Source organism: Ambystoma mexicanum, chromosome 13 (genome assembly GCF_040938575.1).
Source record: "Ambystoma mexicanum isolate Mex_15411 chromosome 13, UKY_AmexF1_1, whole genome shotgun sequence".
NCBI classification, from domain to species: Eukaryota; Metazoa; Chordata; class Amphibia; order Caudata; family Ambystomatidae; genus Ambystoma; species Ambystoma mexicanum.
This window is the reverse complement of record NC_090938.1, coordinates 521,375,661-521,519,839: the sequence shown is the minus strand read 5'-3', so window position 1 is coordinate 521,519,839 and position 144,179 is coordinate 521,375,661. Positions and strand designations below refer to the sequence as shown.

The window sequence follows — 144,179 nt, the reverse complement described above, 5'->3', positions numbered from 1 at the left end:
CTGTATATTGTAAACTGCTAGTGAGATAACCGCTACCAAATAGGGGAAGGGTAACAAGTGGAGCGCTACTATGTCTCACGGGACAGGATCGGGAGGGTGGGGGAACACCCTCACTACCCCACTACAACACATATGTACAACACTGTCACCCCATAGGGAGAAACTGATCAAGTATAGCATAGAATGGACACAGGGGACGGACAACAAAATGATAACACCATGGCCGCCTAATGGTAGCTTCGATCCATATACCCAACATTCACTATTAAACCATCTGCATAATACATACAAAGGGAAGAAGTTGACAAACCACGTGGAGGTGTTTAACTTATGGAGGATGTTCCAGGGGTCCCGACCAGGACCAAATTGAATGTTCACTGTGGGGGAAATACCGGAAGAAAAAGAGATTAAGGAGGAAAGAGAGGATGGGAAAAAGGGGAGTGAAGACCCAAAGAACACGGGGAATGGACAAGAGGGAGGAGAAAAGAATAATAACTCAAAAGAAAATGAAATAAAAAAGGAACAGAGCAACGATATACCCCTATCAAAGGTAGTGAAAACAGAGGGAGGGGGGTTGTACCCTTTAAGAGAATTAGGAGAAATAGAAAGAGGACAGTTAAGGGCGGCTGAGGGGTACTCGAACCCGGCATACAGCCCGCCACCATATGTGGCTCATAGGAAGATGCCAGCAGGGGAGGAGAGGACTGGAGAAGAACAAACTGTGGAAATAGGACATGAGGAGTGGGTAGCCGCGCAGATATTATTAAAATTACGAGGTTCATTAACAGGAGAAGAGAAGGAGGTAGTAAGGAAAATAGACGAGGATAATACTAGGGAGAGTGGAATGACAGGGGAAGAGCTGTTACGTCAAAAGGAAGAGATTTTGGAGGAACGACTAGCAGAGTTAAGGGATGAGCAGAATGAACTGATCAAACAGCTCGAGAGGGAGGAAAGAGAGAGAGCGAGGGAAAGTAGAGAAGGTAAGAACAAATTGGAAAAAATAAGGGAACGAACTGAGGAGCAAAGGAAAGAAGCTGACAGGGTAAAGCAGCAGCAGAAAGGGTATCAAGAGCAGTGCTACGAGAGAGGAAAAGGGAAGAAGAAGAGAAAGAAAAAGAAATGGCAATGTGGAAGAAGAGATTACTATCAGAAACGACTAATAAATACGAAGAAGGGAGGGTGATAGAGAGTATATTAGAAAGGGAGAGGGTGAGAGGGGAAAAGAAGAAAGAGGATGAAAGGATATTGGAAAAGGTGAGTAGTGAAGTAATGGAGGAATTAAAAAGGAAAAGGGAGGAAATTGGTAGAGAGATGGAGGAGAGAAATGAAGGGGAAAGAGAAGATAGGAGAAGGGAGAGTGAAGTAAGGGGGGATGTATATAGAGACACAGAAGTAGTAACAACATCAGCGCAAAGGGGAGCGGTTGATAAAGGAGAAAAGGGAGAACTGGACCTAATAGACTTAAACACAGTAACAATCAAGGGGAAAAAGACCGAGTGGGGGGTGCCGTTTATGACTGACTTTTGTAGTGAGGAAGAAGAAGGAATGGAGAAGGAAGGAAGAAACAGTGAAAGGGAAAGCCTAGATAAACTATACACCACCCGGACCAATACAGACTCACCATGGATCCGTAGGAGAAAGGATGAACTGGAGAGAAGGGAGGAGGAAGAGCAAGGAATTGCGGACAGACAGACACATGAAACCACACCGTCACCATCACACCCTCTCCCATCCCACCCTACAGGTTCAACCACCTCACGCTCATTACGTACAATAAAACTTGCGCCCTTCACAAACGAACTAACACCCTATGCATGTCGGTTTAGAGACCTCCCTAGACGCAGGCAGGAAGGACGAATACACACGCCCACATTAAATACAGGAAATGATGGAAGAAGGGGAAAGGATGAAGAAGAAAGAGTTACGAGCAGGGGAAATACGGACGAAATTGACGATGTAGAAGAGAGGGAAGAAGAGGAGGGGTGTGAGAACTCGATTTTATGGAACCCAAGGGGTAAAATGAGACACGACTTAATGCCACTTCTGGAGAGGGGAGGAGTTAGACCACAGTACGTCCCTTGGAAGCATACAGACAAAGAGAATATAAAGTGCAGGCTCCCATCATTAAGTGGAGGTGCGGGTAAATGGATATATGAAATGGAAAAACACACCGCAGGACAGAAACTGGCAGTGGGAGATGTAAAGGGCCTTTTAATATCGATATTAGGGGATGCAGCGGATGACATTTGGAAGAGAGCGGGATTCCCTGGGGTAACAATAGCAAACACATCGCATGATGGGGCACCATTCGCAAACTGCAGACATGCACTATGGCAGGCATTGAGGGTACAGTACCCAGACACATCAGACATAGGAGCAATTACCTCACGCAAGATGTGTGAGAACGAAGATCCTGTTGATTATATCCAGGAAATCCAAGAGAAGTGGCGCATGGAAACTAGAGAACAATGGGACAAAACACCAGCAATATTTTATCATATACTAGTACAAGGGCTCCCAGAAGGTGTTCAGAAACAACTGAAGAAAGTAGTGGGAATGGAAGCAAAAGCGTGGCCAGAAATACAACTGACAATAGTGCATCATTGTAGGGCATGGCAAGGAAAAATGAAACAAAAGGAAGAGGACAGGAAAACGGAAGAGGCTAAGCTAGTACAGAAAAAACTTACTAAATGCACAATGGAAGGGGCACTAATAACTGCACCTACAATAATGACCCAAAGCCCCACACAAGTATTGGCTGCACAAGATCCCTCCCAAATACTACCCTCACAGACAATAACACAACAGGTGCCGTCACTCCAACCATACACGACCAACATGGGAGGAGGATACTCAATGCCAGGAGCTGGGTATTATAATTACAACAGGGGAAGAGGAGGAATTATGAGGGGGAGAGGATACGGATATAACACACAACAGCAGGTGGGAGGACTTAGAAACTCCTACCCCACCGGGCAACCAGTATACCAGGACAACACAGGAAGCTTTCCATGGCAGAGTAGGGAACCACCGGTGTGTTGGAGTTGTGGATTAGTAGGGCACATGTCACGCACGTGTAGAGTAAGACCAGGTACACCATCATGGAGTGAACTGGGACAACCAAGGCCCACACAGGAACAGCAGGGCATACAGCAACAGCAGACGTTGCAACAGGGAAATGAACAGCAACAACTAATAACACAACAACAGCCACAGACATATTCACTGCCACAACAACAGGTAGCAATAACACAACAACCCCAAGCACAACAAACACAACTGGGTAGGGTGACGGTCCTGGGACACAACCCTTACACAGGAAATGGTCAATCGTTGTACCCTCAATAGGACAGCCCACAGACGGCCTTGGTGTGTCCCATCCTGTCGGTAACACCTAATAGTGCGGAGGAACCACGCATAGAGGTAACGATAGGTGACAAAAAATTATCATTCCTTGTTGACACCGGGGCGACCCGGTCTTGCATAAGGGAAGGTAAATTTAAGATGTCGGGCGAAGCCATGAACACCCAAGGATTCTCTGGGGCTAGAGGGTTGGTTCCTTTTACTGATAACATTCCCTTATCTATAGGAGATTATGACATGTCAGTCCCACTTTTATATTATAGTGCCTCACCAGTAAATATACTGGGGAGAGACATAATGAACAGGTTGAATATGACGATCTCCTTTACGGAGGACGGCATAATTTGCTCTACTCCAGGAATTAACATGCTCACAGCACGACAAATTATGCAAGCATACTGCGGACAGACAGCGATTAGGGCCGAGCCAGTAGATGGTGAACTTTTCCAGTACGGGACAGACATGGCATTTGCATGGATGCCAGGGATAGAGGGAAAGATCTGGAGGAGGCCAGCAGCCTATTTGTGCAGACCAGAAACACCAGTCAATGAACAAGAAGGAAAGGTGGTTCCAGTGGACATTGAGAGCATTATAGCAACAGCTGATTACATTGCTGTACATGCCCAAGACAGAGAAGGAAGAGCATGGAGGGCAGTGATAGCACTAGCAGAAGGATGTAGACTCACCCAGGTGTCAGATGAGGAGCTGTTCTCAGAAGAAAAGGAGGAAGGTGAAATGGTGTTTATGATGAGTGTGGAAATATGGCTAAGAGTGGCGTACAAACAAGTGGCACAGAAAATGGCAATGGCACTTGAGGCACCCACATCCACCCCAGTTCCCTTCTTTGAGGAGGATATGACAAAAGTACCCACATCATTATGGACTACTAGCCCCTATGACGTGGGGTGCATTAAAAGTATAGGGGGGTAAGGATAACGTTGAAAAAAGGTGCAATACTCCCCAGAGTGAAACAGTACCCACTATCAAAAGAGGCAGATGAGGGCATATATGAAACCATAACGGCCCTTATAGATAATGGCATATTGGTCCCCTCAGAATCACCATGTAACACGGCTGTATACCCAGTGCGCAAGGCTAGAGGGGGGTCTTGGTGCTTCATACAGGATCTCAGGCCCTTGAACAACATAGTAGAAGCAGAATACCCCATAGCCGCAAACCCGGCCACGATATTGTGTGGCATTCCAGCGGAAGCATCACGATTTACAGTGATCGACCTTAAAAATGCTTTTTTCTCAATACCCTTGCACCCAGACTCACAAGATCTGACAAGCTTCACTTACAGAAACACAAAGTGGAAACACACCAGATTGCCACAAGGGTACTGCGAATCACCCTCAATATTCAACAGAGTAATACAGATGGATTTGGGTAACATTGAAGTGGAAAGCACAGTGTTGCAGTATGTCGACGACATAATAATTTGCAGTACAAACGAAAGAACATGCAGAGAGGACTCATTAAAGATGTTGACAATATTGGCTAAAAAAGGTTACAAGGTGGACATGGAAAAGTTACAGTACTGTCAAGAACAGGTACTTTACATTGGACAGCTCATATCCCAACATGGAAGAAAGATTGCACCACAAAGGGCACAGGCCATTTCAAAAACGCCAATGCAACAAACAGTGAGGGAACTGCAGCAGTTCCTGGGTCTGTGCAACTACTGTAGAGCATGGGTATTTGATTACAGCTCATACATAGGACCCCTGCTTGAGGCGTTAAAGGAAGCTAATAAAGGGGAGAAAAAGTTGAGGTGGACAATGGAAATGAAAGAGACCTTTGATGAACTGAAAGATGCGATATCAACTGCTCCGGTACTGGCAACCCCAGACTATGAGCGACAATTCTTTATATTTTCACATTGCGACTCAGCAGTAATGAAAGCAGTGTTGGCTCAAAAAACAAGCATGGGCTACAAACCAGTAGCATTTTACAGTGGCCACTTAGATCCTGTGATGTTAGGTCATTTCCCTTGCGAACAAGGTCTCGCCGCAGCTGCTTTTGCGGTAGAAAAAGCATCAGCAATCACCATGGGGTGCCCAACTACACTGTTTGTGGAACATGCACTATTTGCAATATTGAATAAACCTAAGTCCACCCTAACTACGCAAAGGGCATCAGGTTATGAGATCATCTTATCCAGAGCTGAACTATCAATTGTTAGATGTAGCACGGTCAACCCTGCAAGGTTCCTAGCAGAAGTACTTGAGGAAGGAGATTATGCCCACGATTGTACGCAAATAACTGAAATGTACTCATGTACTAGAAAGATTGAAGAAAACGCACCAGTGGGAGGTGAGCTCTTGTTCATTGATGGGTCATCAACTATCAACCAAAGGGATGGTATAAGGAGGACTGGGGCAGCAGTGGTAAAAATGATGGAGGTACCTGTGTGTGTGGCAATGAAATGTGTACAACTACCACAGCATTACTCCGCTCAAGCAGCAGAATTAATTGCACTAATTTTGGCGTTGAAGGAAAGCTTTGACAAACGAGTGACCATATATTCCGACAGCGCATATGTTACATCCACTGTCCACTCAGGGCTGTCGAAATGGAGAAGACGAGGGTTTAGGAGAGCTGATGGCACTCCAGTGCAACATGCCCTCCTATTGGCTGAACTAATTGAAGCAATAAATGACCCCCAAGAATTAGCTTTGGTCAAATGCACCGCACACACCAATGGTGAAGACCACATTTCAAAAGGGAATGCAGCAGCAGACGCACATGCAAAGTATGCTGCATATTTTGGTGAGATATGGAACCCCCCAGAGTCAGAGAGAGGGAGAGGGAGGGGAATGGCTAAGGAGATGTTGATAAGAGAAGGGTACACCCATCTCCCAGCCACACAGATTATGGAACTACAAGCGGCTGCACCAATGGCCGAAAAAGAAATATGGCTAAAAAGAGGATGCACAATGTCACCAACCGACGCACTATGGCACCAGAGTGACACTGGGAAGATTGTAATACCACTGGCACTATTGAACACCGCCCTGAGCCAACTACACCACCCAGCCCACACAGGCAAGGAAGTAATTGCAGCACGAATTAGGGAAGACTGGTTCTGCCCCGAGTTAAATTCTCATGTGTCAAATTTTATCAGCAATTGTCTCACATGTCAACAGTTCACGGCCGGTCACACTCTGAAGGTGATAAGAGGTACTATACCCCGGCCAGAGGGACCCTTCCGACATCTCCATATTGACTATGTTGATATGATCAACATATGTCAAGGAAATAGGTATATGATTGTAGTAGTATGCCCATTCTCGAGGTGGATTGAAGCAGGGCCCTGTTCACACCCAGATGCATTCAGAGCAGCTAAATTCCTAGTGAGGGAGGTCTTCCCCAGGTGGGGAGTGTGCGAGGTACTGCGGTCAGATAATGGCCCACATTTCGCAAACGAAATGTTCCAGCACATCACATCCTTACTGAACATCAAGCATAAATTTGCATGTGCATACCACCCACAGGCCAACGGTATATGTGAACGCCTGAATGGCCTATTAAAGGAGGCAATTGCAAAAATACAGCAAACAACAAAGAAGAGTTGGTTGTATTGCCTTCCATTAGCCCTATTTGAGCTAAGGAATAGACCAGGTTCCGACCACCACCTCACCCCTCACGAGGTGGTTACCGGACATCAAATGCGCCTTCCCCTAACGCCAACATCAAGAGCATTTACCGACCACGAGAGTACTGCAAATGTCCTTGGTGATGAAATGTACCAATATGTGTCTTCTTTGATTACTAGTGTAGTGTTTGTGTCTCAACAGCTCGAGCGCACGCGGGGCGGGTCTAACAGCGATCAACAAGAAGACGCGGATAAAGAATTGGAAAAGGAAAGACTGTGCAAAGTTGCTAAAGGTGACCACGTACTACTTCGCAATTTCAACAGGAAGTGGAACAGCCCACGTTTCACTGGCCCCCATCTGGTAGAGGAGGTATCAACGAGAGCAGTAAAGCTACAGGACAAACGTGCCTGGAACCACCTACACAACGTAAAGATCTACAAACTCCAGACCCGCCCCAGCGCCACCGACAGGGCCACTGAAAGAACAACAACAGCGTCACCAACGGAGGAAGAGACTTCTACCGCAACTAACGGCCTAAGTGTCCCCATACCCTGCCACCCCCCAGATTCCCCAGAGACAACTACTAGAAAAGAAAGGGGTGATCCCCATACCGCCCACCCCATGGTTACACAATCAAAGGGTAAAGAGACTTCCGCCAGTTGAGCCCCAAACCCTCTGCCCATTGACCCCCTACCCACTGTAGTAATAACTGAACTGAAGGACATTGTTTTGCACATATACACATGTAAACACCTGAATGTTCTCTTTCTTTTCTCTCGCACATGCAGGTACAGCGTATTATTGTACTGTTAAGAAAGTAGATAACTAACCAATTCACTGCCCAGGAGTAGATGGTACCCTCAGACGATAATTACCTGGAAGAATTGTCACACCAATTTGTATATGAAATAAAGCGGCCAACGTACCTGAAAAGAAGGAGGGTACGTGTCTACTACACAACATTCCTCTTGGCCATAGAACACTCAATGCCCCACCTCCAACCATACTTGCCTGCCCTAAGAGATAGATTGCTTAGATTGGCGTGGGAACAGCTCTTCGCCTGGGCACTGAATGACTACTTGATAGGGAGAGCTTAAAAAACGACAAACTAACACTAATAACAAGCATATTAAGAATTTTCAGGCGGGCAACTGTAACGTCGCAAGAATAAGCTGTCGGACTGCAGCAAGGTAAGAGCAAAATGCCGGTGAAATTAGCATTTGTAATAAAATTGATAGGGATTTTAATGATCACCGGGTTCTTGGCTGCCTCTGTATGGCAGTACAGCTATGCTATTGATATTATTGCTGTACCCAAACCTAATGCACCCCCACACCCAGCTGCAACAGGTGTTACGTCAGGTGATACCAGTAAAATTCCACAAAAGGAAAATAGAGTTAAACGCAGCACATACTCAGATAATAAAGGTATTGACAACTACATACAAGATTCAGCACACATCTCAAACAACATATGGTACCAACACATGACCCACATAGGTAAACAGACAACAAAAGACAGCTGCTACGTTTGCTCATTAATTCCATATGCCATGAGCGCTTCCCGAACATTTGTTGCCACGGAGATAGATGAAAAAACAGCACGATGTATAATATACCTGGCACTGTTCCAGACGAAAGGAAGATTTCAAGGGACAGTGGTGCATCTGGTGTGGAAAACACGAGATACATATCCATATGAAAACAACTTCCTCAAGACTTATTTGAGTTACCACAAGAGCAGTTTACATGCTGAAGGATTCAGATACATAACAAGTGGTCCTGAAAAAGGAGAAACAAAGAAAGTAACACTGCAGTACCTACCATGTGATTGGTACGCCACTGAAGTCCCTGGTAAAAACAGATGTTGGGAAAGACCACTGGTGATAATAACAGGGAAGGTGTACATGAACAACAAATGGGACATAGGAGTGGTTGGCAGCAACATGGTAACAAGAGAAAATATTTCAACTATTGATGGACACAACCATAGATGTTGGATGATTTGGGTCAAGTACGTACCCATGCTCACGTGGATGGAAAAGGATGAAGACCCAATAACAATACTGCCGCTAACTGCGCCTAAGGTATGCTACCAACATAAAGGAGAAGTGGACGTAGGATACAATACCAACTGTGAAAGCGTGATGGAGTTACCTGAGGGGGGAGCAGGAACAGCAGTAATAATGGACCATTACTGGGCCTGTGGAGACAAGGCATACCACACACTGCCCCCTCTGTGGAATGGTGTATGCACAATAGTACACGTTAATGTACCATCACTAGTGGTGCCCCAGAAACATGTGAATATGGCGAATTTCCCCAAAATGGATGAAGGAAACAAGAGGAAGAAGAGATCTGCACAGCTTCAGAAGGGGCAAGAGAACAGGAACAACAGCAACAACACCGTCCTGAATAGGAAGAAAAGACAAGGAGAACCTCTGACAGGAAATTACCTGTGGGGAAGGTCGGAAACAGCACTCACTTCAATTCCACCAGAACACAGACTATTCAGCAGAGCAGCAATGTTCTTCTCCTCAATAATACATCCAGGACTACAGGCTTACACAAACGCAAAATGGCTCCAGATAACTAGGTGGGAACTAATGATGACAATTAACTCTACAGTGAATGGATTCAACACAATAAAAGAGGAACTGCGAGCTGTGAGGATGGTAGCGCTTCAGAACAGATATGTACTGGACCTCCTCACAGCAATGGAAGGAGGAGTTTGCGCTAAGATAGGACAATCATGCTGCACATTCATCCCTGCCAACGATGCTGACAATGGTACACTGACAGAAGCAGTTTTACAATTGACCCAGATGCACTCAAAAATGATGGATGAAAGTAAAGGTGTGAAAAAGGATGAGAGCTGGTTTTCAATATTATGGTCATGGATGCCATCTTGGCTGTCAGACGGACTGAAGATTATAGTTGGATGTACTATTTTGGCTGGAGCTACACTGATCATAATAAGATTTTGGAAGGCCCGGAAGGCACGCACCACAGACGAGATGATCGAAATGGTTGGTATGCACCTCTTGATGCCAACAGATGACGGCAAACACACAGGCACAATAATAAAAGAGAGAGAGAAGTTGCGCAACCAGATCATCACCAACCACCTGGACCCACCATCTGTGAAGCTCGAAAACCCAAGAAACCCAAAGAGCTACATAGGGAAATGGGTATACTGCACTCCTGGAGGAACGTGTGAATATATGTATTGGTCATTTGAAGACCATGTTAACCACTACGGACATTTGGGAGGAATAACTAAAATATGGAGAGTAAGAGGAGATAAAGAAAAGGATATGTTTGTGGTCGACAAGTCGACCAGAGGGGGGACTGAAGTGGGAGAATGGAAGAACAGGCTCCCGCCCTTCCCCTCTCGCGCTTGGCCTAGAGGATCACGGCCCAGACACCCGCCATGAGAGGAGTTTGCCCATCTACCAGACGATCAAATACCCTGGTACAGGAACATACGGATGTGCCCACCAGCCTGCCCTGCACATGCCGACACCTGCGGCATGGATGGACTCGACTGAACCATCCAGCACTAAATCAACACGTCGTTAGAGATGCCATGACGACCTAGCCAACGGTTAGCACACCTGTGCAAACATGCACACCGGACACTCCCACACCAATCCACACGAAGAATATACTCAGTGCTATGACGTAGGCGACAGACATACTCACGGACGTGCATCTTTATTATTTTCCACATAGGCTCTCAAAATGCAGAAACGCAAGACGCATCATGAACTTATCTAAAAAAGGCTTGCTCACGCTTCTTCTAAGAACCATGTACCATAATGAAGAATATAACGGAGACACGATAAGGAGGATAGAGCAATATGATACCGTAACCTAAAGCGCTCTGCATCAAACGGTTCCACCTATGCACCAGGCCCAAGTAGGCCGCAAGCAAAAGCTTCCATGAACATTGAATGAGCAAGAGCTCGGTTGCTGACCCTGCAAAATGAGCCCGGCGAAAGCACACCGCCAAGGGCACGATGTTGCAATCTCGCACGCCGCAAGCCAACGCCAAGGTCGCACCTGCAAGATAAACCAGGCACACAGTGGGAAAAACAATATTAATTGTGCTAAATTTTGCCTCAAACACGGTCCTACCTCACGTGACAAAGCCAAACCTGACAGGATGCCAAGCCCAGGAGGAAGGAGACGCCTGAATCCCACGTTTTAAGACACAGGCAGATACAATTAAAAGACTCATTGGACATCTGCAGCAGTGGGAGTAGTCGACCTCCCAACATATGAATACATCCTCACATTGTTTACACCTACCCATAGTAAAATATTGTTGCAAATGACAGGTGCACCGCGAGCTGGGAACAGCGATGGTCCCAGACTGGGAGGCTCGCGAGCGGACCAATCAGAACATGGGGCTCTTATCACTGACGCCATTAACATTGACCAATCCTCAGAGGTCTTCATGTAACAATTTTCATGTATCAAATTGAAGGGACAGCCCAAGTATATCACCTGACTAACCCTTAACCACTAACACCGTTCTCTATATGTATGCTATACTAACCCTACCACTCGAGTTACCAATCCAGAGTGGAAATAGGTTTTTTGCTAAACTTTGTAAGGTGACGCAAGTAGCGCGTCATACTAAGGTAAAAAGGGCCTGCGAGCCCCACGATTGTGTGTGTGTCAGGACGGACGCGTACGCTCCTTGACCCATCCCTGCCGTTTTGTCTAATAAACAGCAGAGTCACCTTGCTTCTTGCGTGTGTCTCATACTCTATCTCTCTTGGGATATACGGGAGGAGTTGGGGCCTCCCTGCCCGGAGGTCTGCGGACGGCCCGGCCGACCCCGGCAGAATTTCCCCCCGTCAAGGACTAAGAGAAAGGGTATGGTTTCCTAACCTGGAGAACATCTTCGACTCCTGGAATGCCACCTGCACCTGTTACCAAACATCATCCTTGGTGCCTGCTCCCCCAACTTTGTGTCCCCCAATAGGAGCATGACCCCACGGCAAGCTATAAGTGTTTACTTTGGAATGGGTCTAGGTTCTCAACATCTTCTGGTAGTACTAGACGTATTTTTGACATACCCTGAAGTAAAGTTCATACTTTCTACAACTGCAAAGGTAGTAATCCCTGTGCTGGAGGATATATACGCTATACACGATCTCCCGCAATCTGTGTGATCGGACAATGGCCTACCTTTTCAGAGCACTGAGTTTGGTGTATTTCGCAAAGGACATAGTTTAACCCACATGAGATTTATTGCTTGCTAGCCATGGGACAACCGAGATGTCGAGTGATGTATGAGGACTTTGAACAAAACATTCAGGATTGCACATGCAAGACAGGATCCCCGCCAATGGGATCCAGCGTCATTCCTGAAGGCATATTTTCCGACACCAGACACAGCAATCAAGGGTCCCCGCAGCGTCCTTTTGGAACGAAAGATGTTCCCTACCATTCTGGAATCTGAAAAGTGTTTGTTATCAGTTCTGGGCCGCAGCACAGTGAAAAAGAAGGCAAGTCAAATTTAATGAAAAGGAGAACATCCATTGAAAATTGTGAGATACTTTAATATCTGTGTGTGACCATATTTTCATCAAGACAAGATAAGCCAGACAGAAGCTAAATCTCACATTTAAGGCCACTACCTGGCCTTAAGATGTTAACAGCTGGAAAATGGTCTGATTACCTGGACATACGATAGCAGTGCCTGGCAAATGACTATCTAATATCTATACACAAGCCACAACTGTTGGCTTTGTCAATGCTTGTTTTAACATGACTTCGTTGCAAAACACAGATCTAAATCAAGTGGCTGAATGCACACTTGGTTAAGAGATGTTTACCCACCAGTAGTTAATTTGTAGCTGTAATTAAGCCATTAACCGTCAGCAGGCTGCTTAGAAATAATGTCAGGTGAAAGTTTGATGTTACTGCTAGACATAGCTACCTCAAACAGATCCCAGGATGATTGTGGTGGGAGGGGAGGGGCAGGTTGTGGGTGGGATTGGCCAATCGCACCTTGAAAAACGTGTGTATAGGCGCGTTATAAATGCCATATCATATCATGAAGGGATTGGCATGCCATTGCCACTCAGAGGGTGAGTAAATAACCAAACAACACCCACAAGTTGTGCATCCCTCCTCACATGTCATCTCCCTCCTAGCTGTATTTCAATACCCAGTTTAGAGGTGGTGCTTAAGAACCACGTAATAGCCACAACAAAAAAATAAGTGGAACCTTTTTGGAATGGTGTCCCAAATATTATATTTCAATATTATATTATATTACACTTTGACCTCTTGACCAGATCCCTTTATTTACAGTGAGAATCCACATTTGGGGAAAGGGTGGGCATCCAGCGGCTAGCGCCAAGTGATTCATCGGCCCCTTGTACCCATATAAGTGGAGGGCTAGGGTCATGCAATTTCACACATTTCGTCCAATTGTTTTCCAGTCTTGGGGTTTCTTTAAGAAAAGAAAAACGAAAAACGAATGCATTTTCTTAGTTGTAGTCTCGCTTAACATCCATTTAAGCGCCTAACACCAATGATTTGCAAAACGAAAGGCCAGGAGTAGAACATTTTTGTTCCTGTTGACAAGCACAGGGCTACTGAACTATCTACCTAAGGTCCTCTGATATTATCATCCTCTGACCCGCAGGATCCTGCGGCAGGAATTGCAGGAAACTCGTCAGAGGGCCTGGAGCCCATGCAAATGGCAACGGCGCGGTATAAACCCTAATAACATAACAGTCTTCTGCCTAAATATGCTGCTAACGCGAAGGTTAATAGCGAATAAGGATCAGGTGGCTGCTCCCTCCAATTAGAGTCTGAGCAAGCTCTCACATTTTAAGACTGCACAAGGGGTGAATGTTTCCAAGCACAGGCAGTCAGACCGGTCACACTGGCTGTGGGGCGGGCTTTACCTGCTTTTTCAAGCATGGATTTGCAGTTTGGGCCCCACGCTGCTCTCATTGCTGCCTGCTGTAGAGTGACTCCTGAGCGGACCACAGGGCTGGATGGGGACAGAAATTAGCCGTGGGCCAAACATGGGCCACACACTCACACAGCACAATGTATGACTTTTTAAAAATAGCATTTGCGTAGTCCCTCAGTGGGATATCTTTGGAGAAAATGCGTGAGTTAAAAAAAAACGATTACATTGGATTTTTATATCACGCTTCATGCCGGAGTCCAGCTTCTAAGCGCGGGACTTGGTTTCCAACCTGTCCTGCTTGGTGCTGTCTTGCTTCCAGGACAAGCGTGTTGCCCCTGAGCTATCCTCCCATCACTGGTACATTTTAAAGGACATTGGTCCAGCCACAGTGTTTAAACTACAAATAGCACTAAGTGGCCCAATAAACGCGCCCAAGCTGGTCTTCCCTTGGGACATTGCCCTCTTGCTCCGTGGGCCAGTCTGAGCTTGCCTCACCCGCAGCTCCATAGTAACAGTTTTGCAAAGACATGGAGGTGGAAGAGTCGGTCTCTCTCGCTCTTTCTTCTGCATAGTTCATGATTATTTTAGCAAGCAGGCATTCTAAGCGCATTTTATCGGCGATACAGTAATTATTATTATTAAAATTAGAGACACCCTCTCTCGCCCCTGCAGTATTTTTCTAGGTGTTTCTTACAACCCATTGCAATATCCGTGCTTCAGCAAAATGAACCTGTAATTTTTCAGAATACCAGACCTACCCACGAGGAGGACTAGAATCGCTCCACTTACGTGTGATGTGGCCAGAGTCATGGCCTTAATAATAAAACGCTCTGTTGCGACGAGTCCGGAACATTTCCCGATGCTGAGCCAGCTAAATGCTAATATTTATAACTAGGGTACACGGGCCAAGGTGCGTGAGGAGAGACATTTTCAAAGTGTTAATACTGGATAAACATACATCTGGCCTTATATATTTCCTAGTGTTTATTTTTCCCGACGTACTTTTTTCCGAAGTACTTTCCAACGTAAAAATATATGGGGGAACAGGGGAGGGTAATAATGGGTGATGGTGGTGATTGGGTTAGGGTGCAAACAATAGAGAAATGGTGGTTTGGGGGGACCACCCCAAAATAAATAAAGAAAAGTCAATGTTTTTTTTCCAAAGTAAATCTGATGTTGGAAAGAACCGGCAAAAAGCAATGGCTGTGAACTCTCAATGTGGTTAATAACCACTGAACAGGTTATAATGCCTTGTTCTTTTGAGATAGGGGCGCCTGCTACCTTTTTTGTAATTTTGAAAGGACCTTGGGGTTGGTCACCCCAGGTTACCTGGGGGCAACCAGACGTGGACTCCCTGCTCACTGTGCTTAGAGAGGCTCAGCTTCACCTCACTGATGATGCCCAACAAGGCTGAAACACGTGTATGGGGTTGCTGATGGTACTCTCGTTCAGAGAGGAATTGAAATAGCATTTCGGTGCTGGACTGCCCTTGTGGGCGGGACAAAGACTTATATGCAAATGGGTATTTCCCATCTGTGAAGGTACAGTGAGCAAAAAGCAATGGCTGCGAACTCTCAATGTGGTTAATAACCACTGAACAGGTTATCATGCCTTGTTCTTTCAAGAGAGGGGCGCCAGCTACCTTTTTTGTAGTCTATTAAAAGTGATATACAAACTATCCTCGAGGAGATCCGAGAGATGAGGACGGACATGGGGGTGAAACTGGCGGACCTATCGGCCAAGGTGGTCTCCCTCAAGGACAGAATGGGTGGAGTTAAGGCCAATCAAGCCTCCACTAGACTGCTGGAGACGCAAATGGAGACACGCTTCATGGAAATGGAGAGGTGTGAGGAGGAGCTGTACCTCAAGGTTGTTGACTTTGAGAACCAGGAGAGATGGAACAATCTCTGGTTTTTCGGACTGCAGGAGGTTGAAGGCCAGACACCAGCAGGCCTGAAACAAAAGATACAAGAAATAATAGGGTCGTTATAATTTCCAGGGAAGGAGAAAGGGTCACCGTAGATAGGGTCCACCGAGCCGGAGGGGGATCTCGTGGCCCGGGCTCAGCATTGACGCGCATGCATTACTATGGGGACAAGATGAAGATCCTTGATAAAGCGAAGCGCATGAAGGCGGTGAACTACGGGGACTCAAGTTTGGCTATTTTTCAAGACCTCTCAGCCCACATGTAATTGAGGCGGAAGAAGTGTGAGGCTCTCACCAGATGCCTCTCAGGTTCATCAGAGTTGAAAGGGTCGGCGGGGAGGCTACTTATGGCTGCTGATAGAGTGGTCAGTTGTTTTGATCATTGGAATTGTTTTTACGGAATGGGGAGAGGTGCAAGAAAGAGCCACGCAGTGAGAGGAGGGAGTGCTCCGGGAGTTGGGGGTTTGGTTTATTGTTCAAGTTGGAGATGGGTGAGGGTATTTCACCCCCCCGGACTATTGGAGGGTAGAGGGGATGGAAGGGCTGCCTAATATGATGCCCAAGGCAGGGGCCATATCTCTGGCAGTTCGACAAACGTGCACCAACATGATGGGGGCGTGGGATCGAACGCCTCAGTTTGGGGTGTGGGAGGGTGGGAAGGGTAGGATGGGAGGTCAGGGGCAGTAGGGGAGGGAGTAGGAGCTAAGATAAGGAACCTTATACAACGAAGCCCATACGCCACAGGGGTTAGGAACTTCACAGGAAATACAAGGGGCAACCAAAGAAGGGTGAAGAGGGGTTATGGCTGAGATGGCGGTAGGTACGCTGAACGTGAAGGGACAGAACTCTCAGAACAAGAGATCCCTAACTAGCAACATGTTCCGGAAGCAGAAACTTGCAATCCTCTTTTTGCAGGAGACCCACTACAGGCAGGGGGTGGGATCACCGATAATGGGCAAGGCGATAGGTAGTAACTTCTGGGCCTCCCATAAGAACTCTAAGAAGGGGGGCTGGGTATAATACTTGAAAAGTCCTTTTGACTGACAGGGACCCAGGTTAAGAGGGGATTTGGGGGACGATTGTAAGGTATAAAAGGTATTCATGAGGGGACACAGATCATGCTTGCTACCCTATATGAATCTAATGTGGGGCAGGTTGTCGGGTATTTAAGATGATGGACGGCTGGGCAGGAGGTGCAACACTTTTAGGGGCGGACTTCAATCTGGTGGTGGACCCCATGTTAGACTGATGGTCAGCGAAGGGGGCGGGTGCTAAAGTTGCGACCAAGTATAACTTGGCCTTTCGGGACCTCCTGCAGGATCATTTTTGGGTGGATGTTTGGCGGAGGCATTGGCCTGGCTATACTTCCCCCCCAATTTAGACCTATACGAGGATCGACCTCCTCATGATCCCAAGAGAACGGGAAGGTGAAGCTGGGGCACCTAGGGTTGAGGTGATCACATGGTCGGATCATGAGTTGGTGGTGGCGAACTGGCGTCTCCCTGAGCTTTGCCGGTGTTCCAGAGGGAGGTGCAACGACACCTTGCTGAGGGGCCCAGTGTTAGGTGATTTCCTGGGGACGTAGAGATGGGCTTACTTTGAAACCAATGATAATGAGGAGACAGGTATGGCGACAGTCTGGGAAGCGGCCAAGGCCACTTTTAGGGGGCTACTTATCGCAGAGGGGTCTCGTAAGAAGAGGGAAAGGGGGTTAATTGACATGGGCTCCGAGAGGAACTGAAAACGCTGCGGTCTCAATTGACCCAACGGGACGCAGACAGGGAAAAAGAAGCTCTTGGGTGAAATGAGAGACGAGAGGCAGGAACTCAATATGGTCCTGATAGGGGAGGTTGTACAGAAGATCAAATTCACCCGACAGAGGTATTATGAAAGGGATGACATGGTAGGGACCATCCTGGCAAATAGAATGAGGGATTGTAGTGCAGAAAGGAGGATAGAAGGAGTACAGGATACTGAGGGACGTGTTGTGAAGGGGAGTGGGGACATTGCAGCCTGCTTTGCGGGTTTCTATAGGGAGCTATATGCCAAGCCGTTGGAGTGGTCAGTAGGGGCAGTTCGGCAGTACCTGGCCAAGCGGAGCTTCCCCAAGCTCACAACGGCGGAAATGGAGACCCTAGAGGGCGAGATAGCCCAGGAAGAGGTACTGTGGGTCATCCAAAGACTGAATACAGGGAAAGCCCCGGACAATCATGGCTTCACAGCCAACTTCTACAAACAATACCAAGCCCCACTGGCGGCACACCTGGCTAAACTGTTTAACTTCATAGTGGGGGGAGACACAATGCCATCATCGTTTCTCCAGGCCCTTATAGCAGTCATCCCGAAGCCAGGGAAGGATCAAGCCAACTGTGCCTTGCACAGGCCCATCTCCTTCCTCAACGTCGATGCTAAGATCTTTGCCAGAATCCTTGCCTCGCCTCTGGAGTCGTGCCTCCACCGACTGATCCACCCTGACCAGGCAGGCTTTGTGCTGCACAGGCAGCGAGCGGACAACATGTGAAAGACGCTCCACGTCCTTAACTCGCCGAAGGTGAAGGAGGAGGGGGTACTCGTGCTGGCCCTGGAAGCCAAGAAGGTATTCAACTGAGTGAGCTGGACTTTTAAGGGGAAGGTATTAGCATCTCTAGGGATGGGCCCAAGATAGATTGGCTGGATGATGGCCCTATACTCAAAGCCATCGGCCAAGGTGGTGGTCAACGGGATAGAATTACAGGCTTTCCCACTACAACGGGGTACGCGACAGGGGTGTCCACTTTCCCCCTGATCATTGCACTGGTTATGGAGCCATGGCCAATGTCGGTCAGGGATAATGAGGGGATCAGAGGTGTCACGATTGGGGGGGTGGAATGCAAGATGAGTCTTTTTGCGGGTGATGCCTTGCTCTACATTACTAGACCGTCCCACTTGGGTACCCTGGTGTTGGAAAGTCTTGAGCGCTATGGGAGGTTATCAGTGTTCAAAATCAACTTGGGAAAGAAGTGGCATATGTGGTGGGAAGCCTGTTGAATAAGGAGAAGGAGTACAATGTGGGGCTCCCATTTAGGGTGCAGTAGGGTGCCTTCCGCTATCTTAGGGTCCATGTGATACAGAATTTCGAGGACCTCTTCCTTAGAAACTCCCGCCCCCCCTTTGGTCCACCATAAAACAAGACATGGAGAGATGGTCGAGCTCGGGGCTATCCTGGATGGCACGCTTGAAATGTATAAAGATGGTTGTGCTTCTCAAATTTTTGTCTTTATTTCAGATGTTACCCGTAGTAATAATACGTAATTTTTTGCCGAGTGAAGGTGGCTATGTTGAGATTTCTTTGGGCGGGAGCCAGACACAGGGTCGCCTATAGAACACTGATCCTACTGAGAGGAGAGTGGGGTTCCCTGACTTGGTAACATATTATAAGGCAGCCCTGCTCCGGGTCCTAGTGGATCACTTTGACCCGCTTTCGGCGAAGCAATGGGTGCCAATGGACAGTGCGGTATTAGTCCTGGTTACACTGAATTGATGGCTGTGGGTCCATAGGGCCCGTATCCCGAAGAGACTGATTCATCAGCCGGTCCTGGAAGTCCTGTGATCCATACAGAGGAAGGGGGGACAATAGATGGCTCACAATTGTCGCTTTTGAGCTGTATCTGGGCTCCCCCACTTAAGGACGGGATTGTGAAGCCACTGGCATTTCAGCCCTGGTATGAGGCTGGATTAAGTAGGGCAGGACAAATGTGGTATGGGGACACCTTCATCTCCCTTAGTGGGCTGGAGGAAGCCCTGGGTCTTTGTAAATTGTCGCCCTTTTGTTTATTGCAACTGAAGGGGGTTCTATCTGAGAGCCAATGGGGGGGGGACATCTAAGGAAGGAACTGATCAGCTTTGAACGATTCCTGATCACACAGAGGGGTTTCAGAGGGCTGATAGCTGGGTTGTACAGGAGGATCCTTCTGGCGAATCCTAGGGACACCCGCCCAGCGAGAATCAAATGGGGACAGGATTTGGGTAGGGATATCGGGGACACCCTATGGGCTCAGATGTGCAGGAGGGCTAACCGCTCCACAACCAGTATTGACATCAGGCCCTGAAGCTACTACATAGATGGCATTACCTTCCAACAAGGATTGCTCGAATGAGGGAGGGATACGACCCTCCTTGCTGGAAGGGTGACCGGGAAAAAGGGGATTACATTCATATGTGGTGGGGCTGCGCAAGGGTACAGGCATAGTGAAGGGAAGTCCTGTCCTGGATACAAGAGGTGGATGGGATCCACAGGGAGTGCTTGCCATGGCTTCTCCTTTTTGGGATAGAGATGGAAGAGGAGCCGGAACCAGAACAGGGGCACATGTTTCAGATCATGATGGTCTCGGCGAGATGCTGTCTGGCCCTAACTGTTGAAAAGCCCACGGATGCCGATGGAAAAGGAATGGGTTTTAAAGATTTGTGCCATATATGATATGGAATATATCACTCACCTCTTAGACAAGTCCAAGTCCGACATCGAAGGCTTATGGTGGCCTTTCTTTGAAAAGTATGGGCAGAGAGGCTGATGGGGGAGAGGAATGAGAGAAGGGGGGTGCCCACCACAAGGGGTGATGGGCATGTCATGAGCACCCTCCGGGAAACAGCAGAACAATGGGTACTTGGGGAGAGGCTCTCCTGATTCACTGACAAGCACGCCTGTGTGACGCCTTGAAGTGGGAGAATGGAAGACCAGGCTCCCGTCCTTCACCTCTCGTGCTTGGCCTAAAGGGTCATGACCCAGACACCCGCCACGAGAAGAGTTTGCCCATCTACCAGACGACCAAATACCCTGGTACAGGAACATACGGATGTGTCCATCTGCCTGCCCAGCAGCCCGCACTAGCCATGCCAACACCTGCGGCCCGGATCAACTAGACTAAAAACCTACACGTCGTTAGAGATGCCATGACGACCTAGCCAACGGTCAGCACACCTGTACAAATATACACACTGGACACTCCCGCACCAATCTACACGAAGAATATACTCAGTGCTATGACGTAGGCGACAGACATACTCACGGACGTGCATCTTTATTATTTTCCACATAGGCTCTCAAAATGCAGAAACGCAAGACGCATCATGAACTCATCTAAAAAGCTTGCTTACGCTTCTCCTAAACCCAGGTGCCACAATGAGAAATATAATGAAGACACGATACTGGTCCTAAGACAATATGGTACTGTAACCTAAAGCGCCTGTGCACCAAACGGTTCCACCTATACACCAGGCCTAAGTAGGCCGCAAGCAAGAGCTTCCATGGACGTTAAAAGAACAAGAGTCAGGTTGCTGATCCTGCAGAATGAGCCCGGCGAAGCAACCAGCCAAGGTCGCAATGTTGCCAACCCACATTCCGAGAGCAAACCATCAAGGGCACGATGTTACAACCTCGCACGCCGCACACCAACGTTAAAGTCACACCTGCAAATTAAACCAGGCACACAGTGGAAAAACAATATTAATTGTGCAGAATTCTGCCTCAAACACGGTCCCACCTCACGTGACCAAGCTGAACCTGACAGGATGCCAAGCCCAGGGGGAAGACAGCGTCTGGATCCCTCGTTACAAGACATAGGCAGATACAATTAAAAGGCTCAATGGACATCTGCGACAGTGGGAGTAGTCGGCCTTCCAGCTATGAATAAGTCCTCGCATTGTCTGCACGTACCCATAGTGAAACATTGTTGCAAAGGACAGGTACACCGAGAGCTGGGAACAGCGATGGTCCCAGGCTGGGAAGCTCGCGGGCGCACCAATCAGAACATGGGGCTCCTATCACTGACGCCATTAACTTTAACCAATCATCAGGGGTCTTCATGTAACAATTCTCATGTATCTAATTGTAGGGACAACCCAGATATATCACCTGACTAACCCTTGTCCACTAACATTGTTCTCTATACGTGTGCTATACTAACCCTACCACTCGAGCAACCAATTAAGAGTGGCGATAGGTTTTTTGCTAACTTTCCAAGGTGACGCAAGTAGCGTGTCATAATAAGGTAAAAAGGGCCTGCGAGCCCTACGATTGTGTGTGTGTCAGGACGGACGCGTACGCTCCTTGACCCATCCCTGCCGTTTTTGCCTAATAAACAGCAAAGTCACCTTGCTTCTTGCGTGTGTCTCATACTCTATCTAATCTGGGATATACGGGAGGAGTTGGGGCCTCCCTGCCCGGAGGTCTGCGGACGGCCCGGCCGACCCCGGCAGAATTTCCCCCCGACAAGTTGGAGGCACTGCTGAGATCTGTTTAAGATCCACCTTTTTTTTTTTTTTTTTTACTTTTTCCAGGCACTCCCGCTGCGAGGAGGCCCGGCGGCGCGGCCCCCTCTGCCGTTGCCCCCTTCTGAGGACTACAGGACCATCGCGGAGCTGCAAGAAGACCAGACAGCGCAATCCGGATATTGGCCCTCGGGAGCCGGTTGAGAAGTATCCCGCCCGCGGTTGGCGAGTGTCCAGACGTGGTCCAGACGAGGGGAGGTGGCGAGCCGCTTGGAGGGGTGCACGCAGTCGAGCGGCCCCGCATCAAGAGAACTTGGTGAGCATGACACGCACAACAAGCAATGCGAAATTGTGAGGGAGGGGGGAGGAATTAAATAAGGGAGGAGGGAGGTGTTGCACAGGTGCGCGGCGAAGGTCTGACAATCTAGTGTTGGCAATGGAATGACTGGTAGTGGAACGAGTGCGAGAGCAGTCGGCTACGTCACACGAGAGAGGGAGGTGGAGCACGAAAACATCACGTGCGGCCGCTCGTAGACACTGATTGGCCTAGGTCGCGACTACGTGTAAGGGTGGGTGTGTGTGGTTTCCTACGATTTGGCATTTATTGATCAATGAGTAGATGAGGATTCCTATTGTTCGAGCAAGAAACTCGATAGGTAGATGACGTTTCCCTGTAGGCGGTAGCTAGTTAGTTGCCCAATACGGAAGATAATTGGCTGGTTAAGCCCTCCTGTTGAGGGGCGTATCACACGCGAGGCGACGCAGCGTGCGCAGTCCGATTATATTATTGATTTGATTACCTTGTTCCAAGAGTGACAGGAAGACAGCTGTAGGGTTAACAGGGGTAGATTGCAAGTGTATTTTGAACTTAAAGAACATATGAAGAACTTACCAGTAGCTCGAAGAGATCGGTGATGTCACCAGTAGGGCTTTCATAGGATATCGCGAGCACAAGGCACCTTCGTTTTAAGAGTGGTGGGAAGAGAAATATGGTAAGGGAGTGGAAACGGAGATAAACGGTAAATGAGTTGATCGGGGAAAGGAGAAAGGGGGGGCGTGGCTGCGCACGGAGAACGCCGGCCACGGCAAGTATAGAAGGGGGAGGAGCACGTGAAAATAGGACGACTGTATAAGAGCGTCAGAAGGGGTACGCAGCCGCAGGGGGCTACGTGCGCCTCGGCCGCAGGGGGCCGTAAGGGTGTTGTATAAAGAAAGAAAGACAGAAGGGAATATACAAATGTAAAACACCATATTTTTTATAATTTTTATTAGCGGATTGTCGTAAGTCCCCAAACTTACGGGGCCAGGTAAACAATATAAGGTTGTATATTGTAAACTGCTAGTGAGATAAACTGCTAACAGATAGGGGAAGGGTAACAAGTGGAGCGCTACTATGTCATACGGGACAGGGTCGGGAGGGTGGGGGAACACCCTCACTACCCCACTAAAACACATATGCACAACACTGCCACCCCATAGAGAGAAACTAATTAAGTACAGCATAGAATTGACCCAGGGGACGGATAACAAAATGCTAACACCGTGGCCGCCTAATGGTAGCTTCGATCCATATGCCCAACATTCACTGCTAAACCATCTGCACAATACATACAAGGGGAAGAAGTTGGCAAACCATGTGGAGGTGTTTAACCTATGGAGGATGTTCCAGGGGTCCCGACCAGGACCAAATGGAATGTTCACTATGGGGAAAAAACCGGAAGAAAAAGAGATTAAGGAGGAAGGAGAGGATGGGAAAAAGGGGAGTGAAAGCAGAAAGAACACGGGGAACGGAGAAGGAGGAGTAAAGAATAATAAATTAGATGACATAAAAAAGGAACCGAGCAACGAGATACCCATAACACAGGAAGTGAAAACAGAGGGAGGGGGCTGTACCCTTTAAGAGAATTAGGAGAAATAGAAAGAGGACAGTTAAGGGCGGCTGAGGGATACTCGAACCCGGCATACAGCCCTCCACCATATGTGGCTCATAGGAAGATGCCAGTGGGGGAGGGGAGGACTGGAGAAGAACAGACTGTAGAGATAGGAAATGATGAGTGGGTAGCTGCACAGATACTATTAAAATTATGAGGTTCACTAACTGGAGAAGAGAGGGAGGTAGTAAAGAAAACAGACGAGGATAGTGCCAGGGAGAGTGAAATGAGGGGGGAAGAGCTATTACGGCAAAAGGAAGAGATTTTGGAGGAACGACTAGCAAAGCTAAGGGATGAGCAGAATGAATTGATCAAACAGCTCGAGAGGGAGGAAAGAGAGAGAGCGAGGAAAAGGAAAGAAGGTAAGAACGAATTGGAAAAAATAAGGGAACGGAATGAGGAGCAAAGGAGAGAAGCTGAAAGGGTAAAGGCAGCAGCAGATAGGGTATCAAGAGTAGTGCTGCGAGAGAAGAAGAGGGAAGAAGAAGAAAAAGAAAAAGAAATGGCAATGTGGAAGAGGAGGTTACTATCAGAGACAACTAAGAAATATGAAGAAGGGAAGGTAATAGAGAGTATAGTAGAAAGAGAAAGGGTGAAATGGGAAAGGAAGAAAGAGGATGAAAGAATATTGGAACAGATGAGCAATGAAGTGATGGAGGAATTAAAAAGGAAAAGGGAGGAAAATAGTAGGGAGATGGAGGAGAGAAGTGAAGGAGGAAGAGAAGATAGGAGTAGGGAGAGTGAAAGATGGGGGGATGTATATAGAAGCAGAGAAGTAGCGACAACATCAGCACAAGGGGGAGCAGTTGGTAACGGAGAAAAAGGAGAATTGGACCTAATAGACTTACAAACAGTAACAATAAAAGGGAAAAAGACCGAGTGGGGGGTGCCGTTTATGACTGACTTTTGTAGTGAGGAAGAAGAAGGAGTGGAGAAGGAAGGAAGAAAAAGTGAAAGGGAAAGCTTAGACAAACTATACCTCACCCGAACCAACATAGACTCGCCATGGATCAGTAGGAGAAAGGATGAGCTGGAGAGAAGTGAGGAGGGAGAGCAAGGACTAGCGGAAGGACAGATACATGAAGCCACACCCTCCCCATCCCCATCACGCCCTCCCCCATCGCACCCTACATGCTCAACCACCTCACGCTCGTTGCGCAAAATAAAACTCGCGCCCTTCACAGACGAACTGACACCCTATGCATGTCGGCTTAGAGACCTCCCTAGTCGCAGGCAGGACAGACGAATACACATGCCCACATTAAATACAGGAAATGATGGAAGGAGGGGAAAGGATGGAGAAGAAAGAGTTAAGAGCAGGGGTAATAAGGACGAAATTGAAGATGTAGAAGAAAGGGAAGAGGAGGACGGGTGTGAGGACTCGATATTATGGAACGTAAAGGGTGAAACGAGACACAACTTAATGCCACTTTTGGAGAGAGGAGGGGTTAGACCACAGTATGTCCCTTGGAAGCATACAGATAAAAAAATATAAAATGTAGGCTTCCATCATTAAGTGGAGGTGCGGGTAAGTGGATATATGAAATGGAAAAACACACCGCAGGACAGAAACTGGCAGTAGGAGATGTAAAGGGACTTTTAATATCAATATTAGGGGATAGAGCGGATGACATTTGGAAGAGAGCAGGATTCCATGGGGTAACAATAACAAACACATCGCATGATGGGGCACCATTCGCAAACTGCAGACATGCACTATGGCAGGCACTGAGGGTACAGTACCCAGACACATCAGACATAGGAGCAATTACCTCCCGTAAGATGCGTGAGAATGAAGATCCTGTTGATTATATCCAGGAGATCCAAGAGAAGTGGCGCATGGAAACTAGAGAGCAATGGGATAAAACACCAGCAATATTCTATCACATACTAGTACAAGGGCTCCCAGAAGGAGTTCAGAAACAACTAAAGAAAGTAGTGGGAATGGAAGCAAAACCATGGCCAGAAATACAACTGACTATAGTGCATCACTGCAGGACATGGCAAGGAAAAATGAAACAAAAGGAAGCGGACAAGAAAACGGAAGAGGCTAAACTAGTACAGAAAAAACTTACTAAATATACAATGGAAGGGGCACTAATAACTACGTCCACAACAATGGCCCAAAGCCCCACACAAGTAGTGGCTGCACAAGATTCCGCCCAAATACCACCTTCACAGACTATAACACAACAGGCGCCGCCACTGCAACCATACACAACCAACATGGGAGGAGGGTACCCAATGCAAGGAGCTGGGTATTATAATTATAACAGGGGGAAAGGAGGATTTATGAGAGGGAGAGGATACGGATATAACACCCAACAGCAGGTGGGAGGACTTAGAAATTCCTACCCCACAGGGCAACCAGTATACCAGGACAACACAGGGAGCTTCCCATGGCAGAGTAGGGAACCACCAGTGTGTTGGAGTTGTGGATTATTAGGACACATGTCACGCACGTGTAGAGTTAGGCCAGGAACACCATCATGGAATGAACAAGGACAACCAAGGCCCTCACAAGAACAGCAGGGCCTACAACAACAGCAGACGTTGCAACAGGGAAATGAACAACAACAACAAATAACACAACAACAGCCACAGACATATTCACTGCCACAACAACAGGTAGCGATGACACAACAACCCCAAGCACAACAAACACAATTGGGTAGGGTGACGGTCTTGGGACACAACCCTTACACAGGAAATGGCCAATCATTGTACCCTCAATAGGACAGCCCACAGACGGCCTTGGTGTGTCCCATCCTGTCAGTAACACCTAATAGTGCGGAGGAGCCACGCATAGAGGTAACGATAGGTGACAAAAAATTATCATTCCTTGTTGACACCGGGGCGACCCGGTCTTGCATAAGGGAAGGTAAATTCAAGATGTCAGGCGAAGCCATGAACACCCAAGGATTCTCTGGGGCTAGAGGGTTGGTTCCCTTTACTGATAACATTCCCTTATCTATTGGAGATTATGATCTGTCAGTTCCACTTTTATATTATAGTGCCTCACCAGTAAATATACTGGGGAGAGACATAATGAACAGGTTGAATATGACGATCTCCTTTACAGAGGACGGCATAATTTGCTCTACTCCAGGGATTAACATGCTCACAGCACGACAGATTATGCAAGCATACTGCGGACAGACAGCTATTAGGGCGGAGCCAGTAGATGGCGAACTATTCCAGTATGGAACAGACATGGCATTTGCATGGATGCCAGGGATAGAAGGGAAAATATGGAGGAGGCCAGCTGCCTATCTGTTCAGACCAGAAACACCTGTTAATGAACCAGAAGGAAAGGTGGTTCTAATGGACATTGAGAGCATTATTGCAACGGCTGATTATATCGCTGTGCATGCCCAAGACAAAGAAGGAAGAGCATGGAGGGCAGTGATAGCACTAGCAGAAGGATGTAGGCTAACCCAGGTGTCAGATGAGGAGCTGTTTTCAGAAGAAAAGGAGGAAGGTGAAATGGTGTTCATGATGAGTGTAGAAATATGGCTAAAAGTGGCTCACAAACAAGTAGCACAGAAAATTGCGATGGCACTTGAGGCACCCGCATGCACCCCAGTCCCCTTCTTTAAGGAGGATATGTCAAAGGTACCCAAATCATTGTGGACTACTAGCCCTTATGACGTGGGGTGCATAAAAAGCATAGGGGGAGTAAGGATAAAATTGAAAAAAGGTGCAATACTCCCCAGAGTGAAACAGTACCCACTGTCAAAAGAGGCAGATGAGAGCATATATGAAACCATAACGGCCCTTATAAACAATGGTATATTGGTCCCCTCAGAATCACCATGCAACACGGCTGTGTACCCAGTGCGCAAGGCTAAAGGGGGGTCTTGGCGCTTCATACAGGATCTCAGGCCCTTGAACAACATAGTAGAAGCAGAATATCCCGTAGCAGCAAACCCGGCCACAATATTGTGTGGCATTCCAGCAGAAGCATCACGATTTACAGTGATCGACCTTAAAAATGCTTTTTTCTCAATACCATTGCACCCAGACTAACAAGATCTGACAAGCTTCACTTACCGAAATACAAAGTGGAAACATACCAGATTGCCACAGGGGTATTGCGAATCACCCTCAATGAGGAGGGAGATTATGCCCATGACTGTACGCAAATAACTGAAATGTACTCATGTACTAGAAAGGTTGAAGAAAACGCACTAGAGGGAGGTGAGCTTTTGTTTATTGATGGGTCATCAACTATTGATCAAAGAGATGGGATAAGGAGAACTGGGGCAGCAGTGGTAAAAATGATGGAGGTACCGGTGTGTGTGGCTATGAAATGTGTACAATTACCACAGCATTACTCCGCTCAAGCAGCGGAACTGGTTGCACTGATCTTGGCGTTGAAGGAAAGCTTTGACAAACGAGTAACCATATACTCCGACAGTGCATATGTTACATCCACTGTCCGCTCAGGGCTGTCGAAATGGAGAAGAAGAGGGTTTAGGAGAGCTGATGGCACTCCAGTGCAACATGCCCTCTTATTGGCTGAACTAATTGAAGTAATAAATGACCCCCAAGAATTAGCCCTAGTAAAATGCGCCGCGCACACCAATGGTGAAGACCACGTCTCAAAGGGGAATGCAGCAGCAGACGCACATGCGAAGTATGCTGCATACTTTGGTGAGATATGGAACCCCCCAGAGTCACAGAGAGGGAGAGGGAGGGGAATGGCTAAGGAGATGTTGATAAGAGAAGGGTACACCCATCTCCCAGCCACGCAGATTATGGAGCTACAAGCGGCTGCACCAATGGCCGAAAAAAAGAAATATGGGTAAAAAGAGGATGCACAATGTCACCAACCGACGCACTATGGCGCCAGGGTGGCACTGGAAAGGTTGTAATACCAGTGGCACTTTTGAACACCGCCCTAAGCCAACTACATCATCCAGCCCACACAGGCAAGGAAGTAATTGCAGCACGAATTAGAGAAGATTGGTTCTGCCCCGAGTTAAATTCTCATGTGTCAAATTTTATCAGCAATTGTCTCACATGTCAACAGTTTACGGCCGGCCATACCCTAAAAGTAATAAGAGGTACTATACCCCGGCCAGAGGGACCTTTTCGGCATCTCCATATTGACTATGTTGATATGATCAACATATGTCAAGGTAATAGGTATATGATTGTAGTAGTATGCCCATTCTCTAGGTGGATTGAAGCAGGGCCCTGTTCACATCCAGATGCATTTAAAGCAGCTAAATTCCTAGTGAGGGAGGTCTTCCCAAGGTGGGGAGTGTGCGAGGTGTTAAGGTCAGACAATGGCCCACATTTCGCAAACGAAATGTTCCAGCACATCACATCCTTGCTGAACATAAAGCATAAATTTGCATGTGCGTACCACCCACAGGCCAACGGTGTATGTGAACGCCTGAATGGCCTATTAAAAGAGGCAATTGCAAAGATACAGCAGACAACAAAGAAGAGTTGGTTATATTGCCTTCCATTAGCCCTATTTGAGCTAAGGAATAGACCAGGGTCCGACCACCACCTCACCCCACACGAGGTGGTTACCGGACGTCAAATGCGCCTTCCCCTAACGCCAACAATAAGAGCATTTACCGACCACGAAAGCACAGCAAGCGTTCTTGGTGATGAAATGTACCAATATGTGTCTTCCTTGATTACTAGTGTAGTGTTTGTGTCTCAACAGCTCGAGCGCACACGGGGCGGGTCTAACAGCAATCATCAAGAAGACGTGGATAAAGAATTGGAAAAGGAAAGACTGTGTAAAGTTGCTAAAGGTGACCACGTACTACTTCGCAATTTCAATAGGAAGTGGAACAGTGCACGATTCACTGGCCCCCATCTGGTAGAGGAGGTATCAACGAGAGCAGTAAAGCTACAGGACAAGCGTGCCTGGAACCACCTACACGATGTAAAGATCTACAAACTCCAGACCCGCCCCAGCGCCACCGACAGGTCCATCGGGAGTACAGCAACAACATCATCAACGGAGGAAGAGAGTTCTACCACAGCCAACGACCCAATTGTTCCCATACCCTGTCACTCCCCAGATTCCCCGGAGACAATAACTGAAGAAGAAAGGGGTGATCCCCATACTGCCCACCCCATGGTCACATGCTCAAAGAGTAAAAATACTTCCGCCAGCTGAGCCCAAACCCCCTGCCCATTGACCCCTACCCCCAATACAGTGATAACCAAACTGAAGGACATTGCCTTGCACACGTACACATGTAAACACGTGAATGCTCTCTTTTCTCTTCTCTCGCACATGCAGGAACTGCATATTATTGTATTGCTAAGAAAATAGATAACTAAGAAATTCACTGCCCAGGAGTAGATGGTACCCCCAGACGATAACTATCCGGAAGAATTGTCACACCAATTTGTATATGAAATAAAAAGGCCAACGTACCTGAAAAGGAGAAGGGTACGTGTCTACTACAGAGCATTCATCTTGGCCATAGAATATTCAATGCCCCACCTCCACCCATACTTGCCTGTCCTAAGAGATAGATCACTTAGAGTAGCGTGGGAACAGCTCTTCGCCTGGGCACTGAATGACTATTTGATAGGGAGAGCTTAATAAAAAAAACAACAACTAACATTTAATAACCAGCATATTGAGAATTTTCAGGCGGGCATCTTTAACGTCGCAAGAATACGCTGCCAGGACTGCAGCAAGGTAAGAGCAAAATGCCGGTGAAATTAGCATATGTAATAAAGATAATAGGGATTTTGATGATCACCAGGTTCTTGGCTGCCTCTGTATGGCAGTACAGCTATGCTTTCAATATTATTGCTGCACCCAAACCTAATACACCCCCATCCCCAGCTGCAACAGGTGTTACGTCAGGTGATACTAGTAAAATTGCACACAAGCAAAATAGAGTTAAACGCAGCACATACTCAGATAATAAAGGTATTGATAATTATATACAAGATTCAGCACACGTCTCAAACAACATATGGTACCAACACATGACCCGCATTGGTAAGCAGACAACAGAGGACAGCTGCTACGTTTGCTCATTAACACCATACGCCATGAGCGCTTCTCGAACATTTGTTGCCACAGAAATAGATGAAAAGACAGCACGATGCATAATATACTTGGCACTGTTCCAAACGAAGGGAAGATTCCAAGGGACAGTGGTGCATATGGTGTGGAAAACACGAGACTCATACCCATATGAAAACAACTTCCTCAAGACTTATTTGAGCTACCACAAGAGCAGTCTACATGCTGAAGCATTCAAATACATAACAAGTGGTCCTGCAAAAGGGGAAACAAAGAAAGTAACACTGCAGTATCTACCATGTGATTGGTACGCCACTGAAGTTCCTGGTAAACCAGGATGTTGGGAAAGGCCACTGGTGACGATAACAGGGAAGGTATACCTGGACAACAGTTGGGAGATAGGAGTGATTGGCAGCAACATGGTAACAAAAGAAACTATCTCAACTATCGAGGCACACAACCACAGATGTTGGATGACGTGGATCAAGTATGTACCCATGCTCACGTGGATAGAGACGGATGAAGACCCAATAACAATACTGCCGCTGACTGCGCCTAAGGTATGCTACCAACATAAAGGAGAGGTGGACGTAGGATACAACACCAACTGTGCAAGCGTGATGGAGTTACCTGAGGGGGGAGCAGGAACAGCAGTAATAATGGACCATTATTGGGCCTGTGGAGAAAAGGCATACCATACACTGCCTCCCCTGTGGAATGGTGTGTGCACAATGGTGCACGTCAATGTACCATCACTAGTGGTACCCAAGAAGCATGTGAATGTGGCGAACTTTCCCAAAATGGATGAAGGGGACAAGAGAAAAAAGAGATCTGCACCACCTCAGGAGGAGCAAAGGAACAGGACCAACAGCAATGATACTGTCCTAAATAGAAGGAAAAGACAAGGAGAACCTCTGACAGGAAATTACCTGTGGGGAAGGTCGGAAACGGCACTCACTTCAATCCTGCCAGAACACAGACTATTCAGCAGAGCAGCAATGTTCTTCTCCTCAATAATACATCCGGGACTGCAGGCCTACGCAAACGCAAAATGGCTCCAGATAACTAGATGGGAACTAATGATGACCATCAATTCTACAGTAAATGGATTTAACGCAATAAAAGAGGAGCTGCGAGCTGTAAGGATGGTAGCACTCCAGAACAGATATGTATTGGACCTCCTCACAGCCATGGAAGGAGGAGTCTGCGCAAAGATAGGACAATCATGCTGCACGTTCATTCCTGCCAACGATGCTGACAATGGTACACTGACCGAAGCAGTTTCACAATTGGCCCAGATGCACTCCAAAATGATGGATGAAAGTAACGATGTAAACAAGGATAAAAGCTGGTTTTCACTATTATGGTCATGGATGCCATCTTGGCTGTCAGATGGACTGAAAATTATAGTTGGTTGTACTATTTTGGCTGGAGCTACACTGATCATAATAAGATTTTGGAAGGCCCGGAAGGCACGCACCACTGACGAGTTGCTTGATATGGTCGGTATGCACCCCTTGTTGCCAGCAGATGACGGCCAACACACAGGCATAATAATACAAGAGAGGGAGAAGTTGCGCAACCAGATCATCACCAACCATCTGGACCCACCATCGGTGAAGATCGAGAACCCAAGAAACCCCAGGAGCTACATAGGGAAATGGGTATACTGTACTCCTGGAGGAACCTGTGAATATATGTATTGGTCATTTGAAGATCATGTGAACCACTATGGACATTTAGGAGGGATAACTAAGATATGGAGAGTAAGAGGAGACAACGAAAAGGATATGTTTGTGGTCGACAAGTCGACCAGAGGGGGGACTGAAGTGGGAGAATGGAAGACCAGGCTCCCGTCCTTCACCTCTCGTGCTTGGCCTAAAGGGTCACGACCCAGACACCCGCCACGAGAAGAGTTTGCCCATCTACCAGACGACCAAATACCCTGGTACAGGAACATACGGATGTGTCCATCTGCCTGCCCAGCAGCCCGCACTAGCCATGCCGACACCTGTGGCCCGGATCAACTAGACTAAAAACCTACACTTCGTTAGAGATGCCATGACGACCTAGCCAACGGTCAGCACACCTGTACAAATATACACGCTGGACACTCCCGCACCAATCTACACGAAGAATATACTCAGTGCTATGACGTAGGCGACAGACATACTCACGGACGTGCATCTTTATTATTATTTTTCACATAGGCTCTCAAAATGCAGAAACGCAAGACGCATCATGAACTCATCTAAAAAGCTTGCTTACGCTTCTCCTAAACCCAGGTGCCACAATGAGAAATATAATGAAGACACGATACTGGTCATAAGACAATATGGTACTGTAACCTAAAGCGCCTGTGCACCAAACGGTTCCACCTATACACCAGGCCTAAGTAGGCCGCAAGCAAGAGCTTCCATGGACGTTAAAAGAACAAGAGTCAGGTTGCTGATCCTGCAGAATGAGCCCGGCGAAGCAACCAGCCAAGGTCGCAATGTTGCCAACCCACATTCCGAGAGCAAACCATCAAGGGCACGATGTTACAACCTCGCACGCCGCACACCAACGTTAAAGTCACACCTGCAAATTAAACCAGGCACACAGTGGAAAAACAATATTAATTGTGCAGAATTCTGCCTCAAACACGGTCCCACCTCACGTGACCAAGCTGAACCTGACAGGATGCCAAGCCCAGGGGGAAGACAGCGTCTGGATCCCTCGTTACAAGACATAGGCAGATACAATTAAAAGGCTCAATGGACATCTGCGACAGTGGGAGTAGTCGGCCTTCCAGCTATGAATAAGTCCTCCCATTGTCTGCACGTACCCATAGTGAAACATTGTTGCAAATGACAGGTACACCGAGAGCTGGGAACAGCGATGGTCCCAGGCTGGGAAGCTCGCGGGCGCACCAATCAGAACATGGGGCTCCTATCACTGACACCATTAACTTTAACCAATCATCAGGGGTCTTCATGTAACAATTCTCATGTATCTAATTGTAGGGACAACCCAGATATATCACCTGACTAACCCTTGTCCACTAACATTGTTCTCTATACGTGTGCTATACTAACCCTCCCACTCGAGCAACCAAATAAGAGTGGCGATAGGTTTTTTGCTAACTTTCCAAGGTGACGCAAGTAGCGCGTCATAATAAGGTAAAAAGGGCCTGCGAGCCCTACGATTGTGTGTGTGTCAGGACGGACGCGTACGCTCCTTGACCCATCCCTGCCGTTTTTGCCTAATAAACAGCAGAGTCACCTTGCTTCTTGCATGTGTCTCATACTCTATCTAATCTGGGATATACGGGAGGAGTTGGGGCCTCCCTGCCCGGAGGTCTGCGGACGGCCCGGCTGACCCCTGCAGAATTTCCCCCCGACAGCCTGGTTGGAAATAAGATACAATCCCTTGGTCGAACTCTGTGGAGACAATTAAACTTTGTTGCACAGGGGGATAGGGCTTAAGCTGGTTGGTTATAGGGGAATGCATCATTGCTGATCTGTGTTGTTTTAACTAAAATGCCAATAAAGTATGACTTTGAAAAGAAAATATATCCAAACAAGCTGCACCAACATAGGCCAGTCTAGCCATGTAATAGCACTCATCATGTTTAGTTTACCCTTGATTCCCAGTAACCAATGTCATGCCACAGGAACAAATGTAACCAGACTGGCTGCAGCAATGCAGACGAGTCTAGCCCTGTAAGAACACATCATCTTTCCTTTAACTTTGAGGCCCAGTAGAAAATGCCATGCCAGAGGCAGAAAATGTAAGTAGACAGACTACAGCAATGTAGGCCAGTCTAGCCACCTAACAACAATCATATTGTTAACTTTAACCTTGATGCCAAACATGAAATACCCCCACAGCCCCCACAATCAGAGGCCCTCTCCCCAGCACACACACAACCAACCACACACATTCATTCAGCATTCATACACATTAATTAGTGCACCCATAGACATTCATTCGCGCACACATACACATTCACAGCATTCATAATTCTTTTACTTGTGAACCTATAATGTGCACACTCTCATTTACATGTGCACCTACACAACATACACTCTTTCATTCATGCGTGTAACCAAATAACAAACTAATTCGCTCACATGCAGCCATGCACACATATACATTTTCTTCCTTACCTGCAGCACCAGTCCAGAATCTGCTCCGCCGCCTTCAAGACAGGATCCACGTTGGATCTCTTGCTCTCCGGCTCCCATGAAACATGAATAGGAACCACTAAGCAGGGAGAGGTTCCTGGTTCCTGCACATGCGCAGAAGAGCCGGAGTGCTCCCTGCACTATGTTCCAGTTTCCCAGAATGTGCAGGCATGTGCATGAGTGCCCCCTACAAAAATGTAGTGCTGTACTCAAGCCTGCATCGCCAATGGGCCATGCAAGGCTGGTGAAACAAAACACACGTGGCCTTATATGGCCCATTAGACATGCACACCTGGGTAAACAAACTGTCAAAGGGAAACCACATTTCTGCAGCAGAGGGAGTGCTTAGTGTTTTCACTGGGCTGGCTGTTAGGCAGAAACCTCTGCAGTTCCTTTAGGGACCACTGCAAAAGGTTTAAGACCACAGGAGTAAGAAGTAAACCCAATTGGTAGCAGTCTGCACCACCCAGATTTACCTGGTAGCTGTGGCTGAGCAGTCAGAACTCTCTCAAGAAGAGTTAGGCAGTATATAGAGTATACACAATAGGGCTAAAAATACAGTAGAACAAGCAAACACTGAACAGAGCTTTGGCATAAAAGTATATAATTATTTATTTAAAAACACACTTATAAAAATACACTGGCACTAATATATCAAGCAAGTTCAAACACAGTCACTATAAGTAATTACACCTCCCTAATTAATGATTCGGCAAGTCTAAGTTAAGACACCACTTATTTAGCAAAACAGAGGTGAGCGCCTAACCTAAGATGGCACTCGAATAATTCGTTTAAAAAGGGAGAGAAAAGGCAGAGTAGGAAAATAACACAGTAACAACGCTTTTAAGAAACCACAGCAAGTCATGAAAGGCAGGGTCTACTGTAGAGCAAAAAGTTCATAGGCCAGGCCCACTCTTGGAGAGAGCAAGGCGGAATGTGCCCAAGATCACACAGTGGAAATGCACTCAAAGACTTTGCAGAAAAGTCAAAAAGAGGTTGGATCAGTTCAGAAAGGCAAGGTTAGCAGGTCTGAGGTCAACCCAGTTAGAAAGTCAAGGATTTATGGGACACCTTGGACAATCTGTTGCAAGGGAGACCAGGCGGGACACAGTACCTGAAATGGTGAGAAAGCTCCAGCGGTGGCAATTGTTCCTGGCAGCGGGTGCAAGTCTTGGCTTCGTCCAGGGGAAGAGATGATCTCGACGAGGAAGAAAGCTGGAGGTCATTGCACTGCCAGGGAAGAAACCAGCCGCGGAGTTCCCGATTAAAAGGTACGACCCTTTTATTTGTGGTAGTGGTGAAGCGTGGCTGTCCGGCCGCCAGGGTGCTTGGCACGGGTGATTCGACCACGAGATGTCCAGGAAGGCAAAAAAGGCGAACTGGTTGGTCCCACCAGCTCAAAGGGAAGAAGACTCTCCTGGAAGAAGATCTACTCTGTCGTCGGGGAAGTGGTGAGTTTTTACAGCAGGGCTCCACCGGTGGTGTCGTTGTTGTAGATGGCTCAGCTTCTCCCCTCTTCAGATTCTTTAGGTCCTGTGGCGACTTCTGAAGTTCCAGTCCCCAAAGCCCTGCTTTTATGCAGAAAAGCCCCCATTCAACAGCCTAGCTGTCACTCAAACATGCTAAGTGGTGAGCCGGGCGGCTCACCACTGGGCCAATCACACAAGAGTGCGACTTGAGTTGCCAAGGCAACTCAGTCCAGGGTGCCTAATCCCCCGCCCACACATCCTGTAGACCCCAGAAAGAGTGGCACCATTTGGAGGGCTTCTGTGGAGAAGCCCGCCAAAAAGTGGAACAAAGGGCTCAACTTGGGTTAGAATTTCAGAGGCGAACACAAACGCCATTTTAAAACCGAGTCCTGGCAAAAAGACCCAACTGGGGAATAAATATTAAATAAATAACCCAGCGGTATCTTTAACATTGCACCAAAAAGTGGTGCGTTTAAAATCAATGGGAAAATCCCATAGGAAATATTCCAGTGGAATATTTCGCGTGGTATCCACTGCCACCAGCCAGAAACTTGACAAGGGGGGACTGGACAGTGCCCCCTTGGAAAACAGACCCAGGGGCAATCGAATTACCCCTACCAGTACTTCCACAATATGATGGTTTGTACTGGTTCTGTTCACAATTTGAGACTAGTAAAGCCAATGGTGACTTTACATGCCCTGCGAGACAGTAGTCAGTCCCAGGGTATGGAGTCTGTGTTTGGGGGTCACTATGACATCCCTGTGTTACTGCACTGAGGGTGCTGTGTAACACACATACCAAAAACACATGAAGCCCTATGGAGTAAAAGATCCCATAGCCCATAAAACACATTCACAGTCAAAGGACATTCTCAAATCATGTCTAAGAGTGGGAGAAAAAAAGAGTCTCACTCTCAGCAGGAGAAAAAAATAAACCCCAAAAATCCAGCAAAGCTGCTGGGGGACTCACTGGGTTTGAGAAATTAGCCTTACCAGAGAATTCTCCATAACACTGGCATCGCGGCTCATCCAAAATGGGGGCAGGGGTTATGGGCCTCTCCTTCATCTCCCACACACCACTGATGACCCAGCTTAGATGAAGACTCCAAAGTTAATGAAGGTACATCTCCTCAGGGCTCCCGCACAGTCAACGGGACCCCTTCGGTAGACACATCCTATGTGCCACCCTGCTGCAGGGACTCGTAGAGAGTGGGTGTGCACACATCATTGATGGCCATTGATGTTCACACCTCGCCCTTGTCCTTCGCTATGTTACCCAAATCACGATAGGCTGGCCAGAGCATTCACCTGTGCCCCCTACTGAGCGGAACACTGTGTTGAAACCGATTTGACTCCATCGCAATAGATCTGCATTACAAGAAGCCTTATCATGCTCTTTTGGGGCCCAAATTATCAAGAAAAAGAAAAGAGAAGGAATAAAACGTTAAGCATGCCCTACAGGACTATACTATCTTTCCTAAACACTACCTCAAATTCCATGGCAAAGAACACCATGGAGCCACCAGAAAGATTTCTTGCCACTTTAGGTGAACCCCTATGAGGTGGACGGAATGGAAAGAAAACTTGATAAACTATGTAAACACCCTGGACTCCGCCTTGCTCCATCCAAAAGGAAATCCTTTCTACTTCATGGCTTAGGCCAGGAAGGACAGAGGGTGAACAGAGATTGAACCCGGTCACCACAGGGGCAGGTTAACAGGAGGAGTATGACCTGACACTCAAACAACTCAATGACTATTATACCCTGATGACAAACGTGGTCATCAACAGCCATGATTTATATTCCCGGAAGTAAATGGAAGGGAATCAGTGAAAGACTATGTAGCTACCTTAGGCCTCCTCCAAGTGTCCTGTCACTTTGATACTGGTGTTCCCTGACTTGCAAAGGCCGGGATTAAATTATAATGCCCATTAATAGCCCGATAACTCAGGAATGGATATGGATACCATTGTCAAAAAAGAACACGCATACAGAAATATGTGCAAAAGCCATCTAAAAGAGAAACATAAAAAACAAGTGAAGCCGGAAGTCGCAAACCCAGCCAATGTCATAAAGAAGAGAAAGTCGAAGAGAAAGAGGGGATAAAGAAAGTGCAGGACAAGAACATCCCCCTAAGCACAAGACACGAGAAAGGGCCTACATCCAGAGATGTTCCTCAAACCCGTGTTTGTGTTTGGTTGTGTTTATTTATGATATACACGCATGCATTTCAAATCAAAAGCAAGGCAAATTAAATGTATTATATAAATAGCGTAAATTATAATATATAAATGATCCCTGCTAATTTCTTTCCTAAATGATCCCTGCTAATTTCTTTCCTAAGGATACCTGGTATCCTTATGGTTAAAATGCCTAATTAGTCTCTAATCTTAGAATGGCCAGCACGTGTTTTGCAATATTGTACCCTAAATTAATAGATACAATATGTAAGCTTCTTCAGGGCCACAAAACGTCTATAATATCTAATAGAATACCCTCAAGGAATGCATAATGCAGCAGATACAATGTAAGCGCAGTAGGCAACTGTGATTGCACTAATAACAAGTAACACAAATATTAAATAAATAAACAAAAAAACAAACAATTAAAAGATGGCAGACATACACGTGAGAGAAGTCAGACTGCAGAAGTCCTCTTTCTACTTCGAATTCGTAGTACTATGTATGATGTGCAAAATGGTGTTCAGTCAAACTAGATCACTGGTTTGCACGTGCTTGTCATGGTGCTATAGTTTGTGAATACGAATTTGTTGAACAGAATTTGTTTAAAGGTAAATTCATGAAAATATTAATGGGAGAGGAATTGACCAAAGACTTAGTAGTTCAACGTAATGGATTGATCTAAGATCTATATGCTAAGAAGACGTAATTCGCAGAATCCAAATTTGGAACTAATGAAAACCTGAATAAAATACGAAGAATATGATCGATTAGGGATAGATAGCAAGTATAACTCAGGTATTCTTTTAGATCTTACAGACATTATAATTTTAAGTTACTCAAATTTTAAATGTATTCTTTTTTACAGTACTCTGGAAATGTAAATAAAATCAGGAAGACGTGGCCCAAAAATTGAGGGTTTGCTATTGGTATATTGGGAAAGAGTTTTACTCATTTTTAAGGGAAATATCCTAACTATAGTTATGGAACGTATTGCCACGATTTGTGCATTGGAACGGCTCAAATATTTTTTTACTTTTTGGACAAGAATTATGAAGTGTATTAGATATTGAAAATGAAATCAATGAACCAGAAAATACAGTACGACTAATTCCTATTCGTACTTCTTTTTTTCCATTGTTTTCTTATTTACTTTTAATTGGTTAAAAAGTATATTTTTGACTCCTATTAACAATTGAAGAACCAATATGGTATTACGTTGAGGAGAGTGATGTCATATATTTAAAGCCCTGTAGATGTTCACCATAGGGTTTGAAAAATGACTTGGCCTATGTGGTGAATCACGTGCAATTTAATGCACATCACTAGTCAGTTGACCAAGGAAAACCATTATCCTTGGTGAGGATAAGATGTATGCAGTTGTACTGTAATAGTTTGCACATTTGTTAAAATTTGTATAGGTCTGATTCACAATCAACAAGGTGTGCCCTATCAGAGGGCACCTTCCATTTGTTTTGAATCTTACATTTTGAGCATTAGCAGGTTTGATGCCAGGGAAGTGCTGCACAAGTCTGTCAATATATGTAGTGAAAGTACATACTAAATACCGAAATTCCTGCAACTCAAGACCTCTGAAATTACCTGCATGGAATATGTATGCAAAGTTGTATTACTAAGCAATATTCTGGTACTCATGTTGTCAGATTTTTAGATAGCTGCCAAAGAGCCTTATGCTATTACCCGGCTCCTTTGGCGTGTCCCAGATTTTGACTTTGCATAATGAATATTGTAGGTCATATGTTTAATGCGCCTAGCATGCAAAGTGAAAAGCCCGACTAGAGCATGGGCAAAGCAGTACGTTTCTTGGAATGAGGCTCTGACACAAGGCCACGTGACTGCCCAGAGGACAGAGCAGCAGTCTTCCCTCCTTCTTTGGATGCACAGAACTTGCTCCCTTGTCCTGTAACTAGTGTGCAATACCTCTTGCAGCGACTGCACTGAGGGTACCCGGTGACCCTCTCTAGCCCGCCCACCCAAAATCCGCTTAGTTGCAGCTCTGGATATGCCGGAGGGAAATACAGCCCCGAATGGGGAATTGTCTCTCCCATCAGCTGTATGGACGGCTTGAGGGTGCTTTGTGAGGAAGCTGGATAGTCAAAGATGTTAGTGGGTGTTTGTGGTCGCCTGCAGTGGGCTTAGCCCCATGCAGCCTGTCGCTGCATCGCCAGAATGTTACAACCAGAAAGCCGTAAGTTACTTGTAAAGAGGCTCCTACCCAAAGGTAGTTTAACAACTCCTTTACTGTGCTCGAGCTGGTAAGTAGTAGAAGAAGGTAAGTGCATGGTACACAAAAACCAAGCATTTGTTATGATCAGTGCAAAGTAAATTCCAGTGTGAAGGAAGGCCAAGACTGTGGGTTCAACGTCAATCCTTTTATTCATGCACGTCCATGGGTACAAAGAAGGGAGACACATGGGAGGCCAACAGTACCCACCCCCCAGGCACTCTCCAACTGACACCAGGGGACACAACAATCCACACACTCCACAGCTTACCTCCCACACTCATGACATCACAGGCACACCACAGACACTACACGAGCAGATCCCCACATGCGTCCTCCTCTACCCAGGCCTCACGCCACATGACCTAAACCACAAGGATCCACATCCATCATCTTTCTGCTGCTGACATGTCTGCAAGCCCCACACATGCACGCTGTGATATTACAGCTCCTTTTTTGGCATTTGCAGAATACTGCTGACATGTCTGCAAGCCCCACGCATGCACGCTGTGCTATCACAGCTCCCTTGTTTGGCATTTGCAGAATACTGCTGACATGTCTGCAAGCCGCACGCATGCACGCTGTGCTATCACAGCTCCCTTTTTTGGCATTTGCAGAATACTGCTGACACGTCTGCAAGCCCCACGCATGCACGCTGTGATATTACAGCTCCCTTGTTTGGCATTTGCAGAATACTGCTGACACGTCTGCAAGCCCCACGCATGCACGCTGTGCTATCACAGCTCCCTTTTTTGGCATTTGCAGAATACTGCTGACACGTCTGCAAGCCCCACGCATGCACGCTGTGCTATCACAGCTCCCTTTTTTGGCATTTGCAGAATACTGCTGACACGTCTGCAAGCCCCACGCATGAACGCTGTGATATCACAGCTCCCTGTTTTGGCATTTGCAGAATACTGCTGACACGTCTGCAAGCCGCACGCATGCACGCTGTGATATCACAGCTCCCTTTTTTGGCATTTGCAGAATACTACTGACACGTCTGCAAGCCGCACACATGCACGCTGTGCTATCACAGCTCCCTTTTTGGCATTTACAGAATACTGCTGACACGTCTGCAAGCCCCACACATGAACGCTGTGATATCACAGCTCCCTGTTTTGACATTTGCAGAATACTGCTGACACGTCTGCAAGCCGCACACATGCACGCTGTGCAGGGGAGTTGCTAGGTCTGGAAAAGACCCGGGGCTAAACTGATGTTGGAGCTGTTGGGACTGGGGGCTAGCTAGTCTTTTGGCTGTAGCTCCTGAGATTCTATCCGGGGCTACAACCAAAAGATCAGGGGCTATAGCCCCCTTAGCCCCCCCCTAACAACGCCCCTGACGCTGTGATATCACAGCTCCCTTTTTGGCATTTGCAGAATACTGCTGACACGTCTGCAAGCCGCACACATGCACGCTGTGCTATCACAGCTCCCTTTTTTGGCATTTGCAGAATACTGCTGACACGCCTGCAAGCCATGCAGGAGAGCCACAATGCCACATCACCCTGTTTAGGCCTATGTAAGCAAGACACCATGCCACACATGGCTAGCTCTAGGTGTCACACATGATGTGGAATCACTTGTCAGTTATGCATTTAACTTTCAGGGCTATTTTATCAAATTGTTATACTTGAAATATGGGGTTTACGTTTCACTTTGACGATTGGGCCTACGATTCCCAGCATGCGATGTGCTGTTGACAAAAAAAAACAGGACACGCTGAATATATATCAAGCATATCTATTGCCTTCTGGAGACATTAGTCCAGTCCTGATTTAACTTTGCATTCGAGACTTTTAGTCCTAGATTTCCCCATTATAAAACTCAGAACTACAAGTCCCAGAATGCAAAGTTAAAACCATGACTGGACAAGGGTCTCCAGAATTAAGTGCACAACTTTGGGATGTATGTAGCAGAAGGTGTGCTTCCTGGCATTAGCCCACCTACTCGCCACGACGGTCACGCTAAAACTGCACAAAATCTCCATGGCAGGTGCATCGTTCCACTGAGCTTCGCCACGGTGGTTATAACTGACACAACGCAGCGGCCGCCTGCCCAGGGGGTGAAGGATTGATTAGCTCTGTTATGCACTAAAGGGACAAGGGCGGGGGGAGGGGAGGGGTCTCATGATGGTAAGAGAGGAAGGAACGCCTCCTGCTGCCGGCTCTGTTCTGCGGCGGATGCCGGCTCCATGGTAACAGAGGAATGAATCGCGTGTTGCAGGCCCTGTTGCCGGACAACCACATTGTGATGGTAATAATTATACAGGGGCAGGCGGTGCCCAGAGAGTGATGGGTTGGTCAAGGGCGGGACACTGCAGGGTTGCAGCTCCCCTCCTTCCCTCCCGCCCTACACCCAGGCACAGTACCCCGGGACTGCACATACTGGCGGATGACGAACCAGCCTTCTGAGGTACCTATAACCCCGTCCATATGTGGCTCGCTCGTTATTCTACTTTGTACTGATTGCGGCGCCCGTTCCTTAGAGCACTGGATGTGTCTGCCCTGGCAGAGGTGCCCCATTCGTTTCCATGTCTCCCATGGTAGAGGTGCCCCATGTATTCTCGTGTCTGCGCTGGCAGAGGTGCCCCATTCATACCTGTGTCCCCTCTGGCAGGGGTGCCCCATGTATTCTCGTGTCTGCGCTGGCAGAGGTGCCCCATTCATACCTGTGTCCCCTCTGGCAGGGGTGCCCCATTCATTCCCGTGTCTGCGCTGGCAGAGGTGCCCCATTCATACCGGTGTCCCCTCTGGCAGGGGTGCCCCATGTATTCCCGTGTCTGTGCTAGCAGTGGTGCCCCATTCATTCCCGTGTCTGCGCTGGCAGAGGTGCCCCATTCATACCTGTGTCCCCTCTGGCAGGGGTGCCCCATGTATTCTCGTGTCTGCGCTGGCAGAGGTGCCCCATTCATACCTGTGTCCCCTCTGGCAGGGGTGCCCCATTCATTCCCGTGTCTGCGCTGGCAGAGGTGCCCCATTCATACCGGTGTCCCCTCTGGCAGGGGTGCCCCATGTATTCCCTTGTCTGTGCTAGCAGGGGTGCCCCATTCATACCTGTGTCCCCTCTGGCAGGGGTGCCCCATGTATTCCCGTGTCTGTGCTGGCAGGGGTGCCCCATTCATTCCCGTGTCTGCGCTGGCAGAGGTGCCCCATTCATACCCGTGTCCCCTCTGGCAGGGGTGCCCCATGTGTTCCCGTGTCTGCGCTGGCACAGGTGCCCCATTCATACCTGTGTCCCCTCTGGCAGGGGTGCCCCATGTATTCCCGTGTCTGCGCTGGCACAGGTGACAGGGGAGACATTCGTTTCCATGTCTCCCCTGGTAGAGGTGCCCCACTCATTCCTGTGTCTGCACTGGCATGCGTGCCCCATTTATTCCATTGTCTCCACTCGCATGGGTGCCCCATTCATTCCCTCCTCTGTGCTGGCAGGGGTGCCCCAATCATCCCTTTCTCTGTCCTGGCAGGGGTGCCCCATCCATTCCTGTGTATGTGCTGATAGATATGTCTAATTTACTACTGCCCTGTGCCTGCACGATGTGTGCCATTATTCATGCCCTGTGTCTGTGCTGGCAGAGAGAGTTGTCCCACTATTAAAGCCCTGTATCTGCACTGGCAGAAGTGCCCCATTTATTACTGCCCTGTGTCTGCGCCTGCCTGGAGAGGTGTCCCATTATTTATAAATGCCCTGTGCCTGCTTTCACAGAGAGATGTGTACCATTATTAATGCCCTGTGTCCGCGCTGGTAGAGGTGTCCCATTTACCACTGCCCTGTGCCTGCAGTGGCAGTGGTGTCCCTGTTAGTACTACCTTGTCTCTGCGCTGGCAGAGGTGCCCCATTCATTCTCCTTTCTACGCTGAACTGTGTCTTTGCTCATATCTATTTCTTTCTTGCTGACTTGTACATGATAGATGTTTCCGTCCTTGCTGACCCTTGTCTGTGCTGATAGATGTGTCCCTTTCTTGCTGACACACACCTGATAGATGTTTCCCGCCATTGCTGACCTTTATCTGTGCTGATAGATGGCTCCCTTTTTTGCGGGTCTGTGTCTGTGCTGATGCATGTGTCCCTTTCTTGCTGACTTGTACCTAATAGATGTTTCCGTCCTTGCTGACACTTGTCTGTGCTGATAGATGGCTCCTTTTTTGCTGATCTGTGTCTGTGCTGATGCATGTGTCCCTTTCTTGCTGACTTGTACCTAATAGATGTTTCCGTCCTTGCTGACCCTTGTCTGTGCTGATAGATGTGTCCCTTTCCTGCTGACACACACCTGATAGATGTTTCCCGTCATTGCTGACCTTTATCTGTGCTGATAGATGGCTCCCTTTTTTGCGGGTCTGTGTCTGTGCTGATGCATGTGTCCCTTTCTTGCTGACTTGTAGCCAATAGATGTTTCCTGTCCTTGCTGACCTGTGTCTTTGCTGATACGTGTTTCGTTCTCGCTGAATTGTACCTGATAGATGTTTCCCATTGTAAAGACGGTGTCATTACTCAGGCATAACCCAATACAGCCATCCAGGGATATAAAGACGCAGTTGTGCAAGGAACAGAGACCTTTATTTCCCCAATGGCCAGGAGTGTTTGTTCTGTCAACCATGGTGTTTAAGGTGAAAAGAAGAGAGTCTCAAATCCCTCCTATTTCCAATATATATCTTTAACAAAAACATCATCGTACATCAGTGCTGCTCTAACATAAATCCTAAAATACTAATTGGTCTAATTTCTATGAATAAAATACTTTGGCCTCACTTATTGGGTACACGTGCCACCTGAAATGCATCATTATTTCCTCTTCCAATGACCTCATAATATGCTGACCAGCATATTATTCCTATTTTAGTGAACACAGGACATGTTTTGCGATGCAGAGGCTGGATGGAAGTGGTTTTTGAGATGACATATGCTCAAGCCAGCCTGCCAAGGACACAAAGCTTGCTGTCTCGTTCTCATTGGCTCATTTGTCTACCTTATCTATTGCTCACTTACTGCCATTTTCATTTATAAAAAAAGCTCGTGAGAAACACTGCTAAAACTGTCCATTCTACTATTTAATGCTGCCAAGTTCATGTGCCTGGCTGTGCTTCGGCAGTCCCTCCCCGTTTCTACTTTCTCAACCCTGCCTGAACCAACATTTCTGATGGCTTCAGCAATTCTAACTTCCCTGAGGCTTAAGGCCTGTATTCATTTGTTATGCATGGTTTTGGTGTCCATTTTAAATGAGATGGATTCCTTTTCCTGTTGCATTTCTATGTTAATGAAATTTATCCATATGTTATTCATGTTTTGCGCAAATGTGTTCATTTCATTATATATGTGTTTCCTACATGAATGGGTGCAGTGTAATATTCTTGATCTCTAACTGCATTTATTTAACTTATTGTTCATGTAGTTTCATGAGGAATGTAATTTGCTTCATGTCTATTGGACATGTACATGTACCCCCCATCACTTATTCTTGCCACTTGCAATTTACATTGTATCCCTTCCCTAATGCACCTGCCTCGGATGAGAGCAGTATGACTGCCTCAATGAATAACGTTCTTCACTTTTACAATGTTGGACAGGTGGGCGGGGCCTGGGCCCGAGTGACATATTCACCTGTCCCATCACCAGAGGGTGAGGGGGAGTCGCTTTTGGTCTACTCCTCTACACTGTTCTTGCTGATCCCTGCCTGCGCTGATAGATGGCTCCCTTTTTTTGCTGATCTGTGGTTGTACTGATAGATGTTTCCTGTCCTGCTGACTTGTACTTGATAGATGTTTCCCATCCTTGCTGACCTGTGTCTGTGGTGACAGATGTCTTCCATCCTTGCTGACCTGTCTGTGCTAATAGATGTTTCCATCCTTACTGACACTTGTCTGTGCTGATAGATGCGTCCCTTTCTTGCTGACTTACACCTGATAGATGTTTCCCATCCTTGATGACACTTATCTGTGCTGATAGATGGCTCCTTTTTTGCTGATCTGTGTCTGTGCTGATGGATGTGTCTCTTTCTTGCTGACTTGTACCTAATAGATGTTTCCCGTCCTTGCTGAACTGTGTCTTTGCTGATAGGCATCTCGTACTTGCTGACTTGTACCTGATAGATGTTTCACATCCTTGCTGAACTGTGTCTTTGCTCGTACGTATCTTTCTTGCGGACTTGTACCTGATAAATGCTTCCTGTCCTTGCTGACACTTGTCTGTGCTGATAGATGGCTCCCTTTTTTGCTGATCTGTGTCTGTGCTGATAGATGTGTCCCTTTCATGCTGACTTGTACCTAATAGATGTTTCCTGTCCTTGCTGGCCTGTGTCTTTGCTGACACATTTCTCTTTCTTGCTGACTTGCACCCCTTGTTTGTGCTGATAGCTGGCCTCCTTTTCTGCTGATCTGTGTCTATGCTGATAGATGTGTCCCTGTCTTGCTGGTTTGTACCTGATAGATGTTTCCCGTACTTGCTGACCTGTTTCTTTGCTGATATGTATCTGTTTCTTGCTGACTTGTACCTGATAGATGTTTCCGTTCTTGCTGACCTGTGTCTTTGCTGATACATGCCTATTTCTTGCTGACCTGCACCCCTTGTTTGTGCTGGCCCCCTTTTTTGCTGGTCTGTGTCTATGCTGATGTGTCCTTTTCTTGCTGGTTTGTACCTGATAGATGTTTCCCCTCCTTGCTGACCTGTTTCTTTGCTGACATGTATCTGTTTCTTGCTGTACCTGATAGATGTTTCCGTTCTTGCTGACCCTTGTCTGTACTGATGGATGCGTCCCTTTCTTGCTGGCTTGTACCTGATAGATATTTCCCGTCCTTGCTGACCTGTCTGTGCTGGTAGCTCTGTCCTTTCTTTGCAGGCCCCTACATGTGTACCGCTAGAGGTTCCTTCATCCACTGTCTTTATTGATGGAGGTGACCCCTTCTGTATTATCCTGCCTGTTCTGACAGAGGTGCACTCTCCCTGCAGTGTTTTGTCTGAGTTGAGGAGTGTCCTCTCCACACTGCCATCTGTCTGCACTAATAGCAGTGTCACCCCACACTGTGCTCTGTGTGTTCTGAGCCTCTGCTGACAGATGTCTTCTCGATTCTCCTCCAGCAGAGAGGACTCGGGATTTTGGCAGGATGACCTCGGCTTACCACTGGGAGGCCCGTCGAAGGCAACATGTGCTGGACAGGAGACGCCATCAGTATGAAGAGGTAAGCACAGTGCTGGAAATTAAAATTATTTACTGTGGGAACCCACCAGGGACAGGAGGGGTGAAGGGGAGTGTACTAGGTGATGGGCATTGTTCCCATCGCTCCAATAAACATTTGCCTCTCAGAAGATTCATCTTTCATGAACAACCGGAAAATAACCCAAGAGAGGACCGTTTCCTATAATGTTGAAGGCAAAGTATAAAAGGTTCATGTCTTTTAAACGTAAAACGCTGTATTTCAATACTTCCTGCAAGGCACAAGCCTAACAAGCAATTTCGCATGCATCCTGATGAGACCTACAAGTGGTCTTGTGTCAAAGAGTTTCTCCCCTCTTCCTAACGACCTGGGTTGGAATCCCCAGCACAGATTAAAGTCTGAACATAGTAAACCAGTTAACCAATTGGAGGCTGGAAATGGATTTTGATCGAGCAAGACATTTTTTGTGAGATCTCGGATGCATAGAAATCTGGCCTAAAATCCAGCACAGGGTAGGCGACTCACCTCGAAGTGGTTATGTTACAGAGAGGAGGCACGTGGTTAGGGTGGACTAATTTAGAGAGGGAGCAACCATGGCAGAGGTGAAATCAACATTTACTGACTACCTAATAACCGTCTGAATAACACAATCTGTTTGGATTTACAACACGCATTGGCAAAGCCAACAGGTCTGGCTTTTTTTAGTTATGGGATCTGCCTTTTTTCAGGCACTTTCATAATGGTACTACCTGGCAGTACATTCCCGGAAATCCTAAGTGTACAAAATCAATACCACATTCCCCACACAATAACCCCAAATCCCGTCTTATGCCATATTATCATAAAGTGCCTTATACCCAACCATTCAAAACATCCGATGTTACATGTCCAAGTTGTAGAGGCACTGCTGTCGTTGACTTTCTTCATATCCTGAGATGTGTGTTTCGGTGCTTCTCTACATTGGGGCGTAATTTGCTCATGGGGAACCTGCAAAGGGTGTGGGGTGCTCCTTTGCATATACATGAATCTTGCCCTAAATTACCTGCTGCATGTTGGCATTGTATATGGGACAGACTGAAACACATCGTCATTATTAGAAATGGTCGGATCGATGGGAACTTTCATTTGATTGATTGTACACACTTTCCACATTCCTGGTCGCGTTATTAGGCCAGGTCCTTCGCATTTCTGATCCACCAATGCGACAAGTGTAACCCTGAGGTTTAACACCACTCCAACGTTGCCAAACATGCTGGAAAGGGAGCAGGACATTTCGGCGCGGCCGGTTCGGCGCGGGCCGATTTGGCGCGGCCGGTTCAGCGCGGCAGCCCACGCCGAACTGGCCGCACAGAAATGTCCTGCTCCGAAATGGAGACCTCGGGGAGAGCGGCTTTCAAGGGGGCACTTTAGGAAGGGGGGCCACACCCAGGGAGGACGGGTTGCAGTGGCTTAGCGTGCATTCTACAGCCATAAAGCCTGGAATACCAAACAGTGCCATCAGCATCGTCTTCCAAGCACCGAGCTGACAGTTTAGAAATAAAGCATTAGCCTTCATTTTCAAGCCAGTATCACATACAATATATGTGCGGCCATTCTTGTGCATGTTGAGGACCTCTGACCTGCACATCTGCCCCCCCCCCCAACATCCTGCAAAGCACTAAAAGATATCCCTGAACGCACCGCTTTAATGTAGTTTCTCAGTTTTACACAAGGTGAGAAATCTTGACTGCTTCAATGAGGCCGTCGCTCTTCTTGCGTCGGCAACACGTTTGGAAGGGTTGTTTATGCTATAGCAAAAAACCCGAGAATCCCACACCGCGCCAAAACATCCCAGCGACAAAACATCCCGTCGCCGAACTGGCCGCGCCGAACTGGCTGCGGCGAATCGGCCCGCGCCGAACCGGCGGCACCGAAACGGGTGTACCGTGATGGAATGGTACACCAAATGTGCAGCTTTGCTGCTCTTTGGGATGTGAGGAGTTCACGATCATGATCAAAATGGAGCAAAGACATTTGATCAGCTGTAATGCTTCTGTCTCTTGTTGACCCCTCTTTTCTGCACACCCAAGTGAGGTTTTGCAAGCCTGCTCCAATATTGTATTTGCCTACACTCACTTTGCACAAATATTTGATATGCAAATGTTTCTGAATCTTTGCTAATTCCGAAACAGGGACGTCATTTAGGGGTCGTCAGAGGTCGCAACTGCGACCTCTGAGGTCTCCCTTGCGACCTCTAAAAAAAAAAATAATTATATATATATTTTTTTTGTGATGCAAGCTCCTGGGCTGTGGCCAGCACCATGTGGCTCTTTACTTCTGGAGTGGCTGGCTTAACGCCTCAACTCAGCCTTTCATCCTTCTGAGGTCCATAAATGAGTACCAACACAGGTTGGGTGATATTGGGTGTATATTTTTTCTATATTAAGCGCTTAAGCGTAAGTGCTGTATAATAACACATCATTATCATTTGGTCATGGACGTCTGCTTGCATTCACAGTAATTTGGTAATATGGGCCTATAGAAACTGATCTTAACGATACATATGGTGATCCATTCTTGTATGAAATGTACATCACATTATAGTGATATCGTAACCATATTTTTCGTAGTGTACAATGCTATGTGATGCCACTTCCTGTTTTGTCAACGGGTGAAAGGTTGTGTTCCATCGCTTCCCGAGATATCACTTCGGGGTGGGGGTCAAATGACATCACTTCCTGTGATGTCATCAGGGGTCCAGGGTCGTGTGATGTCACTTCCGCTACCCCTGGCATTTTGGTGAAATGACGTCCCTGTTCCGAAATGGAATGTTTTGTGGCAACAGATACTTAAACAGAAAAAAATGTGTAAATCAAGTCCTATATGGTACCTGCATACTGCACCATGTAAAATAAAAAGCGTATTCAAGCAGCTGTGTGGCACAGCTGCCTAAAAACACATTACCTCTGTCCGACGCCACACGTATGCTAATATATCTCATTTCGTGAAAAAAGAGACCATTCTGGCACCTGCCTTGGTGCATTGTACCTGCATATGAATCCCTTCAAGTCGCTTGCTGTGAAAGCATAATATTCTAGAAACGCTCCATGGGTCTCTCCCACCACTCCCTGCCCCAAGATTGGTGCTGCTGCAGATCTGAGTGCCCAGCGCTAGCAGTTGAGCACGGTGGGCTAACTTTCAGCAGTGCCGCTGCCGCTCTCCCCACTGTTTGGTCCAAATCAACTCCTTCTGCGGTCTTGCACTCAACACGGTTGGAAACGTAATGAAGAGTGGTCTTATTCTGCACAGCGCCTGCCATTTTGGCTCATGATTCTTTAAGAGAAAAGGGTGAGGGGAGATGGAGAGATGCACAACCTGATACTTTGACAGGGAATGGTGGATGTATCTGATTCCTGGGTGCCAGAATGTCCTTACGTGTGTATGCCGGAGACACTTTGATGCCTGCCTATTTGACGGGCAGAGCCCAACTTGAATTCCGCTACCTGCACCGATATTCTGGGAGTGCAGATGGTATGGAAGATGGTGGTGTAAGTGAGGTAGGGTTCGGAGTGTTGCAGAACGGCGCAGACTCATTGGGTTAGTGTCATGTTGTGGTGCTGCAGTCATTAGACTGCAGTTTTCATGGATTTTTGTCTATGTAGTAGTTGGGAAGCTATTGAAAAGGGGAGTAGGTTGAGGGGGTCTAGCTCTGGTCTGACAGCATGGATTAGGACGGGGTGGGTCTCACTCCCCTTGGTTTCGTTTTGATGGTGATTGTTGGGCGGTGGTAGCATGAGTTTGTTCCAGTTTCCCAGTCTCTGTCCAGTGGGTGTTTCTAGAGAGATCGTGAAAAGGTCCTTCGTGTAGGTGCCTGTGCACAAAACCAGCTGGAATCCATCGGTGCCTTGAAGCAGAGAACAAGCATCGGTTTGCACCCAAGAAAACAGCCAAACATATAGAAAACATCTTGCGTTCACCTGACCTGCTCTGGCATGTGGTTCCCGTAATGGAACACTTGTGTGGCCATGCATGTTACCTCATTGAACTATAAACTTTCGCTATGAATTTATGGTGAAAGTCATTTATACCCAAATTTGTAAGAATGAAGTATTTAGACTTCCACATTGTTACACATGCTATAGTATTACTTCCTCCCTGGCAAATCTAGATGGGGCTTGCTCTGATGCAATGCATACACTGGAAGTATCACAGACTAGATGGCCTCATTACAAGATTGGCTGTAAGGGGAAAAAAGTGGCGGGAATTCCATTCCTGCCATTTTTCCTGCACTGCAAAATTATAATTTTTGGCGGATTTACCACTGGTGGAATTACCATGAGGTAATTGTTGCTGGAGGTAAATCCTCTGCTTTACCTCCAAAAATAGATGGTTTTACCATGTGGTAAATCCACCGGCTTTAAATCCACCCAAAATCCCCATGGAGTCCTATGGACTCCAAAATTGAGAATTACTGCCACTTGTAATCATGTGGTAACTCCACGGGACCAAGTGGCGGTAACGGTAATTGAGTTTGGTGGTAATCCGGCAGATTTACCACCAAACCATTGCCAAACTCATAATGAGGCCCTATCTTCAGCTGGCAACATCGTGTGTAAAGAGGCGCATGAGACATCAACAGCTTATGGGAGGTGGTGTGGTCTAGTTCCTAAACTGGGAACCTTCGAACCTGGAGAACAGGATTCTGCTCCTGGCCCATTCCATCGCGCCATGGCGTCCTGGATTCTGTAAACTGGCTCCAACCAGGCTACTCCACAGACCCTACATTTTTATGTACTGTACCTAATCTTCTTGAGGAACCTAGTTGCGCACTATTGCAAATAGTTTTGAAACAATAAGCGTGTGCGTTCCACTAGCTGAGATAATACTTTCAGTAAGTCCAAGAAAAGGCCTCTAACCCAGGAAATTTGGATTTTAAACTTGACTGACGCTTTCTTGGGCCACCACCTTATTCCACGCAAGATTACGCAAATTCTCAAATTACATCCAGCGAAGTGGACATTCAGACGGATAGCAATGTAAGCGCGTTGTTCATAAGGTAAAGGACTCCTCCAGACTGGAAAGCGATACATGTGAGGCCAAAAGCGAGATCAGTTACAGGTAACAAAAGCCTCTCAGAAGAAACTCAAGCCTCCCAGGGCCGGTCAGGGACACAAAGAGGAATCTGCGCCGTTGACAGATTACACACAATGCAGTTGCGCCAAATGGTCCAAGTGTGGGGTGGTACATGCTGCACTAACAGACGTCTCTGGGCAGAACAGGAAGAGGCAATTCATGCTGTAAGGGGATCTGGGTCAGGTGGCCTGTGTGAATGGAGGATCCTGTTCTGAGTTGCAAGTGGCCACCTTGTTCAGATTACAATGTCTTTCAGAAGAAAATGGCTGATTCAAGTGTGTCTGCCCTCAATGCGATGCTGTGCGTCTTTACATAGTGCTATAACCATTGGTTTGGGTAATGCTGTTTGAAACAATTCTACTCCGCCCATAGTTACTAGTATGGCAGGGGGTAAAAAGGGGAAGTACCGGAATTACTGCCCCTTTTACCACACTTTTACCACACTGCCAATCTCTGAGCTTGGAGGTAAAGTGGAGGAAAAACCTCCAGTTTTTCGCTGGAGGTTTTCCTCCCCGTTACCTCCAAAAAGTGGAGGCATTCCAGCTGGCAGAATTACCGCTGGCAGGAATTCCTCCAAACCCCAAAAATGGGGAACAACAGCACCTTGGAATATTGAGGATTTACCAGCAGTTCCGAGCCGGTAACACAACAGTAATGGCAACTCCATTTGACGTATTTACTAATGCTAAATCCCCCAAACTTGGAATGAGGTCAGTAGTGTTTAGTTTTTTCTCTTTTGTCCATTTAGATGAACCCTTTGCATCATATTGTGAAAGTACTGGAAGAGGTTATTTCGATTGCCCCTGGGTCTGTTTCCAAGGGGGCACTGTCCAGTCCCCCCTTGTCGAGGTTCTGGCTGGTGGCAGTGGTTACCACGCGAAATATTCCACCAGAATATTTCCTATGGGATTTTCCCATTGATTTTAAACACACCACTTTTTGGTGCCATGTTAAAGATACTGCCGGTTTATTTATTTAGTATAAAATCACCGTTTGGGTCTTTTCGCCAGAACTCTTTTCCAAAATGGCGTTTGTGTCCGTCTCTGTAACTCCAACCAAGGTCGGGCCCTTTGTTCCACTTGGTCTGGGTTCTACAGGATGTGTGGGTGGGGGAATTGGCACCCTGGACTGCGTTGCCTTAGCAACCCAAGTCACACTCTGTTCTGATCGGCCCAGTGGTGAGCCACCCCCGGCTCACCACTTAGCATGTATGAGCGACAGTTAGGCTGTTGAATGGGGTTTTTTCTGCATAAAAGCAGGGCTTTGGGGACTGGAACTTCAGAAGTCACCACAGGACCTAAGAAATCTGTAGAGGGGAGAAGCTGAGCCATCTGCAACGACGACACCACCGGTGGAGCCCTGCTGCAACAACCTCACCACTTTCCCGACGACAAGAGAAGATCTTCTGCTGTAAGAGTCTTCTCCCTTTGAGCTGGTGGGGACAACCAGTTCGCCATTCGCCTTCCAGGACGTCCCTTGGTCGAATCAGCCGTGCCAAGCACCCCGGCGCCCGATAGCCAAGCTTCACCACTGTGACCACGAATAAAAGGAATGCACCTTTTTTACTGAACAAACTCTCCGGCTGGTCTCTTCCCTGGGCAGTGCAACGACTCCAAGTTTCCTCCTCGACGATATCATCTCTTCCCCTGGTCGAAACCACGAACTGCACCCGCTGTCAGGAACAACTGCCACCGCTGGAGCTTCCTCACTCTTTAAGGTACTGTGTTCCGCCTGACCTCCCTTTATGCGGATTGATAAAGGTGACCCTTAAATCCTTGGGTTTCCAACTGGGTTGGCCCCCAGACCTTCTAAATTTACCTTTCGCATCAAACCAACCTCCTTTGAACATTTCTGCAAAAACTTGAGTGCTTTTGAAACTGTGTGATCTTGGGCACATGTTGCCTTGTTCCATTTAAAGTGGGCCTGGCCTATGAACTTTGGCTCTACAGTAGACTCTGCCTTCCCTAACTTGCTGTGGTCTTAGAAAAGTGTTGGGAACTGTTTTATTGTCATGACCTGCCTTTTTCTCTCACTTTATCTTAATTATTGGAGTGCCATCTAAGTTACGCACTCACATCTGTTTTTACAAATAGTGGTGTTTTGATCTAGACTTGTCTAATAAATTATTAAGGGAGGTGTGTATACTTTATCTGACTGTGTTCGAACTTGCTTTGATTTATAGTGCTTAGTGTATTTCCTAAAGTGTGTTTTAAATAAATAATTATATACATTTGATACCACGCTCTATTCAGTGTTTGCTTGCTCTACTGTGGTTTTAGCCCTATTGTGTATCCTCTGTATACTGCCCTACTCATCTTGAGAGAAGTCTGACTGCTCAGCCACAGCTACCAGGTAAATCTGGGTGGTGCAGACTGCTACCAATTGGGTTTACTGCTTACTCCTGTAGTCTTAATCTTCTTGCAGTGTCCCACAAGGGAACTGCACAGGATTCTGCCTAACACTGGTGTACAGCGGTGGGATTTTATCGAGTATACATTGTAGAGTGCTTTTGATACTTTGGTGCAACTAACCACAAAGCTTCTAATAAGTCAACTATGGAAAGTTACAGCCAGGAGTCTCTTACTGCAAATACAGCTGATTGTTTAAGAGCCCTTTGTAGACATAAGAATCTCCCTGTAAAAGGCAAGAAAATAGAATTGATAGAAAGATTGTTAGAAAACCAAAGTCTGGGTAGTGGTTCAGAGGAGCTTACCTCCCCAGCAAATGTAGACAACAGTAATGAAGCTAATATGAATCAAAGTCTTGATAGTATTGTCGTAGAGTCAGAAGAGGAAGGTGAGGCCAAATAACTGTCCCCACTGGCCCTCTGCCTGCTCTAGCACCTCAAGCTGTGTCTACTGGACCTTTGGCAGGTCCCACATTAAGTCCTGCATTCATTGAACTAGAAAAAATGAGTCTTGAATTAGAGTTCAAAAGAATTAGTGCCCAATCTGAACAAAAGCACCAAGAACTAAGGCTCAGAGAAATTGAGCTCAAACATGAGCTAGAGATGAAGAAATTGTCTGTGGAAAATGCTTCTCTCCCTGGATCCTCTAGGAGTTCCAGTCCCAAAAGACCCCGGATGCCTAAAGAGATTGTGGGTATGTATGAACCTAAGTTGGATGTGTTGGCTTGGTTGGCTATGTTTGAGTATACTCATGGGCTCCAGGACATCACATGGAATCAGTTGCTTCCTTGGTTGTTCTCTAGGCTCTCCCTGTTGCATCTGATGTGGTAATGGAGTTGGGGGAGGTGGATAGGATGGACTATGAATGTGTGAAGCAAGTTTTAATAGCTAGATTTGGGAAGACCCCCTCCCAGTACCTTAAGAGGTTTAGGACCCTCAAAAGGCATGATGGTACCCCTTGGGCTACCTGGGTGAGTGAAAGTTTGAAGAACTTAGAGGGATGGATTAAGGGAGGGTTATAAAGTGAACACTTATGAGGGAATTAAAAATCTTGTTATGTTGGAGTCAATTTATGATGCCTGCTCTCCTGAGCTCAGACAGCACTTGGCTGATTCAAAGGAAATAGATTCCAAGAAGCTAGCTAAGGCTGCTGACTTGTGGGTTGCCAACAGGGCTACTCACAAGGATTCTGGGGCAGCTCAGAAACAGGATGAGGGGAAACAGCCTAAAAAGGACTCCAAAGAGAATTCCAATAATTCAAATTCCAAAGAGGGCCCCAAACAGAACCATAAGGGTAAGCCACGTGGGAAACCAAATCAGGCTAGTGTACCTTCTGGTCCCAAACCAGAAGGGGGTCAGAACAAGCCACTATTCGAGAAGGCATTTGGGAAATGCTATGTTTGTGGCTCTACTGACCATGTGAAAGGGGATCCCAGATGTAAGGGTAAACCTTCAGGAGTCCACACTGTCTCCTTAGCCTTCGCTCCAGAGGAGGAAGTACAAATGGCAAGTGGAAACTTTCTATTACTGGCTGATGAACCCATAGGAGTCTCAGCCAATGTTTCTTTATGTCCCTGGGGTTGGGGAACAACAGAATTTAGATATATATAATTCTATCCCAGGTAATACTAAAGAGTATTATAAGGACAGTGTCCAAGTGAATGGTCAGGAGACTCCTGCCATTAGGGACATTGGGGCCAGCATAACTGTGGTGGATGAATCTTTTTTCAAGGCAGAGGATGTTGCTAAGCCACCCAAATACCTCACCAAGTTAGCTGGAGGGACTGTGCAGATGCTTCCCCAGTTACCAGTTCTCATCCAGTGCAATGATATGACTGTGAAGATACCTGTCAGTATACAATGAGAGGTACCAGGAAGGGTTCTGTTGGGAAATGACCTGAAAAATCTTCGAGTAGTGTCACACACCCCCAGACCTCCTAGTAAAAGGTAACAGGAGCTAACCAGACCTGCAAGTGAGAAAACCAGGAGAGGTTCTCCCAAGGAGATGATGAGAAAAGAAATCACTCCTACTCCACTGGAGCTACTTTCTGCTATATTTGAGCAACCAGAAGCAAAGGGGAAATCCAAGACTTCTAGAAGGAAACCAGCAGCAAGCACTCCAGTGCTTCCAACTAGGACTTCCCCTAGGTTGTCCAAAATTACACCTGTAACTCCACCTCCAGCTGAGGCTGAGAGGGAGGTACAACCCTGTGTGGTTGAACTAGACTCTGAAGAGACAGAGCTAGTAAAAGGCCAATAACCTATTGGAGATCTGGATCCTGTTGACCATCCTGAGCTGCAGTCTTTACTGGCAGAAGGTGGACCCAACAGGGCAGACTTCAGTAAGGGACAAAGAGAATGTCCAACTCTGGAAGGTCTTCGCCACCAGGCAGCTTCTCAGGCTGATGGGCAAGAGCCTGGGAAGTATAGGTTGCACTGAGAAGATGGCCTCTTCTACAGTGAACCGACTGAGTCTGCACCTGGAGACTACAAAAGACGTGTAGTGCCTCAAGAAAACAGACTCCAGTTCTTGCAACTAGCCCATGAGATTCCTTTGGCTGGTCACTTGAGTTTCAAGAAGACCAAGGAAAGGCTCTCTCTCCTCTACTTTTATTGGCCAAAAATGGGGGCTGATGTAGATAAGTTCTGCAAGAGATGCCACACCTGCCAAACTTCTGGTAAGAGTGGTTCCAAGAATGTGGCACCTTTAGTGCCTCTCCCAGTAGTGGGAGTCCCATTTGAGAGGGTAGGAATCAACATTGTTGGTCCCCTTGATCCTCCAACCTCCTCAGGCAACAGGTTTATCCTTGTTGTAGTAGACCATGCTACTAGGTACCCTGAGGCAGTTCCTATGAGGGCTGTTATGGCACAAGCTGTGGCTAAGGCCCTCCTTGGTATTTTTACCAGGGTTGGGTTTCCTAACGAGGTAATCTCTGACAGGGGGTCAAATTGTATGTCCCACTACATGAAGGCCATGTGTAAAAACTGTGGAATTACCTACAAGTTCTCGACCGCCTACCACCCTCAGACAAACGGATTGGTTGAAAGGTTTAATAGGACTATGAAGAGCATGATAGGTGCTTTAGAGAAACCCCTTAATAGAAAGTGGGTTCTTCTACTGCCATGCCTTCTCTTTGCTTATATAGAAGTCCCTCAGGAGGGAGTAGGTTATAGTCCCTTTGAGCTTCTTTATGGCCATCCAGTCAGAGGTCCATTGGCCCTGATTAAGGAGGGGTTGGAGAGTGCTCCTTCCCCCAAGCCAGTCAGAGTGACTGACAACGTGATAGGACTCCGGAGGTGAATGTGTCAGGGTCCGGCTTGACTGAATTCCACAGGAGCTGATGCTGGCCCCACAGACCCTCACTAGGAGTTCACCTCTCAACCCTTAAATATAAGCTGAGCTGAAAACCCCAAGAAAGGGAAAGGGGAATTTGGAGAAAATAACAACGGAGACACTGCTGCCCTTCAACCGTCTGGTAGGCTCTGGTATCTGTGGTAAACAAATACACCTGGTTACTTATATAATAAGAAAACTTCTTTTCTAAACTTATGCTAAATAAACCCTAAACTCTTTACCTCTTAAACCTCAGTAAAAGACTTAGAGGTTAGTAATCTTTGTGGAATATCTTGTAAATATATCTTGTGGTGTGCAAATAGTTCAAGCCAATCTAGTCTCTTTAGAATCCTAAAGTGATGGCCTTTGCAACATCTTTTCAGAATTAGATATTTTTCTTACTTCAAAGTTCTTTTGACCTTATGTAGTTTTCAATGCTTACTTAAGTTGCAGTCTTTCTCTGAAAACATTGAGTTCTATTTGCATAGATTACTTTAAATTATATTCTTTAATTTCCTGGAATACTGCTTTCTTTCTGCGTGTGAATTGTTTTCCTTATTTACACATTTACACAAAGAACGTATAGTTTCTTCCTTAACAAGCGTGTGCGATAAACACGTGAACTCAGAAGACGTGAAGAATTGTCTTTGCGTGTAAAATACACACGCGATAATTTTACAAAACCCGCGCGCGTTAAAAAATTCGTAAACACGATAAAAATAACACGCGCTGATAAAAATGGACTCGCGCTCTATCGCAACCCAACACGCGCTTTCTCTTGAGACGTATTTCACGTAAAAAATGTACACGCGCTAAAGTTAACTTGCGCAATTCTTTTGGGCACGCGCTCTATCGCAAAACCACACGCGCTTTCTCAGGAAACGTCTTTCACGTGAAAAATGTATACGCGCTAAAATTCACACGCGCAATTCTTGTTGGCACGCGCTCTATCGCAAACCACACGCGCTTTCTCAGGAAACGTCTTTCATGTGAAAAATGTACACGCGCTAAAATTCACACGCGCAATTCTTTTTGGCACGCGCTCTATCGCAAAACCACACGCGCTTTCTCAGGAAACGTCTTTCACGTGAAAAATGTACACGCGCTTTAAAAAAAAACACGCAAACGACAACTTGCGAGCTCGCGCACACATTAAACAGTCTTGAAGAACATTACACGCAGTTAATCAACTTTTAAATCCTACGCACAATCTTCAAGCTTGTTTTCCTTATAATAACTTTAACTGTAAATGTCTCTTTTCTCAAATGAACTTGAAACTTGTTTACTCTTTAAGTTTTCTTATAAAAGAAAATGAAAGTTCACTGTGACAATCTCAAAATCTTTAAAAGAACGATCCCACCTGATGACTTCTTGTTCAAATTGGATCAGCAAACGATATTCTTACTTCTTTGGTAGATTTTCTGAGCTCTGGAAAGGCCTTACTTAAGGAGCTTAACTAATATACAACCAGCCACTGAATTTCTCTGGATGAAAGGCAGTTTAGAATCTTGCTCATCTCCCAAGAATCAAACCCATTGTCCTCTCCACCAATCAGGCAACCAAACATATCATTGTTTCTTTAACCAATCAGATTAAGTTTCTTTCGCTCCATCTTGACTTGGGCAAGCACAATGTTAATTCTATGAACAAACTCTTCCTGTTACTAACCCACCCAGCCAGCCAGCTCTAAAGGCACAATGTTAATCTTGTTACTGTTCCTGTTATTAAACTAGCCAGTCCTGACAGTACCCCCCTCTTCAAAGCCCTGTCCCAGGGCCTGGTTTAGCAGGGAACCTCTTGTGAAACTGTTTTATCAATTGAGGGGCATGTACATCTACTTGATCCTCCCAAGATCTTTCCTCAGGACCGTATCCCTTCCAGTCAATAAGATATTGTAAGGTACCTCTAACAATCCTGGAATCTAAGATTTTCTTAACTTCAAACTCTTCGTCATTTTCCTCTGTGTAAACTGCTGGTGGTGGTTTTCCTAATCTAGTTCCTGACACACAAGGTTTCACTAAACTGACATGAAATGTAGGGTGACTTTTGATACTTGCGGGTAATTTCAGTTTGATTGCTACGGGATTTATTATTCTTTCTATTTCAAATGGACCAATAAATCTCGGACTAAATTTAGTTCTTCCCTTTAAACGTAGGTTTTTTGTGGACAGCCAAACTTTTTGACCCACCTGATAATGTGGTGCTTTACGAAGTTTCTTATCAGCAAATGTCTTAAATCTTAGCTTACTTTTTTCTAAGGTTTCTTTAGCTTTCACTAAACCATCTCTAATACAAGTCAATCGCTGCTCAACCTCTGGATTGGAATACTCAGATGGCAACACTTCTTTCAAAAATCGTGGGTGGAAACCATAGTTGCTAAAAAATGGAGAATACTTAGTAGAATCCTTGACAGAATTGTTATAACTAAACTCTGCTAGCCAAAGAAGATCTACCCAACTTCCTCTTTCTTGCCAAAAAGCTCTAATATATTTTTCCAATTCTTGATTTACTCGCTCTGTTTGGCCGTTGGTCTGTGGGTGATAACCTGAAGAAAGCTTTACCTCAATTCCCAACTCTGTACAGAAAGCTCGCCAAAACTTAGAAATGAACTGAGACCCTCGATCTGATACAATTCATGTTGGTAGACCATGTAATCGTACTACTTCTTGCAAAAAACTTTTTGCCAGATTCCTTGCAGAAGCCTCTCCTTTCATGGGAATGAAATGCCCAGCTTTCGTTAGTAAATCCACAACTACTAATACTGTAGTATAACCTTGATCTTTGGGAAGATCTACAATATAATCCATAGAGATTGTAAAGCAAGGACTAGGGGGTACTGGTAATGGATTTAATAACCCAGATGGTTTTCCTCCTCCCGACTTTACTCGAGCACAGACTTCACATGTTTTCACATAGTCTTCAATATCTTTTTTCATTTCTTTCCACCAAAACTTTCTCTCAACCAGTTCAATAGTCTTACAAATTCCAGGGTGACCTACCAACTTGGATTCATGACATTCTTGCATAATTTCCTTTTGCAGTTCCTTGCTTGGAAGGTAAATTTTAGAGTGGACACATGGAAATCCTTCAATTAAATGTCTTCCAGAATCCTCCGCTAACCAAGATTGAATTTCATCTTCTGGTAATTCCTTTAGAATCTTTTTTAAGAAGCTGATTCTCTTCCTTTGTAGCACTTAGAATAAATTTTTCTTCTGCAATCACTGGTTCTGGTAATAATTGATTTTCAACTTCTCCCGAAGATCCTTGTCGTGATAAAGCATCCGCTTTACCGTTTAACCGCCCAGGCTTGAATGTTATCACAAAATCGTATTCTGAAAAGAAAAGTGACCACCTAAGTTGTCGAGGTGATAGTGTTTGAGCAGATTTCAAAAACAGAAGATTTCGATGATCGGTTAAAATGGTTACTGTGAATCTTGCTCCCAACAGATAATGTCTCCATTCCTGAAATGCTTTCTTGATTGCCAGAAGTTCTCTGTCTGTAATTGTGTAGTTCACTTCTGCTGGAAGCAATTTCTTAGATAGATAGGCCACAGGATGCAACTGTCCAGTTTCAGGATGCCTTTGAGAAAGCACTGCTCCAATTGCAACATTAGAAGCATCTGCCTCCACAAAAAATGGTTGTGAAGGATCTGGGTGTAATAAGATCGGTCCAGATGTAAAACAGTTCTTCAATGTTTTGAAAGCTTGATCCGCTTCATCTTTCCACTCAAATTTCATTCCTTTCTTCAATAATTTGGTGATAGGAGCAACAGTTTGAGAGAATTTTTTAATGAATCTCCTGTAAAAGTTTGCAAAGCCCAGGAAGCTTTGGATATCTTTAACACAAGTTGGAGTTGGCCACTGTTCAACTGCCTTAATTTTCTTCATATCCATTTCCAAACCTTTGGGAGAAATCATAAAACCTAAAAATTCCACTTCTCTGGTATGAAATTGGCTCTTTTCTAACTTAGCAAATAGTTTATTCTCCCTTAGTCGTTGTAACACTTTCTTTACATGTTCTTCATGTTGCATTTGATCCTTAGAATAAATGAGAATGTCATCTATGTATACTACTACAAAGATGTCAATAAAATCTCTTAATACCTCATTTATAAAAAATTGAAAGGCTGCGGGAGCGTTACACAATCTGAATGGCATTACTTGATATTCGAAAAGACCAAATTTTGTTCTAAATGCCGTTTTCCATTCATCACCTTGACGTACTCGCACCAAATGATATGCACCACGAAGATCTAGTTTGCTAAATACTGAGGCTCCTTGAATCTGGTCTAACATTACTGATATTAAAGGCAGCGGATATCTGTTTTTAATTGTTATCTTGTTTAATGCTCTATAATCTATGCATGTTCGTAAAGTGCCTTCCTTTTTGGGAACAAAAAATAGTGGAGAAGCTGCTGGCGATTGAGAGTGCCTGATGAACCCCTTATTCAAATTTTCTTGGATGTAATCCTTCAAATGTTGATTCTCCTTTTCTGTTAAGGCATAGATGCGACTGCAAGGAATGTGGGCCCCTGGTTCTAAATCAATTTTACAGTCATACTCTCTATGAGGAGGTAATTCATTAGCTTCCTTTTCACTAAACACATCATTGAAATCATGGTAACACTTTGGTAATTCTCCCATTACAGCCCCTATAGAATGTACTATAGTTCCCAAATTCACCAAACCTTCCACTACTTCTGAACAATTATCACTAGAAACATTTTCCTGAATTGCTTCTTTACAACAATTTGTAACACAAAAAGCAGAATCCAATGTCACCACTCTTCTTCCCCAATCAATCTGAGGGTTATGATACGTCAACCAAGGCATTCCCAAAATTATTTTCAACTGTGGAGTGTCAATTAATTCAAACACAATTTCCTCCCAGTGTCCTCCAATTTCCATTTCCAATGGGATTGTTTCATGTGTAATTAAACCTGATGTCAGTTGAGACCCATCCACCGCTCTCACATACTCTGGTATATTTTTTACAACGTAAGGCACATTCATATCTTTAACCACATTCCAATCCATGAAGTTACCAGTGGCTCCTGAATCTATTACTACTGGACCACTTCCCTTTAATTCCTCTTTAATATACAAGGATACATTCAATGTAATATGTGGTACTGCTGCTTGGATGGTATTTGCCACTTGCTGATTTCTGGAGCTGTTAGTAGATGCAGAAGGTTTTGGACACCAAGGGCAATTTCCAACAAAATGTCCTGATTTCCCACAATATAAACATAAATTATTCTGTCTTCGCCTATCCTTCTCCTCCTTAGTTAAAGGACCTCTCATTTTATTTACTCTCTCTGCGTTCCCAGTTCTCAATTCTTTATTTACAAATTCTAATCTTCCTCTATCAACTCTAGGGAAAACTCTGGGTTGCTCAACTCCTCCTCTTCTACGCTCAGCCTTGCGTTCCCCTAATCTATAGTCAATTTGTATGACCAGATTAATTAAATCCTCACATGAAGTGGGTCTATTAACAATTGTAGATAAGGCATCTTTCAATTCCTCCTTCAAACCTCTATAAAATAAAGAGGATTGCTTCTCTTCTGGCCAATTGCTCTCTAATACTAAAGATCTGAACTGTGTGATGTAAGACACTAAATCTTTGGTTCCCTGTTTTAACTCTAATAGTTCTCCATCTACTTCTTGAGATAATTGGCGTCTGTCAAACATCTTTTTAAATTCTAACTTGAAAGCTAACAAGTTCTTTAGTATAGGATTCTCTTGACCAACCAATAATACTGACCAAGTTGCCGCCTCACCAGTGAGGTAAGACAGCATAAAAGCTATTTTAGAGGCATCTGTGTTAAAAGCTTCAGGTCGACAAAGGAAATTAAGTTCACACTGTGTAAGGAAAATCTGGCATTTCTTGGCCTCTCCCCCAAAACGCTCTGGAGGTGCTAAGGGGACTGGACCTACATGTATATTCAAACTTCCCCTGCGTCTTTCTTGAGAACTCGTTCCTTCACCCAAATCCTCTCTAATTAACACTGGTAATTCTCTACTAGTATCCTCTGAATCTCTTGACTCCAAAGAAATTTCTTCACCCTTACGGGTAACCTTGGAGTTTAACTCTTCAAACTTGACTTGTAATTCCTGATTTTCTTTTCGCACAGCCCTCATTTCCTCCCTTAACTCTGAAAACATGTCCCTTATGGAACTAGCTAGTGCCTCTGTGGGATCCATATCAGCTCAGGTGGAAAATATTATCGTGGGCCTTTCATCCTGTCAGGGTCCGGCTTGACTGAATTCCACAGGAGCTGATGCTGGCCCCACATACCCTCACTAGGAGTTCACCTCTCAACCCTCAAATATAAACTGAGCTGAAAACCCCAAGAAAGGGAAAGGGGAATTTGGAGAAAATAACAACGGAGACACTGCTGCCCTTCAACCGTCTGGTAGGCTCTGGTATCTGTGGTAAACAAATACACCTGGTTACTTATATAATAAGAAAACTTCTTTTCTAAACTTATGCTAAATAAACTCTAAACTCTTTACTTCTTAAACCTCAGTAAAAGACTTAGAGGTTAGTAATCTTTGTGGAATATCTTGTAAATATATCTTGTGGTGTGCAAATAGTTCAAGCCAATCTAGTCTCTTTAGAATCCTAAAGTGATGGCCTTTGCAACATCTTTTCAGAATTAGATATTCTTCTTACTTCAAAGTTCTTTTGACCTTATGTAGTTTTCAATGCTTACTTAAGTTGCAGTCTTTCTCTGAAAACATTGAGTTCTATTTGCATAGATTACTTTAAATTATATTCTTTAACTTCCTGGAATACTGCTTTCTTTCTGCGTGTGAATTGTTTTCCTTATTTACACATTTACACAAAGAACGTATAGTTTCTTCCTTAACAAGCGTGTGCGATAAACACGTGAACTCAGAAGACGTGAAGAATTGTCTTCGCGTGTAAAATACACACGCGATAATTTTACAAAACCTGCGCGCGTTAAAAAATTCGTAAACACGATAAAAATAACACGCGCTGATAAAAATGGACTCGCGCTCTATCGCAACCCAACACGCACTTTCTCTTGAGACGTATTTCGCGTAAAAAATGTACACGCGCTAAAGTTAACTTGCGCAATTCTTTTGGGCACGCGCTCTATCGCAAAACCACACGCGCTTTCTCAGGAAACGTCTTTCACGTGAAAAATGTACACGCGCTAAAATTCACACGCGCAATTCTTGTTGGCACGCGCTCTATCGCAAACCACACGCGCTTTCTCAGGAAACGTCTTTCACGTGAAAAATGTACACATGCTAAAATTCACACGCGCATTTCTTTTTGGCACGCGCTCTATCGCAAAACCACACGCGCTTTCTCAGGAAACGTCTTTCACGTGAAAAATGTACACGCGCTTTAAAAAAAAACACGCAAACGACAACTTGCGAGCTCGCGCACACATTAAACAGTCTTGAAGAACATTACACGCAGTTAATCAACTTTTAAATCCTACGCACAATCTTCAAGCTTGTTTTCCTTATAATAACTTTAACTGTAAATGTCTCTTTTCTCAAATGAACTTGAAACTTGTTTACTCTTTAAGTTTTCTTATAAAAGAAAATGAAAGTTCACTGTGACAATCTCAAAATCTTTAAAAGAACGATCCCACCTGATGACTTCTTGTTCAAATTGGATCAGCAAACGATATTCTTACTTCTTTGGTAGATTTTCTGAGCTCTGGAAAGGCCTTACTTAAGGAGCTTAACTAATATACAACCAGCCACTGAATTTCTCTGGATGAAAGGCAGTTTAGAATCTTGCTCATCTCCCAAGAATCAAACCCATTGTCCTCTCCACCAATCAGGCAACCAAACATATCATTGTTTCTTTAACCAATCAGATTAAGTTTCTTTCGCTCCATCTTGACTTGGGCAAGCACAATGTTAATTCTATGAACAAACTCTTCCTGTTACTAACCCACCCAGCCAGCCAGCTCTAAAGGCACAATGTTAATCTTGTTACTCTTCCTGTTATTAAACTAGCCAGTCCTGACAGAATGTCACAGATGATGGCCCAAGCTAGTGATAACCTGAAGGCTGGTCAAGCTTTGGTCAAGCATTGGCATGATCAAAAGGCTAACATGGTTGAGTTCACTCAAGACCAGCTAGTTCTCGTTATGATACCAACAAGGCAGAGGGCCTTGCAAGACAAATGGATGGGACCCTTCAAGGTTGTGGGAAAACTTGGAGAGGTGAACTATCTGGTGGACCTGGGCAATCCCAAGGAGGCTCCCAGAGTCTTCCACACCAACAGACTGAAGGCTTATGTCTCTAGGCCTAAAGTAGGAGCTTTGCTTCTAGCTTCAGCAGAAGAGGAAGAAGAGAGTGAACCTCACCCTGATCTCCTCAGAGGCTTACCTTTGGATGAAAAGATTGAAGGAGTTAATCTCTCTTCAAATCTGACACCTGAGCAACAAGAGGAGTGCAAATCTATGTTAAATCAGTTTGCCTCCCTGTTCTCACTTTCACCAGGCTTGACCCCTTGGGGCCAGCATGATATACTCACTGGTGACTGTCTGCATGTAAAAAGCAGAGGGTACAGAATGTCAGAGAATTTAAGAAACCACATCAAAGGAGAGGTCAGCAGATGCTTGACCTCGGGGTAATAGAGCCCTCTACTAGTCCATGGTCTCGCCCAGTTGTGTTAGTACCAAAGGCAGGATCCAAAGAGTTGACATTCTGTGTGGACTATAGAGCTCTTAATGCAGTCACCAAGACTGATGCCCATCCTTTGCCAAGGACAGATGAGTTGGTGGATAGACTTGGTTCAGCCAAGTACCTCAGCACATTTGATCTGACGTTAGGCTATTGGCAAATTGCCCTGACAGGCTATGCCAAGGAGAAAACTGCATTTTCTACCCCAGTTGGCTTATACCAATTTAAGGTTATGCCTTTAGGACTGAAAAATGCACCTGCTATTTTCCAAAGGATGGTAAATCAGGTTCTGACTGGGATGGAGGACTTCTGCATGGTATACTTGGATGATATTGCAGTGTTCAGCCAATCCTGGAAGAGCATGTTGACCACCTAGGACATGTTTTGCAGGCTCTTGAGAAGGCCAATCTGACCATAAAGGCAAGTAATTACCAGAATGAACAGAGTAAAGTGATCTACCTTGGACATGAGGTTGGAGGTGGAGAAATAAGGCCTTTGCCCAGAAAGATTGAAGCTGTGTAAAATTGGACAACACCTACTACTCAGAACCAGGTGAGAGCCTTCTTAGGTCTCACTGGGTACAACAGGAATTTCATAGAGAACTATGGGACCATAGCATCTCCACTGAATGTGATCTCCTCTCCTAAATTCCTTAAAAAGGTCAGATGGAATGAGGAGCGCAATCAGGCCTTTGAAAACCTGAAGAAAGCCCTTTGTCAAGCTCCAGTATTATGAGCGCCTGACTACCACCTAACTTCCATTGTACAGACAGATGCTTCAAATGCAGGTATAGGTGCAGTCCTTAGTCAACTGGATGGGAAAGGTAGGGAGCACCCCATTTCCTTCACCAGTAGAAAACTGAAGGAATCTGAGACAAGGTGGGCAACCATTGAAAGAGAGTGTTTTGCTATTGTGTGGGCTCTGAAGAAGTTTAGGCTATACTTGTATGGTTCTACTTTTGTTATTCAGACTGACAAGCAACCCTTGAGATGGTTAATGCAAATGAAAGGGGAGTACCCAAAACTATTGAGATGGTCAATCTGCCTCCAGGGGTTTGATTTCACCATTATAGCACAGGTCAGGGTGTCACCACCAAAATGCTGATGGTCTCTCTAGGATGTTTGTAACCGACTAGAGGTATGAGATTCATCCAGGAGTGGATTCAATCCTCCTGTCCCTTAGTCTGGGGGGGGCGAGTGTTAGGGAGAATTCTCTTATAAGGCTAATTTCCCAAACCTAGTGAGTCCCCCAGCAGCTTTGCTGGATATTTTTTGAGATTTGTTTTTTTCTCCTGCTAAGAGTGAGACTCTTTTCCTCCCACTCTTAGGCATGATTTGAGGTATGTCTTTGACTTATTGTGTGCTTATGGGCTATGGGGTCTTTTTACTCCATAGGGTATCACCTGTTTTAGTGTATGTGTGACACAGCACCCTCAGTGTAGTAACACAGGGGTGTCATAGTGACCCCCAAACATAGACTCCATACCCTGGGACTGACTACTGTCTCCCAGGGCATGTAAAGTCACCATTGGCTTTACTAGTCCAAAATTGTGAACAGAACCAGTACAAACCATCATATTGTGGAAGTACTGGAAGGGGTTAATTCGATTGCCCCTGGGTCTGTTTCCAAGGGGGCACAGTCCAGTCCCCCCTTGTCGAGTTTCTGGCTGGTGGCAGTGGTTACCACGCATAATATTCCACCGGAATATTTTCTATGGGATTTTCCCATTGATTTTAAACGCACCACTTTTTGGTGCAATGATAAAGATAACGCTGGTTTATTTATTTAATATGGATTCACCGGTTGGGTCTTTTCACCAAAACACTTTTCCAAAATGGCATTTGTGTCCGTCTCTGTAACTCCAACCAAGGTAGGGCCCTTTGTTCCACTTTTTGGCGGGCTTCTCCACAGAAGCCCTCCAACTGGTGCCACTCTGTCTGGGTTCCACAGGATGTGTGGGTGGAGGAATTGGCACCCTGGACTGCGTTGCCTTAGCAACCCAATTCACACTCTGTTCTGATTGGCCCAGTGGTGAGCCGCCCGGCTCACCACTTACCATGTATGAGTGACAGCTAGGCTGTTCAATGGGGGTTTTTCTGCATAAAGGCAGGGCTTTGGGGACTAGAACTTCAGAAGTCACCACAGGACCTAAGAAATCCAAAGAGGGGAGAAGCTGAGCCATCTGCAACAACGACACCACCGGTGGAGTCCTGCTGCAACAACCTCACCACTTTCCCGACGACAAGAGAAGATCTTCTGCTGTAAAAGTCTTCTCCCTTTGAGCTGGTGGGGACAACCAATTCGCCATTCGCCTTCCAGGATGTCCCTTGGTTGAATCGCCCGTGCCAAGCACCCCGGCGGCCGGATAGCCAAGCTTCACCACTGTGACCGTGAATAAAAGGAACGCACCTTTTTTTACCGAACGAACTCCGCGGCTGGTCTCTTCCCTAGGCAGTGCAATGACTCCAAGTTTCCTCCTCGACGAGATCATCTCTTCCCCTGGTCGAAACCATGAACTGCACCCGCTGCCAGGAACAACTGCCACCGCTGGAGCTTCCTCACTCTTTAAGGTACTGTGTTCCGCCTTGCCTCCCTTTCTGTGGATTGCTAAGGTGACCCTTAAATCTTTGACTTTCCAACTAGGTTGGACCTCAGACCTTCTAACTTTACCTTTCGCATCAAAACAACCTCCTTTGAACATTTCTGCAAAGACTTGAGTGCTTTTTAAACTGTGTGATCTTGGGCACATTTCGCCTTGTTCCATTTAAAGTGGGCCTGGCCTATGAACTTTGGCTCTACAGTAGACTCCGCCTTCACTAACTTGCTGTGGTCTTAGAAAAGTGTTGGGAACTGTTTTATTTTCCTGACCTGCCTTTTTCTCACCCTTTAACTTAATTATTGGAGTGCCATCTAAGTTACGCGCTCACATCTGTTTTTACAAATAGTGGTGTTTTGACCTAGCCTTGTCTAATAATTATTAATGGAGGTGTGTATACTTTATCTGACTGTGTTTGAACTTGCTTTGATTTATAGTGCTTAGTGTATTTCCTAAAGTGTTTTAAATAAATAATGATATACTTTTGATACCAAGCTCTGGTCAGTGTTTGCTTGCTCTACTGTGTTTTTAGCCCTATTGTGTATCCTCTGTATACTGCCCTACTCATCTTGAGAGAAGTCTGACGGCTCAGCCACAGCTACCATGTAAATCTGGGTGGTGCAGACTGCTACCAATTGGGTTTACTGCTTACTCCTGTAGTCTTAATCTTCTTGCAGTGTTCCCCAAGGGAACTGCACAGGATTCTGCCTAACAACGGTGCTCATCATCTGTTGTGAAGTCCAAAAGAAAACAGTCTGTCCTCCATCCAACTCTAAGCTACTCTGTCCCTACAACTAATAGAAAACAAAAAAGACCAGGAGAATGACTCCCTTCTCCTGCATAGGCTTATTCAGCTTTAGTATGCAATCTTGACATAGTGCTTGGCTATCTCATGAAGTAAATGTTTTAGTTCTTGTAGAGGACTTTTCTCAGACCTGGTTTCCCCTGCTTGTTCCCATAACATGCCTTTCCTCCTCAGCTTTGTTAGCTTTGGAAATACTGGAAAAAGATCTCTCTTCAGTGTCTCTAAAAGTATTTCTCTTCGTGCTTCCACTAGGGAGATTGATTCCCTCTTTGTGTTGTTCTTATTCTCGCTGTTGTTGCAGTTCTTCAACTCTTTGTGCATAAGGCAGTTGATATCATATTCCCCGTCTTCTGATTCACTGTCTTGCTCCTTGCTATTCCTATTGTTGACCCAATAGTAATTATCTTGTCCAGTTCTTATCTCACTTAGACGAGTAGGATGGATTTCACAATGGATATTCCCTTCTGACCACTCAATGGGACCAGTAGGCTGGTTTCCAGAATGTTTATCATTCTTCTTAACTTTAAACCGCTCACTGGGATTAGTAGGCTGAGTCCTGCAGTGTTTGTTGCTCTCTTTAACTTCGGGCCACTCACTGGAAGGAGTAGGCTGAGTCCCTGAGTGTTTGTCACTCTTCTTAACTTCATCCAATTACTGGCACGAGTAGGTTGAGTCTCCGAGTGTTTCTCAGTCTTCTTAACTTCAGGCTACTTACTTGGATGAGTAGGCTGAGTCCCAGAGTGTTTGTCACACTTTTTAAGTTTGGGCCACTCACTGTGAGTAGGCTGACAATATTCCTTATTTGCGTGTTCCCTCCCGGGTCTCCCACTGTCCCCATTACATTGCTTTGCCGAGGGTGAGCATCATCGACCCTATTTGCAGGAGCGGGACTTCGTGCGATGTCAGGATAGATTGGTTTCTCATTCCATCTGCTTCGGATTCTCTGCAGCTTTGCGGTATCCAGACTCCAGTGATCTCAGTGCTGTTGTAGAATTGATCAGTCCACCCTTTCATGGTCACGTCACCGCTCTTGCCTCTTTCTGATTGAGGTTTTCTTCATCTGCTCTGTTAAGACAGATTTCTGAACTCTGTCCTGGCGGCGCAGAAGTTCAGAAGGCCAACCTAATTACTTGGAACAGGGTAACCTCTGGACAAGCCAGACCAATCAGGGTAGCGATCGCGGCGGTCAAGACTAGGTCCCAAGAGGGGTGAGGTTGACTGAAAGCCCGCAATGAGCACACAAAGCAAGGACACTTACAAACTACTCCAAACAGGTGTTATATTAAAAATATATACACATTTATTCCAAGGCCTTTTAAACAATGACCGTAGCGATAAATCACAATACAACTCTAGTAAACCAACACATACCATACCAATACAATATATATACAAATACAAACAAGTCTCAAGCGTTAGATGCACGAAATGTGTAGTCCACCTAAAAGGGAAGGAAAACAGGCAGTGCGAAATAATGCTTAGACCCGGTCCGCCTTCAGAGACACCTAACTAAAAGGAAGTCCGAGCCCTACGAAGAGTGGAGCCTTGTGCTCAAAAGTACCTGCACACGCTGGTGCCAACGGGCAAAAAGGGGAGTCTCTTCGAGGGAATCAGGCAGTTCGGTTTAGTGCACAAATGAAGAAGAACAGAGTTCCGCGACTCAAGCGCAGCCTCCACTGTGGGCAGAAGCAGAGCGCGAGTACTGAAAGGCGTGCTGTTTTGACACAGCGAGGAAAAGCTATGGGCTCCTGCAGGAGGGCGACCAGTTCCTAGCTATGCTACTCACCGGTCGCCGATGCAAGCAGACCCAGGCTTCTCCGCGTCAGTTTCAGTCGCTTGCAGGTTCAGGAGAGCAGGGGACGTCTTGTCGTCGTGTAGAGTCTGCAGCAGCAGAGTTGAGTTAAAGATGTCCCAAACGAAGTGAACCCGCACAGTTTGTTACCACAGCAGGGCAACGGAGCGGCCGTGTGTATCTCAGCCAAATGTACACTACTCACTTCAGACATGGGAACGCCAAGTGTACGAATCGTGTGAGAGTGACAAGGACTAGAAATACAACACAACCTAGCGGCGGTTACAGAGCAAGTCTCCTGTGTAGGCTAGTCAGTCTGCTGGATGGCCCAGAGACACTTCCGAAGGCTTACGAGCAGGAGATGGTGAAGATGCCGAGAATAGCTGTCCCCGCTATTCCAAGGGTCGAAGTACCAGTACAGGCCTTCTGGTTCGATCAGAGGTAAAAAGGGTTTCACAAGGCGACAGCAGTGCAGAGGAGCAGTCCTTCAGCGGGTCACCAGCGATTCCTCGGTTCAGCCTCTTGGTTGCAGGATACTTGGCTCCTGTATTCCTTAGTTCGTGAGAACTCAGGAAATCGACATGGTAGTGGTGTTTCCAGCCCCCTCTTATCCACGGTTCCCTTCGCGCCAAAACGGAGGGGACCCAATGGGAGATCCGCTCATCAACACTCACACCATACGTGGACCTATCACGGACCACGGTGGTCCCAGGCATTCACACCACCCTAGACTCTCTGGCACCCAGGATGTGTATTGGGACCAGACATCCCAGCCCACATCCTGGAGGCACACACAAGCCCTGTAGAAGCCCGCAAAAGCATCCGTGTTTCGCGGGAAAGTACATGCCCAAATAAGGAAGGCCCCGGGTCGGCTCGACCTGGGGAAGGTGAAGGTAGCAAGACGGTCAGTGGACAGGACAAAGGAGCCTCGTGGCCTGGCCATTTTGGGAGCCAGGCCACCATTTTGGGCTAAGCGCGAGAAATGCGCTTAAAACGCCAAAAGGAGCTCAAAACACAAGAAACGATCGCTGCCACCATTCCCGTCCGTGAATCACTTGCACCGATCAGTTACAATCCAAAAAGAGTATCTAGGGCCTGTAGAAGGCTAGAGACCCAAGAGAGCAGTAACTTAGCTTACAGTGCCCTCTTGTGTCATGTTGCACGAAAGCCGCAACATGATAAAAGAAACCACGGAAAACAGCGTTTCCCGGTACTGACTGTCTTAAGGGCATGTCAGTGTCCTCGTAAGAATGGAGCGAAAGCCCAGAGGAGTGCGGCAGAAGGCTGCACTTCTCTGGCAAAGTCGAGATCAAGGTGAAAAACAACAGCAAAAAGTTTAGCGGTTGCCACATGGAAGGAAAATTACCCACAATTACGAAATCTTTCCTAACACTCGCCCCTCCCAGACTATGGACAGGGGGAACTAATCCACCCCTGGATGAGTCTCTTGTTCAGGTCGGTTAATCATTCTGGACAACCCATCAGCATTGCTATGTTGGACACCTGGCCTATGCTCAATAGTGAAGTCGAAGCCTTGTAGACTTATGGACCACCTAAGCAACTTTGGATTCTCCCCCTTCATGTTCATTAGCCACTTTAAGGGCTTATGATCAGTTTGCACAGTGAAGTGGGTCCCATAGAGGTAGGGCCTCAGCTTCCATAGGGCCCACCCAACAGAGAAACATTCTTTCTCTACCGTGGACCATCTGAGCTCTCTGTCCTTAAGCTGGCGACTAATAAAACCAATAGGGTGTTCCTTACCCTTCTCATCTACTTGCGATAGTACAGCTCCTATCCCAGTGTCAGAGGCGTCCGTCTGCACAATAAAAGGTCTTTGATAATCAGGGGCCCTGAGGACAGGGGCCTGGCACAAGGAGTCTTTTAAGCCATTGAAGGCCTTCTCAAACTCGTCGGTCCAAGTTACCTTCTTGGGTTTCTTCGGAGTGGTGAGGGCAGTCAGAGGGGCAGCTATGGTGCCATAGTCTGCCACGAAGTTTCGGTAATACCCCGTGAGTCCTAAGAAGGCTCTCACTTGGGTATGTGTAGTGGGGGTAGGCCAGTCTTGTACTGCTTGTACTTTACTGGGAAGAGGCTGTATCCTCCCTCCACCTACTTCATGTCCAAGGTAAACCACTGTGCCTTGTCCAATCTGGCATTTACTAGCCTTTATGGTCAAGTGTGCTTTCTGAAGAGCCTGGAGCACAATCCCGAGGTGTTTCACATGGTCTTCCCAGGTGGCACTGAAAACTGCTATATCGTCCAGATATGCAAGACAGAATTCATCCAACCCATTCAAAACATGATTCACAAGCCTCTGGAAAGTGGCAGGTGCATTTTCCAACCCGAACGGCATTACCCTGAATTGGTAAAGGCCGTCTGGAGTAGAAAACGCTGTCTTCTCCTTGGCATGCTCTGCTAAAGCTATTTGCCAATAGCCAGCAGTGAGGTCAAACGTGCTGAGGTACTTGGAGGCACCCAAAGTATCCACCAGCTCATCTGTTCGAGGCAAGGGGAGTGCATCTGTCTTGGTGACAGCATTCAGAGCCCTGTAATCCACGCAGAACCTCAATTCAGAAGTGCCTGCCTTTGGAACCTAAACCACAGGGCTGGACCAAGGACTACTAGAGGGTTCAATCACCCCAAGGTCTAACATCTTGTTGACCTCGGTCTTAATATAAGACCGTACTTTGTCTGACATCCTGTATCCCCTACTTTTGGTAGGTACACTGTCTCCTGTGTCTATGTTATGTTTGCGCCAAGGTGTCAAACCAGGCGACTGTGACAACAGGGGGGAAAACTGCCTAAGCAAACTTTTCACCTCAGCCTGCTGATCAGAAGTCAGGTGAGGGGCCACTCGGACACCCTCAAAGGAGCTATCTGAAGGACTGCTTTGGAACAGGTTAGGGAGAGGTTCAGACTCCTCTTCCTCAACATCTGAAGCCAGTAGCAGTGCTGCGATTTTGACTCTTGGGACGAAAGCCTTCAGCCTATTTACGTAAAACACTTTTGGAGCCTGTCCAGGCCTTCCAAGGTCCACTAAATAGTTAACCTCACCCAGGGGCTCCACCACTGTGTAAGGGCCTGACCATTTGTCCTGTAAAGCTCGAGGCCTTATGGGATTCATGATCAGGACTTGCTGACCAGGTGTAAAGTTGAAGAGGGAAGCTTTCTGGTCGTACCAATGTTTCACCAGCGCTTGTCCTGCCTTCAATTTATCACTAGCCAAGCCCATCAGAAGTACCATCCGTTTTCTGAGCCCCAGCACATAATCTACTACGTTGGTAGTAACAGGGGGAGTGGGCATCTCCCATCCCTCTTTACCTATGGCTAAGGGTCCCCGTGCAGGATGACCGAACAGAAGTTCGAAGGGGCTGAAGCCAAGACCCTCCTGTGGTACCTCTCGGTAGGCAAACAGTAAGCATGGTAAAAGAAGATCCCATTTTCTTCTCTGGGGTTCTTCCAGAGCCCCAATCATGCTCTTTAACGTTCTGTTGAAACGTTCCACCAGACCATTGGTCTGGGGGTGGTATGCAGAAGAGAACTTGTAGGTGACCCCACATTCTTTCCACATAGCCTGCATATACTTTGACATAAAGTTGCTGCCACGATCCGACACAACTTCTTTAGGGAAGCCAACCCTAGTAAATATGCCAAGTAACGCTTTTGCAACTGACTTGGCAGTTACAGTTTTCAATGGGATGGCCTCAGGATATCTGGTTGCATGGTCGACCAGCACCAGGCTAAACCTATTGCCTGAGGATGTTTGCAGGTCAAGGGGACCAACGATGTCGATCCCTACCCTTTCGAATGGTATTCCCACAACTGGGAGTGGTACCAATGGAGCTTGGATTGTCGAGCCAACCTTACCAGATAACTGGCAGGAGGCACAACTCCTGCAGTGACTTTCTACTTGCACCCCCATCTTGGGCCAGTAGAAGTGCATGGATAACCTTTGCTTGGTCCTCTTAATACCAAGGTAACCAGCAAGGGGCACTTCATGCGCCAACTGCAGGAGAAAGGGCCTAACAGCAAGGGGAACCACCAACCTCCTATGGTCTCCTTCTGTAGACTCTGTGGGCTCACTATACAGGAGTCCACCTTCCCAATAAATCTGATGCGTCCCAGGAGGTTCACTCTCAAGCTGGGAGCAGGCCTGTCTCCTTAGGCCTTCCAGAGATGGGCACTCACGTTGGCCTTTACTGAATTCGTCCCTATCAGGACCACCTTCTACTAACAAGTCTTTTAGTTCAGGATGGTCGTTGGGGTCAAATACTTCAGGCATCGCCACCTCCTCGTCAGGCCCGGGCGATTGACCAACTTCCTCCACCGCAGTGGCTGGCCAGCTCGGGGGAATATTCTCTTTCCCTCGACTTGACTTGTTTACTCCTTTCGCCTTGGGTTTCCCCTTCGGCTGGGCGGCGTATTGGTCTTGGCCAATGCTGCCCGTGCTTGAGACCGTGTGTAGGGTCTTTCGGCAGTGTCTCCTACGAGCCCTAAAGCTCTGAGATCATTACATAACAAGACCTTTCCTGGGACGGTTCTCTGAATGCTCACTGGAATCCTGACTGCTGTACCATTTAAAGTAAGATTTACAGGTATTACTGGGAACATACGGAGTGGGCCGTCAGCCAACTTAGTGGGCATCAGAGTAGCTCTGGCAACTTCCTCTGAGTCTACCAAGGTAGAATCCACTACAGTTCGACTGCACCCACTATCCCTAAGAGCTGGAGTATCTACTCCATTGATCAGCACACTGTCTTTAAAGTAGTGCTTGGTATTATCTGGAATCCTAGCATAAACCTCTGCGACTTTAGGCTCCCAGGAACCCATGGAAACTAAAACTACCTCAGCTTCTATCCCGCTGGGAAATGAGTCTGAGGAGAAGGGTGCTCCTGTAATCTCTTCTTCCTCGTAGGAGGAGAAGGCCAGATTAGCGGAGTGGACCCCCAAAGGTTTAACCTTACACCGGGGATCCCCCTTCATGTGGTCAGTTGCTCCACAAGCAAAACAAGATCCATTGGGTCTGTTTACATAGGGAGGCTTATTGTAACCAGAGTTCTGTTTCGGAGGCTGACCTCCACTACCCTGTGAGTTCTCTTGTGTCTTACCCTCATTTTCTTTTTGTGGCCCTTTTGGGGCTCAGCCTTCGACATTTCCATAATGGCACTACAGCCAGAATGGGGCAGTCTGCTGAGTAACCAGGCAATCTTATCAGCATTGTCAACTTGTTGAACTTCGCATGCATACTCAAACGCATTCAGCCAGTCCATAATGTCATTCCTTTCCTCATACACACTGAGCAGATCTTTCGGAAACCGTGGATGAGAGGAGGCCCCAGACCCATGTCCAGGACCCTTGGACCCATTTGCAACCTGAAGCTTGGCCAGTTCCAACTGGTGATCCCTGTCTTTCTGTTTTTCTGCCTGTTCGATTTTTAGTTTGGCTATGCTGAATTCAAGCTCCTTCTGCCTAAACCGCAGCTCTTGCTTCTTGAATTCAAGCATAGCCTCTCCATCAGCACTGGCAGAGGAAACATTAGACATCTCATCCTCCCTGTCCTCGTGGTCGCGGTGGATCAGTGCAGCGGCAGAACCATCGGTTCTACCAGTGAGAGCAGCCCCACCTCCTTCCGCACTGTCCTCAGAAGTTATAGCGTCAAGCTGCGCTTCTTGCCACGCCATGATTCTTTGGATCATATCCAATTTCGTGCCTTGAGAGGAAACACCTCTCTCTGCACACATCTTTTTCAATGTTTCTGATTTGGAAGCATTTAAAGTTAACAAGGTATTTGTTTCCATACTGTTAGATAGGACTATGGCCTTTTAAAAGTTATACTATAACAATTCACTATGTGTCCTGGTAGGAATAACTTGAAATGCCTTAGTTTGTGCGCAACACTGGATACCTTCAGTCGTATCCCACCGCTGTACACCAATTTGTTAAGACGGATTTCTGAACTCTGTCCTGGCGACGCAGAAGTTCAGAAGGCCAACCTAATTTCTTGGAACAGGGTAACCTCTGGACAAGCCAGACCAATCAGGGTAGCGATCGCGGCGGTCAAGACTAGGTCTCAAGAGGGGTGAGGGTGACTGAAAGCCCGCAATGAGCACACAAAGCAAGGACACTTACAAACTACTCCAAACAGGTGTTATATTAAAAATATATACACATTTATTCCAAGGCATTTTAAACAATGACCGTAGCGATAAATCACAATACAACTCTAGTAAACCAACACATACCATACCAATACAATATATATACAAATACAAACAAGTCTCAAGCGTTAGATGCACGAAATGTGTAGTCCACCTAAAAGGGAAGGAAAACAGGCAGTGCGAAATAATGCTTAGACCCAGTCCGCCTTCAGAGGCACCTAACTAAAAGGAAGTCCGAGCCCTACGAAGAGTGGAGCCTTGTGCTCAAAAGTACCTGCACACGCTGGTGCCAACGGGCAAAAAGGGGAGTATCTTCGAGGGAATCAGGCAGTTCGGTTTAGTGCACAAATGAAGAACAGAGTTCCGCGACTCAAGCGCAGCCTCCACTGTGGGCAGAGGCAGAGCGCGAGTACGGAAAGGCGTGCTGTTTTGACACAGCGGGGAAAAGCTATGGGCTCCTGCAGGAGGGCGACCAGTTCCTAGCTATGCTACTCACCGGTCCCCGATGCAAGCAGACCCAGGCTTCTCCGCGTCAGTTTCAGTCGCTGGCAGGTTCAGGAGAGCAGGGGACGTCTCGTCGTCGTGTAGAGTCTGCAGCAGCAGAGTTGAGTTAAAGATGTCCCAAACAAAGTGAACCCGCACAGTTTGTTACCACAGCAGGGCAACGGAGCGGCCGTGTGTATCTCAGCCAAATGTACACTACTCACTTCAGACCTGGGAACGCCAAGTGTACGAATCGTGTGAGAGTGACAAGGACTAGAAATACAACACAACCTGGCGGCGGTTACAGAGCAAGACTCCTGTGTAGGCTGGTCAGTCTGCTGGATGGCCCAGAGACACTTCCGAAGGCTTACGAGCAGGAGATGGTGAAGATGCCGAGAATAGCTGTCCCCGCTATTCCAAGGGTCGAAGTACCAGTACAGGCTTTCTGGTTCGATCAGAGGTAAAAAGGGTTTCACAAGGCGACAGCAGTGCAGAGGAGCAGTCCTTCAGCGGGTCACCAGCGATTCCTCGGTTCAGCCTCTTGGTTGCAGGATACTTGGCTCCTGTATTCCTTCGTTCGTGAGAACTCAGGAGATCGACATGGTAGTGGTGTTTCCAGCCCCCTCTTATCCATGGTTCCCTTCGCGCCAAAACGGAGGGGACCCAATGGGAGATCCGCTCATCAACACTCACACCATACGTGGACCTATCACGGACCACGGTGGTCCCAGGCATTCACACCACCCTAGACTCTCTGGCACCCAGGATGTGTATTGGGACCAGACATCCCAGCCCACATCCTGGAGGCACACACAAGGCCTGTAGAAGCCCGCGAAAGCATCCGTGTTTCGCGGGAAAGTACATGCCCAAATAAGGAGGGCCCCGGGTCGCTCGACCTGGGGAAGGTGAAGGGAGCAAGACAGTCAGCGGACAGGACAAAGAAGCCTCGTGGTCTGGCCATTTTGGGAGCCAGGCCACCATTTTGGGCTAAGTGCGAGAAACGCGCTTAAAACGCCAAAAGGAGCTCAAAACACAAGAAACGATCGCTGCCACCATTCTCGTCCGTGAATCACTTGCACCGATCAGTTACAATCCAAAAAGAGTATCTAGGGCATGTAGAAGGCTAGAGACCCAAGAGAGCAGTAACTTAGCTTACAGTGCCTTCTTGTGCCGCAACATGATAAAAGAAACCATGGAAAACAGCCTTTCTCGGTACTGACTGTCTTAAGGGCATGTCAGTTTCCTCGTAAGAATGGAGCGAAAGCCCAGAGGAGTGCGGCAGAAGGCTGCACTTCTCTGGCAAAGTCGAGATCAAGGTGAAAAACAACAGCAAAAAGTTTAGGGGTTGCCACATGGAAGAAAAATTACCCACAATTACGAAATCTTTCCTAACATGCTCCTTGGCCTCTGACATCCTGGATGCCTCTGGCCGAAAACACCTTTGGCTTCCTCCCTACAGAGGATCTCACGCTCTCCTTCTCCAGTCACGATTTGACTGATTTGAAGCTCCCAGGCTTCATTCATCTCACTGCAATAGAAGTCCTTCTTCCCTTTTTATTACAGGTTCCCTAGTCCTCTCCCCAATAGGGGATCCTGGGTCATCCTCTCTATTTGTTGAACACTCTTCATTCTTGGTACAATCGTCTTCATCACAGTACTATTGGTTCCAGACCAGGGAGTAATCGTTATTACTCTTCCATCATTCTTCCTCTTCATGTTGTTTACAATATATTGTTCTTCAAGGGGAATCTTGAATCTTGTATTACCATAACTCACACTGGTTTGATGGTGTCCCTGTGTTGTCAAAGGGAAGAGTTTTAGAGAGATCCTCTGCGGAACAGGAGTCCTTGCCCCTCGGGGGAGGGGGGGAGTCTCTCCCTGTGTGGTCCCGCTTACCACCACCCCTAGGGGGATTATTGCATTCGTCACAGCACAGAGAGATAGAGAGAGCAGATCAGGCAGACAAACAGCAGAGAAAGAGCAAAGAGGGTACTGGAGTGGGCAGGGCAAACAGAGAAACAGAGGACATAGAGGGCATGAAAGCACTAGATCAGCATATGATATGGCAAACTCAGCTGATCTATTGAATTTCAGAAGCCGCAAACATGTAATGCTTTGTCATGTACTAGTATTGTTGCTTTTATTCTTCTTTAGTTTCAGGAAAAATGTACACACGGGAACAGCCCCCAGTTCATCCACCATCACTCAGCTCCAGACACAAACTGATGCATATAGTAGACACATCCAGGCTTCCCTCTCAGCATTTCATAAGTGGAGGGTTGTAAATATTTTCCAGAATTGAACCGAGCGAGAACACGTGAACGAATCCATTAAGGTTTTTGTGGCGGTGCATCCCCTAAGGTATTTTTTAAAACAAATGATTAGACATTGTGTGGAAAAATGTTCTACGTAAAATTTACACTCCGCTCTGCAGGCCACAAATGAAACACTCCAATAGATGCCAAGTCACTAACAGCACACAGGAACATTTTGTAACAGGTGTTGATGCTTGTTGTCACCCAAAAAAACAGGAGGTCCCTCTCAACAGCATAGGCCATCTTTTCCCCACTTTTAAGAAGGTCCTACCCAACCAGAACAAGAAGTCTTCCCCCTTTCATGATTTATGTGTCAAAAGAAAGTAATGAGGCTGGTCTTAAAAATGCATGTCAGTATTGCCTCTATAAAACACATGTCCATGCTATTAGTGCCTGTATCAACCATATATGCTTGTGCTACCCACCTTAATGTTAGATCCTAAATCAAATCTTACATTCTGTCTCAACATACACCCACGCTGACCCAGGTTCTGCATCATGTCATTCTGTGCCCACAAACTGTGCCTTTACCACAGACACACACACACATACACATATGTAGACATAAACACATTCAGGCACACAGACAAACATTCTTTAAACCTGCTGTGTTCTTTGTTATGAGCCTAAAAGCCATGAATGGTGCATTATTTCACACTTGAAATGGGAAACTTGAGATCTGCTTAAACTCTTGCATACGTCTTAATAAGTTCAAGACTTGGACACCTGCAGAAGAGACTTTGTGATAAACCCACCTGCTTGTGGTCATTTATTTGACATAGGTATGCACCATGTACACAACATTTGTACATTAAATAATCATCTGAAATACTTAAGGCGAGCTGAGATTTTTGAGAGGAAAGGACTAGTCCTGCATTGTTTGCCATGTCTTCTGCCAGGAACGCAACAACTCTAAAACTTGACCAATGATGCAAATCCTGGCTCAGTCATTTGCTGGTTCGTGTCCATGTGCATTATAGCATATTCCCATATTAGACTGAGTCACACTGCATTTGGAGTGTTGTCGAGATTTCAGTGGGCAGTCAGAACGGAGCTCCCCAGCAACTGAATAGACACTGTGGGCTCTAAAGTTGTGCCATGGCATAGTGTCACCTGATGTAGTATCACTTAGCCTAACATCCAATAATAATAGCCTAATAAGGTACAACACATGGAAGAAAAAGTTTGTACACACATACAAACAAATAAATGTGACCAACTGTGATGTTTCCAATGTGAAGAAGATTCTCTCTAGTTATTGAGTGGTTTTTTGGGCAAGAGATGATAAAGATAGCATCCTCAGAATCATTCTACCTCCCACTCTAACAGACAACACATCTTGTCACACAACTCCAGTACTAAAACAACATAGGTCACGCACTGGAACCTACACCACCTGAAGACACGTGTTGACATTAAACTTCCCTACACACTACGCTAACTCACCACAGATAGACCGCTACAACTCTCCACACTTCCTAAAAACCATTCTGACAGACACTACAGACAACTACACAAACAAGTTACATTAGCAACCTTCGGTGTACATTTACCAGTGCTGCAAACAACTCACAAAAGATCTAACACGTACACGCAACAGAAAGCCCTATCTTTTGAGATATCGACATTGCAACAAATCAGAATTGCCCTGCTCTCCCCCACTTTTATACTGGTCCTCTACCAAACGTCTTGCAGATCAGGAACTCCAAGAGCCCGTGAAAACAGCAGACGGTGTGTGAGGTGTTTGAGGAAGACTAAATAACATAGCATGAAATGGTACATCGAAGAGTTTCACTCATTCACCTGTGGGGCAGTACCCTGGAGGGGCAAAGTAACTTGGGTGATTGGCAGGAACAGGGGCGGATATTAACGCTGGTGCTGTGGTCAGTCTGCTATACTAGTGTCTCTGCTGCATTGAAAACGACAGGTCTGCATTGGCTGGTGAGACTATGTCTCTGCCTGTCCAATCAAGTGTATATATTTTGAAGCGCTTTGAAACACATTGTGTATAGGCGCTATATAAATAAACTATTATATCATATCATATCATTAGGGGAAGGAGGGAGAGCCAAGGCAACAATAATGCATTTCTAGGTGACTGTCTCAGGGGCCACTAGAAGAAGAGCGTAAGCATTTTGTCCATAACATCCGGAAATATGTCCCATTGTAAAGGAGTTTTCTGTGCATAGTCAGAACTTAATCACATCTAAGGGCTCCGACGTTTGCAGTTCAGTCACAGTGATATTAAATAATTGGCCCTGGATCACTCAAGTCGATTAAGCAGGATTTTAATCCACTCTGCAATTTAGCCATTTGACCACAATATTTGCCAAGTTTTAGTTGGAACAAATATTTAGGCTTTGGCCTTCAAAGACTACAAAAATACTCCCTTCTAGTGATTACTTGCAAAATACACAAATCATATAGTCAAGTAACCTGACAATATACATCTTTAGAGGAACATGTTAAGTCAAACAAATATAATTGTGGTTTTATTTACACATCCTAAAAAAACTACAGGTCTGAATGCAAAATAATACAAGTCTGAAACAATCGTATTTTACACCACTGTACATTTAGTACTTTAAGGTACACAATAAAAGAAATTGTGAGGAAAGTTCCCCTAGGTATAGAGATTGTTTGATACAAACTTCCAGCTTACTGTTATGCATAATATTAAGAACATTGGCCTAGCAACATAAAAGCAAACCCATTGTTTGCATGTCAAGCTAGCAGACATCATGGATATAGATTCATCTTTAAAAGGAGCTTTATTGGATCCATGATGTTCCTCACAGGAATCTGCTCGTGGCTCATTTGTTGTAATTTCTTTTACCACATTTCACTGCAAATAATGCGGGGGTAGACTACCTGCAACCCTCCCCTCATGTCTCCCCCACCTTTCTAAATACCTAATTCCAACCTCCTATCTACATTTGTGGTGAAAAGAGGTAAAAAAAGTATGAACAAATGGGCATCAAACATACTGGTCTGTGAGGAACGGGGCGAGTTCCACTTTATTGTGTTAGTCACTTTAGTAGCAGGTGCGGATTTAGTAGGCCACTGGAGGGGTGCAGGCGGCCTTTCCTTTGGAAATGTCCAATCACTCTGCCAATTGAATAAACGCTCATGGCTAAGAAAGGTGCTGCTAACAAAAGACATGTTTTTAACAACAGTAACTGAGAGGCCGTTGTCAAGGTGCCCTTTGTCCTCTGCATTTTGTCTTGCTCATGACAGTTCAGAAGGTGAGTAGGTCCCTTCAGCAACAGCTCGAAATAGGAAGGGGCGGCTGCATCCATTATATTAAACTGATGACCATTATCAAGACATTACTTGAAGCAGGGCTGGTGCAAGCACTAAGCAATGTTAAGCACTTGCCTATGATGTGAGAATCTATAGTGGCAAATGCTGTGGCGCCAATGGCAATGAGTACATTTATTATTTTGTAATTTAAAACATTATTTATTAATTCGGCACTCGGCTATCTTAAAATGGCTTAACCAGGTCTGCCTTCAGCCACTCGAGTTATATAACTATGCCCTTTTCTGAAGTCCAGTTAAAAACAAGCATTGGCAAAGCTAACAGTTTTGGGTTGTGTATAAGTATTAGGGATTTGCCAGGAGTGCAATTTGATGCCCAGGTATTCACACCATTTTGCACATGCTACCATCAACGGCAGTTAATTCCAGTATGGCAGTGCCTGGCAAGTGCCTTTTCCATGCCTACACAAAAAGCCAAACAGTTGGCATTGCCAATGCCTGTTAACATTTACTAGCAGCCAGTCCCTTCCTTTACAAATGTGGTGTTCAGAAAAGCTTGAGGGGCACAAAAGAGTACCCTTTTACCGTGTTGATTGGTGGGCCTCTGTTTTTGCGCCTAACTTTAAATGGGGTTGGGACACAAACTGCTGCTGAAATAGTTTAGAAAATGCGCAGCATCGATCAGTGCAGAGTGTTTCCCTAATCACCATAGAAATGATGATATGGCAATTAGGGAAACATCATAGGAGCGAACATTCTTTGCATCAAAACAAGTGTCACAAAAGGCGCTCTCTTCTATGGAACAAAGCATACCCAAAATGAGCGCATTGTGTGTGCTTTTTGCACATGACGCGCATTGTCATCATGCGCACCAGAGCACATATAGGGGTGCTGGGGACAGATTACAGAAAATATGCACTGGTGTAAATTGCATGGTATTAGTACAAGGGCAAAGTTTGCCCTGTTTCTAAAAAGCACTGGGACATAATAGAAAACCACTGCACCATGACAGGGGCAGTTTCGCATGGTATAAGCGCCATGTAAAAGACTGCTCTAGTGCAAAAAAGAGATATTTCAATGCGTTTTTGCACCAGGATAAAATATGCCCTAGTGCAAATACCATTCCATATTAGCACTAGGGCAAACTTTGCCCTGGTGCAAAAATGCTGTGAAAATGTATCTTTTTCTGATACTCGACTTTTTCTTCACTCTGCCCTTCTTACTGCAGCCCCCTGTGGCCCTCTTCTTTCTTCTCTTATTCCTTTGGTCTCTTCTTTTCTTGTCCCTTTCTTGCAGCTCTATTTAATTCCTCTCCTCGATCCGCTACTTTCCCCTCTATGTTTAAACATGCTTCTATTCTCCCTATCCTTAAAAAACCCTCTCTTGATCCTTCTATTCCCTCAAACCTGCGTCCTTTTTCACTTCTTCCCTTACTTTATAAATTAGTGGAACACATTGTTTATTCTCAGGTTTCTAGTTTTCATTTCTGCAAACTTCTTCCTTTCTACCAATCTGGGATCTGGGTCTTTCACTCTGTGGAGACTGCTCTTCTTGCTGTGTGTGAAACTCTTCTCTCTGCTGTTGCTCAAAGCTTTGCTCTCGCCTTGTTATTCTTGACCTGTTGACTTTCTTTGAAGCAGTTCTTTTCTCAGTCATCTTGGCTTCCGCTCCTCTGTTCTTGACTGGTTTCGTTCATATCTCTCTCTCACCACTCCTACTCGGTTTCCTAGGGCGGGCTTTCCTCCCATACTCTCCCTCATTCTCAGAGGATTCCCCAAGGCTCTGTCGTGGGCCACCTACTCTTTACTTTATACACTATTCCTCTTTCTTCCATTATATCCTTTTTTGGGCTTTCCTATCATCTTTATGCTGGTAAGATAGCTCAGCAGGTTAAATGCTCGTTCATGTGATCAATATTTGATCTGCAGGTCGTAGGTTCAAATCACAGCAAGGCCAACTCAGCCTTTCATCCTTCCGAGATTGATAAATGAGTACCAATTTCGATTGGGTAATACTAATAGTAATGTATATAAATATGTCCTATGTAAAGCGCTTTGCATCAAAGCGCTATATAAAAAACGAATTAGTATAATGCCGATGATACGCAGCGTCTTCTCTCATTTTCTTCATAGACTCACTCTATTCACTCCACTCTTTCTAACTGCATGCTCTCCATCAATCTTGGATGTCTTCTCGCTATCTTCACCTTAACCCTAAACACAGAAGTTCTTTTCTATCCTGCTTTTACTATTTCCCCCTCTTTTCCCTTTATCCATCTCTTCCTATTTCGCCCAGAGGCCTCAATCAGGATATAATCTTTGACACTTTTCTTTCACCGCTCATATGACTTATATTTATAAATCTGGTTCACATTTGTAAGGCCCTTGCTTTGTTACTTTTGAGGCTACTAAGCTCCTCGACTCTTCACTTGTTTTTTCTCGACTCTTCTATTGCTCTACCCTACTTCTTGCTCTCCCTGCCTCCCATCAAGCCCCTCTTCATTCCATTTATCGTGCTTCCATTCATGTATTGTCCACTGTCTCTCCATGGGATTCTATTTCTGCTGCCTTGTCGCACCTTCACTGGCTTTCCTTTGCGGCTTGTCTGCTTTTTAATTTAATTTGTATTTTTTTTAAATCCTTACCTAATCTTGCTCCTCCCTTTCTTTCGTCCCTTATTTCTTTCTATGTTCCTTCTTGCTCTCTTTGCTCTCAATCTCTTTTTCTTCAATCAGTTCCACGTTCTCCCCATCTTTCCTCCCGTCTCTGCTTCTTCTCTTCGTTCCCCCTAAACACTGCAACGCTCTCCCTCTCTCACTTCATTCCATTTCCTTTCTATCTCTGTTTAAAACCCAGCTCAAGACCCATTTTCTTTCTTCAATTTCTTTCTTCTTCTTAATCTCCTTTTGTACCACGCATTGCATTGTTTTGTACTGATACTGTTCGTTGTACAGCGTTAGGTGTTAGGTTCTAGATAAATAAAAATAAAATACAAAAAATGCAAATAGGATGTCACACCTCAACTCTTCAGAAACGCAAAACAGACAGGGTACCATAAACACTCAAAGTTAGACACGTTAGACAAACATGCAACATTAATGACTCCTGCACCAAGCTGGTGCACAAACCTACAAGAAATGAATTACAAGAAAACACCTCCACGCCGTAACCATCACACAACTAACTTTGACAACTCTCAGATGCCGGCACTGTGCCTGTTTACCAAACAGCCCATCAAAGGAATACCCCAGGGAAACGCATGGCTCCTCTGCAGGGGTGTAGACATTTCCTAAGGTGCAAGGCCCACTGTCTTCCGCAGGGCCCAACCAACAGGTTGTTCTGGTAATTCACACGATAGCCCACAGTGCACCTTGCCATAAGTCCACATGCATTTTCATGTAGTCCAACCCTGTCATTAACTATTGGCTACATCACTCTTTCCTTCCAATGTAAAAGCAAGCAATGGCAAAGCCAACAGCTCTAGCTTTTGCATTAGGAACGGGATCCACATTTCCCTTCCACTACCATTATGGTACTATCTGGCCACAAGATAGTACCACAATGGTACTATCTAAGGATGCCAAAATGTTAGGAGTCTATTTGGATTCGACCCTTACCCTTTCTAGACAAGTAAATGCAACAGCTTCAGCAACGGCCAACACTTCCAAATCAATAAACGCTTGTAGACCCTTCTTGTCCTCCAACAGCTGTATCACACTTGCTAGAGCACTCATACTCTCCAAATTGGACTATTGCAACACTCTATACTTAGGCAACAGCAAGCGAAACCTAAATAAGTTACAAGTGCTGCCAAACAATGCCCTCAGAACGGCTCTAAACATTCCTTGCTCCTACCACATCTCACAAGCTAGGCACAACTCTAGCTGCCTTCCAATACAAGACAGAATTACATTCAGAACCTTAATGATCATCCACAAATGTCTCCAATTTGGCTGCCAAATACTTGGTCGATAAATTCTCCAGAATGCAATCCTCCAGACCCACTAGAGCCAACTACTTACATTGCCTTAACATTCCAAAACGACATAAACCTGGCTTGTCTAGCTTCCCGGTGCTGGCAGCTAAGACTTGCAACTCTCTTCCCCCTGCTCTAAGAGTTGAACCATCTTTTCCGTCCTTCAGAAACAAGATAACATCTTGGCTCTTCTCCCAACTTAATTAAGGACGCTACTCCAACACTGTTTCTATACTAAAGTTCACATTATGTGCTTCAAAATGACCTACACATAGATATGTAACACGAAACGACTGCCCATGAAAGTTTAATTCCACTACTATATCCACTTCTGTTCAGAATATTGTACGTAACTGCATATTTCTTTCACGTTAGTCATGCCATGACCTTGATCTGTATCCACAGCTGTTCAGAATATTGTATATAACTGTATATTACTTTCCTGTTAGCCAAGACAAGACGTGACTTTGATCTGTAACACAAGTCATTTGCCTACCCAGTATTTTAATGTATTTTAATTGTATTTTTCTGTTAGTGCATGCGATTACAGTGTGTACTTGTAGTATGATTACCATTTTGTAGTATGATTACCATTTTGTAACAATTGTTGTACATTCAAGCAAAAGCGCCCAAATACCCTTAGGTTTTGTGTGCTTTATAAGCAAATAAACTAAACGAAGATAGCAATAGCTGACAAATGGTTATAGAACCTGTGCCTATTATTGAAGTTCCAGACAAATAACCATTTACTGACTGCACAAGAGAACAAACTGTTAGCTTTGCCAATACTTGTTTTTAACAGGAATTTAGTGCAAGGAACAAATGCTAAGACATAAATACTGCTTATACATGAAGTGAGTGTAGGCACATTTTGTTAAAACGTATTTCTTACATCAGTGGTTCATAGCTGCATTTAAGCATGTATCTTTCATAAGGCTGCTCTGAAAGCACAGAGCTAGCTAGACTCAAAGAGATCCCAGGGGTGTGTGTTTTGAGCGGGGAGGGGTAGGAATGGCCACTGTGACTAACATGGCCATGGGCAGTCAATGGGTGGGTTGCATGTCCTTACTCTCATCTCTCCCCTTTCTTCACATCCCATAACAATGGTTTTGGCTTATAGGCAGTACTTTCATCACCACCTAATAGCCAAAACTAACCGACAGAGCAGAAAGAGAGAGGTGGATTTGGATGGGATTTCAATGCTCTTTTGAATTACCTGCAGTTATTAGTGCTATGGGCCGCGGAGAACAAGAAAGATGAAAGTATGACTTGGTCTAAGAAGATGGAAATGCACTATATTAATCACATGACTTACTGGGGAGGTTTCAAACCTAGAGGCGATTACCTGGAATATGCCTTACCCGATGAGCTCTGGCTTGCTTATACCAGGTGGCTCCCCGGCCCCAGGAAATGCAGAATATAAACGATGATATTTTATTAAAAAGTTGGAACCTATGAAAACATTGCAGCTGAGACTGCATAAATACAGAATATGCAGTGCTGATGACACTGGTAAAAACCCTGTTTCTTTTAATGCTAAAACGTCGGGCTGTGGGACAAGACTGAGGAGCAGCCATTACAATTCTCTGGGATTCTCTTTTTCCAAGTATGGGCTTGGACGGGGAGTTGGAACCAGAGGGATTGGAATGACAGGCGCAGTCATCCAACAGGTTGTGCCTGATGCTGTCTAGTATGTGCCAGACATAAACCTGAATGGACGAATGCTCCACAGGAAGGAAAGAACACTTTCTATCCTTACACAAACCCAAAAAAGCGGACACCTCAACAGATTTGCCCTGGTCAAATTTCAGCCCAAACTAAAATGATAATCCCGACATTCCACTCTCTTAAAGTGCTTCATTTCTGAATTGAGCAGGGGTGGCCGGGCCTCTAGGGTACTCTGGAGATTTCCTGGTAAGCCCCTGCACCCTGGGCCTCTTTTGTTGGATATTTCCAAATGTTCTCACAGGGAAAGGGTTGGGCTTACTGAAAATGTGCAATATGGGGCTACTTTGAAAATGATTTCCAGGGCCTCTTTTGGTTGCCAGTAAATATTTCCAGGGCCTCTTTTGGTTGCCAGTAAATATTTCCAGGGCCTCTTTTGGTTCCCAGTAAATATTTCCAGGGCCTCTTTTGGTTCCCAGTAAATATTTCCAGGGCGTCTTTTGGTTCCCAGTCCACTCCTGGAATTGAGGCACTTTACTGGAAATGCCCATGACTCTCCATTAATGAGGCTCAAACACCAGTGATGTGCAGGTTCACATTGTGCAGCTTGTGCCTAAAGCAGACATGGGTGTAATTTTAGGGAGGGGGACAATGGTGTTTGTCCCCCAACTTTTGTGGCACACCATTTTGTCCCCCTCATTTGACAGGGCCCCCTTTCGTTTAGATAACATGTCCCGTCCAACATGTTTAACCAAGTTACTCCACTGAAAGCAGTCATCAACCCATTTAAAACAGGAAAACACAGTCCCCCAACATTGGCTAGCTGGAAAGCTGCAAGTTTTGCTTTTGATCAGTGTAGACTGAGGCCATTTAAATGACGACCTATGAAAGAATCGGTGTAACCCTGTGTTAAAGCATTTAGTCAAGCACTCTCTATTGAGACAGTCATGAACTTCAGGACCCAGGAGGAACGAGAGAGGGGTTCCCATCTAGGCCGAAACGCGTTCATCAACTATTTTAAGACATTTCCTTAACATTATTGGTTTGTTTTCAGGTGAACAAGTATTGGTGGATCTTTCCGACCTAATAGGGATCAAAATAAAGATTTGATGAGCCAGATCTAAAAGCAGCTCCTGGGTATCAGACATGCCCTAAGTAAGCAGGGGCTATTTCTGGGGAACGAGGAGCTAGTGCATAGCGTCCAGCCAATCTCACTACTGCAGCAGATGCGAAATGTAACCTTTTGTATATTTTACATTGGTCTGTGTACTTTAAATGTCTTTACGATGTGTCCTGATGCTTCCTTATGCACGTAACTAAACACAGAGAGGTCATGTTTGTTTTGCATCAGTTGACTGGCGAGGCAAAAAGTAGCTGCCGGTAGCGCTGCTGAGCAGGTACTTGTGGGCTTCAAACAGGAGCGAAACAGCTCCCAGCAATTTAGGTGAGTGGCCTGTAATTTGCATCACTGCTGGTGTTAGTCACGATTTATCAATTGTATTCTTTCATAAATGCACACCAAGGGCGTTATTACAGAGATTGGTCATCAGTGCAAGTGTCATTATTAACGAAAATGTTCATCGTGCAAAAATCATGATTTCAATGCAGTTTGTGCCAGGGCAATGCTTAACCTGGTGCAAATAGGGCACTGTATTACCACAGGGACAAACCTTACCCTGGTGCAAAAATGCATTGAAAGAATATGTATTGACCAGGGACATTCTTGTCCTACATCTACTACCATACAGAATTGCACTTGCACCGCTACACAGTTTCTGAAATGAGGTGCCTGGCAGTCATGGAAGAGGAATCAATGGAGGCCCCTGGCAGTCATGGACGAGGGATCAATGGAGGCCCCTGGCAGTCATGGACGAGGGATCAATGGAGGCCACGGACAGGCATGAAAGAGGGATCAATAGAGGCCACTGGCAGCCATTGAACGGGGATCAATGGGGCCCCTGACAGTCCTAGAACAGAGATCAATAGAGGCCACTGGCAGCCATATAACAGGAATCAATGGAGGCCCCTGGAATTCATGAAACAGGAATCAATAGAGGACCCCTGTCAGTCATGTAGCAGGGATCAATGGAGGCCCCTGGCAGCCATGGAACATGAATCAAAAGAGGCTGCGGGAAGCCATGGGTTAGGAATCAATGGAGGGCCCCTACCAGTTAGGGAGCAGGGATCATTGTAGGCCCCTAGCTATCATGGTGCAGGGACCAATGGTAGCCCCTGGATGCCATGGAGCGGGGATCATTGGAGGCCCCTGACAGTCATGGAGCAGGGACCAATGGAGGCCCCTGGCAGCAATGGAGGAGGGATTAATGGAGGCCACTGGCAGCCATGGAAGAGAGATCAATGGAGATCACTTGCAGCCATGGAGCAGGGATTAATGGAGGCCACTGGCAGCCATGGACGAGAGATCAATAGAGGCCACTGGCAGCCATGAAACGGGGATCAACGGGGCCCCTGTCAGTCCTCGAACAGGGTTCAATCGAGGCCACCGGCAGCCATGTAACAGGAATCCATGGAGGCCCCTAGCATTCATGAAACTGGGATAAATAGAGGACCCCTGTCAGTCATGTAGCAGGGATCATTGGAGGCCCCTGGCAGCCATGGAACAGGGACCAAAAGAGGTTACTGGCAGCCATGGGCTAGGCATCAATGGAGGACCCCTGCCAGTTATGGAGCAGGGATCATTGTAGGCCCCTAGCAGTCAAGGAGCAGGGACCAATGGTAGCCACTGGATGCCAAGGAGCAGGGACCAATGGTAGCCACTGGATGCCATGGAGCAGGGATCATTGGAGGGCCCTGGCAGCAATGGAGCAGGGATTAATGGAGGCCACTGGCAGCCATTGAGCAGGGATCAACCGTTTCTTCATCAGATTCCCTTTTTAATCCCCAACAGAGTGATCTTGAGTTGGAACAGACCAGTCGGCCTATCCCAGAATCCGCCATGGAAGTAAGTTTGGCGTGTTGAAAGTTTGACAAAAAACGTGTTTCTGTTAAATATGCTCTGTCCACACTAATTCCCCAAGTGGTTCCAGCATGCACTCTTTGCTTAAATTATAAACAGGAGACACCTGAGTGCCATACTCTACAATCACTTGCCTACGGGTGATTGTCAGTGTAAGTCACGACAGAAGCCCCCAGAACCCCCACCTTTTGCATGCTATATATATTTTGTTTCATTAAAATTGCATGGTGTGCTTTGTTTGTTCGTTATTGTTATCAGTCAGCATATACTCTAAGTTGCTGGTGCTGCATATTTTATACATCCTGAAACAGCTGCGTTGGTTTAAAAAACAAATGTTTCAGGAAGTGTAAACTCAAGTTCACATCCTGAAATGGCAACACTCTTTAACCGCCTGCCATCCTTTCGGCAGCAGACAAGATGTGCACCAACTTCCGTCGGACGATAATGAGAGAGGAGGAGAGCGAGAGGCCGGGGGCGCGAGAGAGAGAGAGAGAGATTGTCAGGTTGTTAGTGAGGGCTATGCAGCCCGCCCACATCGTTGTGTGGGCAGACCGCCATTGCGGTCTTAGTTCCCTGCACAAGGGAAGTGACGTTGGGCTAGGGAGGGGGCGGGACATGGGGAAGGCAGTTCCTGTAGGAGTGCCGAATAAAGAGGTTGCACTGTACCCCGGCTCCCGTGTGACTCTGTTCCTCGCGGTTAGGGGACCCGCGTAAAACCCTACATTTGGCGACGAGGGGTACATCGTACCCACTCGCAACCCCGGAGGCCCGCAGGCGAGCGGGTACTGCGCGTCGGCGCACCTCCGCCCCGAAGGCCAGGGGTGCCGTTATTTTCCTCAAAAGTGAACCATGCAAAGAAATCTGCTGAAAAAACAACCAAACACAGTAAAACAAAACAATGGTAATTTGGTTTCTAGAACAAAAAACAAAAGAACCTCTATGCCAACTATAAGAGCATTCTCTGCCAAGAAAGAACTAGAATCCCAGAAATATCTTCCACAACCAAGCCTCCATTTCTGTGCGTGAGCTTGATTCCTCCTCTTTCTCACTTATGAACAGTGATCTGCCACTCCCTTACTAGATTGGTTAGGAGATATGATGCAAAGTCTTTAGTCAATTTCCAAACCAAAAAGGGCAAGGGCAGAGAAGGAATGAGACAACATTGGAAAGACTGTGGGCTTGATTCGTGGAATTCTTTTGCACAGCACTGCCAATAAACACCCTGATTCATGGAACAGTGCTAAGTGTCTTTTTGCCTATCAAAGTCACTTTGCACTGCAAAAATACACATTGCACTGCTCCAACCTTATTCATGGAGCAGTGCAAAGTGATTTTGCATGGCAAAAAGACACTTTGGACTGATCCATGAAACAGGGTGTTTGTGGTAGTGCAAAGTCACTTTCAATCTAGGGACTTCATTCAGCTCAAGCACTGCTATCTTGTATTTTTCTTCCCAAAATAGGTTGATTAAGCTATGTATAAAGTAGTACTGCCCTCTAAAACAAGGCCAATTTCCTGGAGAAAAAGGTTCGCATTCTGACTAATTTGCATAACCACAATGCCTTGCTGATGTGGCTCAGAACTGGAGATGAACTTCCAGCGATGGCTACTAGTTGGCATTGTGGAGCATGCAACTTGGCTCAGATGGACTATCCTATTTTCACATTTCAAGTCAATAGTCAAGCCTTTTTAAACCCACCATAACTTTTTGGGTGTTTTGTATTCTTTACAAAGTAGAAAAGTAATGGAAAAGAACGAACGATAGTTCATATGCATAAAGAAGAAACCACACATCTCACTTACAATTTATTGAAGTACATTTGCAATGGTGACCATATATTGGTGACTTCTTCCCCTTCATTGCTGTAAGTAAATCATTCTTTTCCAAAATGTATACCTCGGGAAGTTCATGAAACCACAGAGAAAAGTCTTGTGGAGACAGACCTCTCTAATTACACAGTACCTCCAATCTGTCTCCAAAAGCACACTTTAACACCAACCGCCAGTCCTGTCCCAAAAGTTGAACCCTAAAGATTGGAGAGCCCTGCACAATTTCTGGGAGTCTGCACTACCCCCCACCAGTATGAAACAACCCCCCATGCAATATACAAAGACATGTACATGGATTGCCCCTGCTTGGTCACACCTTACAGATATACTAACTGCCCATGAAATCATCTAGTTACTCTGTAGTGTAGCACAGGTCTGAAAATTACTTTGAAGTGATGCAAACAATAGGTGCCGGTAAACGATACGTTTTCAGCATATCTAAGGATTTGCCTTTCAGACTAGTAGGTCTGCCTTGTGAAGGGCCTGCCACTATCTCTTTAGTCCTTTCTGAAAAGGTAGGTCTATAAAGCACATCCACTTTTAATAACATCTGGAGTTTATCTCCTTGCCTCTTGATTCTCCATGAATAGACTTATAATGTCAAAAGTCACAATATCCGCAACCCCACTATTAGCCAAAAAAAGCTCCTGAATTGGAAACATTTTTTACACATTGTGTTGCAGCATCGTACGCTTCCCCGAATGGACTCACTCGGAATAGCACAAGGGCAGATCCCTGTATAGCTCACCCAGGGACACCAGCCACTGCTTGGCAGAATCTAAGCATAGGATCTGAATCGAAGTGATGCTAGGCTGTGTGCCATTATTCCACATGAGAATGAGACCATGGCCCTCATTACGACCCTGGCGGAAAGTGACTGACCGGACCGCCACAGCGTAAATAGCGTTTCCGCCATTGCAAGAAGGAGCAAAGTGCGGCCCATTCCGACCCATCGGGCACGAGCACCACGGCATGGCGGAAGTGCAAAGTCCGCGATGGCGGAAATGAACCCAAAACGGGGGAGGGTCGGAATCACCCATCAAGCTGACCCCCTGGGAAGAAATCTGTGCCTCCACCATCGGAATGGAGAGCATAGAGGGAGTCGGAGGGATGGAGAAAGGAGTGCAGACATCCGAAGAATCAGGTAGGTGGGCCTAATGAAACAATGCCAAAACCACAAAGTCCATCCATGTGAAGCACCATGTGTCCCCATAGTGCAACAGAAACACATGTCCAGGAGAACGTCCACACACATCGTCCTGATAGCGCACGTTAAAACCCACAATAAATACATAATATAATTAAAAACCCCTAAAACACGCACTACACGTGCAGCAGGCACACCCTAACTGCAGGCTGCCAAACAACTGCACCCTCACTCCACACACAAATGGAAGCACCTCCAAGGCCCCGACCCAAATCACCCTCAGGTACCACCCCAATGCATGTGATACAATGCCATTCCAATTCCCACAGACCCACCAATAACCCTCGCCCTTCTTTACTCCACCACAGGGTCCGATCCAAACGACGAGCTGCAGGACACCCCTACCAGCACACCTGCAAAGAGGGCCAAGACCAACGGCCAAAGACCCTCCACCTCAGCTGCACGCATCAAGACACGGCAGCAGCACAAATCAGGTGGCAGCACAGAGGAGGGAACATCAACAGGCACCCCAGCAGCCAGCATGCCCACAACACCACCACCACAGGTCCCCCCAACGGATGCCACAGAAGGCACTGCCTCCGGTGGCAGCAGCACCATAGGTGACACCCCATTGATGGCAGCATGCTCCGACACAGAAGACGGGGATGTCGAAGTCAGATCCATCCATGACCTGTCCCAATCCCCCTGTCTGTTCCATCCCGTACTACATGAGGATACCACGCAGGGGCACCCACAAGACGACGACTGGCCATCTCCCACAAGCCCTGTGGCAGGGCAACATGAGGACAACAGCCCCTCTGTGACACCCCCGCAAATGGCCATGGCCCAGCAGAGGCAACAGTCCCTCGACCAGTTAATAGTGCAACAGCAGCAACTGGCCACGCTCCTCAAGGACCATGCCGATGAATGTGGGGGCACTAAGGCAGACATAGAAACATCAACTGAGACACTTAGGGCACAAATGGAGAGAGGTACAGAGACACTAAGGGCACAAATGGAGAGTAGCACCGAGAGCCTGAGAGTCCAAATGGAGAGAAGCACCGAGAGCCTGAGGGGGGAACTGCATGCGACGTCCAAAGACGTATGTGGTGAACTTGCCGCAGTGCGCCGTGTGCTCACTGAGCTCTCGCAAACCCTTAGGGACATGCATGGACGTGAGCAGGCAGAGACATCATCCGTTGCAAGTTCCGTCCAGGGCAGCCCCCAACGTAGATCTGGGAGGAACCTGCGCTCCACAGGCAGGGGTGCCCCTGATACCCGCAGAGGGGGCTTGCAATAGCGACTGCCCACTGACGATGAGCATCTTTGGACACTGGTGTTCGGGGGGGAGGTGGGAGGGTGGAGGGGGTGTGTTGGGCTCACTTGGGTGGCGGGTCGATAGGGTGTACAACATGATATCACATATGCCATAAAAAGTGCACGATCAACCAATGAGATGTGTGGACATTGATCTTTGTGTACTAGGCCATCATAGGCGTACAGTCCATATTGTGCATGTCCCAGACACACACAGTGCCACGAGTCCCGTGTCCATGTATCAGCCACCAGGCGTGAGTGCTAGAAGCATACATCAATGAGATGCTGACGAATGTCACGGGCCTCCGGTGCCTCGCAGACTCCTTGAGGTGCTGCCACATCCCCACCCTCATCATGACCATCTTCAGGTGCTTGCAGTTCTGCGTCAGGGGGCATGGGCACATTTCTACGTACGCACATGTTGTGGAGCATGACACATGCCATCACCATATTTGCAACCTTCACATGGCGGTACAGGAGTGCCCCGCCAGACCTGCTGAGGCAGCGGAAACGACCCTTCAGTAGGCCGAATGCCTGTTCAATGACTACACGGGTACGTGAGTGGGCATGGTTGTAGTCCTCCTCATGCTGGTCCCGTGGGTTCCGGACTGGTGTGAGGAGCCATCTCTTCAGTGGATATCCAGCATCACCTGTATGTGGACGAGAAACGTATGATGTGGAATGCCATTGCTACGTACGCACCCCCCCCCCGCCCCCTTCCTGCCAGGTCATTGCCGAATCACATACCCCACATCATCATGCATGAAATGAGACCCACCGAGTAGCCAGGATCTGTTCCCTGCGTGTCGCTCCATGTACCGTGGTATTGTAGAGTTCCTCAAGACCATAGAATCATGGGTTGATCCAGGGAATCGGGCACAACAATGTGTAATGATCCTGTTGGAGTCACACACCATTTGTACATTCAGAGAATGAAATTGTTTTCGGTTGCGGTACTGGGCCTCCATGGCATGTGGGACGACCAATTCCACATGGGTGCAGTCGATGGCACCAATGCAACCCGGTATGCCGGCAAGTGCATGGAATCCCACTTTTGTGTTGGTAATTTCCAGCTCCGAGCGTGGTAGGGAGATGTAGTCGTCTGCGTGCTTCAGGAGGGCATCGAGCACTTGCAATAGTGTCCGTGAGAACAGTGGCTGAGAAATGCCATGCAACTGTCCGACTGTGTGCTGGTAGGTGCCTGTGGCCAGGAAGTGGAGTACAGACACCACCTTCAGTAGGGGTGGGATGGCGGTTGGGCTATCTATCATGCTGACAAGGTCAGCCTGTGTCATGTCCACAATGGCGGTTATGGTGTCCCGGTCCAGACGGTAGAGGGTGTGGATCTGCTCATCAGTGAGGTTGAACGGATGTGCTCGGAGGCGTGGGATTGCGGGCTGCCTGCGTGGTGGTAGTGGCTGTGCTGGCGGCCCTTGCTGGCCCTGCCTTGGCCTCCTCCTCCTCCTGCGTCTCCTCCGTGCGGCCGGTTGTAGTTGGTGTTCGTCTTCTTCTTGGAGTTGGAGTACTTGCAGTGCTATCAGGTCCCCCAGGGCCAACATCGCGAGTCCTGCCGGTAGCATTTCGGTGTGGTTGTGGGAGGAGACTGGCTGTGCAATTTATGTGTTTCCAGGCTGAATGGCCTCCACCTGTGGTGATTCATTCCACCTGTGCAAACTGCTCTCCCCTTTGGCCGAGCACGTCCCGCGCACAACGCTGCAATTCGTGGAATGGCATCTTGCTATTGCAATCTTGTATTTGTACCCGATGGCCGTGTAACATTGGTTGATATGTTCATTCTGCTGTGGTCCCATTGTTTCACATACTATCTGTGCAGTCGCGAACAGAGTTGTGAAGGGTCAGTGGAACGTAGTACTCGAGTAACGGTGGGCCCTCATTCATCACTGTACCGAGTTGCAACGACGGGCGGGGCGTCCCATTCGTGGGTGAAGGCAGTTGCCATTTTCACACACAGCCGCACTCGATGGATTAATTAGTGTATTCAAACGGCCACAGATGCCTCTTCGACGTGATGTTGCAAATGAGGAATTCGAAGGGCGGCGCTTTCGGTTTTCAGCTAGCGGCGAGGAGATGCCCACAGGTCTGACTGCAAATATAACGTTCTATTGTTCAATGTCCTTGGGACAGGGGCCATGGCGAGAATGCTATGATTGATATGAATAGTATGGGATGCGCAATTGCATAGTGGACGATAAGGCAGGACGTTCCCAAATACATGTTACTTCACTAGACTGGAATTACGTGCTGGGGCACTGTGGATTTTGCAGGCTGCATAACGCACAGACTCAATGGATATTTCTAATGTTATGTGAGTAAATATTCAGGCGTTTTCATTACGGGATGAGGGAATGATGAATGGATGCATGGGCAGGTGATTTGATACAGAGTTTGCCATGTACAGGGCTTCTTGGGATCTGTCCGCCCCCCCTGCGCTATGTGATGCAGGGCTGCCATAGTGGGACCATCGTCTATCTGGCCTTGTTGAGCCCTCCCTGTCTCGACGCGCCTTCAGACACTTGTGTCCATGCACGTTACCAATCCCATCTGAAGGATTCTGTTTTCACAGACGCATGCACAGGTACACTCGTTTGTGATGGTGTTTTCACCTCGATATAGATAGTTATGATTCGCAAGTGGTTTTGGGGTGGTGATGATCCTTTGGAGTGGGCTAGCATGCATGTGGCTGTGGATTTAGTGTGATCATTGCAGTGAGTTGTTGGAATGTAGTACTGATGGCCATTCTGTTCTTTTTCTTTTCTTTTGGTTGACAGGTATCTCCTCCCCTTTTGCCACTGCCATCTGTATGCCACTCCTGCAGATGGGTTTTACTCCCGACACCTGCTGCTTCGTGTTAATCAGTGGAGCAGCATTACGATCTTATGGGACGATCGCCAATGGGCCACATGCCCTTACGCAGTACTGGTGGCTCGGAGCAACATTTCGGCCTTTCAGCTGGACTAGTGCCTCCCCATTGGGACGGCCCTGCGGTTCTGTGCGCTTCCATGTTGCCTTTTCGTACGTGAATGTGGCTCTGTGTACCATGAGGGAACAGGGCGTCACACAAGTAGTGGCTGGTCATTTCTTGCGGATGCAGCCCACAATGGTGAAATGTGTTTTGGAGTTCATGGCCTGATGGCTGTATGGGCTTGGTGATATTGATGTGCATTAAAATTCTATTCTGATATGGGCCGTGTAGCGTTCTTCTTTGCAAGTGATGTGGCATATTCCTATTTGGGGAGCGATGTATTGTGAGGGGATCTGCATTGGGTTCCAGCTTCGGAGTTTTGTTGCGTGGTCCTGTACTGGGCGCGTTTGCCTACGAAGCCCGTGAGGTCAGGGATGGGGGCTGCCAATATGACAGTTTGTATGTTGTCATGCTCAGGGGCGGGGGATTGGGTTTTGTGTGACAGATGCCGGTCAGCCAGGTGGACTGGTGGAATGTTGTGATTTTCTGAATATTGCTGGTCACAGGTGCCTGTGTTTGCGTGCGTTTCTTGGTGGGGGACTGTGGTCATGTCCATTGGGATGGCTTCTGTATTCGTGCCATCTGTGCCCTGCAGCTCCCGTTGGCCCCTCTTGAGGTTCATTTGTTCGTTGGCATGCATGGGTGACTTGTGCATTTCACTGGTTGCATTGTGGCTTCGTTGCACCTACGGGGAGTTGTACTTTGTGGGCAGGGAGCGGTGTACGGGCAGTCAGTGGGGCCGTTTACGGTTGATTCGCGATGCCGTACTTCTCACCATGGCGGAATGGTGCATTCCGCCATGCTTGATGGCGTTAGGTACATGTCCGCTGGGGTCGGAATTGGCGTACCGTTGCGCCATGGTGGTGTTTACGGTTTGGCATGGCGCACGCGCGCGTGCTTGGTGCAGTTAGCGTTGGCGTTCACTACGGTGTCGCTAATGGCATCGTACTTTGCGGTGACGGGTCATAGTCGCACCGAGCGCTATTCGATGGCGGTATTGCATTTCCGCCATCGTTTTCCGAATTCCGCCAGGGTCGTAATGAGGGCCCATGTATCTTTGGGATCACCACAATTCTCGAAAGCGGCGACGACACCCGGGGTGTATTGATGGAGGCTATATAGCACCATTGCACTGTTTCCACAACTAACTATATATCATATGGATACATTAAACATTAAATGGAGAAGTACAATTGAGGGATATGTTGGCAAATCCTAGGGAGAAGCACAACTGAAAGAATTCATTTTTTTAGCTGCGTACAATGGACATCTTTCTGTTTACCAAACAAATGAGATGCTGAAAATTCAAAGGAAAAATGTTAGCAAATCAAATAGAAGAAAAGAAAATGTATATCCTAGATTTGAAAATAAAATACAAGGTTCTTTCTAAAATCTGCCCAGAGCTTCCTGTCTACCTCCACTGGCACGTCATTCTAGGCCGTTGTTCTGCCCCCTGAGAGTCAGTCCTCTCACTACAGTTTTTTTTTGTTCACCACTAGGGTGTTACCTGGGATGTGACTGGTGGGTCATTGCATTAAGTTGAGCAAGGTCGGCCTTTGACAAATATCAACACATCTCTGCTCTTCTCCACATCACCTGTGTACAGACCTTGATAATAGTCAGCAAATGATTCCTCACTCCTGAGGATAATTTCAAAATAGGCCTCTCCCTCCAGCTATATGGAGCACTTTCACTCCTGCACTTTTTCTCTCAAGTGGATGGCCAATAACTTACCAATTCTATTGCTGGCTCCTATTCTCTTATCTTTGCCCCTGACAGAATCTCCTGATCTTCAGCTCGAAGTGACTGGTCCACCCATCTATTGCCAAGGGCTTGGGTCAGTGCTGTCTGTAGTCTTAGTGAAAAGTTGCCTTATGTGAAACTTGCTGTATGGAAGTGGCAGACAGTGATCTTAAAAGGTTAAGGATTTATTCAGGGAACAACCATGAGGCCACCACGAAGTAGAGGTTCCCCCTTCCAGTCCCTCAATAACTGTCACTCACCGTCCAGCTCACATCACTCCACCCACAACCTTAATATAATCTCATGGTGACTTCATCCCTCTGGAGTTGTACTCCATAACATTCTGATAGCAGTAAACACAGAACTGTCTGATGAAAAGCCACACATCCCCTCCTGCGGCACATACAGTGTGTCAATGGGCCTCATTATGACCCAGGCGTTAAGGGGTTAACAGCGCTGTAAAAGGTTGTGGCGCCGTTAACCCCGTAACGCCTTACTACGAGGTCCTTTTGTGGCTCCCGATCTTAACGGCTGGTCTGTACCAGCCGTTAAGGTAGGGACCCGCAAAGGGACCTTGAAGGTAATTACGGTACCGCAATTTGCGGTACCGTAATTACCGCCTTCCCCATTCCCATTGAGCCCTATGGGGCAAAAATGGGAATGGGGAAGGGCCAATGGTAAATGGGGAATTACCGCCCTGCCAACCTTGGAATGGGGCGGTAATTCCCCATTTCACCATGGTGGATTCGGTAAGTTACCGGCGTTAACCATGGCGCTAATAGCGCCATTGGTTAACGCCAGGGTCGTAATGAGGCCCAATGTCAATATATTTCATAGTCCTTCAACTTAATATGCACCTTACATACCCTTATACTGTGCTTCATTGATACCTCCTCCTCAACAGATGCCTGAGTATTTGTTTCGGCACCCAGACATGCCACTGGGTCTACCTTTCCTTCGATCTCTGTAGCGGTAACACCAGTGCTCGCCTCCCTGTCAATCGCAACTTCACTAGTATCCACTCCCACCAGATTGTCTGGCCGCTGGAATCCTTTTCCATCAGTGGTGTCATTCTGACCAATGCATTTTCGGGCTACAGCTATCACTTTGCGTTATGTCCCAACCCCCTTGGAGCTTCATCCATTTCTGCAGGAGTTTTTTGTTCTCCCTTAATCTGCCACCTTACCACTCGATTAAGAATCCATACAGCTCCCCCATCAACCTGTGCCCCCTTCCAGAATATTTACTCTATTTGCATTGGCTTCAGAAAATGTGGGCTTCCCCTTCTCTACTTTGGAACCCACTTTATCTTGATCTAGTAATCCACCTTAAAATCGCTCATCGTTGGCTTTGGCCCTTTGTCAGATACAGACTTTTTTTTCCTGCACTTTCTCCACCTTTGCCCTAACAATTTAGAGATCTTACCCATCTCTCTTGTCCCTGTTGCCCAAACTTGGGTTCAATTTGGGGTTCCCTCCCTCTCTCTCTTTCTTGAACCTGAAGGGGCTCACTTGCATGATAGCATTTGGAGGGTGAAAATAGTCCAAAGGGCCGCCTTAAGCGAGGACTTGACACCGTACTATTGGTCTGTGGGTGGTACACAGAAGAGTATTGCCATTCAGTCCCCCTGGCTTAGCAGTATTCCCTTACTGGGGCCCAATGTGCCTGATCACTATCTTTGGATACCCTTCTCTACTGAACATCTTTCCCAAAACTCAATAATAGCTCCTCCTGTGACCAACTCGACTGTGCTCGCTTCGGGCCATTTAGAAAAATTATCAATCATGGTAATGATATTTCTTTCCTTCTCCCAAAGACATTGGGCCTCATCACGAGTTGGGCGGTAACGCCGGTGCTAAAAGCGCTGGCGTTATTAGCCCTACCGCCAAACCCACCGGCGCCGGATCACGGGTTTGGCGGAACAGGTATTGCTCATTCCCCATTGAGCCCATTCGGGAATTTCCCATTCCCCATTGGGCTCAATGGGGAAATGTCGCGCTTTTAGCGGTGGCGGATTTCCCGGTAAACGCGCCGAAAATCGGCAAAATCTCTGCAGATTTCCCCCAGCTCAGAGCTGGGGGGAAATCTGCCAAAGCTGTGATTTGGCAGACCCTTAAATCCGGAGGTAACAGTGCTACCGCTGGATTTAAGGGCTACCGCCAAACTCGTGATGAGGCCCATTGTCAGCTTCCTTGGGGAACAGAAATTGGATTGAGTGGCTGCCTTTTAGTTCTGATGCTTTTGACCAAGCTGAGACACACCCAATAATCCCTGAAAGACTTTTCTTTCTATTTATCCATGGTGGGCTGCCATTGATTGAGTCTCAATTTCTGTTTGGTGGCCTTGATCTTGGGATTTCCTTGATGCCCCATCTCTATGATTCTACCTCTCCTGGTTAAAGGTGGGATTAATGGTTCTATGTGATTGGGTTGAGTTGTTTTTGTCTAATTCGATTTTGTCACATTTTTGTTTTCTTTTTAACATTTGGCCACAAATATGTGCAGGGGGAGACTCCCTGCACTGCCCCGGCATACCCCTTTCTTTATTATCATGATTACCCACCTCCCACATATATTTGCAGCCGAATTCATCTAAATAAAGTGGCAAATTCTGCTGCGGTGTAATCTTCCTATCCCAGGATCAATACATGCCCTCTAATCAATACTAACTTCTCTATAGATAGCTGATTACCTACCTCCCATGATCCCCACATATTCTCTGGGACTCATCTTTTCAAGCCAACCCACCTGTGCACATACGTTTTGTTTTTATTATTGTGTTGTGGTTTACATAAAACGTTACACAAAAACAATATATAGTAATAAAACCGAATAGATATAAGATAGACAGAGTAAAACAACACATGTTCAAACATTCAAGAAAACATTGTCAGTTAAAAAACATCCATGAGCAATAATTAAAGACAGATATTCCCCTCACATCAATGTGGACCAGAACATTTCCTTTGATCAATCAGAGTTAAAGCAATCCAAATCTTTGTTAAACACCTTGCTTCGAATAGAAACCAAAACCTGGCAATCCAGGACCTTCGCAAAGTTTCTAACACATCTGTGAGATTACAGAAACGACATGTAGGAGAAAACACGTCAGAGGTAGAAGTGGACCACTATCTGATCCTTTCTCCGGTGTGAAATTGATTCAGCCTAAAGCGCAAATATGTACATCTTAATTTGTTACACAGAAAACATTTCTGATGTGTTGAAAGTTGATATTTTTTGTGAAGAAACCTGTCATATTCCGAAAAAGAAGAATAGAAAGGGAGAGCCTCAAAAGTGGATCTCCACTCATCCCTAAAGAGCTTAGATTTCACAACGGCTGGTCGAGTGATAAGCTCCTCACTTGACAAGCCAATTCGCTGAAGCAGGTTATGCATCTGATTCTTGTAAGTGTTAACAGGCATAACAGAAGACACATGTAACATCTGATGCAAATCAGCATAAAGAGATTTAGCCCGAGGAGACAAGAATTTAAGATAATTTGACAACAGCCTCCAATGATAGTGGGCCTGTAGGGATTTGTGTACATACCTTTACCATGTCCAGGACTTGGTCCTGGGAAAGTTCTTTTAACCTCTACTCCCCAGCGATGGAGCACAGCTCTTGGGCATTGAGCTAGGCCACAATGTACTAGTCGTCACACTCCGACGGTCTAAACCTTGGCAGAAAGATCCTTGTTAAAAGAAATCTGCAGTTCTGCTGTTTTCATGGCTCATACTGTACTATATGACCATACTCCTGCAATCTCATGCTCAGTCTCACTAGTTTGAACGTATCCCTAGGCAACCTCTTCACAGTAAATATTTCCACCAGTGATTTATGGTCTGTATGGCTGGTTACCTTTCACCCAAGACATATTTGTGGAGGTATTGAACCGCAGTAACTCTTCCTCTTTTATGGAGCACCAGGGCTCAAGTTCTATCAATGCTGTAGAAGCATATGAAATAACTCTCTCAGGGCCCATAACCCTTTGGGAGAGCACTGCTCCCAACCCCTCGATGCTGCATTAAAAGTGATTATCTCTGGTTGATTCACCTCATTGCTCCCAAGACTTTAAGCTTTGCATATTCCCACTTTTATTTCATCCACCGCTTGCTGACACTACACTCCCCTTTCAAACTCCATCCCTTTCTTCATGAGTTACCTAAGGGGTGCATTACAGAGGCAAATATGGGTATACATTTACTGTAAATTTTTGCTAGGCCCAAGACGGACCACACCTCATCCTTGTTCTGCAGAGCAGGTGTATATCTGATAACCCTGAAGAGTCCCCCCTTTGGTTTCTCAACGTCCTTGCCAATGGAGTTGCTCAAAAAGTCTGCTTGCTCTGTCCTGAAACAGCACTTGCTTGCTTCTCTGGTTAGGGCTTTCTCCTTCAGTCTTTCAAGCCTATTTCCCAACTTCATGTCATGATCTTTCCTTTCACTCTTGTAAATATGCAAGCAAAACGTCATAAAGGTGTGCACAAGTATAAGTTGAGAAAAGTCTTTTAGCGAGGCATTAGGTGCTTGGTAGTGGCGCAGTGGTCAGATGCTTTCCGTGGTGTGACATTGTATTGAGAATACATGTAGTTTTTCCATACTTCAGAGTGCATTTAGGCTGTGTGCTGCATAGAACACACACATGCAGACAAGTACTTCTTTACATTCTTTTTATATCACCCTTATATTATTAGATATGCTTATGCAGTTTGGATGTATTTAGATTGTGCAGGTTGAGCTTTAGTAAATGTAGTTGTTAGGTGATGTATTAGAGGTCTGCCATGTTAAAATACGCCATTGTTAAAGGCTGTAGATTTTCCCATTCTAGTGTGCTAGCCTACATTTCTGAGCTATGATCATTTAATTAAAGGTGTATTTCTACTGGTGGACAGAACACTCCAAGCAGCCATGGTCAGGGTGGAAAGAAATGCAGAATAGTGTACAGCTAATTGTTACGAGGGAGAACATTCTCAGGGTCCTGCAATGAGACTCGAGAGAGAGAGCAAGCGCCTTCCCAGACGATAGACAAATGAATACATAATGGTTGTGAAGGACACAGTAAGATACACAACAACGTCTACACAGTAGCATTGCCAAATTGAAGAACTAGGATGTGTGCCCAGCGCCCCCACTGAGAGCAGGGTATTTGGTTCTGAGGTACAAGTGCCTTTGTGAAACAGATAAATAGAAGAAATGTATTTCCAGGAGCAGGGCTGCACACATGCTTTTTCATACAGCTATTCATTGTGAGAAGATAACTAGAAGGTCAGATCCAGAGTTGGCAACGTTTATCAAGGTGGGAGTTGCAGAGTGAGCAGGAGCAAGGAGTGGGAAGCCAAAAGGACCAATTATGGGGAGGGGATTGTGTTATTCCATGGGATGCAACTAAGTTTTGACCTTGCTTATTCCCACTCACAACATAATTGGTCCATCTCGGTAGGATGCTACAGTCTGTGCTGTCTCAGGAGCTGGTGTCCAATTAGGGTAGAGCTTTTTATCAATTACATCATGAAGAGTGCCAACCAATGGCAATGCAACATTTTGAGTTGACTATGAAATGATGTCATGTTTCTGGGGTAGTATTTTGATGGTATGAGAAAGGAAACTTCCAAGCATAATGAATGTTTAATGTATAGTGTTCTTTGGGACTTGATGATGAGGAGCCAAATGAAATGTTAGAATTAGAATGAATGTTCCATTTAGAGAATATGTTCATTTTGTGGTTTTCCACCTTAAATACTGTAGTACAGAATGGGCGTGTTGAGATGTTTTTCGGTTCCGTTTCACAGAGCTGTCTGCTTCGCCCGGCCGTATAAAAGAGCTGTTTTTCCATGCAATTTGTGCACTCTATTTTTGATTAATTTTTGCCTTATTTCTTGGATTACTTTTGGGAACTTCATCTTTACACTCTATAGACCAATATGTCACCCTGCTAGACAAGAACCCAAGGGATCCCAAATAACAGGCATGTCATGACACACTGAAACACTGTGGTAGCAGTTCCCTGCCTAAACAGAATTCTATGGTATCTAAAAGCTTCAAAAGATGTGATACATGATGTCAAGTTCTTTGCAGCCAGTGGTAATTGATGACAAGCAGCAGACAAGCTTAAGTGGTGAAAGTTTCAACCCCTTTAAGAATTTGAGCATTTCCAATAGGATGGGCATGGGGAATCTGTTATTGACAATGTGTTTGTTGATGTCTCTGAGATCTACACTTATTCTCATCCTTCTGTTGGACTTGTGAGCTACCACAATGGGTGTCAACCATTTCACCGTCTCAATAGGGTCTGTGATCTCTTCAGAACACACATCATTGTAGCTCTGCCTCAACCTCACCCCTAATTACAAATCACTTAATCTTTGAGTTTCGTCTCTTGTGCATACCCCTTGAGTTTGCTTATCTCATTAGTGAAGAGTTTGGGGAATTTCCCATCCACTGTATCCCCTCTTAGAACTACATCAAATAAATTCATTTGGCTGTTAGGGTAAAGTGTGGTATTCAGGATCTATTGTTCTTCTATCCCCAGAATGCTGTTCCCTTTATCAGCCACATACACTTTGATCACAGACAGATTTGAATTTCGCCACCACTTGGGACACTTCCATCCACTTTATCTTTGACCTGTCAATGCCTCTTTGATTCATTATATTGAGTTTTGATAACATTCAAAACCAGTAAAGTGATCAAGGTCTCCATGTCACACACCATAACCAAATTTTGCTCAGAAACCCAATACAGTATATTTAAGATTTATTCATGTATCACAAAGTAAATAATCATACAAAAGGTGTACAAACATATATAAATGAATATAATCACTAGCACACAGAGTAAATCAAGCACAAAAAATCAAAACACAAGAAAGCAATTTAATCAATCCAAAAACAGACAATGTACATATATAGAAAAAACAACCCCTAACACATCGGGTTACTCTGAGATCCTACTAGTTCTTTTGTGGACCTGCCCTTAATTTGCAGTGTCTTAACTTCTTCATAAATAGTCAATCAACACGGCATATACATGGGTTTTGATAATATACTCTTCAAACCATGTATATCAGCCTCTTCCACATTTGTTTTGAGCACAGTCTTATAGAGTGAGCACAATATCACCATTACCGCTACTGTTATGCCTTCAATCCTTACATTGCACTTAGGATTCTCCTCTCTCTAGTCATTGACACTCCCCTCCAGTTCTGACTCATCAGTGTCTTGGACGTAGTATAACTTTTTCTTCTTCCTGCATGTGGTGTCTGTCAGGGTCCGGCTTGAACGAATTCCACAGGAGCTGATGCTGGCCCCACAGACCCTCACCAGGAGTTCACCTCTCAACCCTAAAGTAAAGCTGAGCTGAGAACTCCAAGAAAGGGAAAGGGGAATTTGGATAAAATAACAATGGAGACACTGCAGCCCTGCAACTGTCTGGTAGGCTCTGGTATCTGTAGTAAACAGACACACTTAGTTACTTATACATTAGTGTAGACTTCTTATCTTAAATTATTTTGGAAACAACTCTAACTTCTTTACCTCTTAAACCTCTGTTTAAGACTTAGAGGTTAATTATCTGCATGGAGTATAGAACAATTGGAGTACTTTAGAGAATATTGTCACTAGTCATTCAAGTCTCTTTAGAATCCTAAGTAATGACTCTTGCAAGCTGTTCACTGACTTAGATATTCTTGTTTGCTCCTTAAGAACATTAAACTCTATGATATTTGAGTTTTAAATGCTTTTAAAAACAATGCAGCCTTTTCTAAGAAGTATTGAATTCCTTTTGGGTGAAGGTTACTTTAAATGAAATTCATTAACTTTCTTGAATGCTGCTGCTCCTGCTTCTGCGTGTGAATCTTTCCTTTTTACAAGTGCAAACGTTTTGCGATGAACACGCGAATTCACAAGACGTGAAAATTGTCCTTGCGTTGAAAAAATCACACGCGCACCGTATTAAAGAGAAAACACGTACATGCGCTAAAAAGCACACGCGCACCTTAACTAATTCACATACGCGTGTAAAACGTGCACGCGATTAAAAATCACACGCGCACTGTATTAAAGAGAAAACACGTACACGCGCTAAAAGCACACGCACACCTTAACTGATTCACGTACGCGTGTAAAACGTGCACGCGATGAAAAATCACACGCGACGTAAAAATGGACTCGCGCTCTATCGCAACCAAACACAAGCTGTCGTAAGCAATGTCACTCACGCGAAAATTGTACACGCGCTAAAAACAACTCGCGCTCTGTAAAAATGGGCTCACGCTCTATCGCTCTGCATACCCGTGCGCTCCCATAACGACGTTGCTGAAGACACGAGGCCTTGCGCGCGCGCTAAACAGTCTTGAAACACTTTCCTTGTAATTTATAACTTTAAAACTTGCGCGCACAGTCTTTACACTTGTCTGCTTACTGTATTTAAACTGTAAACGTTCTTTCTCTCAGTTAATTTTAAACTTCTTAACACTTTAACTTCTTATTAGAAAAATGGAAATTCTCTGTGAAAATCTTTAAGCTTTTAAAAGAACGATCCCACCTGAGGTCTTCTTGTTCACTCTGGCTCAGCAAACGATTCTTTTACTTCTCTGGTAAATCTTCTGAACTCTGAAAGGCCTTACTTAAGGAGCTTAACAAATGTACAACCAGCCAATGAATTTCTTTGGATGAAAGGCAGTTTAGAATCTTGCTCACCTCCCCAGAATCCAACCCATTATCCTATCAGCCAATCAGACAAACCAAACATAGCATTGTTCCTTAAACCAATCAAATTAAGTTTCTTTCTCTCCACCTTAACTTGGGCTACCACAATGTTAATTCTATGTACATACTCTTTCAGGTCACTACTCTAGCCAGCCCCGACAGTGTCCAAGTATCCTTTGACACCACAATTGGTACACTGTTGCCAAAAAGCGGGACATAACCTGGAGATGGCAAAGTTACCTGATCGCCCGTACCTTAAGCATTTTACTTTTTCCAGGTCCGTAGAGGGGGCTTGTTTTTTCTTCTTGATTTCCTCCCCCTCTTGCCTTTCTTGTTTCTTTACCACGTTTACAGTTGCTGTGGTTTCTGTTTCTGGCATAACCTCCTTCTTTTGTTTCACTGATCTAGCACCCGATTCAGTATGCTAAACCATTTTTGCTATAGTTCTTTCTAATGTCAGATTCCACCATAACCATTGCCATTCCTGGATCACACCATTGTTCATCTGCATTATTTGGTCACAAATCAGTTGCTTTGGATCGTATGTTAGTGGTGAACCAACATGATACTGCCATTTTAAGCAGAACGGACACATAATCTTCTACTGTGTCACTGTCTGTCTGCTTTTGTGACTTGAAATGGTGCCTGTTTATAGCCACATCTGTTTAGGGGAATAGAATTCCTTGAGTTGTTTCAATGCATATTATATGCACTGTGCTCCCCTGCTACTGCGGTATATGGCGGTACTCCCTGCGGACTCTTTGCCCCTCTACACCCAATACATGTATAAGGAGAGAGGGGGTAAGGCTTTCACAGTCTATTGTGTTTATATAATGTTTCCAATCGATTTCCATTGAATGGCAGATTCCCCTATGGATAGTCAGAAAGCACTCTGGAAGATGCACTGTAACTTTAGCCATTCTGAATTTCCTGGATATGTTGCTTTACATTTGTTTCACTTAATGTTCGTTCAGACAGTGTTGGCGTGTTCCAAAAGTCCAGTAATGTTAGAGTGAACATTCTGGTACACACACACCTTGTCAGACCAGCAGGTACCACTACCTATGCAATTCCAGAGACAGTGACAAGCTACATGAAATCAGGTTGGCATGTCCAGACAGCTGAGCACCACAACGACATGCGTGGAACAAGGACTGGAGGCAGATGCGTCGCTGAGAGCGTGAATCTGCTCCTGCGGCTGGTCATGCCTTGAACAACATCTGCTACTAGGAAGGCTGCGCGATGCGCGGGACTGCAGCAATGAGTCAATTGAAACACTAGCACAACATCAATAGAGAGCCACCACCATAATAGCTTTGGCAAGCGGCAAGCAGCAGAGTAGGATCCTCTCACACGCATCCCTCACTGATAGGCGACAAGGTTATGAGAACAGTCCCTCATCACTAAAATGATGTATGCAAACGGCAGACAGAAAACTTGAAAGTGTAAAGATATAGGGCCTCATTACACGGTAGGTGGTAGGGATTTAACGTTACCGGTAATGGAATACCGGTAACGTTAAATCCCCATGCGAATTACGACCCGGATCACCGCTATTAGCGGCACCGCTAAGTACGGTGCCACTAATACCGGGCAGTCCGCGTGCGCGCGACCCTCCATCCCGTAAATAACACCTTGCCGCTAATAGCACACCATCACAAGCCGAGCAGACATGCCAATAGCGGCATGGTAAAGCCCCCCTAATCCCTTACCGCCATGGCGCTAATACCGCCATTGCGAACCACGCGTTAAGAGAATGGAGCAGTGTTCCCACCTGCCACAGGTGGACACAATCAGCACAGGTGGAGGCAATGGAGACTCTGGCAGCACAAAAGGAGCACACCACACCCCTTCCCACACCAAGATGGTCCCAATACTAGCAGTATCACATGGGCTGGAGGACATGATTGCAGTGCAGCAGCAACAACAACAGGCAGCACAGAGGTGACGCAGGAGGAGCAGGAGGCACAGCAAGCACCACCACGGCACCTAGTCATACCACAGAGGCAGCCACCAATCCCCAGAATCAGAGCCAGTCCATTTAACCTGACCCCTGAGCAGATACACACCCTGTACCGTCTGGACCAGGATACCATCACCAGCATCGTGGACATGATACATGATGACATTGTGAGCCTCATAGACATCAGAACTGCCATCCCCCCTCTACTAAAGGTGGTGACCGTGCTCCACTTCCTGGCCACCTGCACCTACCAGCATACAGTGGGGCACATGCATGGCATCTCACAACCAGTATTCTCATGCACGCTGAATTAGGTACTCGATGCCCTCCTGAGGCATGCACCTGAACACATATTCATGCCACGGACTGCCCAGGAGATTGCAAACACCAAAGTTGACTTCTATGCACTGGCAGGCATCCCAAGTTGCATTGGGGCCATCGACTGTACCCATGTGGAATTGGTGGTCCCACATCACAATGAAGTTGTCTACCGAAACAGGAAGCAATTCCACTCCATCAATGTCCAAATGGTATGTGACGCCAACAAGGTAATCACACATTGTTGTGCCGTTTCCCCGGATCTACCCATGATTGCATGGTCCTGCGGAACTCAACCATCCCTCGCTACATGGAGCGACAAGCCGGACAACGTTTATGGCTACTTGGTGAGTAGCAGGGCAAGCACATGGCAGTGTGAATGGGGGGAGGGAGATACATACTCCAACTGGGTGTGATTGGGGGGGGAGAGATACATATTCCAACTGGCTGTGATTGGGGGGGGAGATACATGTTCCAACTGGGTGTAGCTTGTCGTCCGTAGGACAAATGCACGTACAGATGGACGCCAATGTCCATCTAGGAAGGCCGCAATCTACCTGAGATGAACCGACATGCAAGTATAAGCTACACAACATAGAGAACAATCTAGGTCTAGAAACATTAACCATCCATCCACATCCACATTGCACAACATTCAACGCCACAAGATACACAAATCTCCTACATGCCGTCAAGATAGTCATACAGATTCAGCGCTGCACAACCACAATAATGCAATGTGCCCCTGAATGCATGCAAAGGGATCACCCCTACCCATAGCATTGTACCACGCACCTATAGCACCACTGAAGTGATGCCTCTCAGCAGTGTGGTACCAATTCTGCCTGGGCCCAGGGACACGTAAGACCTGGCCTCACCCAGGACATGTCAATTACTTTTGGAGGCATTAATGGGGCATGGTCACTTGCAGGGTCGAACTCAACTTTGCACATTGCAGTCACACAGATCGTCTGCATGCATGCTGTTAATTGTGGACTTCAGTCACAATGCAAAGTCAATTTGTGTGATATGAAAAGGCCGCTCTTGAGGTGAACAGTAACCAGACCCCATTCGTCCCCCCATACAGGTGATGCCGGCTATCCCCTGAAGAGGTGGCTGCTTACCCCTGTACGGAACCCACAGACAGGCATGAAGAGGACTACAATCGTGCACATACCCGTACCCGCATCGTGATCGAGCAGACTTTTGGCCATTTGAAGACACGGTTTAGGTGCATTAGCAGGTCTGGTGGCGCTCTCCATTATGGCCATGAGAAGGTGGCCAAGATCACCATGGCATGTGTCATGCAGCACAATATGTGTATCAGACGGAATGTGCCACTACCCCCGGACGTAGAAATAGAAGCACCTGATGAGGATGATGATGGTGATGAGGACGGAGTTGACGGGGAGGCAGGTCATGCAAGATGGGATGGCCAGGAGGGACGTGCTGTGAGACAGCATCTGATCAACCAAATATTCTGAGTTACATTTTTTCTTTTTGTGGGAATGGATATGGGCAGTTATGCACTGGTTTCTGTTTGGAAGCGCACAATGGACCCTGTCGCCAATAAAACACACATACACAATGAAGAAGTCCAAGCCTGTGTATGGATCAAACACCAGTGTATTGAGAAATGTAAAGTTGTAAAAGTGCATGTCCCCAAACATCCCACCACCCTTCCCCCCACCCCCATAACAGTCCCAAAGCACCCTTCCCCCCACCCCCCACAACAGTCCAAAAACACCCTTCCCCCACCCCCCACAACAGTCCAAAAACACCCTTCCCCCCACCCCCCACAACAGTCTAAAAACACCCTTCCCCCCACCCCCCACAACAGTTCCTCATGTGTCTGCCACAATGTTTTCGTCCAGCCATACACGCGGAAGCCTGACCATGCACTCCCTATTCGCCATTGCCACCACCAGCATTGGGAGGCTGCCTAGATGTGCGCCTGGTGGTGCATGAGGAGCAGCGGAGGGGGCTTTTCTGCCTCGAACTGGCGGATGAGGAAGTGGCTGACTGTCCAGGTGGTGGTGGTGGTGGGAACTGGCGGTCCATTGCGTCCGATATCCGTGTGAGGACCTCCCTAAATCGGACAATCTCCCCACACAGCCTGTCTGTACAGGCCTAAATCCCCACCCTGGAGTGCCTTGCTGTCTCTGCAATCTCAGCCCTGAGACGGGCAGCCTCCTCCACATGCTGCCCAACCAGCACAGTTATTTCCTGTTGCCGCTGGCTGATGCTGGCCAGGTCGAGGGCAGTGTTGCGTTCTGGCGGTGTGGCTGCTGTGCCCTCGGATGCAACCAGGTCAACAGGTGAAGCCACCGGAGGGCTACTAAAACCTCCCATGTTGTCCTCGCCAGTGACACTAGACCCAGGTGTCTGCTGTGGTGATGCCTCGGAGGTTCCAGGGGGGGTTGGGGTGTGCATCTCCATGTGGAAAGCAGTCGTATCCTCCACATCAGAGAGTGGTGCAGTGGCTGCCGCCTCTCCTGCGGAACTAGCTGCAGCTGAGGGTGGGCCCTCCGTGGCTGGGATCGGTGGTGGTGGGTTCACCTCCGGAGGTGGGACAGTTGTTGGTGGTGTGGACACTTGCGTCTTGTGTCACTCTGCATGTGGACCCTTCTACCTTTGCCCCTTGATGTTGTGGGGGTGTCCTCTGTGTCCTGTGCCCTTGATTTCTTACTCAGAGGGGGTGCCTGAGATACAGTGCCAGCATCCTCACTGTCTGTATGTGAGCCTGTCGGGGACAAAGAGGGGGATGGCATTGGTTACGGTTATATGTACTTAATGCAGTATACATCAATAATGCAGTTGTGGGCATTTTGACTTCATTGTTAAGGATGCAGGTGATGTGTCAGTTCAGTGGCTCATCCATGCATAGTTGTGTGTGGCACTTGTCTCTGGTGAAGTGTGCAGTGCATGTGTGTGTGTTTGGGTTTGACACTGACATAGCCAGGGTTGAATGCATCTGTGGATGTTTGGCCATTCATGAGGTGATTCTGGCCTCACATATGGGGGCCCAGTAGATTCACATTGCATACTTTCATGTGTACACTCACCTCCATCTGAAGTGGTTGCCACGCCATGCTCCATCGTCCCGACTCCCTCTATGGATTCCACTCCAATGAGGTTGGCACAGGTCTCTTCCCATTCCTTCAATTTAATAGGGGAATCAGATCCACCTGATGTGGCAATGTTGTGGTTTGCTGATAGGATACCTCTAACATGTAGAGGGAGATCATCCCACCACTTTCTGTACTCACGCACATTGCGGGTGGTGGTGCCCACAGCATTGACTTTCAAGGCAACATCAGCCCAGATTGCCTTCTTTCTGATTAGTGTCTCCCGACACATGTCGCTGGCAAAGACCACGGCAGCATTGGCAGCAAGGGTCTGGGTTAGCATCATTAGCTCCTCCGTGGTGAATTTTTCCTTCCTCTGCCGGTCGGTAGTTTTTTTTACAGCCTTAGGCATGTCGAGGGTGACCCTGAGGATTTCCTATTGCACACTACTCAGAACAGGTCCAGGGGGCAGAGGATGGCAATGGATTGTGTTTTTAAAGATGGCCGCCGTGCTCTTTCCCGTTCCTGTGCAATGACGCTATTTCCGGCTCCGCTATTTAACGGTCACCGCTAATAGCGGTGACCGCTGTTTGCATGTAGCGTGAGGGCGGAGGTGCTATCTGCACTTTCGTGGAAGCAGGTAAGGGACTTTTTGGGGACTTTAGCGGCATGGCGGTGGGGTCATTACTGGCATGGCGCTATGCTCGTGTCTGCGTACACATAATGGTACGCTATTAGCGCCTCTTGCGAGGGCGGACACGTTAATAGCGCCATGCCGGTAATCTGTGATTTTTACCGCACAACATGTAATGAGCCCCATAGTCAGGTACCAACCCTGCGGCCACTACAAAATGAAATTCCCTCTCTCAGTCTCTCACCAACTGCCACTCAGCCACAAGCCATCCCACAACCTAAGTGTTCTCCTGTGGGGAGCTCATCCCTCAGGAGTTCAACTACATTACATTCTGCTAGGAGTGAGCACAGCACTGGCAAATGTGATGCCACTAATCTGTTCCTTCCTAGATTCTTTTCCTACAATAGGAAGTAACCTAACCCCCAAATACCAGATATTGACAGGTCTATAATGTATACTTAAAAAAACCACAGACGTAATAATTGCCGCAGTAAGCAGGTAAGCGGGCTGGGAGGGGGCCTGTGGCTAAATTAATGTTAAAGACAATTGAGAATGGGGAAGATGGCAAAGCGGGGGAAGCAGCCATCAGGTTGATTGGAACGCGGGCTTGGATCGTGGGATTCAGCCCACGATCCAAGCAACATGATTGGTTGCTCCCCCCTGCCCGGGGGCTAATGTTCAGTCAGTACTACGAGAAATAAAGGAGAAACATTGGAATTTTGTGACAAGCCTTTGTTGCCCTCTGCCACTGCAATGGAACTGACAACATTCCAGTGTTCTAATATTTCTGAAATTAATCAATCAATCAGCAACCACATCCTAGATAAACTATTGGATATACTCAATAACTTGAATATCGTGTCTCCAAGTAACCATGTTTTGTTTTCTTGTTGAGGGTCATGGGGGGACAATTTTATAGATGGAACATAGAAATGTAAGGTTAACCTATGCTGGGAAAAGTAGCTTCGATATAGAGGCTTAATGGCAGAATAAAGGACTGACTTCATCAGAATGAGAGTGCAGTGCAGATGCAAATGTGCTGATTGAACACATTATTGAGTATCTGTGCCACTGGGATGTAACCAGAAAACCAAAGGTGTCTCAGAAATAATGCCATATAACGTTCTCGTTCGAGACCAGCACTGAATTAGAAGGATGCATATCTAGCACAGAAGCTCAATTTCAGAGATGTTCAGAGATGCTTATTTTTAAGAAATTGATTGGCCATCTAGAATTCAATCCTGCAAAATCGCGCCGCCAATGACATTCGCAGTAATGGGACGATTAGCAATATAATCGAATGTGGGCAACCCAATGGAACTCGTTACTAAGATTTATCAGTGAAACCAATAACTAGAAGACATTTTACGATATACGCATTCTTGATTTTTCTGTTAGCAAGAGAACCTGATTGTAAAAACATTAGGGAAACCAGAGGTGCATATGGAACAGCAACACTAAAAGAAGATTGTTTCACTAAGTCCTGAAGAAGAGCAAAGTGCTCGAAACACGTTTTTGCAGAAGAATATGATGTAATAAATCAGAAAGATTCATGTGGTTGATTTGTTGGACATTCCTTTGAACATACGATTTCTAATCAGTTGGCACAACTAGGTACCCACAATACTATAGTTACTTTCTTGCACTTCGCTAGTACTTGAAGATATTCTTGCATGTAGAGCTCAGTATCATCTACTTACTGGTGCATAGGGTTTCCCAGTTCTTTCTCCAGATGCCTGCAGTGGTTCCATATAAAAAAGGGGATTCAGGTTCAACCACAGGGGCATGCCAAAGACTATTGGGACTAGGGCAGACTAACAGTTGACAACAATCAGTTGGGAATGAGACAAACTAAGCGAACATTCTATTGTATTCAATATACAGAACTATTCGATTGTTTCTGTTGTTTATAGATTTCCATTGTATCACTCTTTGCATAGCATGTAGAACCACTCTTCTTGTATAAACTGTATTTATTTATGCTTCTCGTTGTATATTGTATCTACTGTAACCAAGCTAAAAGTATACTTGTAACCTCTGTGCTAAAGGCGCCCAGATACCCTCGGGTGCAGTGCGCCATACAAATAAATAAACAAACAAACAAACAAACAAACAAACATCACAAATTCCCCCAAGAACAACACTATTTTGAAGAAACACATGAGTGCTTGTCTTGAAAGGTCTTGAGAGACCTAAAAGAGCATGGCACCATGCCCCTTGTTTTAAGTGTTCCAGAGGGGGGAGACAATAGTGCCACATTCCTCAAGCAGCAAAATACATTTCTGAGCGATGGCATTTTTTCCCCAAGACCCTATTGAGCTTCAGCGCTGCAGCAGCATTGGGGTTTATGGGTGTCATTAAGGGTGCTTTGTGATACAAAACAACCCAGAATGTTAGCACATGTGCACTTTTAATTTGGTAAAGTCTCAGCTTTCCCATTAGACTTTTTACCCACAATGTGTTGCTGTCTCCAAGGTTTCAAAAATCCTAAATTGTTTCATAGCAAATAACCATTGACAAGCCAATGATTTTTGGACACCAATATTTATATTTCTATGTAATTTTGCGCAGCTCTCCCATGTCCTTGACTAATTCAAAACCACTTAACCCAGTAGATGAACTACCATTTTGCCCAAAAGGTGGCAATTGGTGAGCCACATATTTAAGCAAGTTAAACTAAAATATCTCCTTGCCATTATTTCCTAATGTACTGGATACTTAAATAAATAAAACAAGGTGGAAGATTGAACAAAAACAACATTCAGTTTCCGTTCACTAACAAATGGACTACCCAGACCCGAAGGTGATAGGGCACTATAAAAAAAATCAATACAATTACAAACTGTATTTTATACTGTTTTATGTTGTTTTCCTTAATGAACATTTATGGATTTGTTTTTAAGCCGAAGTAAATGTTGAAGTGAGAATGAGAAATGGTGTTCTATGTGTATGTGGAGAACTGAGGCGGCGTGTGGCTTTTTATGCCTGGCTAGTAGCTTGAAACTTGAAATGTGTACCCCTGATATAAAACAAGTCACAGTCAGCTGGATTAAGGGCTCAAGCTGGGTCTGCAGTTTAGCCTCCAAAGGCTGAGGAGCTGCAATTATGTTCATGGTAGCTGGGAGGCGCTAAGCACAAGGAGACACGATCACTGGCTGCTATGGTAACTCCCCACTCAGAATGCCCCACCACAAAGTCTCTCCCCTTCACTCAGCTGAGCTTTGCGATGCCAAAACATCCTAGCGGGAAACCCAACTCCTCTCTGATGTTCTTAGGGATCTCCTCGCAAATGAAGAGCAGGGGAGGGTGGAAAGTGGGAGGAGACAGTTCAAAGGGTATGTGAGGAGTAGTTTGTGGGTGTATACAAAGGTTTTGTAAGGCGTGTGGTGAACTGGACGAGGTTTCTAATGGTGCTAGGAGATGGTATTTTGGGACCTATGTCCGCCTCTGTTTGGAGCTATCCAAGAGGCTTCTGGTGGATGGCTGAGGCTTTGCTAGAGGTGGGGGGAGGATCTGCTTCAAAGGGCTCAGAGTAAGATAAGAAAGAGATGGAGCTGAGTATGTCATAGATCTGATTGGAAGAGCTACTCTCTAATGAAGGAAGCTGTCTCATAGACCTCATAGACGCTCACTATATATCACTGCACAGTTAATCTGAAGGCGGCCGCTCGTGTACATGTATTTACATCATTTCATCTATATGTTTGGCAGGCAGAGAAGAATGAGATGAACTCAAACAACAAACGAGCGAAACCCTTGCAAGAGCGCATCAAAGCCCATCCAGGTACGTAAAAGTAAAGGCCAAAGCTTCTGCATGTCTAGTTTGCATACTCGCACCATCCACTTTAGCTAGCAACGGTTGTACTGGGAACATTTTCAAAAGCAAAGGGTAGCCCGTGAGTATCTTGTAGAGCTCTGGTGCGCAGTTAATGGTTGATCCCTGTTTTTATGATCATTGCTTATGATCAATGGCACAGCACAGTTATTCATGGTTTCTCCAGGTATGCATTATAGTGTTGCTTCTATTTGCATATATTTATTTTAAACCATCAATTCTCCTTTTGTAGGTTTCAGGGAAGAGACCAGATTATTTCATGTCTATGCGATTCCACGTTTTCAGTCCTGGGTTTGCGGGAGAAGGGGTGTCCCGGTGACATGTAGTGACGGTGTCCAGCATATGTCAGAGCTAGTCCAGCAGAGCCTGCCAGATTTGGCTGTGTGCGTACCCAAAACCAATTTGGATGACGTATATGTAGAACTGTGAGGCATAGGTGCATGGCATACATCCATAATGTATTTAAATTTAGGATGTTAGAAAATAGGTGCATTACAATAATAGATATGTATTATTTAAGCAATATGCCCCGAGCGGCGGGGGCATTACCGAGTCAGGTAATGCCCTGGGGCCCATAGTTATAGGCCCGAGCGAAGCAGGAGATAGCTGTCAGCATCTAAATTTTAACCCTTGCTAGCTTATACATGATTCGCAAAACCTACATCTATAGCCAATCTGGAGATGTCCGTAGCGGCAATACATCCCATTAGGGGAAATGTTTGTAAGTCGCAGTTGTACAACATCCCACAAATGATCCGGGCATATACAGATTTACTCCAGTGTTTAGGTTTTGAGAATCAGGTACAAGATCACAGGTGCAAATCATAGAAACTCACAAGCATCTGAATCGGACCCATAGCTTCGAAATCATATGCCCTTGTGAAAACAACTGAAGAACAAACTGTTCATGGAGGCAAATGATCATATGGTACGGGCCGTACCTGTAACATCCCGGTTAAGCGTGGTTTCCAACTTAATTTACATAGCTCAGACCCTGCTTTGCCACCAAGTCACAAAAAGACAAATTACAAAAATAGAAGATAGGAAGACTTCCATAGATTCCAATGTGTTTAAAATATCACTTCCGTGGATCATAAAACTTGCCTGCCAGTTATATTGCCGTTGCGTCCATTTGAGTTGGATCATTAGACATCGATTGGCAACTTGTAATGGGTGTCATTTACTCCCAACTATACAAACATGGAGTGATTTAAACTTACGGAAACATTGAATACCTTTAACTTTTGTAGGCATGTCAATTTCGTTTCGTCTCTCAGAAAGGAGATGAATTGCCTGCTCATCACCTTTAGCAGCATAGGTGAGTTCCCACATCCTGGCAAAGCTACAGATGCAGCCCTCCACCTCATAGAGTATTGCAAAGTATATTACAGTGCTTGAGGCAAACACGCAGAGAAGGCTCAAGCAGTCAACTGTTTGTGATCCAGGCAATCTGGTTGGTTGCTCACATCCAGCAGGTTGCTGTGGGTCAACGTCAACTCGTCGAAAAGTATTTTGTGGGTCACAAAGGGATGGGACAAACTATTATGAACCTCCTATGCGCCCATAAGGACATCATCTCCTACTTCCACCTACTTAATTTTACTCCAGAGGAGATGCGTTGTGCACAGCCCATTAAACTTTGGTGGGCCGGTCCAGGCAAGAAATGGAAAACAGTGCATTTGTAGTTTGGAGAGCCACCCGTATTTATTTTATTTCTGTTGCAATTTCACTAGAAATAGAAAGTGTTTGGAAACTCCATCACGAGGAGCCAGATGTGGGTAAAACTTGAACTGGACCTCAAATTGCCCAAACTTCAGGAGGTTTGCGTTTCCCTTGTACTTATGACTAACCGCAAGTCACCTCACCCATGACTAATTGTATCCTCCTCCATCTGTCACCCCTCTTGCCCCTTCTCCACTACTGACTAGCGTACCACATCCCTGTACCTTCAAAGGTGTCAACCAGATTGACCGAACCACCCTTAATTCTCGCTCTGCTGTAAAACACTCCACTAATATGTGTCTCCTTTTTGAAGACTTTGACCTTGATGGTCTAGCTCTCACTGAGACGTGGTTCATTGCCAGCTCTGTCACTGCTTTTGGCACACTCCTCCCTGAGGACTACAAGATCCTCTCTAAGGCCAGGCCTAACAGATCTGGAGGCAGAATGGCCTTGATATTCCCTGAATGGGTCCCTGCTACTATCATTCCCACTCAGACCTACCCTTCCTTCAAATGCCTCGTCTGCAGGCTCAGTGTATCTCCAAACCTCTCATTGACTCTCGGCACCATCTACAAGACCGCTGGTCACCCTCTTCCTTTTGGACTGGCCTGACCTCACCTCTTCTCTTCTTGCCTCCATCTCCAAGCTGCACCTCCTCAGAGACTTCAATATTCACCTTGACTCTCCTGATTCAGTCAATGGACTCTTCCACAGCCTCTGTGACTTTCTTTCCCTCACCATTCATCACTCATGTCCCACACACTCAGCCGGACACAGCTTGTTTGTTTGTTTTGTTTGTTTGTTTGCTATATTATTTATAATGCGCATCATACCCGGGGGTAACAGGGGGAAGCAGTTACAAGTATATGCAAGGCTTAGTTACAACAGAGAAGGTATAAAATGTACATACAAGTCATTAATTACAAGAGGGTATATACAGATGGTGCCTATTTGCAGGCGTAGGATATAGAGGGTATATACAAATGATACAGGCATTTTGCAGAAGCAGTATATACAGGTTTTAGGGTGTTTATAGCTCCAAGGGTACCACAAGGGTAGCAGGTCGAGAGAAGCAGGGAAGGATACGCTCCATAAAGGCATAAAGTACCGTAGCAGTGAGTCCTAGCTGTTTGCTGAGCAGGGGTTATCATTTATTGGTCATTAGATTTCAGCCACAAAATGATGTTGGATCTGAAGTTTTGGTGGGATTGGTCTATTCTCAGTGTGGGAGGCAGGAAGTTCCACAATTTGGCTGCTTTCACAGGGAAGCTGTTACCTCCGATAGTGGAGCGTTTGAAGCTAGGTAAGGAGAGGTGATCTCTGTAAGCTGATCTAGGTGGTCTCAGGGAGGTCTGTTTATGGAATCTCCCTGCCAGGTAGACGGGGGCTGCATTGTTGAGAGATTTGTGGGTGAGCAACAATGTTTTTAGAAGGATTTTGTCATTGGTTGGGAGCCAGTTGTTCTTGGATGCTCTCATTTTAGCAGACATCCCCATCTCCAACCCTCTCACTACACCTATCTCCCAGTCTGACCATGCCCCCCTGTCTTCTCACCTGGATCTCTTAGGTCCCCACGGCTAAGCTACTGCCTGCACTGCCCGTCTCGTTCTCTGTCATTCGACTTATGAAGCTAGTGTCAGTTGCTGCTTTTGCTGCCACTTTCATTCCCCCTCACACTGCTGCCATGAACTCCCACACCGATTCGTCCCTTTCTAATCTTCACCTCTCTATCACCAACACCCTGGATATCCTTGCCCCTGTCATGAGGATCCCCATGACACCTGCATCCAAGTGCAACACCTGGGGGCGTGGCTAACGGCCGAATGGTGTGCACGTAGACCTCGAGGCCTCCCATGCCATGATATCCTGAGCGTAAAAGACCCCAGGTTTTGCGTTTTGAGTGTGGGGGCACGTCAGTTACTGCTAAAGAGCTGGTGGTGTTAGTTTGGAGGCTGAGTTTGGAGGAGAAGGGATCTTACACGCTGCCGACGACCCGACGGGGTGGCGGGACGGGACCTGCAAGATGGCCTCTGCAACGCGCTGAGGAAGAGGAGTGCGGCTTGCCCTACGAGTGTGGGGGGCGGAGCGCGGCCACATCCCCAGAATACCGGGCCAAAGCAGGCTTGGCGTCGGCCGGGAACGGCACCAAGGTACGCCGAGTCATAGCGGCGGTGAGGGGCTGAGAGGCAAGGCTCCCTCCCCCCCTCCCCAGACGGGGATACGGAGCAGGCGGACGGTGAGGAGTGGAGGCCGGGGAGTCTTCTCCTTCCTCCCGGCGGAGGAGGCGTCTGCTCCCTGGGAGGAGGAGTGAGCCGTGGTGGGACAGTAACAGAGGCGGCAGCACGGGAGTCCAGTGAGCGGCTTCATTGTAACGGGGAAGAAGCTGCGGTGTGCAGCCGGGACAGCAGCAACACATATGCTGCATTTGGAGGGCTGCAGGAACGCGGCTGTAGCCAGAGGTGAGGCTGCTCAGCGTGGCGGAGCCACGCTTGTGGAGGACGCAGTGAGAGGAGGCAGCGGCTGTCTCCCAGGCAGTGCATTGAAGGTGTGGGGGCCGGCAGAGGGGATCCTGTGCTGTTGATTTGGACAGCCTCTTCACGAATTGGGGCTGGGGGTCCCCCCAGGAGTGGTGGTGCTGGAGATCTGGATCCGGGTGGAGGAGAGTGAAATTGGAGTGCGGGGGTGATTTGGCAGAGTCATTTTTAGCAGCATCGGCGGACGCGAAGCAGTATTGGCCGCTGGGACGGTGGCAGGACACGGAGTGGTGGGGGTTGAGGCCACTATGGGGAAAAACCAGCAACAAATAGATAAATATGCTGCTGTAAAAATACAGGCCACAGGGACAGGCCGGACTGGATCGGCAGGTGGGGGAGGCATCTGCAGGGGGGGAGGTGATGTAGTGACTCTGGATTCGCTGATGGAGGCGATACAGGTATCCAGGAGCACCCTTCAAGAAAGTATCAAAGAGGTGGGGGTGGATGTCTCCCTGGTGAGGGCGGACCTTAGGAAGGTGTGTGAGAGAGTAACTGAAGTGGAGCAGAGGGTCAGTACAGTGGAGGACGAGGTCCAAAAGCTCAAAAATCAGGTGGCGGGTCTTGTGGGGGCAACTCGAGCGCTGGAAACTTGGGTGGAAGATGCAGAGGGGCGCTCTAGGCGGTGCAACATCCGCTTGGTTGGGCTTCCGGAACGAGAGGAGGGCCCTAGTGCGGAGCTATTTGTGGAAAACTTGATCCTAAGAGTGTTGGGGATCAAAGGCTTATCCAACCTTTTCACTGTGGAGAGGGCTCATAGGGTTCTTGGGAGGCCCCCCCCCCTCCACCGGGAGCCCCTGCGAGAGTGATGGTCGCCAAAATTATGAATTTTCGGGATCGGGATGCAATCTTGCAGGATGCCCGCAGAGTGGGACAATACTCGATGGGTAATGCACAGCTGAGAATTTTTCCCGATTTCACGTTGGAGGTACAGCGCCAAAGAAGATCTTATGATGCGGTCAGGAGTCGTTTGAGGGAACTTAATTTAAAATACATGATGTTCTTTCCGGCAAAGCTCAAGGTTTTAGCGGGGGGTAAATCTTGGTTTTTCACGTCTCCGAAAGAAGTCTGGGACTGGTTAGACACAAGATCACAGAGGATGGGTCCTCCGGTTGGGGGGCATAAAGAGGTGGCAGGACCAGACTCGGAAGAATGGGGATAAAGTCGGGTGCGGGAGGAGAGGGAAGGTGCACCACAAGGGTGGGCGGTTTTGGAGTGAGCAGATGGTGATTTGGAGGGGTAAGAGTTGGGAGGGGTGGCACGGGGGAGGTGATGGAGCCCCCTAGTTCAAGCGACATTATTGGCCGCCGGCCCTGGGAGAGGAGTAAATTGAGGGGCCGAGGGAGTCAATGGGTCTACAGTTATTGGGAGGGAGGGTGGGGCGGTTTGTCATTCGGGTGAGGGAGGCTAGTTCTGTGAGCTATGGGAGAGAGGGGGGGTTGGAGGGCGAGAGGGGGGAGGGTGGGGAGAAGGGAGGAAGAGGGGGTTTTGGGGGGAGTCTGGGGGATGAAGCGCCAAGTTGGGGATAGGCGCAAGAAGGGATGTTGGGGACGAGATATAGCAGTAAGTGGGATCACAGCAGACAAATGGTGGGGAGGGAAGGAAAAGGTAACCGGGTGGGTGGATAGTTGGGCCTCTGGGGGAAGGGAGGGGATAACGTGAACAACATCATCAACAGGTTAGATGGGTAGGTCGGGAGGCTTGATAATTGGGACATGGAATGTCCGGGGCTTGGGGAACTATCAGAAGAGGCGGAGAGTGGGGGAGTTTCTGAAAAGAAAGGGAATTCAAGTGGCCCTGCTACAGGAGACGCATGCGGGTGTAGAGATGTTGGGGAAGTTGGAGAAAATGTGGGGGGGGCACGTAATGGATACAATGTATTCATCCCAGGCTAGAGGGGTACTTATCTGGGTGGCAAGGGGGACGCCCCTGAGGGTGGAGGCGATGTCGAAGGATGAGGGTGGTAGAACGGTGCTTGTGCGATGTTTTTGGGAGGGTAAGGTGATCTGTCTGGTTAATACTTATGCGCCGAATACAGATGATAAGGAGTATTTCCCCTCAGTGCTGCGTATGATGGGGGCGTATAGGGGTGATGTGAGAATATGGGGTGGGGATTTTAATTGTCACCTGGATGAGCGGCTGGATGGGTCGGGGGTAGAGGGGGACCTAAGAAGCATATGGCGGGGTCGCTCCATGGGATAATGAGGGACCTCGACTTGGTAGAGGTGTGGAGGGAGAAGCATGGTGAGGAAAGGGCTTATTCCTATTATTCGGGGGCGCATGGTTCGTATTCTCGGTTGGACTACATTATAATGGGGAAAGAGCATTGTCAACATTTTGGGGAGGCAAGGTACCTGGGGCGCACTCTGTCGGACCATTCCCCTTTAGTGATCACATTGTTTGGGTCCGTAGAGAGGCCTCCGCGGTGGCTGTGGCGTTTGCGGAGAGAGGTGTTGCAGGATGGGGCGTTTGTGGGGGAACTCCGAGAAGGGATAAAGTCGTACTTCGAGTTGAATGAGTGCTCGGTGGAGTCTAGGGGAGTGTTATGGGAGGCTTTTAAGGCGACATGGAGAGGGCAGTGTGTATCCGTGACACTGGGGATGCGTAGGAGACTCTTACCTTCGCTGCAACAATTAGAGGAACAGGTATCTGAATTGGATGGAGAAGCAGCGAAGGGGGTGGAAGTGGGGGAGGCCTTGGCACGGAAGTTGGAACTTTACCAGGAAACTCTGGTGGAGCTGTCACATTTTGATAGCAACAGGCGGGATGTTAGATTGCATGGGGAAGGGGATAAGGTGGGCAGGCTGTTTGCCTGGTTGGTTGGTAGGGAGCAGCCGAGTCGGGTCATAACCCAGCTAAGGTCCAATACGGGGGAAGTCATAGGGACCCAGAAAGGTATTAATGATGCTTTTGTAACATTCTATAAAGAATTGTATATGAGCGAGGGAGGGTATGTGGAGGAGGATGTGGAAGACCTCATGGAGCTACTCCAGTTACCGACACTGGGGGAGGATAGGCGGGAAGAATTGGAGGCCCCGATAGAGGAGGGAGACATCCGTTGGACGATTCGTGTGATGAAGAGAGGTATGGCTCCGTGGAGTGATGGACTCCCTGTGGAGTTCTAAGCTAAGTTTGAGGATCTCCTGGTACCACAGTTACAGAAGGTATATGAGGAGGCGTTCCGAATAGGCTGTCTCCCGGAACCGATGAGGGAGGCGGTAACGGTAATTACGGTACTGCTAAAGGAGGGGAAGGATTCAAGAGACTGTGCGGCGTACCGCCCCATCTCTCTATTGAATGTGGACGGAAAAATCTTGGGGAAGATCCTGGCCGCTAGGTTGGCGGGAGTGGCGTTGTGTGTGGTCCATCCGGACCAATGTGGGTTTATTGGAGGACGGAATACATCACGAAATATTACACGCTTGCACCATGTTATGGATTTAGTGAAATCACGGAATCGAGATATGGCACTGGCTTCGGTTGACGCCATGAAAGCGTTTGATTCCTTGGAGTGGAAGTGGTTGTTTTGGGTGTTGTGTGAATTTGGGTTTGGAGAAAATATTTGTAAGTGGCTGGCCCTCCTGTATGAAAAGCCGTTGGCGATGGTTAGGACGAATGACTGGGTGTCGGATACTTGGGAGTTGGGGAGGGGGACCCGGCAGGGGTGCGCTGTCTCGCCGGTCCTGTTTGCCCTGGCCCTGGAACCACTGGCGGCGTTCCTGAGGCAAGAGATGATGGAGGCCAGGATCTAAGCTTGGGGCCTTAGGCATCTAGTGTTTCTCTACGCGGATGATCTCTTGTTGTATATAGTGGACCCGGAGGTATACCTTCCGGAGTTGTTGGAGATACTTCAGAATTTTAGGCGGATGTCAGGGTTTCGGATTAACCTGGAGAAGTCGGTGTTGTTCCCGTTAGGGGGGTTACAGGGTCGCGCACTGGGGGAGTTGCCAGAGATGGGAGACGGAGTCATTCCGATATCTGGGGATACGAATATTTCATGATTTGGAAGACATGTTTGTGTACAACACTGGGAGGGCATTGTCCGGAATAGGGGATTCTGTCCAGTTCTGGAAGGTGTTACCACTTTCCTTGATGGGCAGGGTGGCCCTCTGTAAAATGGTGATTCGGCCACGATTGTTGTACTTTTTCACTAACATACCATATGTGGCAAAGAAGGTGTTCTTTAAAATGTTAGATGTGAAGATTAGGGAGTTACTATGGGATACAGGGAGACGTAAGGTGTCCTTAAAGATACTTCGGAGGTCCAGGGAGGATGGGGGTCTGGGTCTCCCGGATTATGAGAAATATTTTGTCGCGGCGCAGTTGCAGGCGGTGATGGTGTGGGATCAGCCGGGGGGAGGCCCTTGGGGGATTGTTAGGTAGGTGGCCGCCGAACAAGAGGCCGGTGGAACTTCTTTGGTACCCACTGGGGGATGGAGGGAGAACGATGGTGTTTGAGGTGGTGAGGGAGACGTGGAGGAAGTATGTTGGGGGTAGAGGGGTAGAGGGGTGGTATGAGAGTAATCCCCTGTGGGGTGCCAATCAGAAGCTTTGTCAAGTGATCGGGAGAATAGGGGTGCAGAGACTTAGGGAACAAGGCTGCGTAACAATGGGGGATCTCTTTGAAGGGGGGAGATTGCTTACTTGTGCAGAGTGGTGCCGGAAATTTGACCTATCACAGGGGTTGTTCCTAGCATATGGGGCAGTGATCCATAGGTTGGCGGAGTTGTGGGTGGAAATTCCAGAGGAGCCGGAGACGTGCCCGGTCCTTCGAGTGTTGCTGGACCAGACAGGGGGGGGGCGCATATCGCGGCTATACAAGGCCCTCCGGGAGGTAGGGGTAGAAGGGGATTTGAAGGTTAAGGGAAGGTGGGAGGCGGACATGGCTCGTCCTATAATGAGTGAAGAATGGGTCTTGGTGTGGGGATTGGTCCGACGGACGTCGAGGAATGCCCGGTTTCAACTGGTTCAATTTAATATCTTCAGGGTGTTAACATGAAATGCTAATAAAGAGTGTTTTTAAAAAAAAGTGCAACACCTGGTGTAACTCCAACCTAGCCTCGCTGAAATGCAAGTGCAGAGTTGCTGAGCGGAAGTGGGGGCATCAGGCACATCATCTGACAGACCGGCCTGCCGCCTGCTCCAAAGGCAATACAGACTCTCCATCCACTTGAAGAAGAGGGTCCATATCCAAGCCTGTATCTCTGGGGCCACTAACAACACGGGCAAACTCTTTAAGATCTGCAAGCAACTCACCAATCCTACTGCAGTCTCCACTTCTCCCCTGCCATCCCTAGCCCTCTGTACTTCACTGGCCTCCCACTTTTTAACCAAAACTCAAGACAACTTGTCCTCACTCTCCTTTACTCGCCTCCCCCATCCATCCCCAGATCTCATGCCTCTCTTGGTCCCCCCTTCCACTTTCTCGCCCATAGCACCGGATGAGGTCTTTAGACAAGTCCTCTCTATGAAAGTCTCATCCAAGCAGGTGCTCCCCTGCTCCTCCAGAACTATCAAGGACAGCATTGCCTCCCTCACGCCAGCCCTGGACAATTTCTGTAATCACTCCTTTGCCACTGGCTCCTTCCCACTACCCGCAAGCACTCCCTTGTGCATCCTCTCTTCAAAAAGCCCTCTGCCAACCCCTCCTCCCCGGATAATTAATGCCCTATCTCCATTACCCCCTTTCTGGCAAACTCCTGGAGAAGCTGGTCATCGCCCAACTGATCCAACATAATGAATCTGTTGGTTGTCTCCACGACCACCAGCCTGGCTTCAGAGGAGTCAGAGGCACAGAAGCCTCTCTACTGAACAACTGTGAACAACTGTGAAGACTTGCTCTCAAATCTTGATTCCAAGTCTCCTTCCGTACTTATCCTTCTGGATCTTTCCTCTGTCTTTGACACGATCAATCATGCCACCCTGACAAATCGGCTCTGTGTCACCCTTGGCATCACAGGCCTGGCACTGGACTGGTTGGCCTCATTCCTCTCCGACTGACCTTCCCAGGTTCAACTGAGCCCTTTTCTCTCCCGTCTCACAATACACCTGCAGCAATTCACCTCGCTGTGGCTCTTCAACATCTACCTCGCCCCTCTGGCTCACCTGATGATCTCCTTCTCTCCTCACTTCCAGTGTTATGCTGACGACACATAGCTCTCCTTCAAGCTTCCCTCTACTGCCTCTTCTTCCTCCTCTCTCATCCCCGACTGTCTGACTGCTCTTCAGTCATGGTGTGCTACCAATGATCTATGCCTTAATGCCAGTAAGACTTAAATCCTTCTCATTGGGACCCCAGCTCCCTCCTTCCCTCTGGCTGCCCTCTATGGGTCCCCTCCCCTCACCCTCTTGTGAGGCAAAAATCATTGGTGTCATCTTTGACTCCTCTCTCTCCTTCTCTCCTCACATTGTGATGCTTGCCAAGAAGGCCCACTATCAGCTACACCTCCTCAGAGGCATTCTCCATTTCCTCACCTTCCCCCAGAAACGCAATGTCTCCAAAGCTCTGGTCATTTCTAGGGTGGGCTACTGCAACAGCCTCTTCCTCAATATTCCTTTATCCTCCCTTCGCCCCCTTCAACTAATCCAGAATAGGACAGCAAGACTTATCCTTGGCCTCAAGCCCAGGGACCACATCTCTCCAGCCCTAAAATCTCTCTGCTGCCGGTTGCTGCTAGGATGAAGTTCAAGACCCTTTGCATCAACCACAAGGCTTTCTGGGGCCTGAGACCTCGCTACATCTAACTCTCTCTCCCTAAATACCTCCCTGCTAGTGCCCTTCGGTCTTCTAGTTCCAACTCTCTGCAGATCAGAAGCTTCTCTAAGCAGGGAGTAGGGGGTAGATCCCTCTCCCCCGCAGGAGCCTCAGTCTGGAATTGTGTCCTTGCCCCTCTCAGGCTTGAGCCGGATCTCCTCAAGTTTCTGAAGTTCCTCAAGACCTTCCTTTTCCCTACTTCCTTCCCTCAGCCCCTCCTCTACTAACACCCCTGTCTGCTGCAGTGACCTGCTGCCTGGTACCCTCTGAGTTCTATAGGACACCAGGGCCCCCACACCCAGTCCACCCCCCTCCTTGCACTTACCATGTTTACCCTCACCCCATGCAAACCCTGACATTTGACCTCCTGGCCTCCCCTTACAACTTGTCTAACCCCTGTGACCGTCTTCCCCCCCTCCTCCACCTCCCTCTTTTTCACTTGCAATCTCTCCTCTTTACCCTGCACTTCCCAGCCCACCGTAGCCCGTCGTTTATTTCTGACAGACCGGCACTCCCCCTCCCTTGCACTTCTTGTTACTGCAGTTGCACGATCCGAATGTCACAAGGCCGAGTAGGACAGTTATTGTTGTCTTTCTCCCTTGTCCCCAAACCCCTTTTTGTCTTGTGTTGCCTTGAAACACCATTTGTTGTATAGGCACCTTACAAATATCCAATAAATAAATATATTGGGCCTCATTACACGGAACGCGGTAAAATAATGCCCCTACCGCCATGCCGTAAAGACCCCAAAAAGACCCTTAGCGGCACCGACGAAAGCGCTGATAGCACTTCCGACCTCCAGCAACACGCAAATAGCGGTGACTGCTATTAACGGTCACCATAAAATTGCGGAAACGGAAATAGCGTCATCGCACAGGAACGGGAAAGAGCACGGTGGTCATCTTTAAAAACACAATCCATTGCCATCCTCTGCCCCCAGGACCGGTTTCCACACCAGTGCCATACCAAACTATCAAGGATCCCCTCACAATGCCCAAGGCAATCAATAAAACAGCAGATCGCCAGCACAAGGAGAAATTCACAAATGAGGAGCTGATCATGCTGACTGAGACCCTTGCTGCAAATGCAGATGTTGTATTTGCGATTGACATGCGGCGTGAGACCCTGATTTAAAAAAAGGCCATCTGGGCAGAGGTGGCCCAGAAAGTCAGTGAGGTGGGCACCACCACCCGCACCGTTAATGACTGCAGGAAGCGGTGGGACGATCTCCGCCTCCGGGTTGAGAGCTTACTGTCTGCAAATCGTAAGCTGGCCATGGCCACAGGAGGTGGCGCTGATTCCCCCATCAAACTCAGGGAGTGGGAGGAGCACAATTGGCGTAGAATCCATAGAGGGAGTCGGCGACATAGAGCGTGGTGTGCCCACAACATCAGATGGAGGTGAGTGTACACATGAAACAATGCACTGTGAAAGGTGAGGCACCCCCCAAATGTGAGCCCAGAATCACCTCATGGATGCGGCCACAAACATACATGCACACCACCCTGCCCATGTGAGTGTCACACCCCAACACGCACACATGCACGCATCACCACAGATACGTGCCACACAGACCCATGCATGGATGACCGACCCAACAGCCCCATGACCTGAATGCCCACTAATGAAGTCCCAATGCACAGAACAGCATGATGAACAAAATCTGCATGAAGCACATTGAACCATCACCAATGCCATTCCCCTCTTTGTCCCACACAGGCTCACAGACCGACAGCGATGGGCAGGACACTGCGACACATGCTCCCCCTGCCAAAAAACAAGCCAGGGCACAGGAGGCAGGGAACACTGCCACCACATCAAGGGGCACAGGGAGGAGTGAGCACCTGCAGAGGGGCAAACACAGCAAGAAAGCCACTGCGCCAAGACCTGAAGCTACGGCTGCAACAATTGCTGCACCCACTGCTGTGATCCCCCCAACACTGGAAACACCCAGGGAGGGCCCACTCTCTGCTGCCACCAGTTCGACTGGTGAGGCAGCAGCCACTGCGCCGCTGTCTGACATGGAGGAGACCAGTGACTTGCCCATGCAAATGCAGACCCCCAGCCCCCCAGGATCCAGAGAAGCAAGCCCACGGCCAACACCATCATCCAGTATCCATGGCCAGTCTGGTGACGAGACCATGGCAGGGTGCTGGAGCCCACAGCTGCCCTCACCTGATGGCCGAGACATACACCAAGGTGCAGCAGCCACCCCACGAGCTGGACACAGTGGCCATTACCTGGCCACCATCAGGCAGCGCCAGGAGGATATTACAGCTCTGGTTGGCCAGCATGTAGATGAGGCAGCCCGTCTGAGGGAGGAGTTCAGGGAGGATGCTAGGCAGTCGAAGAGAGGGCATGGAAGCCTGCACCAACAGGCTCTGCGAGGAGATGGCACAACTGAGGCAGGTCCTCACCCGCATAGCGGACGCAATGGACCGACAGTACCGACCACCACCACCACAGGAATAACCAGGCACCTCCTCCTCCGCAAGTTCAAGGCAGACAAGCCCCCGCCGCCGCTCCTTGCGCGCCATGAGGCGCACACCCTCCCAACCTCCTAATGGTGGTGATGGGCATGGGAAGTAGGTCCAGCAGAATCTAGCTGGCACATGTGCAGCAGGACACCAACGTTGTGCAAGCCACACATGGGGGTGTTGTGGGAGGAGGGGGGAAAGGGTGTTTTGGGAGTGTTGTGGGGGAAGGGGGAAAGGGTGTTTTGGGAGTGTTGTGGGGGAGGGGGGAAAGGGTGTTTTGGGAGTGTTGTGGGGGGAGGGGGGAAAGGGTGTTTTGTGAGTGTTGTGGGGGGAGAGGGGGAAAGGGTGTTTTGGGAGTGTTGTGGGGGGAGGGGGAAAGGGTGTTTTGGGAGTGTTGTGGGGGCAGGGGGGAAAGGGTGGTTGCATATTCGAGGCCATGCACATTTTCTTCTCAAAATATGTTTAATACACTGGTGACAAGTTAAGACAAAGGCTTGGACTTCATCATTGTGTATGTGAACTTTATTGGGGGACAGGGCCCATTGTGCGCTTCACCACAAACACCAGTGCACTAATACCCACATCCATCCAACAGGGTTGAACCATGTGATTCAGAATATTTGGTTGATCAGATGCTGACGCACATTGCGTCCCTCCTGGGCATCGCCTCTTGCATGACCTGCAGCCCCGTCCCCTCCCTCCTCATCCCCATCATCATCCTCATCAGGTGGTTGCATTTCAACGTCAGGGGGCAGTGACACATTCCGTCTGATACACATATTGTGCAGCATGACACATGCCGTGGTGATCTTGGCCACCTTCTCATGGCCGTACAGGAGAGCCCCACCCGACCTGCTTAGGCACCGGAACGGTGTCTTCAAGAGGCCACATGTCTGCTCAATCACGACGCGGGTACGGGTATGTGCACAATTGTATTCCTCTTCATGCCTGTTCTGTGGGTTCCGTACAGGGGTAAGGAGCCACTTCTTCAGGGGATAGCCAGCATCACCTGCATGGGTGGAACAATGGGGACTTGTTACTGTTCACCTCAAGTGCAACCTGTACATATCACACTAATCCAGTTTGCATTGTGATTGGCATCCACGAATCCCAGCATGCATCGAGACGATCTGTGTAACTGCAATGTGAGAAGGTGAGCTAGTCCCTGCAAGTGGGCATGCACCATGCATGCCTCTGCCAGTAATTCACATGTCCTGGGTGTGGACAGGTCTTAGGTGTTCCTGGGCCCAGGCAAAATTGGTACCACACTGCTAGTGTACTGCCATTCTGAAATCGATGTCGCCATGCTGTGAAGCGTCACTTCAGTAGTGGTATGGGGTGTGGTTCAGTACAATGGTTAGAGGTGATCCCTTCGCATGCACTCAAGGGCGCATAGCTGTAGTGATATTGTGCAGCGCAAATTTTCTAATCGCATATTGGTGCCATGTTGCTGATTTGTGTCATATGGGATGTGGTATGATGTGCAATGTGCATGTGGATGGATGTGTCATGTTTGGCATCTTGGATTGTTTTCAATGTTGTGCTGCTTCAAATTGCATGTTGTTTTGTTTCCGGTCAATTGTGGCATGCCTTGGTGGACATTGGCCTACATCTGTATGTCCATTTGTTCTACAGATGACAGTCCACACCCAGTTGGAGTATGCATCTCTTCCCCCCCCAATCACACCCAGTTGGAGTATGCATCTCTCCCCCCCCCCCAATCACACCCAGTTGGAGTATGCATCTCTTCCCCCCCTAATCACAACCCACATCACACTGCCATGTGCTTGCCCTGCTACTCACCAAGTAGCCACAAACGTTGTCCGGCTTGTCGCTCCATGTAGCATGGTATTGTTGAGTTCCGCAGGACCATTGAATCATGGGTTGATACGGGATATCGGGCACAACAATGTGTGATTATCTTGTTTGAGTCACATACCATTTGGACATTGATGGAGTGGAATTGCTTTCTGTTTTGGTAGACTGCTTCATTGTAATGTGGGACCACCAATTCCACATGGGTGCAGTCGATGGCCTCGATGCAAATTGGGATGCCTGCCAGTGAATAGAAGCCAGCTTTGGTGTGGGAGATCTCCTGGGCAGTCCGTGGCAGGGATATGTGTTCACCTGTGTGCTTGAGGAGGGCATCGAGCACCTGTGTCAGCATGCGTGAGAATACTGGTTGTGAGATGCCATGCACCTGCCCTACTGTATGCTGGTAGGTGCCTGTGACCAGTAAGTGGAGCACAGTTACCACCTTCAGTGGAGGGGGGATGGCAGTTCGGATGTCTATGAGGCTCACAATGTTGTCATGTATCATGTCCACGATGCTGGTGATGGTATCCCGGTCCAGACGGTACAGGGTGTGTATCTGCTCAGGGGTTAGGTTGAATGGACTGGCTCGGATCCTGGGGATTGCTGGCTGCCTCTGTGGTATTACTAAGTGCACTGGTGGGTCCTGTCTCACCCTCCTCCTCCTCCTCCTGCGTCTCCTCTGTGCTGCCTGTTGTTGTTGGTGCTGCAATCCAATCATGTCCTCCAGCCTATGTAATGCTGCTAGTATTGGAACCATCTTGGTGTGGGAAGGGGTGTGGTGTGCTCCTTTTGTGCTGCCACAGTCTCCATTGCCTCCACCTGTGCTGATTGTGTCCACCTGTGGCAGGTGGGAACACTGCTCATTTCTCTTAGCGGGTGGTTCGTGATGCCGGTATTTACGCCATGCCGGTATGGGCTTTTTGGGGCTGTTCCATCCCGCTATTAGCATGTCCGCATGGCTTGTGATGGTGTGCTAATAGTGGCATGCCGCTATTTAGGGGATGAGGGGTCGCGTGTCTGCGGACTAGCCGCTATTAGAGGCACCGTTCTTAGCGGTGTCGCTAATTGCGGTAGGCCGGGTCGTAATTGGGAAGGGTTTTTAACGATACCGGTATTCCCTTACCGGTATCGTTATTCCCTTACCGCAATCCGTGTAATGAGGCCCATTGTGTATTAGATTTTAATCCAAACTGCTAAAGAAGACCTTTTAAAGCTCACTAACAATTCACTGAGCAAAGGTGTTGTGATAACAATGGGAAAAGCTCACTTCCACAACCATGGTACCTTCATGTTATCCCTGAGCGATGGTTTCCGCAAGACACCATACACTCTGCTGTAGGCATAGCCGAGGAAATATCTTTGTATTCGGAGTCAAGGTGAGGCAGAGTCTTTCAGGCAGCCACGGTACCTTTATTCCTGTGACTTGAATAAAAGATGACAATAAGACTAAGTAAAAAGTGTCAAGGGCTTTATTTAGGGGCTCGGGAGTAATTCAGCATTGTCGGTAAGTGTGGCAGAAGGAAAGGGAGATCAAAAATTAGATACCACAAACACCACAGAAATGTTTGTACCAAACACTCAAACTATTGTGAATTTCAACGGGTAGCATTCCAATCCATAATTATTTTGCTCGCCCAAATGTCTGTTAGGACTGATAATCTTCTATGTTCCACAGGAACTGCTCTGCCTCACAGATCCCCTAAGCAAGCCAAGGGCCCCAACAGTTTAGAGTTTTCCTTCTACCAATTTTTACCCCCAGGGAAAAGGGGATGGGGATAAAATAGTAAACATAGCCTCCACTGGTCAATAGATCTAGGGTTAAAAGACATAAGGTGACGATTCAAAGCTCAAGAACTGTTTTTGGTCTATTCTCTTTGTTCCTGCATGTCCCTCAGACTAGTATTCACCTGTTCATCTCCACTAACTGCCTTTGGGTGTGACGACTTCACTGTTCCAAACTGAGGTGACGCTTCCTGGATATAGCTCAGAGTCAATATTTCTCTTCTTTAAATTAATTACTTCTGACTAATCTCTTCTTCTAAAGCAGAGTTCTTTAAGTTGCTTGCATCATAACATGATCTAACCTGTACGTTCTCAAACAACTCCCAATATATATTCCAACCAACCACTAATTCAATCTACTCTGCTACCCATAACATCTCTGAAATCTGGGAGCATTGCTGCCCTCAGAGCCACATTTAACTTGTAGGGTATCTATGAGATCAAGGAGAAACCTTTTCTTCATGTGGGACCTTCAATTTATTTAGTTCTAGGGCTATAATAATAAACTATTTATAACCTCGTGGGGTTTGCTTCCGTATTTTTCATTTTCTTGCCTAATTGTTTGAATCCTTGATGCCTGCAGAAACAATAAACACTGAAAAATCTCAGTGCTACATACCCAGAAACCCATGGGCTAACACTACAAGAAATGTCTACCGATGACAATTCTAATCATCAAGATCTGAGCTTGCCCAAAACCATATCCACTTATCTCAAAAGCGAGCGGTCGTGGATCATCAGTGAGGATGCCCTCCGGGTAAACAGCATTTCTTTTCTGAACTTGCACACTGCTAGGTGGTGTGCTGTAGGAAGCCATGAACGAGAGTGCCCCCTCCCACCCCTTCCAAAAGATGAGGACACAGAGTAGAGCTGAATGGGAGACATTCTCCCAATCTCAAGATATTCATTGAAAGGTGATTTGTTAAACTACATCCAAGGTTCTTCAAGGCTTGGCTCACCGCACGCTCAGCTTTTGGAACCCGATGCCTGGCATACATCATATGCGCAAGGTACCTCCAATGGATACTGCCATATTCATTTTATCCCCCAATCATGTGGTGTAGTTACAAATTTTCAGGGAATCAAGGTCAGCACATAAATTAACATGTTCAACCTCTCAGACACTCATCTGACTCAATTTCCAGGTGGCGTTATGGCTCTTGGAGGAAATATTAGAAATTGGACCAGAGCATGGTGAGGAAGATTGTGATGAGGGAGGTGATGGAGTGCTGAACTGGCAATGGCTGGATAACCTCAATATACCCTTTCTGCACCCACCCCCCTCAAGTGCCCTGCTCCAGCGACTGGCTTCAAAGGATGATTCCGCTTGTGGAACTTTGTCACTAGCTGGGGGTGAAGGCTCACACCCAACATTGCACATATACCTGAGACCAAATAATGGACACACCACGCTAGGGAATGAGACCAGGAGAATAATTGCAAGTAAAGCAAATTTATATAATGCAAATGCAAGCAGAGGCCTCTGCTGCTCGAGAGCGCTCTACCACACAATACACGGGCAGCACATTAAAAATAGGGTACAACCTTGGAAATTGATTGGGGGAAGGCCTATGCCATACTGGATAGTATAGAGGAGGTTGGATGCTAATTGGACATTACTCCCCTTTGCTCCGGGCACACGTGAGTCTGCTGAGCTCGTCTCTGCGGTGTGAAGGTCGGGTCAGAGGAGCGCTACATTTCTATCCATCTAAGCTAAGACAGCAGGAACTGATGGTATGAGGCAAATGGCAAGCATAAATGTTTAGCATAGATGGGGGTACTTTCAGAACCTACTAACAAATATATTGGCATTTCAACCCTTGTGCCCAGGCATTCATAAAACACAGTGCCCCAAACCCAGGTACTTGCCCTGTGTGTTTTTATCTACCTGATGCCTCATGATATGGGTGGACATGTGTTAGGTTTGTGGAGGATATATTGGTGCATATGATTAGGGCTATGGTGGGTGTGCTCACCTGGTCACTGCAAGGGGTCAGATGTGTATCTGCATCAAAGAGCAGAGGGGCATGGACTTAGTGGACTGCGGCTTGGTGGTGTGGGGGTTGAGGGAGCACAGGCAGGTTAGTGGAGATTGATGCGCACACGGGCTGGGGCCTGCTCTGGTCTCACACAGTGCAGTGAGCTCATCTGACCTGGGATGATACTAAATGTTACAACAATGAATGGGTGGACTTTCGTGAGAACAGGGCTTGTGTGCAGCTGGCCGGAGGTGGAGGTGGCATGAGCTGTCTGTGCGAGGTTCTGGGCTAGGGAGAGGCAGCATTCAGAGATCAGTTTTTTAGCCTAGTAAAAGATGGCATCTGGTATGGCACAAAATGCATTCTCTATGCATTAATAAAGGCTTGGTTATTTGAGTGTTTACTACTAGTAATTAGTGCAGAAAATAGACAGGAGAGGGGGGACGTCTCCCCTCTTTGGCACACACAGGATCTATTAATTGCAGGAATGATGAGGGGGGTGGGAAAGAACACCCCTCCCCCAACAGGGGCTAAATACATTGTTCTGTTTCCTTCACCCTAGTTCGTAATCCTCCCCCTTGCTCTCAGTTACTGGCAGCAGAACCTTCAACACCCCAATGCCTGCATTCACTGGCTTTAAACTCACCAACATGGAATACTGGATGTACTCTCGTGCTCCTAGGTAAATTCTTGTTACTACAACTGGATTTATCACCTTTTTAACTGTGAGTGTTCCATTGAAACATGGGTAAATTTAGTTCTTCCTTTGACCTTAATATGCTTGGTTGACACCCAAACACTAATCCCCACATCATAGTCTGGTTCCCATCAACCCATCCTGTTGGCAAACCTACTATGACTTTCCTTGCTAGCTTGTAATGTGGTCATTGCCTTGGGTAAACTTACCCTCATAAGCTCTAAGCGATCCTCCATCGCTCTCTCCAGTAATGCTCTCACTTACTAATCTTGCAAAATCCTAGGGTGGTAGCCCACATTACTGAAGCAAGGAGACATTGGGGTGGAGTCCTTACCTATATTGTTGTATCAGATGTATGCAAGCTATACTAAGTCTACTCAACCACTCCCTGCCTTTAGGTAACACTTAAAGTATATCTCTAATTCTTGGTTAATCCTCTCTGTTTTCCCATCTGACTGAGGGTGATAGAGGAAAGCCTTGTCTGGATCTTCAACTTCTGCAACATTCCTACTAAAACACTGATACAAATTGTTCTCCCATGTTAGTAGGAAACCAGTGGAAATGTTCTACTCCTTAAAGGAAACGAAATACCAGAGAGTGTCATCCTTTTCTTTGATTGGACTAAAGTATCCTGCTTTGGTCTGTATATCCACTACTACCAAAATGGAAGTATTCTGCCATCATCCGGAAGATTTGCAATATAGTCCATTGATGGGAACAATGTCATATGCCATGACCTGGGTTGAATGGGTAGCAGTTTGAGTAATCTGGCTGGTTTTCCTGTCTCCAGGTTTGCTCTCACACACGTTTCATAGGTTGAAATATAGTTTGTAATACCGGCTCTCATTCTATGCCACCAAACATTCCTTTCAAACCGTTCCAAAGTATTACACCAACCAGTAAATCCTGCTACAGGAGAGTTATGATATTCCTTCATAGCCTTCAGGCATAACGTTTCAGAAGGCAAATAGAGCCACATTCCATGATAATGAAACTCTCAATTAATGTAGGTCTTTAGGCACTCACTCGTTCAACTGCTCTTCAAAGTTTTACAGACTGCATCTTTAAACCCTTGCACTTCCACTTCAGCAACAAAACGCTCCTCAGAAATGACTGAACCAGGATATCCATCTTCATCCTTCTCAATTCAGTGAGCCTATCATGAGAGTGCATCTGCTTTCCCATGCTGATGACCCTGCCTCAATGTGATTATGACATTGTAGTCCACAAAGAAAAGTTGCCTTGGTGTCACTGTTCTTGCAGACCTCAGGAAGAGTGGTTAATGCTTTTACACTCGTGTGGGGGAGGTTATTATGAGTTTGAAGGTAGTGGTAAAACATGTGGTATTTGCAAATTCCATGTGGTTTTGTGTAGAATAACATTCCTTATGCAATACCCCAATTCGCCAATGCAGTCCTATCGTTTCCAAAAAGGGGAATAACAGAAGGGTCCGCATGAATCTCTAAATCATGCTGATTGTTCCCATTACTGCATGTTTAGTAAATGAGAAAATGATAATGCCTTTCGGCAGTATTATCAGAGATAATACTGCCAAACACATAATGACCCACTAACTCTTTTCAACAGGATTGCTCAAGAGACAAACGTGGTCACCTGAAACCCATGAGTTGTGCTCTCTTTCAGAAATAATCTGCGAGAAACACCCAGAGCCTGATGTGAAACGGCACGGTGCAAGAATACTTTGCAGATACAATGTAAGTTGCACTTGATTTCTCTACCATTATTCCTCCAGTTTGGAGTCCACATTCCATCTTCTTTGAAGGATGGAGCCACTCTGCTTGATTATATAATTATAACAGAGTATACCCATGTCTTTGGGTCAGACTGAAAATCTGTATGTTGGTGTTTGGGTTTCTTCTGTTTGATTAGTGCATTTCTTTCTACATACATATGTCTTTGACTCCACACCACGACCAGCCTCGTCAACTCATCGAATAGTAAAATCTAGTCCAGTTTTCAGAATTTATAATCACCACCTTATTACATTGTATGTAAATGTGTCCCACCTGTTGAGGATATTCTGCAAATGTGCCTATTTTACTGTTCAGTGGGGTGGTGGGCCCAAGTCTATTACAAGCAAAAAAAAAAAGGAATACCGTCTTCCCTGCTCACTGTGATACAATTACAATGTACAATTTAGAAGCCAAATAGATGCCCTCGTTTACAGTGATTAAGATGAAAGTGTGTGTAATGTATGTTCTCTGATGTATGTTATTTACATTTGCAGGCTGTGCAGTATGGTCAACAGTGGTGAACACCAGAGAACACCATGGTGCCTGCCTCCTTGTCTCAGACTGTTCTTGGCTTAAGAGAGAGCAACCAACAATGTAAACTCAAGCTCTTAAAATACCAACATAAAGAACTGATGACTTAACCCTGTAGATACTTTGTCTGTTATCTATTGCCAAGCAGTAGTTATGGAGGGATACACTGTTGTTGCTTCATTTACTAGATGCATTTTTATGAATCAAGTTGCAAACTAGATCTCAAAACATCCAGCCCGATTTTAAGTAAATTATGTCAGCATGAGGGAGGACATCATTTGAGATTTGCAGTAGTTTTGGAGCCACAATCCCCTGAGATACAAGCTCTATTTGTTGCAGTGTCTCTGATGGTAGGCCAGAAGGCTCATTGCATATCCCAGTTGTTGGGTCCACAACTGGAAGTGAATCCCCTGCATGCACAGACTTGAGTCAGATCTCCTGTGGGCTGTGTACTCCCCAAAATCTTTTCAACACTCCGTTCAGCATTTTTGTGCGGGAGGGTGGGTTGGGGAGGCGACTACAAGCCTCTATCCACCAGTTGTCCCCAGACAGTGCAGACACCAGTCGGGAGCAGTACATAGACCATTCTGTTATCACCTCCCTGCACAGCTCTCTGGTTCCTTTTTCCTCCTCCTCTTTAGGAATCGTCCTTTCCTCAAGATCTGCATCTTGTTCCCAGCGTCCCTGTTTGTCAATCTGCCTCACTCAGTGCAGACATATGTCCTCCCCACACCACAGAGGATCATGACCATGAACCAGCAGAGTGTGGTTAGGCCATGCTAACAGACTGTGGAG

The 144,179-nt window shown here is 46.8% G+C and overlaps 1 protein-coding gene across 9 annotated transcripts; it reads left to right on the top strand.

Moving 5' to 3' along the window:
* The first annotated feature begins 43,225 nt into the window (after nucleotides 1–43,225).
* CCDC200 (coiled-coil domain containing 200) lies at nucleotides 43,226–143,501 on the top strand. 9 transcript variants are annotated; one of them, XM_069634210.1, is made up of 6 exons: nucleotides 43,226–43,351; nucleotides 48,167–48,267; nucleotides 93,733–93,786; nucleotides 121,219–121,291; nucleotides 142,687–142,814; nucleotides 143,348–143,501. In XM_069634210.1, the coding sequence occupies exons 2-6, from the start codon at nucleotides 48,193–48,195 to the stop codon at nucleotides 143,372–143,374; spliced, it is 357 nt and encodes a 118-aa protein (XP_069490311.1). In that variant the 5' UTR covers nucleotides 43,226–43,351; nucleotides 48,167–48,192; the 3' UTR covers nucleotides 143,375–143,501. The 9 variants fall into 9 exon arrangements, with proteins under 9 accessions (XP_069490311.1, XP_069490312.1, XP_069490315.1 ...); XM_069634211.1 differs by having other exon boundaries at nucleotides 43,232–43,351; nucleotides 48,170–48,267; XM_069634209.1 differs by lacking the exon at nucleotides 43,226–43,351 and adding an exon at nucleotides 43,358–43,510 and having other exon boundaries at nucleotides 48,170–48,267.
* The last annotated feature ends 678 nt before the right edge of the window (nucleotides 143,502–144,179 follow it).

What these genes read in the sequence shown, in the direction of transcription:
- CCDC200 (XM_069634210.1), top strand. Translation starts at nt 48,193, where the DNA reads ATGACCTCGGCTTACCACTGGGAGGCCCGTCGAAGGCAACATGTGCTG. An exon ending in GACGCCATCAGTATGAAGAG is followed by an intron (nt 48,268 to 93,732) that starts GTAAGCACAGTG and finishes AATCCCCAACAG; the next exon opens with AGTGATCTTGAGTTGGAACA. An exon ending in GCGCATCAAAGCCCATCCAG is followed by an intron (nt 121,292 to 142,686) that starts GTACGTAAAAGT and finishes TCTTTTCAACAG; the next exon opens with GATTGCTCAAGAGACAAACG.